Source organism: Botrytis byssoidea (genome assembly GCF_014898295.1).
Source record: "Botrytis byssoidea strain MUCL 94 chromosome Unknown BBYS_023, whole genome shotgun sequence".
Taxonomy (NCBI): Eukaryota; Fungi; Ascomycota; class Leotiomycetes; order Helotiales; family Sclerotiniaceae; genus Botrytis; species Botrytis byssoidea.
The window spans coordinates 226,019-343,874 of record NW_024065864.1 but is presented as its reverse complement, the minus strand read 5'-3'; the positions used below and the strand labels follow the sequence as shown (position 1 = coordinate 343,874).

Genomic DNA, 117,856 nt, shown 5'->3' with positions numbered 1-117,856 from the left:
AAGTTCTTGAATTATAATCTGGTTTTTTATATTTATTATAACATCAATTAAAAAATACTTTTCCATTAGGATTTCCCTTATTTTGATATTCATTATATTAAATCTGAATATCAATCTCTTATTGAAATAATATATCAAAAATCTTTTGTTTAGTAAGTATTCTTTCTTAATATAATTGAGTTTTTTTCGTATGTTGATATTTGTTTAATATCTTATTTGCCTTTCAAAATATATAAATTTCTGTATTCAAAAGTGTATTCTTATAAGCTAATCTTTTTATACCTTTAGTTAAAGCTAATATAATTTCGAATATAGATATAGAAAAACTTGATTAATAATAAATTATTCGAGATTTAATTAATATTGATTAAAAAAGAGTTTTTATAGAATTCCGAGATATTTAAGAGATCTAGAAATCTAAATCAAAAAAAGGGGGAGTAGATATATAAATTCGAATATCCAATTTAAAAAGTATAGTTTCAGGATTAAATGGAATTAATCCTGTTTTTTGAAATCTAGTTCTTATATTTTAATTCGTAATTGATTATTGATATACAATTTTAAAAACTATAAAGAATTTGATCTTTGAGATATAATAGATATATACTTTTATAAACCCCTTAATTTGAATATTATATTCTTGTTTTAAGATATTAAAACATTCAATATTAAAAAATTGAATTAAATAATTTGAATATAATAATAAATATATATATTTAATATTATTCTCCTTATAATAGTTCTAGAATAATATTGATTTGTGATTTTTATACTTATTTAGCATTAGCATTCTATATTTGCTTTTAATTCGATTTCTTATATATTTATCGAAATATTTTAATTATTCTAATTTTATTTTATTATTTGTTTATCCATTAGATATAAATTTAATAGTTTAATCCATAGGAAAATCGGTTTTGATATACCAATTGAAAAGATATATTTGTTCTTGAATTATTAGAAATAAAAGTATAATATCCCTTTTACTATTACTATATATAATTACTATTACTCATTCTCGATTATTCAATTATATTGCTTTTCTTTTGTTATTTCGTTTAGTATTAATTATAACCATTCTAGGATATATTATATCCATTATAAAGCCGGTTTTATTGAAATTATAGAAATTGCAATCGAGAATATTATATTTTACTTGTATATTCGAAATTATACGAAATTAATCTTTAATAAGCTTAGAATCTTTGTAAAAAGCTCTTTGAAAGTTATAAACACAATTAAAATGTGTTTTTAATCTTATATAATACTTTATAAATCAATAAGCTTAAAACTTTCTAATCTTCTTTGCCCCTTACAATTAAAGAATATAATTTGCCATATCTTTTACACTACTTAATTTAAATAAAAATCCTTTATTATCCATATTAATTATATATTGAATAAATATCTCCTCTTCTAAATCAATTATTTTATAACTATTTGCTCGAATTTCTATATAAAAGAATAAACCATTTATTTTATAGAAAAATATTATATACATTATATTATATAGCTTAATAGTCTTTCAAATACTAAGTTTTTTATCTTTTTGAATAGCTTTAATAGCTAAAAGTATTTAAGCTTCTTTTCTGTTTGATTGCATAATAAATGATTAATAAATCGCGTATTGAAATTGAAGAATACAAATTGAGGTAAAAGTGGTGCATTCGGTGATATGATGCACTCGGTGTTAAACCACGTTATAAATCTTATAATCTTTTAGAATTAAAAAAGGATATTATTATTGAATATATATTCAATATAAAAGATATAGCAAATTATATTCTTGAATCAAAAAATATAAAGAATATTAAAAAGTTTTAGATATATTAATTTATAAAGTATTAAATTAAATTAAAGATATATTTTAATTATATTTATAATTTTCAAAGAGTTTTTTATAAAGATTTTAAATTTATTAAAAAATAATTTTGATTAATTATGAATATATAAATAGAATATAATATTTTGAATAATAATTTCTATAATTTTAATAAAATAAATTTTATAATAAAGATTATATATATAGTAATAGTTATTATTAATATTAAAAGATATAATAGAAATAAATTAATACAATTAGATAATCGAGAATAGGCTATAATAATAATATATGGAAATGGGGAGGATGAAATTATTCCTTTATTTTTAATAATTTAAGAATAGATTTGGCTCTTTAATTAGTATATTGAAATTAATCTTTTTATAAATTAAATTATTAAATTTATATTTAATAAATAAACAAATAATAAAATAAATTTAAGATAATTGAAATATTTCAATAAATATATTAAAAATCAAAAAAAGAGTAAATATCAAATATTAGTATTAAATAAATATAAAAATCATAAATCAATAGCTTTTTAAATATATTATAAAAAGAATAATATTATATATTTATATTTATTATTATATTCAAATTATTTAATTTTAATTACTTAATATTAATTATTTTAATAATCTAAATGTTTATATGGTAATTAAATTGATGGGTTTATTAAGATATATATCAATTATATTTCAAAAATTGAATTCTTTATAGTTTTTAAAATTATATATAAAGAATTAATTATTTTTTAGAATATAAAATCAGAATTTCAAGAAATAGATTTAATATTATTTAATTCTGAAACTATATTCTTGAAATTAAATATTTGAATTTATATATTTATCCTTTTCTTTTTCAATTTAAATCAATAAATCTTTCAAATCTCTTATAATCTAATTAAAGCTTTTTCTTAATTAATATTAATTAAATTTCGAATAACTTATTATTAATCAAATTCTCTTATATCTATATCTAAGATTGTATTAATTCTAATTAAAGATATAGAAAGATTAGCTTATAAAAATATCTTTTTGAATATAGAGATTTATATATTTCGAAAAACAAATAAGATATTAAGCAAATATTAATATATATAAAAAATCTAATTATATTAAGGAGGAATATCTATTAAATAAAAGGTTTTTAATATATTATTTCAATAAAAGATTAATATTTAGATTTAATATAATAAATATTAAAAAAAAAAGGAATTCTAATAAGAAAATATCTTTTAATAGATATTATAATAAATATGGAAAGATAGAATATAATATAAGAATTTATTAGAATAATATAATAAATTCTAGATTATTAGATTATTAATAGTTTTAATCAATTGAATTAATTATTATTGAATAATATGGGTTTGAAAATGTAAATTGAGGTGAAAGTGGGTTATATGCTGATATGGGCTATATACTAATAAACCATGTTACATGACTTTGATTATATATATTATCTATACGATCCTTCATTTCATACATCTATCTGTTATCTCTAATATCGCTAGTATTCTGATCTCCTAAATATAATAATAAATATGAAGAGATAGATCCTCTATATTATCTACCTCCAGCTATATAATATAATCACAATGAGTAAGCAGGTGGCTCACCAATTCATCAATCAATCCATTGGCTGGATACAGATACCTATATACTAGGTACATACTCGCACTTACCGCGAACACTTGAACTATCGAACTACAACTCTTGATTCATCATATATCCATCTACCATATCTAGTACTCACATATACCCATTTTGATCATCCATATTGTTCAACTACTTTGATATGTATCTAACATCTTTTCCTTCAAAGTATTTCTCAAGTAGTGGTAAATCACACCATCAACCTTACATCCACCTTATCGTTGAAAGTTGAGGGTCCTAATATATCGCATTGGTGCAATTTGCATTTGCAGGTTACAGTACATCTATCCATCACATTTCCCCCATGTCAAGGAGAGATTTGGGAAAAGCCATTCAAATCTATCTCCATGCATGATTTCATACCTACATACCCATCTCTATGGCTGCCTTGCTGATATCAACAATTGGCTTGGCTTGAGGGGCTTTCACAATTGTTCATTGATAATATCATCAACTTCGGTATCTTCTCCGTTTTGAACCTCGTATGTGTTATCCTAAGTTTTCATTATTTAGCCAGAACAGCACCATTCTGTATCACCTTATTCTCACATCTCACGTCTCACGTTCTTCAACATCATCATCATCATCGTCATCCACTATGTTGTCCTTCAACGTTGCTTCCATAGCTTTTTCCTCCTTACCAGATCAAGGCAACTTATCCAGTATAAGTTCACATTCTTTTGAGGCGATGCATGCTCTTGAAGCTCACTGCATCTAATCGGAGAGACCGTGTTTTTAAGGTATGCCTTTTCACAGGACAGCGTGCAACCAAGAGTTAGGTAAAATCTCGTGCATGCTAAAATTATACCGGGTGACGGTTTGGGTATGTTGATCTGGTGTCACGTACCCAATGGATCCAAAATTCGAACGCATAAGGAGATAGCATATCATGTCCTGCTGAAGAGGGTATCAACGCAGCTGCAAGCCATCTATGGCTTAGGTCCCTTGTATATGCGAAATTTATCAGATCTAAGCTCGATCTTGCATATCGGTCCGGTGCTTTTCGGAAGAAAATTTCCTCTGCAAATGATTCAATATCGGCACAGTGACGGATGAGGAATATGGAAGCCCAGAACTCCCATATCCTTTGAACGAATGTGGTGGTTAATGTGGATGATTTCAGACGGAGCGTCCGAAGTACCATTTTCATGGCTGGCGTGGTCGTGCATTTATCCATATAATTGGCCAAGATATCTCGTCTAATGTCAGCCACACAGGCTCACTTGACGTGCTGCTTTACTGTTTGCAAAATTTTGCCTTGTTCGATTTGCGCCGAGGTCTACCGAGGGAGCGAGGTTCAAGAAAAATCCACAGAGTTTCACGAAAAGCAGCATCGCGGTGCTCCCCTCCCCTGAATGATGTCTAACCTCTTGCAGAACAGCAACAACATTCATCATACAAGATACCATACACATTGACAGGTACCGGTTCTTTCCCTTCACAAAGCAGACCCTCATCTCATACAGTTTGAGAAATTTCTAACTCAATTGTCCAATCATCTTACAAGAAACCGGCAAAACTTGCTTGGAAGCTTTCAAGTTCATTGTTATCCCAAGTCACCCGCGTCAATCTCCAGCTTTTCTCTCTGTTTCCCATGACTGACCAATGTTCAGATTCGTACCCTTTACCTATGCTTCTAGAGCAAAAAGTCTACCTTTGAGACCTCGGGAGCTAGTCCTTCCGAGAATTCCGTGTAGCCAGCAGAATTGGCTGGTGTCAAAGACCAAATCACCGAAAATAATATCTACGTAGAAGCTAGAAACAGTGGATCTCAAGCCCTGCCTGCATTATCTGCTGTCAGAATCTTCTTTCCCACGTTTCAATGTTAACTCCAGATCTATTACCGAGCATGCAAGCATGCGGCATGTGGCTATGTACAGGCGTTGAACTTACTTTGGTAGCTCTTGTGTTCTTATTCTTCATCTATCACGTCAGCTAGAACCTTGGCGCCAACTCACTTTATCAAACATTGCTACGTGACATTGATGTGTGGGTTTTTGTGTAATATTGCTCACCAGCCCCAGCCCTATGAGCCGGCTCTTTGATCAAATTGAGGTTGAGGCTCCCACCAGTCGATTGTGCAGAGTAGGGATGATGCGCAGGGCAAGGTTCTTCTGGTTGAGCATGGACCTACCTCCACTTGATCAATGTGCTTCTCGAATTTTAAGACACATATCAATATCAATCATCCTCGTTTGTGTCTTGTTTTCCAACAACTTTTATCACAAAATAGGTATTCACATCCCATGCTTCCAGATACTATCACTTTCAGATTTCGTGGGAAGGTGAAATTTCGCCGCCACAATGCTAATCTTGACAGCGGGTCCCCAGAATGTTTGGGCAAGCTCAGGTCGCCGAATACATTACCAGATAGCAATTTCCGGTGCCCCTATGCTGCTGTGAAGTTTCACACTGTGGGGTCCCGAGGACGTACTGGGAATTTACAGGTTAACTGATTTGCCACCCTGCACTCGTGGTGACCAATCACACAATGCTGATAGAATTATCATATTCTATGCAAGTTTACATGGTACATGCTGAATAGGAAGGGAGGCATGCAAATATTGGTAAATGTATATTGCCAGGTGCCAGCAAGCACGCATAGTGAGCTGGTGATGACTAGGGTGGTGCATGCTTTACTTCGAGCTTCGATTCTTATCCTATGCTTCCAACGTGGTTTGAATTCCTCGGATGAACTGTTATCTATCAACTTGTGCGCGATACTGAGTTATATCGCAGACAATTTCGCTCGATTGAGAAAGTTCCACAGCATTCTGAACTTTCACGTACAAGCTTACGGGGCTAAATCATTGTAGCATCGACACCTGTTACTGACAGCACGTATCAAGGGCATCGAGCCAAACACTAGCTAGCGTGGCTGAATTCGTCAGCATATAATATGATAACATTGCATACATCAACCAATACGATGCAAGCTGTTCGTGGATCATTCAAGACATCGTTTCTACTCAAACACGAGAGAAACACTCTGGTACTTGAATACAGGGGGCACGAAAAGTACGAGCAAGTATGAGTCCCGTCGTTCTTTCCGGACTGAATGCAGTAGCACCACCGTTGATCATGGTATTTACCCCGAGATCTTGACCAGCGGGAGGCTTCCCCTGACCAATAAACCGCAGTGTAACTCTGGATATCTCCACTCAGTGGCCACGAATTCTTACCTGTTGGGCTGCAATGTGCCTCTTATCAAGTATACTCGTTGATTGGACTCCAATTGAGCGTCATCCATCCCCCTTTCTAACGCAGTACGAGCGTTCTAAGAGAACCTATAACATTAACGTAGTAGCAGCAGCTGATAGGGTCGCTTGAAGTACAACAAGGCTCTAGAACATCGATGTAATAAGTTCCTCAAGTCACATCCGTACGCGTTGCAGGATGTTGTTCTCAACAACACGCTTCAGTGTGATAACTTCCATAATCCCAGGCAAATTCGACACCCGCATAAAGTTGCATACCGGCTTTGGTAGAAAGATAAACTAAAACTCAAGTGTAAGTTATGAAGTATAGGCGCTTCGATCGTTTGCGGCATTGTCCACTCGTTTCATAAAGACTATGCAGCAATAGGACTTGGGTGAATTCCTATTATGACTTGCACTGACTATCTCATTTATGAATGATAATAGCTGAGTAAATTAAACGCATCTAGCTCTCGTTGAAACGTCTGGCGTAGTCTTCTCGGTACAGTTGTTTTCTCAACGCCCAGATACCCGTATGATCCAAAGCCAGATACAGATTCTACAAGCAACATCTAATACTGGAAATAATTGCTTCATCACTACTTAGATACTTTCTATCTACACTAATTCTAACGAGTTCGAGTAATATTGTATCATTTGCAGCGCTTGAACGGTTATTTCGACTGACGAGTTCAGAATTCTCGAATGCTGGACCTCAAAGTCTCAAGCCGTATCAAGAATCTAACAACTAAAACACAACATCAGTAAGCTCTCTTATCACCATATAAAAATCAGGTATAATGTTCACTTGCTAATTCTTATATCTTCCACTGACTCAGCTTTCGCTCATTCAGGACGCATTGGCACTTCACATGAATAAATAAAATATCGATGCAACACAATTCAACGCATTCAAGCGTTGATGAATAAAAGATATAGCGTTGCAGCAGCAAATTCCTTTGATTCAACGCACAAGAAGGGAATTTGGCGCACGATGCGATTGATCTCTCATCCGATACACAATAGGAAGATATACAAGAAACGAACACTATCTATATCTCTTCGAATCCAACGTAACAACGTCGACATAAATTAACAAAAATAATGCATCCTCGCGAGGTTCCTCTTGTGATGTTTGAGGGATTTCCGGCTCAGAACATAAGAATGTGCTCAGAGTGAGGTTAGAGAACAGCCGACAGTAGTTATACTCCATACAAAGGATCGCCAGAATGGTTTTATAAATGTAGACTGGAAAGCCAATAAACAGATGAAATTAAACCGCATCATTCATGCCTCCATACACCTACCTGCTTTCCATCCTGAACAGCACTACGCTCCCGAGAAGCACAAGCAACTGGGCGCGCGTGTGAAGTGTATATCCTGTTTTCTCTCATTGATTTGTTTATATATTGATTTTCTGATCAAGAGGTCTTAATACAAGCATGCATATATACTCCTTCTCCTTCCCACACTCATATCTCTGATTTCGAGAGCCATGTTGGACATTCACTTGGTTTTGCATAGAAGTTAAAACTAGGTATCGTGTCATAGCGTGTTGATCAACACACATATTTCTACCTACCTGTCTAACTTGTCTAGTTCAAATCGTGAAAACTCCATGCCGGATACGTCCTGTCCTGCATTCATCCACTTCGATTATTCAGCAAGTATCTGTGATCAGTTTATGACAAAATGTAATCATCCTCATAAATAAGCTCACTTTGATTTTTATGCTCGTCTATCTACAGTATGCGTGTATGTACTCTTCATCCATTCACCCGTTGGATCATTCGTCCTTTTATCTCTCCAATTTCCGATCATCCCTCGCTAGCTCGCTTTCGATATCCATTCAATTCCATTCATCCGCGTTCAAGCACGCTTCAGAATATGCAAAAACAACTCACTCAGCCCAAATCCGAATCTATCTACTAAAAGATCCCTCACGCATAGTATTCTCTTTCCAAATCCCCATTCACTTACTTACCCATGTCCATTTTCTCTTCTCCTTCTCCGTCCATCTTTCCCTCTCCGACTTCCTCACCCCTCATTCCCCAAGCCATTATTCCCCAGATGACACGCATAGCCTCCACCCTATCTTCCCCCTTGAACAAATCATACCACTTCGTCCTCCAAATCACTGTTCTCTCATATCCCCCTTTTCCATCCCTTTCTCCATCCAGAACCTCTAGAATCTCCTTCCCAACCCTTCCCCTCAGAAAACTGATATGATGATTCAAAGAGCTAACCAAGAACACCTCGTCCCAATCCCCTCCTACACCACCCGGTTTGCCAATTGCCATGTAACGTACCTTTTTGTCCCACGTGCTGGTCGGGGGCACCATTTTGCGGTAATTTTCGTACATCTGAGATTGGCCACCTTGACGCGTTGTGCGGGGTTTCTTCTGCGGGGGGCGTCTTTCCGAAGTGATGGATTGAAGAGAAGGGAGGGAATTTATACCGCCGATTTTAGATTTGATATCGGACATAAGGGATTTATCTTCTGACGAAGAAGAAGTGATTTTGGATTTGATCTCAGACATGATAGATTTGTCTCCTGAAGATGAAGAGGCGGATGAAGAGCTAGAAGAGGTTGCTTCGATTTCTTTGCCAATAGGACCACCTTTCCCACCGCCCCAGCGAGGAACACTAGTCCACCATTTTCCCTCACCAAAGGGCTTTTCAGATTTTCCTTCACGATTCCGTTGTTGGGCCGTGAGCAGAATCGTGATTACTTCACGAGCAAGATCTAGGTTAGAGTCGAGGGGAGTGCTGAATGATGTTGACGACCGACATGAGAGAGCTGCTAAGGGTCCTTCAAGAATTCCTGCGCGAGAGGAGTTTCGGTCGGTAGGAGAACGGTATATCATAGTGATACCCATAGCGGAAAACTGAGATGGAGGGAATATGGATTCTGACTTTGGTGGATGAATGTGGAGACGAGGTTCGACACGTGGAAACGAAACGTTACAGCCGAAGTCGTAGGCGACAAGTTTTACGAAGGAAGTCGTAAGACCTTGACGGAATTCGTGAGGAAGCTGGGAACCAGTGCCAGTCCGAACGTGGGTTTGTTGGTGGAGCGGGATTGCAGCTTCACCTTCTTCGGTTACCCCGTTTTGATTCTCAGCAACATGTTCGGCAGCGTCAGAAGGTGGGGTGGTGATTTTTGGTAGAGAAGTGTCAACCCAGTAGCCCGAAAAGACTTCCAAATTCTTGTAGAATTCATACGCATTGCCTAGGCGAGCTGCTGGTGTGCCTTTTATTTGGGGAATTCTACGGACAGTGCGAAAAGCAGCTGTATTGTCAATCGAAAGCTCCCTTCGGCGGTCCAGATAAGCTTTCACTCCAGGACCTTTATTGCCATTACTTAGAAGATTTTTACTTGCTGTAGTTGCATCTTCTAAATCTTCCTCGGAGATATTTGTCCATTCTTCATCCGGGGGAAGGAAGGAAGGATCGGGTAACAACTCCTGAGGGGATACATTTGGGACGACGTGAATACCCAGCCTTTCGAAATGGGATAATTTTATATCCGTTAGCCGATGAATTGTCTGAAGAAACGTGACTAGGGGTACATCGTCCGAAGAAACATGCTCCAGCGATTGGGGTGTACTTGAAGGGAACGTGAGTGGAGTTGGTGGTGGGATGGTCCGAGGCTTACCATCAGCTGTGGTAGGTTGCGGTGCTGTGAAAGAGTCAGAATATTGAGCTTTTCTGAACATGGATCCTGTCTCGCCCTATTTCATGGGAAACTTGGATGATGGTATGGACGTTGTGAAATGCCTAGACGGCTAAATAGGATGGGTGTAGGATAAAATAAAAAGATGAAACGGAATGAAAACGAATGAAAAGAGCTTGTATAAGTTTGCAACGGTTTCATGAGATGATCAATAATATGAATGCTCATTATCAATGTAGTAGTGATCCATGAAACTCTGAAGACTTTCAGACACGCAGTGATTACCATGACCCCGGCGGAGAGGTATCAAACGGGGTGACGGTAGCTTCTATCGGGGGTATAATGAATATCTCATTAGGACCATGGATAGAGGACCACATGACTAAGGCTGGAGATTATACATTTGGAATTGAGACTCCTATCCAGACCTCATAGAGATTTTGGTACAATCTTGAGCTCAGTATGGAAAGCTTAAGAAGATAGGCAGGCACAAGGAAAAGCTCGATCTTGAATTATAAAAAGTGTATTCGAGGAGTAGAAATATATTTCAGTGCTTACCAAAACTTGCAAAATTACCGAACATAATGATGGTGATGATGATGATTATGATGATGATGACAGCGACGTTCTTCCCTTTCCCCGGATATTATCTTTTGATATTCTGAAGGGTTATTGTCCGGAGCTTTGATTCTCACCCACCCTTTAAGAACGATTAATTAATCAATCAATCAATGCAAACCCCTCGTAGAATCCGAGTGCGGAAGAATTGGTATATCCCAAAGATGTGTTATTAATATATTCGATACCAGAATGTTGATTGATATATTTTGACGTGAATATGAATATGACTGACAATTGAGGGAGATACTTCTGGTGTGAAGTCTCTTCTTCCGCTGCGATGTTGCTTGATTGATTGTTATGGAGAAAGTACCCTCGGTCGATGCTGGGGCAAAGTCGCGTGAATTATGCATATGCCATATGTTGTCGTTTCTCAATTTGCTTCTCTTCCAATCAATTGCTTGATTATAGTGGATGATGTACTCGAGTAACCTTACTTGTAATTATAAACCTGGTGAACCAATGATATGAGTATACCGTTGCTGACCTTGTCCTTTGCGGAATATGTACAAGGACAAACAAAGTTGAAAGAGTGATTTACTCAAATAGAAGGACTAGCACGAGTAACGAGTACCAGTTCCTGCGAATGTGATGTGATGTGATATGATATTGATGGCCGTCAACGATACTGGAAAGGCATAGATCATATACGTACAAACAGGCAAATACCTAGAGTTCGAGACTTGAGTTTGGAAACCTCTTCTTTCATGCCTAGGTAGTGAATTTTATACATCAATTGTAATTTGCAGCTAATCTACTACCTAGGTACCTAGTTATTCATATTTTGGGTTGAAGATCATGCTCTTTGGTGGATTTGAGCCCAGATTATCTCACAGAGGTATCTATTCTTACTCAAGTATGCCAACCTTCTTCATTCAAACTATCATCATATCTGGCAAAGCATCGCCGTTCAAGCCCCGGGTATTCCGCTTGTTCACTTTGCACCAGTCAGTATATTTATACACAACATGCTAATGAAGTAGTACCGCCGGCAATGATACTGGAAATCTGTTCTGCTCAGATACATTCTGCGAACTTCCTTTGTGCTGCATATCATATCATTTGGTCCAGATCAACAGCATCTGTAGGACCTGGCTTCTAACCGACCATGTCTTGTAACATTCCATTGAACAAATAGAACAATGCCGTTCACTACCTAAATACTATACTGTACTACACGATCCTCATACGCGGACCAGAAGATTGCCGTGTAGAGTGAAAAGTGGCCCTTCTAGACGTCACACCATAATAAAGCCTGTTATGGCACAAAACGAGTATGACCTACCATACAACTTTAAAATGCTTAAGTTTCCATTGTGACAGTTTTGTTTACTGCGGTGCTTCAATCAATTTGATACTTCCGACCATGTGTTGGTTTCTCGACTAATACCGTTGTAGGTATGGTGTAGGGTCATAGCAGTCGATTCCACAACGGAGTCGATAAGCATAACTAGAACAGAAACAAGATGGAGAGAATTAGGTTCAGGATGAGGGAATAGTGGATATATCACATATGTGGAAGAATAAGTTGCCAAGAGAGGATTACTGAGGCTCAAACAAGAAAACGTGGTAAGCCAAACGTAAAGGCAGGCAATGCGAACTTCCGGATCTGTTCATCTTGTTCCATTCTTGGGATGAAGTGAAGCGAAAGACTCTTATATCCTCTTGTCACATTCTTGGTGGTGGAAGCTCGTGGAAATCGTTGTATGCAGGTACTATTAAAGGAACGAAGTCTTTAGGCTCGGCATGCTCATATACCGGGTGATAGAGTATGATAAAGCACATATGCATTTTGTATAACATCATAACTCAAAAGTGTATTGAGAAGCTTCTGATAGTGAGTGTGCGGATAAGACTCGGAAAGATGTCTATCCTGTAGAACCCATATTTGAATTTCTAACTCTCATCAACTCTCACTCAACTGCCCAACACCGGATGATTGAATAGTTGGTAATTCAAGTCTTGTCAGTTTTCAAAAGGAAACAAATTAGATTAAATCGAAATGAAGATATATTAATATTCACCGCCAAGTGGGGGCGTTTGTCTCTTTTTGTAGGAATACAACCTCGAAGGAGTCGATTATGAAATCGTTGGGATCATCAGTACTACAATAGCCCTCTCGCTTGCAGGAAGTAACTTTCCATCACTCTTCCTCGCCCTCCCCTCCCCCTCCCCTTGGATCGTGATGACACCATACCACCAACAAAAATGTGACAATTCCCGCCATTTAATCTAATTTTTCCGGAAACACGACTAACTCGGGTAGGTAGTCAGGGCTAGTCGACTGCTAGAGGCTTGAGTCCTACAATTGGCAGCACAATTGGCAGCAGACAACTTAATTTGATATTAGACAACCTCAGTCTTACGCCTTGGCCCTTGAGAAACGAACGGATTTGGTAGCCTAGCCTATCCTATCCTTATCCCTATCAACTAATTTAGCCTTTTCTATAACTCTATTGTCACCCCACACAGGGGGGGGAGGGGGAGGGAAACGAGGGGAGGCATAAACGTGAATAGTATCATTTCATTTAAATCTTTCTTGATTGTCCAATGACGCCTAGAGAATTAGATTGAATCGAAGCCTTTTCAATCACTTTCATTGATTTCCAATTCGACATCTACATCATTTAACTCAACCACTTGTCCCAATTAGCAGCGGCAAGGCCTTTACTTATTGTGCTTACGGGGTGTTCTTACCGCTTTAGTGTGAAATGTTCGATCGATTGGGAAGCGAGTGCTCAAGAAGGCCAGAGCGTAAAACAAACCGTGTATCAGATTTGCAACATCTAACCCCTCCCCTCCCCAGTGTAACAAAAGAAAATAGTAGTCTTTCAACCGTTTTTTCTGGTGAGTAAGAATTGTTACTCATTATGCTATTGTACCTGAAGCTTTCGTAAATTTTCAATTTGTTCTTGTTATTTTCTACTTTGCATTTTCATCGTTAATTGCCGATCTCTGGTCGTCGACAAGATATAGAGTACCATTATGAAATTAACCTGAAGGGCCGAAGAGCCAATATTCAAACAAATCTCCTTAAAGGCTGATTCAATACATTCATTTGTAGCGACTGGGTGTCGCTTTTTTTTATTCGACAAGATGTCGACGAGCGCAAACCTGCCGGCAGGATTTTCAATTACTTCAATAAATGGTGTGAGATGTACTGCTGTCCCGAGGACGGCCAATACAGTATCATCAGCAATCACAGCTGCAGTTCCAGTTCCAGTTTCAACATCTACCTCTTCTTCTTCGTCTTCTTCTTCGTCTTCTTCTTCGTCTACGTCTATCTCCTCAAGTTCGACTTCGACTTCAACATCAACTCCGGAGAGTGCCATTCAAACTCCGCAACCAACCTCAACTCCGGTGAGTGTGGTCCCAGCAGTCGCGAGCTCACCGGTGGCTGTTGCCGTGGGAGGACCAGTGGTACAATCGTCAAGTACGACTACGAGTGCAGTTGAACCAAAACCAACTCCACCAACCCCACCGCCACCTCCACCTCCACCTCCACCTGCACCAACCCCAGTAGCTACCACCTCAAGTGCATCCCAAACTCAAACAACTTCAACAAGTATCAGTACGACAACATCACCTAGCCCAGCGTCTAAAGGTACGACGCCAACTGAGTCATCAAGTACTTCAATAGCAATTGCTCAAAGTCAGATAAGTACTACAGCTACATCCAGTCATGATCCTGCAAGCCATGATCCCGCATCCCACGATCCCAGTGTCGGTCATGCAACTTCAGTCGTAAGCGCAACAGCATCTTCAACGCAATCGGTTGAGTCTACAGCTGCTGGTGGAATTTCTTCGTTGGGTCGTCTCATGACTGCACCTGTAATTGGGGGAATACTAGGCGGAATCGGTTTCCTTGCATTAATAGGATTGATCATATTCTGCTGTAGGAGAAGAAGAAAGTCAAAAAGAAATTCTCTCCTCACACCTCTGACAAACGGAACTCAAGACCAGTTCTATGATATTGATAAGAAGGCACAAGGCCAGTATTACGATATCTATGATGATTCCGTAGGATCAGCGGGTCGAGGTACAAACTTTAAAGCACAGATAGGGGGTGCTGCGACAAACTTTGGCGCAGGTTTAGCTGGCATAGGTTCTACTCTTAAGAATCATGTTCAGCCAGGAAATAAGCCAACTGTGAATCTTGATAGAGGGAACTCACAATTCTTTGAAGGTCCAATTCCATATCATAGCAGGAACAACTCTTCGGCATCCGCACATGCATTGCACTACGCTGCAAAAGATCGAGCAGATGACTTCTCGAATAAAGTTAAAGGTGTATTTCGAAAAACTCAGAAAGAGGAACAGGATCCTTTTGCAATGGCACGCGGAATGTCGGAAAGGCAGGACTTTGGTAATCTGATGGACATGGATGATCGTAATTTATTAATGAAAGCTGAGCGTCGCCGTCTTTCTCTTTCTTCAAATTCGGGCTCTGGACAAATGTTCGGTAGTTTGGGGTTAGACTTCGGTATTCCACAAGATCCGTTCGCGGATCCTGCTTCAAGAAACTTGAATACCAATCCATTTGCGGACCCGAACAAATGGGATTCTATTTCTCGGCCTGGTCCTGCTATTCCGAGGACCAGTACATATATCAGCGACGTCCGCCGTTCTCGTGGCGAGTCATTAGACAGTACTACTCGAGGTCATAAGAATGCACCTAGCAGTGTCTATGGGCCGGCTGCATATCGCACTCCAAGCATCAGTAATGTATCACGGTATCCCTCGAGTATAGCACCCAGTACAGAAAGCTTTCGTGATACATTATACTCTACAGCTTCCAACATCAACAATACACGTAGAATGGCTGGGCGATCTGACCCCTTTGACCTCGAGCGACCAGAGCTATGGTTACCAATGTTGGCAAACAATGTCCCAAAATCAAATAGCCCTGCAGTGTTTGAATGTGGTTCCGATTTGTATCCCGATCCATTAACGATGCCCACATTTAAGCCGGGTCAGGCGCCAGTAGTGCCAATCCAAAACTTTGTGAGCAGCGACACGAGAGTAGCAAGTCAAGGTACTTATGAAAGCAAATACAGCAGTAGAACATCAATGGGTGAATGGGGGGATCCAGGTCCAGATATAGGGAGCGGACCGAGCAGTCTGGCTAGCCAAGGGTTTTATGGTATGAATGGAAACATGAATCAACAATGGGATTCGAGGAGAAATGCAGATAATGTTAGCCCGATGAGTGCCATAAGTAGTAAGGGAGGGGTTGGAAAAGCTAGATGACGATGGCAATGAAGATGAAGATGAATATGACTTTCTTTTATGGGATGGACCTTGGGAGTGTAACCAAAATATACCATTGGGAGTCCACGTACCATTCGTTTAGTATGGACTGGAACTGGAGTTAATTGGCATTTGCAATCTTGAGCGATGTAGCGAATATGCGATTGTGTGTTTATATTCAGGGAATGTAGGATGAGAAGACGGGAGAAGACTTGTACAATAGAAGAAACCCATTTCAATCTGGGAAACGGGGTGTCTATCCCAGGCGAGGGAGAGAAAGAAAGGCAACCACCACAACATACTTATTGATTCATGGAGTAAAGATCACCACATACGATATTAGTTATTTATAGTTGAATAGTTCCGAGGAGATTTCATGTATATTCTTCGTATTTTGTTTTGTGTAGATAGATAGATAGATAGAGTCAACTCTATCTGAATGAGTGTATGAATAAATTTAGTCGTGCGTTTCCGTGACAAATCGTTATTTTGATTCTCCGAAACTATACTTACACTTTGGAAACAAAAGGTGATGGAAGATCTAGACTGAGGAGACGAGACGGGAAACTATTGAGTTCCTCAATTTCATTCCGACAACCTAAGGCACCAACACCCCACTAGCGTCGGCAAAATCTTCACACAGCAGCCCTAACGAGCAACAGCAATATCCTAAAACCTCAAGTTTCTTTCAACTTCCTTCTTCTTTCTTTGGACGACCAAGCCAATTTTTTCTCCCACCTCACCGTCTCTCCACCAACACCCCACCTCCTCTTTTCATTCTTCACACATACCCACGATACGATAAATATGGGTGTCCCTTTTGATTATGCGCCAGACAGGCCTGAACACATCGATGCTATCCTCAACGGACTCGATCGTTATAACCCCGAAACAACAAATATTTTCCAAGAATATGTAACGCTGCAGTGTGAGGAGAAGACCTATGACTGCTATGCTAATTTGGCGCTTCTGAAACTGTGAGTTGGGAATCTTTTTTTTGTTCCGTCTACAATTGCTTCTCTTTTTGGTTGGGTGGAAGAATGAGGGGAAGAGTAGGAGCTTAAAGCTCTTGACACATACGCTCAATGAATCCCATACTCGAGAAAGAGAAGATTTACTATGTCTAAATGATGAATGAACGTTTAACGTTCCCTATTACCTGAAACTTTGGAGAATGAATCCCTCCATTTCATGAAGTTTATTATTAGCTCTATCTGAAAGACACGATATACATTATTCTTTAAACTGTCGCAAAATATCAATTGGAATTCGTAACTAATGTATCATACCAAAACCACAGTTACCAATTCAACCCCCACCTCACCAAAGACGAAACCATAACCAACATTCTCGTCAAGTCCCTTACCGTCTTCCCCTCCCCAGACTTCAGCCTCGCTCTCCACCTCCTTCCACCCCACATCCTTACACCTATCTCAGCCTCATCATCTCTCCCCGCAGCAGGAGACGCTCCTCTTTCCGAAGCCGTACAAAAGCTCGCAGTTCTCAACACCCTCCTCTCCTCCGCAAACTACAGCCAATTCTGGTCAACCCTTGATTCCGATGATTTATACGCCGATCTCATTGCCGATGTAAGTGGTTTCGAAGAGCTGGTCCGCATCCGCATCGCCTCGACGATTTCCCAATCCGTGCGCGAAGTAGCTAGTTCAGAGCTCGAGAACTGGCTCGGAATGAACGGTGAAGCCTTTGAGAAATTCATCAAGGAGGTATGTGGATGGACTATTGAAAATGGCGCTGTCATTGTACCATTAAACAAGGAGAATGAGGCCAAGGGAACCGTGGTCAGGGAAAATGTCAAGATGGAGCAATTCTCGAGGGTAATCAAGAGAGCTTATGAACAACCTGCTTAGGTGTGCAGGGGTTAGTAATTATGAGATATGCTTGTATGCAAAGGGATAATGGGTTGGAGGTTGGCGTTATATCAGGGTGTCCTTGAGGAACGGGAAAAGATGCCTACTCTCTATCTGTTTTGCATCTCCCTCGATGACGAGGATCTCGAGAGGAGTGGCTGGCTTCTAGACGTCGCATAGATAGTAGCTGCAGCGTGAAATTTTGCTTCACTGTAAAACGCACGCGAAATCTGATGCAAGTAGCCAAATGAAATAAAAAAAGTCAAAGCCCCAAACTATGCTTCATTTCTCATATGGTATTCGCAATAATGACTATGTATTTATGACGTCTGAACAACCTCGACTCGTCTCCTATTTCTTCCCGCCTAACTCTTCCCATTGCACTCCCGCCCATTCTTCTACGTATCCCGTCTTTCCACCTTCCACCCAGCTGGGCACACAATCCTTTTCACAAACCCCTAAAATTACCGTCCCCCAATCCATCCCATCCAGGCCCTTTTCCTCCCTTTCCAACTCCATGATCGCATGGGGTGTTACCTGTACTTCAAATACTCTCCCGGCCCCGCAATTCGCACAGCGCGGTATCTTCCAGTTTCCACTGCCATTACTAACTTTAACCTTCTCATTTCCCTTCCCAGCATCCGCAAAGATCTTTCCCACAGAATCTGTTTTAGAGTAAAGAAGAGGAGATCCACGGAATTCATAACGGATTACTTGTTCAGGATTTTGGGAAAGACGATCGGCGAATTTCTGGAAAGTCGTGTCGTGCGTTGATTCAAAAATCTCCTTGTCTTCCTTTCCGCCAGATGATGAGTCGGGCGTGTCGTCTACGATGGTAGCTTGAGGTGGTGGGGGCAAGGGCTCCTTATCGAGGGTCTCATAGTCGGCATCTACGAGGTAGTAAAGGGGATACGGTGCTGGGAGGTTGGTTGTAGGCCATGGTTCGTTGGGTGGAGGGGTTTGAGTCGCTGGTTGAGATTGTGGATTGTTGAGGGAGAGGGCAGATGCAAAGGTTTTTGGAAGAGTGTCCTTTGTGGTTTCTGAAGATGTAGGTTCTGGGGTTTGAGGGGGTTTTGCAGCGAGTTCAGAGGTAGCTAGGCCAGCAGCTGCGAAAGGATTTGAAGGTGTGCTGCCGCCTGATGGTGTAGAAAAGGGATTTGAGCCCGTTGCGAATGGATTTCCGGATGTTGATGGCTTGGCTCCAAATAAACTCTCTCCTATCCTAGCTGCTGGCTTTGTGGGCTCTGACTTTGGTTTTTCTTTCTCCGGTTCTCTTGATCTTGGCTTACTTGCAGGTTCAGCAATTCGTGTACCGCGCAATGCGCGAACACTTCCTTCCTTTCTCCGACATGTTTTTCGGCGACATGTTAGGATGTATAGACGGCGTTCATGATCGGGGAAGTGAGAGGGGAGATCGGCGTTCAGTTGGAGGATGAGAACCATGAGGTCGTTGCAGATTTTGCATTTTGCGAGAGCGGCGGATGGAGGCGTGGAAGGGTCAATCCAAGACTGAAGTAAGTGTTAGTTGTTTTTCAAATGGCAATTGAAGTGGAATAAACTGTAGGTTTCGTGATTTTCGAAGAATTGTCCAGGGGAGAACTTACAGGCTCACCACCTAAATAACTGATTGTATCATCTTGAGGTTCTTTCCCGGCATAACCAAGTAAAACATTGGTTTCTGTGTAGTCTTCTTCCTCACCTCCAGAAGAGTCGCTATCATATGGTGGCATTGTGACACGAGTTATCACTAATATGCAACAAAAGTTTAAGAAAGAATAACTAGAGTATGAACCGCTTGAGTAAAGAGTTATGTAAATTAAAGAATGATATGTAAAATCTTCCACCGATAGATTGATTGCCCCGCCATAACTTTTTTACCCCCACCTGAACTTTTTTTTAAGCGAGTGAGTGTAAGGCTGAAGGTGCGGATTAGAAAATGCTTGGGCCAGATCAGCTCCCGGTGAGCTCTGTAGTTGACTGGTAATCCCCGGTGAACTTTACTTTTCCACATTTGAATTGACCCGAATGGCTCATTGAGTCCAATCAGTTTTAAATGTTGACGTTACATGATTTTATCTTAGTTTGAATTCAAAAAGAAGCTTCGACGCTTCATACCAGAGTTTAAAGCTTCTCTATTGTAAGTCTTTAATTTGTGGTGATTGAAACGTAGAATGGAAATACTACGTAGGTAAGGCAGACTGCTTGTCTTGCGACTGCTAAGAGTCACTCGACCTGGCATTTTTCAAAGAAGGAAATTCTCCATTACTGGCGAAGATTTCTCAAGTTCTCCTTATTTGCAAGTCACATCGTTCGATGGGAAATGGGTTTCAAAATGATCATTCTTCATTTGTATTGTACCTAATGGGCTCAATTATCCAATCAGCATCAATGGCTATTGCTCAAGACCATGTAAACCCTTACAATATGACCATCATTCTATACTTGGGTATCATCTAAGAGATTTTTATCTTCTTACATTACATGTCCTTGGAGTATTCAAAGCGTCTTCCTTTAATGAACTTCTATCCTAGACACCATATCACCCCCCAAACGAGCGATCTCCGCCAACATCGCTGACTGGTTGATTTTGACATTCTTCGCTTCTTCGTCATCCCCATCGTTCTCTTCAGGTTTTACTGCATATGCCAAGTTCACTTTGAAAGCTCTAGATACATTCGTTTGCGGATTCCATAGTCCTCCAATTCGAGAGATATCTGTTGCACTACGGAAAAAGACAATGCTTCCACCGTATAGATTCTCCAATTCTTCGCTGAACATTTGAAGGGGTTGATAGTCGACTTTATCAATGTTCAACTCTGACTGCACCTCAAGATTCTTGAAGCGATGTGAATCCTTTGCTTTCGAGGTACCGGCAGCCTTAGGATTCAAGTGAATGACAAAATTATAGTCATTTGTGGATGTTGCAAAAAGTGATCTGGTATCCAAGTTCAACCCTTGGTCTTTGACGACTTTGCAAGCTGATCGCGCAAGAGCGGTCATTCTTGCGGCTACCATTTTAGAGGGCCCCTTGTCAGTGAAAGCGGTTCCGGTTGTGTCATGATTCGATGCTGCAAACACAACAGTGCGATTCATGCCTGGATCAATTTTTCGCCATGCCTCCAGCCTGGTATTCAAGGTGGAAACATCTTTATCTGTCATCGTACCGGTGAAGTCTACGATTAGTGGAGTGGAGCGCCAATCCCATTTCGAAAGGAAGAGCAAAGTGCGTAAAAATCCAGACATAGCACTCGATGGCGCCTTCCACGGATAAGGTTGTAGAAAAGCTCGAGCTGCCAAAAGCTCGATAAGCTCACCACTGACATGATCAGAAAGCATGTGGCGGTCAAACCATTTCTTAACAAGACGAATGGTCGGTGATAGAAGAGGGAATCGAGTACAATGTGTTGATATCGATTGCGTATGCAATGGGAGCTGGATATTAAACCTTTTATAGATGGAAAGTGCTGAAGCTGCATCTTCTCGCGATCGATTATCACTGGACTTATCTTTGACCTGGCGCTCAAGAAGCGTTTGCTCTCGCTCATTGTGAATTCGAAGGCGAAACGTGGCGCCCGATGGATAAAACACATCCAAGAAAGCACAGTTCTGCAGTGATTGATCTTCATTCTCTATGCCAAGTCTCGTGATTATGGCATCGTTAGACTCGACCAAAAGCTCGCCGATCTTGAGAAGAAAAGCAATCTTAGTTCTTTGGATGGCAACAACATCATCGGGCCACCTACCAGATCCCTCAAACTGAATCAGCACATCTGCTGGGACATTTAAAGGCTGTCTAGGTGCAAATAAGGGAAGGTCAATCGACGAAGATCGCAATTGTGGATCTACTGCGGAAAGTTGTTTCAATTGCAACGGCAGACTCTCCATATCTCTGATATCCTTCTCGAAAGTATTGTATGCCTGTCTGAGGACCTCAAAAGCTTTAGAGCTATTTCCATACGAGGGTAATAGTTTCTCAAAACCCTCGCCAATGAAACTCAATCCCTTGCTTATCTCGGGTCCAAAGTGTCGCTTTATAAGATAGGTGACAATATCTTCAAAGATGGAATAAGTTGAACCAGGCGACCAGACTAAACTTTCAAGAATACTTCCATCTTTGAAACGTCTCAGCTCGGCCTTCTCACCCCAGAACTTCTGAAACTTTAATGCTTTCTTCTTATCTTCCGCGGGCGGACCATGGTCAACGAGACGACTTATATTCGATGGGTCAAAGAGAACCGCAAGATTCAACGTCTGGTCATTATTTGTTGACGGCCCCGAGCTCTTAATTGGCCAAGAGGTTGTTTCGATGGCCTTAATATCTAATAGCTTGACCCTATCAGACAAGCCCTCTTTCAAGGTAGCGAATACACGGTTTGCAAAAGTGGTGGTATGAATCTTATGATCGCAACTGGACACACCATCTTTTTGGACGGGGATAGGAATGTTTACGATGCAGTCATATTTCTGCAGGATCTGATCGGCCTTTGTGATGAATGTTGCCTCGAACTGATCAAAAGTAGAGTCATTGAGCATCGTCAATGAAGTTTTTGCTTCATCACGCAGTAATTCGTATGAAAATGGTGTCATTTTGTACAGAATATTGACGCCTCTTGGGCCATCGTAGAATACTGGGATGTCAGATTTCGCAATCTGGAGATCTGGTGCCTCGTAAAGCACTGGCTTTTTAATCAGATCAGTGGTCGATAAATATTGAACTACTGCCTTGAACATTTGATAGCTGCTATATCCGGGAGATAAAAGGCTATGTCCTCTGGGACCACCTCCTTTCAGCAGCAGGGCTGTCAAAGCGGCCCACTCAAAGTGTCCTAACCCTCCCTGAGGTATAGCACTGCCAAACCCTCTCTGTCGAAGCCAAATTCTGCCAAGCAGACACGCATCTTTGAAACCTTCCGATATCTTGGATGCATTATGGAGCAGTTGAAGATATGATTCGAAGTTACAGTCCGCGCTCAAGGACGAATTGTAAAATGGTGAAGGCTCCGGTGTGGTGGCATCGTTATCCGCTCCTTCTTTAGGGCGAATCGAGTTCTTTGTAGGGCGTAGCTTGGCCTCTGCAAAGCAGCCATGGGCAGCAGCAGGTATGATATGTACCTCAAATCGCGAATTTGGATCCCCTTTTGTGCTAGCTTTCCATCGAGCTACTAGGATAGGATGTAGGCTATTTCCATTTAAAAAATCATATTCCAATGTCAAGTCTGGCATTGAAGTACGAAGTCCAGCCGCGATTGTTGCCAAATAGTACGCCCTCTTGTAGAAGTATCTATAATTAAGATAGTCTTTCTCTTGGAAAAGTGACTTCGGCATGTTCACAATCATATCGACACATAAAGGTTTTTCGGACTTGACCATAGTCCCCAGAGCATAACTCCCAACAACATTGATACCAGATGGTTTCGAATATACAAGTTTGTAGGCCGCATTGTTGTCGGGTTTAGGATCAGGGAAGGGGATCGCAATTTTGTGAGTTTTGGAGAATAATTTAATGGCATCGGGAATCTATAAAACGTATATAAGCAACTAGCAGTGATTAATTACTGGGGATAAAGCTTACAAGAAGGGGTTCATGATCTTCAATGCCTTCAATCGCATTTTTGAGCTGGTGTAATGCGGATTTTATTCCAGCAGCGCGCTTCTCATAATTTGGTCGCACTTCATTCAGCAGCTCATCTACTTGAAGTTTGAACATACTTGACTTATAAAGACCGCCAGAATATAGCGCAGCATCCTGGTCATCGTGTCGTCGTTTCGCAAGCGCATGCTTGGGTTTCGATTGAATTGCATCCGCATCATCAGATGAAGAGGCTTCATCTGCCGAAGCATTCTCCATGTCGACATCTTTTACCTTTGGCCTTTGAGATTGTGGAGCTTCATCATCACTTGTATGTTCTAATTTGCGTCGTTTTGTGGTAAGAGGTGCCATTATGGTGATATTGTTAATGCACAAATGTTGACAATTTTCTCTCTTCTCTCTTCGTACGAGTCTTTAGAATTATATTTTTCAAAAAAAGATGCGAAATGTCTTAGCCCCAACCACTAAATTTAAGCTTAAATTTTAGAGTCCTCTTATCCTGAATCTCCGATAGCGGATACGATCTTTGATTGCACAATTGTTTCGCATCGTTACAAGTGGGATTCTTAAGTTAAATTTACAAAAAAAACGGACTTCTACATTTATTAATTTATTTCAACCATAGCCCTCCGTCCTCACGTCAGAAACTCAAAATGTCTGTTATCGAACTTGGAGAGTCCGTACCTGCCTTGACACCACACGTGAGTATTTCGACTTTTATTTTTAATGTAGCTATGAAGTAGCAATAGCGAAAACCCCCTTTCTCGTGAGGCAATTCACATGATTCATATATCTAATAGTCTTCTAGGCCACAAGTGTTTCATTACCAACTTGGAAGGACAATGTTGGTTACGAAGAGGGTGACCAAAGGGTTTTGGAGAAATTGACCACTGGATATCCTCGGTCAGTTTACTTTAACTTTCGTCAATTTTTCTGACTCAACTGACGCCGGCTGGTCTCGTGACTCAGATTCTTCATTCACAAACTTATCGTTGCATTCGCCGATGATATCGTCAAAGCATATGGCAGTCAAAATGAGCAGGCAATGCTCTTTCCATCGCCTAAGACTGCTAGGAGTTGTGTGGCATTTATGCTTTCAAGAGACAAGTCGATATCTCCAAATCAGCTTAGTGTAATCGACTTAGTCCTTGAGCGTAATCAAACCTCATCAGAAGTCCTCACTAAGATTTCGCCTTCTATTTCTGCTGTTTTATTCGCTAAGGAATTGTTCCCAATTGCGAAGCAATACTGGCAGCATTCTGGAGACGGTGTTTCTAGCAGAAGAGCTGAATTTTGCCACACTCTTTTCCAAGAAGGATTACTAGTGAAGAAGACAAGTCCGCCAAGTCCTAAGGATGGTGGCAAGCTATGTAAAGGTCCTAAAAGATACCAGAAAGGCTCTATAGACAAGACATCTAAAAGCCACAACGGCTCAGGTGTGGGCGACAGCCATCACTCCCCTATATCGCCGATAAACTCCGAGGCTCGGGAAAGCTCGCAGTTTCTAGAGGAACGTTTTGGCCGAAATCTTGACGTTTCTTTCGTGGACAATGCAAGATCGGCAATTCGCCGTCGGATCGCAGGATCCCTGGTTGGTGAAGTTGATTTGTCTGAGACTCCAAGCACAGACATGGCCTCCAATATGCGTGGAGTCGCCGAGCTTTCCGAGGACGATGTTTACCTTTATCCTTGCGGCATGAACTCGATTTATAACGCACACCAGCTGCTGTTGAAAACCAGAGGCTCTTTGAAAAGCATATCCTTCGGTTTCCCATATGTCGATACTCTTAAAATCCTGGAAAAGTTTGGCCCCGGCTGCAACTTTTATGGCAACGGCTCTTCCGAAGATCTAGATGATTTGGAGAAAAGACTGAAAGCAGGAGAGAAATATCTCGCTCTATTTTGTGAATTCCCTGGAAATCCAATGCTAAATTGTCCGGATCTAAAACGAATCCGGGCATTGGCAGATAAATACGATTTTGCTGTGGTGGTTGATGAGACCATTGGAAATTTTATCAATGTTCATGTTTTACCATTTGCAGACATAGTCGTCAGCAGTCTCACGAAGATCTTCTCGGGAGAATGCAACGTCATGGGCGGAAGTGCCATCTTTAACACTGGTGGAAAGTACTATCAATCCTTGAAGTCTGTGGCTAAAACAGAATATGAAGATAACTACTGGGCCGAAGATGTCATGTTCATGGAACGGAACAGTCGTCACTTTGTATCTCGCATTGAAAAAATCAACGACAATGCTGAAGTTATATGTGATATACTTCGAACCCATCCATTGGTAAAGTCGGTTTACTACCCCAAATACAACAGCTCGAGAACTTTCTACGATGATTGTCGTACACCGAACGGAGGATATGGTGGCCTTCTTTCATTTACCTTCAAAGAGATGCCTCAAGCAGTCGCATTCTATGATAAGATTGAAACTGCGAAAGGCCCAAGTCTGGGAACCAACTTCACATTAACATCACCTTATGTGATCCTAGCTCATTACTTGGAACTGGATTGGGCGGCGCAATTTGGTGTACCTGCGGAACTCATTCGGATCAGTGTTGGTCTTGAGGATGCTAGTGATCTGAAAGCGAGGTTTGCGATGGCATTGAAAGCAGCAGAAGATACAACTGCCTGATGACTTGTATGTAACATTATAGTTCAGCCTGCGTGTGATAGAAAGCGTTCGGTACATACGTTTCAACAGTATGGGCCACTTTATTCAAGAGATGTAGATAGAACAGCCTAAAACTATAAGATCTTGACACAACAGTATAAACAACTTTTAGGCATAATTGTAAGCAGTATTAAATCGATTATTCTGGAAGAATTGTAGAATTAAAAATGTGCATTACCGTATAAAAAGTACCTACCAACTAGGTAGGTATCCATGAGTGAGTAAGTGGTATGCTTCGAAGTAATCAATCCAGCGACCGTAACCGATTTCCCCACTATGTGCACGTCCCTACTACGTGCACGACTTTGGAAATATCAACATTATGGCTTCAAACATCGATGATATGCCTTTAGAGGCTCGTATAGAGCTTGCATTAGATCATTTGAAAGGGGTTCAAGCTCCTAAATACACCCAGACAGCTAATTTCTTCAAAATTGATCGATCCACGCTCTCCCGGCGGCATAGAGGTAAAACCACCTCGAGAAAACAGTTCCTCTCCGATACGAAACAAGCGCTTTCTAGTGATCAGGAGGAGGTTTTAATTGATCAAATCAACAAGCTGACACAGAGATCTATCCCTCCTACAAGCCGCATAGTCAGAAACCTTGCAGAAGAGATCCTAGGCAGAGAGGTGGGAAAGAACTGGACTAGCAATTTTGTCAAGAGGCATTCAACACGTCTTAAAAGTCGGTATCTCCGTTGCATTGATAATTTGCGTGTGAAAGCCGATAATGTTGCTATATTTGATTACTTTTATGATCTGGTTTGAGCTATTTTCTATTGTTGTTGATCTTTATTACCTAAAACGCTCTTGCTAATACCCCTCTTTTTTTAATTTAGTTGATAAAAGTGACCATAAAATACGATATACGGCCGAGAGATATATACAATTGGGACGAGAAGGGCTTTATGATCGGTATGGGGAGGACTATGAAGAGGATAATGAGTGCTAGCGCCTATAATAGAGGCAGAGTGACAAAAGCTAGGCAAGATGGATCAAGAGAGTTTATTACTCTACTGGCAGCTATATGTGCTGATGGGACAGCTCTCCCTCCCGCTCTTATTTATAAAGGAGACTCAGGGGATCTACAAAATACATGGGTTCAGGATGTAGGGGAGAAGGATAAAGCCTATTTTGGAGCCTCAAGCAATGGGTGGTCGTCGAATGCTTTTGGCCTATATTGGCTTATAAACGTATTCGACCCTGCTACACGTCGAAAAGCAGGTGGAAGATATCGTCTACTTATTGTCGATGGTCACTCTAGTCATGTCAATATGGAATTCCTTTCAAAATGCGATGAATTAAAGATTATTGTCTTAATTCTCCCCCCTCATTCTACACATCGACTACAGCCTCTCGACGTTGGAACCTTCGGTGCCCTTTCAACGAATTACAGTACATTATTGAATGATTTGATGCACAATAGCGGGGGAATTGTTGGTATGACAAAGCGCATGTTTTGGGGCATATTTAAAAAGGCTTGGGAGCTCACTTGTACGAGGCATAATATCTTACGATCCTTCGAAAAAACGGGCATATATCCTATGAATAGGAGTCTTACGATCGACTGTATTGCTCCGGAAGCTCCTTCTACGCCACCTACATCATTTAAAACTCGCAGGGATGCTCTTGCTACACCGTATACGTCAAAAGCGATGCGTAGAATGAAATTAGAATTTCGTCGCGCTCCCACCCATGAGATCACTTTAAAGCTTTTTAAGGCTGCAACTACATTAGGAGCTGAAGCTTCTATACAGGGGCATAGATCTAAAGGTTTAGAAGAGGCTCTAAAGCTTGAAAAAAGGAAAAGAGCTCGTTCAAAGCGTTTAAATCTCATTGGAGAGGAGGGGAATGGTGCGTTTTTATGGTCACCCTCTGCTATTATTAAAGCTAGAGCGTATCAAGAAGATAAAGCACTTAAAGAGGAGCAAGAGAAGGAAGCTAAGCTTCAAATAAAAGCTGAAAAGAAAGCTGAGAAGGAACGGAAGGAGATTGAGACGAAAGAGAGAGTATTGCAGAGGGAGGTTGATCGTCAGATTGCACGTGATGCGAAAGAGGAGGTTAAAAAGACTCTAAAATCAACGAAATCTCCAATCAAAAGAGATAAAAAGTTCCCCAAAGCTTCTTCTACTATAGATCTAACATCAACAAAGACTATAGAGCTCTCTGATGCTGTAGAGGCTAATAATTCGAAGGAGAAGGAGGAGGAGGTCATATTGCGATCTAGTAGAGGGCGAGCACTACGAGTTCCATCGAAATTCAAAATCTAAAGATTTTATTATGCTTTTAGATAGTATTATATCTTGTCATTTATCAATTAAATTGCTAGCTCTTTATCTTATAAATTGGAATTGTTATTAATTTTTAAAGTGATTCAAAATGGGTGATCAAGATCGTGCATATAGCAGGGACGTGCACGTAGTAGGGAAATCGGTTACTTGACTTGAGGACCAATTAAATTCCAAATATTTCTTATCTCTTGAACCTCGAAATAACTAGATATATCCACATTGAATCAAATCAAGCTTCAAAATATCTGGAAGAATTGATTGAATTTGTACATTGAGTTTGGCCGGATTGTTCATTTAACGGCAATTCAAGCAAGGTATGCTGATTGGGAAAGCTCAATTCACTGGCGCGATTTGAAGCTTATCAGGTGCTCTCGCGTGTTTGTAACTTATCTTCAACGCGTCGGATGGCTGAACTTGATTTATTTATTTTACAACTCGACTCTGACTTTTATCAGAGCAACCAAATCGCCACATGGCTCCTCTAAAGCGTGCAAGACACGATGAGGGGGATGTTATTGCAACTGAGAGCGCAAGATCGGCCTTGCGTCATGATAATGTGCGTAACTTTTGAACACCTCTTTTGCGCCCTTGGATATTAGCAGATGTCCTCCACCTTCTGCCATACCTCCAGAATTACTATCAATGCACACAGATGCTGACATTTTATCTTAGCAACGCAAACGCGCCAAAATCTCTAATGGTGGATCTTCCTCGAGATCATTGCAAGTCCGCGACGACCGCCCCTCCAGTTCTTCAGACGAGGCCAGCGATGATAACGAGAGTAATGATGTCGATGATGGCGATGAAGAAATGACAGCTCCCCCCGGAACTCAGTACGAAATCATTCGCGATGCTGGTTTCAAACATTTGGAACACGCGGAACACGATGATTATATCGCTACTCAACAACTTCTTGCCAAAAAACAAACCCCTCTCACCAATCGCGCCGCCGAGAATTCTATTATCGAGGAAATTCAATGTGTGAACTTCATGAACCACAAAAACCTTAAAGTTCCCTTAGGTCCGCTTATCAATTTCGTCGTCGGGGAAAATGGAGCTGGAAAGAGTGCAGTTTTGACGGGCATCACACTCTGTCTAGGAGGAAAGCCTAGTGCGACGAATCGTGGAAGCAGTATGAAAAGCTTAATCAAGACAGGAACCGATCGGGGAATGCTTCTTGTCAGATTGAAAAATGAAGGTTCCGACGCCTATCGGCCAGAATTATACGGAAAGTCGATTATTATTGAACGTCATTTCTCGGCCAGTGGTAGCACTTATAGAGTGAAGAACGCAGCCGGTGGCGTTGTGACTAGTAAGAAGGGTGACATGGATGATATAGTGGAGTATTTTCAGCTTCAAGTTGACAACCCAATGAATGTTCTTACTCAAGATGAGGCGAAAACCTTCATTACATCTTCTACCCCGGCCCAGAAGTTCGACTTTTTCAGGAAGGGCGTACAACTCGAACAACTTGACAATGATTACAAGCTTGTTTCAGAGAGTTGTGATCAGATCGAAGTTCTTCTTAATGAAAGCATGGGTGATCTCGAGGCACTGGAAAAACAGGCCGAGGATGCAGAGGCAAAGAAGAAAATTTATGATCAGCATCAAGACATGAGAGTCGAGAAGAGAGTTCTCAGAAACCAGTTGACATGGTTTCAAGTTGACGAGCAAGAAAGCGAACTGGAGGAGCGCAAAAGGACAGTGGTGGAAACACAACGGAAGATTGAGGAAAAGGAGAAGATCGTAGATGAGAAAGACCGAGCCTATCAGACACTCGATGCTTCAGTTGAGCGAGCTTCTGAAAAGGCAAGAATTCTTGGAGAAGAGCTTGTCCCTATCAAAGACGAAGAGCAAGAAGCCAAGTCGAAGGCTGAGGAGGCAGACTCGGAGGTTAAAAAGCTCCACCAGGAACACAAGGAGAGTAAGCTGGAACTCGAAACAGCAAAGCAAAAAGCTCGAACCATACAAGGGGAAATCGATGCCGAGCAGAAGCGTATTGAGGATGCCAATGGTGGATCTCTCAATCGAAAATTCACAGAGATCGAATCTGCCAAGACGGAAGCTTCGCAGGCTAGAGCCGAATTTGAGAGGAGTCATGGAGAAATGCAAGAATTGGTAGAAAGGAGTCAATCTGCTAAAACTGCACTTGAAAGAGAGCAAGGGCCCTTGGCTGCGAAGAGAAAGGAAGTGGAGAGCTGTAGGAACAGACTAAGAGAAATACAGAACGAACGCCCAGATCGAATACGCATTTTTGACCAGAAAATGCCTGAGCTACTTCGGAGAATAGAGCAAGATCAAGGATTCCTCCAAAAACCTGTTGGTCCTATTGGTCTCCACGTGAAACTCCGCGATCCTAAGTGGTCCGATATTCTCGAGGTGACTTTTGGTAACGCCTTGAATAGTTTTGCCGTTACCAACAAAGCAGACCAGAACAGGCTTCAGAAAATGATCTCCTCAATGGGTATACTTCGAACTCAGATTTACATCACGAATCCCAAACCCATTGACACCGCAAACAACGAGCCGGATCAGCACTTCATGACCATTTTAAGAATGTTGGATATTGATAGTGAAATTGTGAGGAATACATTGATCATAAACCAAGCAATAGATCAGGTATTACTGATAGATGACTTAGAAGAAGCAATGCGCATCATGGAGCCTAGGTCTATGCCTGCGCATGTCAGACATTGCTTCACTCTCAATCCACAAAGAAGAGGCTGGGGAATTCGCCTGTATTGCAATGGCCCTAACCATCAAAATAGTGCTCAGGACTATGTGCCACCCTACCGGTTCAAAGCTCGCATGAATACAGATGGTGAGCGCCGGATTTTCTTGCAACAGGAAACATTGAAACAGTGTCAAGCTGAAGAGTCGAGACTTGCAAACAGTTGCCGTACAGCTCAACAGCGTGTTCAAGAGGCAGATAGGGCAATCCAACAGCACAAGGTCGCCCAAGGCAGATTGAAGATTCGCTTACAAAAGGCCGAAGAACGTGTTGAATCATTAGAAAATGAATACAGCAACCTTAACATTGAGGATGGCTATCTGGATTCCCTAAAAGCACAATTGGAGGAGGCAAATGACAATGTTACGCATTACGAAAATGCTTATGGCGCTACTACTCTTGCAAGGACTGAGTACAATACAACGTCTCTTGGCTGTAAAAACGCCTATAGAGCCGCCAAGAAACGTGTTGAAAGTCATGAGAAATTGATTGCCGACGCAAATCAAAAGGTCAAAGCTAAAGAACAGGCACGCGCTATAGCACTCGGGGAAAAGAATGCTGCTATTGCGCAAGTTGGGGTCTATAAGGATTACAAACGAGAAGCCGAAACCAAGCTCGCAGATACGGAAACTCGAGTAAAAGAATACATTGAAGCAGCAACGCAGATATGTGCCAGAATTCCAGTACCGCCACAGGAGACCAGAGCTAGTCTTGAAGCGAAGTACAAGAGTATTACGGATCAATTAAGTCAGTATAGCAGAAAGCTTGGGGTCACAGAGCAAGAAATTATTGATGGCTATGCAAAGGCTCATGAGCTCTTGAAGAGCTTCAAATCACGCCGTAAACACATGGAAGAATTGCTTCGTCTGCTTAAGTATTCTTTCTCTCTGCGCATGAAGCAGTACCGCAGTTTCCAGAGACACATTTCTGCCAGATCTCGTATCAACTTCAATTATCTGCTGAGTGAGAGAGCCTTCAGGGGAAAACTTGAGATTGATCACAAGAACAGATTACTGGATGTCCATGTCGAGCCTGACGAGACAAGTAATAACAAGAAGGGTCGACAAACCAAGACACTTTCGGGAGGAGAAAAATCGTTTTCGTCTATCTGTCTACTTCTCTCTCTCTGGGAAGCTATGGGTGCCCCTCTTCGCTGTTTGGATGAGTTCGACGTTTTCATGGATGATGTTAATCGGGATGTGAGCACTAAAATGATCGTAAGTTACAATAAGCTCTACTCACGAATTTCTGATATGCTAATGGGTCGATAGATCAGCGCTGCTCGACGCGCCGTTGGCAGACAATTTATCTTGATCACACCCAAAGCCTTGGGAGCTGGTATTGACAAAAATCCTGATGTGAAAATCTACAAGTAAGTCCCTCAATCGCTAGTCTAATTCCCACATCTTCCTGCTAACATATAACAGACTTGCAGCTCCGAGAGACAGGTTACAGAAATCTATTCCCGAAGCGATAAATCCCGCTTAGCCGAATTTTATTGTAATTTACTTGACTTTTGAGGGGCGTTGGGGACTTGTATAATCACAGTGGGGGAATATTTGGTGATATGTCTTACGAAGATATGGAGTTATGGTGTTCACTGGTCCTCGAGTCCAGGTATGGTATTGCCCATGTGGCTGCTATGGGTGGCAATTTTGATGTTAAATAACATGAATATGAATACATGACCTTTTGTTGATCTTTCTGTTCCCTCCTTCCATTCCCTTCATGCTACATGAATATCAAAGTCCATTCGTCTATCTCATACAAATCATCCACTAAATTCTCACCCCCTTACTCCTCAAAACATTAACTCCCGCCATCGCTGTGAAACCCACCCATTGACTAATCCCCCCAGCAACTCCTCCAAGCACTTGTGAATCCCTAAATCTTCTCTCCAAGAACTCGCGAGTATCTTTAAAGCCCTCGGATTTATCTGTCGTCATGTATAATTCGGTGGCAGCGTAAATAGTGGAAAGACTGGCTCGCTTGGTATACCAGGAACTGTCAACTGAGATGTCGCCGGACAGAAACCAGATCTCATCGGAGAGGGAATGTAGTTCGCGGAGAGAAGTGGGGAGATTGGTTGGTAGAGTGAGGAGACTTTGAGCCTGGGAAGGGTGTTAGTTGGGGTGTCGATATATGTGGAGTTTTGAATCTGATTTAGAAGAGGGTAATTGTGAAGGTATTTTGGATGTAGTTTTTCGTTTCTTATGGAATGTAACAATAAACGTTCAAGCTAGAATTTACGAACCTCCTGCCATTTATGAATTACATCTTTGTTTCCCATCAATCTCTCCCATGTCAATGCCTTGACTCTCCTTCCCACTCCCTTCGGTGGTTCCCTTCCTTCATTTTCTATAGGTGGAGCAATGAGTTCTGTGTGATTCTTCAAAGCTGTTCTTTGGGTGTACAAATGGTAATGTGCTAGACTAAACGCCCCTTTGGGAAAAAGATTTGTGGCGGCAGGTATATAACCGACATCTTGGGCGCCGAGTGAAAGGGTATTAAGAGTGAAGCCGTGAGTAGGGATGTGCGGAAGGGAGGCGCGGAGAATGCTTGTTTCGGTGGGTGGAAAAGGAGAATCTGAAGGAGAGGGGCGGTCGTATGAATGATAGGATTTTGCGGAGAGAGAATTTGGAATTGCGCGATTGTATTGTTTGATGAGAGGCCGTAGATGGCGGGGTAGTAGTCTAATCGCGGGAGACGACATGTTTGGGAGGTGGTTTGTGAGGATAAATTTTGGTGGTGTTAGTAGTAGAAGATTTTCTAATTCAAGGTTCAGCTTGGGCCAATAGTTGCCCATCCCGCGGGATATCCCGTTAGGCTCGTTTTTTTTTTTGCGAGCTCTACGTAGAGTAAGATCGAGGTAAGCTTCCCTTTTGCTATTTCAACCGCAGAGCCTCGTTAATGAAGAACTTTGGCCGTCACCCATAAGCGGATGAAGCAATTGTTGGTCAAGTTCGCCGTTCTTTTCGTATTGGTCTCCTTTTTTGGTTCAATGCCCTTGTAAGGTTACCTTTGATCCACTTTTCTATATGCAGTAAGAAATGTTACTTACCTCTCACAGCATGTATGTCATGTTTTTGCTGGTGTCTTTCTCGTCACACTTTTCGTTACCCCTGGTATGAAATGTTCATTATCTGCGCGATGTCCCATTCGATGTGGATAGACTTGGTCGAAAACACATTGCGGCATGCAATGTGGGCCTTCCCCTAGGGATGCAACGGCAACATCGTATTGCATGAAACTTTTGGTCTTATTCTGCAAGATACGAACGGGCACATGTGTACATATAATTGTACATATCAGGGGAAATGGACTTATCTCTATATTCAAATCGTGTTCTTTCAGGCCAGAAAAGCTGAAATTGGGCTTGGAAATAACACTTCGTGGTTGAGGCATCGTCTCGTGGACATATCAACTTGATTCTGTCGTGCTACGGGGAAGAGCTTCCGTCCGGCAAGCCAGTCAAGCCCAGGTATTGTTGCAAATTTCAGCTGCAGGTCATCAATTTTTGGGAATTACCATATCATTGGCGTTTAGGCCCTCCGATTCAACGTTTCTTCCATAGTGGTGATAAGCATGCATTGGATTGCTCAAACCCCCCAACAAGTGGGTAGGACATGTTTTCGTTCACCTTGCTCATATGTTAATTGATATATTGAAGCGTGTTTCATGAAGAAGTTCGCCGAGAGTCACAGCTCCTGGCAATATTGCATTTGCGTTTCCATTTCTTTGGCTTTGTTCAATTGGATAAGAAGGACTGAGATCGCACATAATGTGAGAGAGATCCCAGGTGTAGATCTAATGAAAAGGAACTATTGGTAGATACCTACTCCCAGTTCAAAAGACTTCATTGGTTTGCTCGATCTGAAAGGAGGTTTGAGCTTCCTTATTCGATGAATTTGAACCAGACTTGATCGAGCCAATCTCCTCCGGAGTTCGTAGACTAAACTATTTTTGTGAATTGTGCGGGGGTCTGTATGTACGGTGCCTATTAGAGAAATGGGAGTTTTTGTAGAAGATTGTTGAACTTCAAGATCTGTAATGTCCATTAGGTAAAATGAATCCAGGCGAGGTGATCCTAGAGATTCTTTAACCTGAACCAAGTTGAGTAGCATGCGATGGTTATCAGTCTGAATAATAGAAACAACTAATGTGCCCAATTGAGACAGTGAGTTGAGAGGAGTAAGTTATGGGTCCATTGTATCATATATACATGACTACTCGCGCCGTACAATGAGAGTGACCAAAAAGCACATATAATTCATGTTGACTCCAGGAGCATAATGATGGAGCCCATGGTTCCGCGTTGTAGTCCGGAAATTTCGCTAGACGCTGGAGGAGTGGAGGGGCCCATAATGATACGATCCGTAACCAAAGATACCTAGATAGATATTGAAGGCGTGGAGAACAAGTGGTTCGCATGATTATACTCCATGCGTCGACCTCTCTTTTTGAATTTGCCAAACAGCGAATCCAATGGTATCGTACCTGAAAGTCCGCTGTACTATAAAAATACGCCCAAGTGCAATCAATGAATGAGCGTGTGCCAATATGTCTTCGTATGCTGCAATATCTAGAAAGAATTGGCCAACAGAGGATGAAGATGAGTGTAAGATACAGTCAACAACAACATTATGTATGTATGGGAGGATAGGTAAGGGAATGTACGGTGCAATGTAAGAAAATGTTTCGGTGAACGATTTAGTTCACTTTAGATAGTAGGCTCGAGGTAGGTTTAGAAATAGAAATAGATACATATAATCATTTGTGATAATTATCGCTATCTAATTACTAGAGTCGCACCTCTCAATTACCGCATTGGGCTATTATTTCCCATTTAAGAGTGATGATTAATGGATTTTGTCTCAGCTGAAGCCAGAAATTGATAGAGAGGCGATTGCCGGTTATCAACCGAAAAGGTAACAGTTCCTGCGCGCTACCTAGCTATTTTTCTCCAACTCCTCATTACATCGCGTCTTCAATAGGCACTCACACCTTACACCTTACACCCATCATCACAACATCCACCACCCACCACCCAACACACCCCCATCCATACAGATTTGAACCACACCATCTCTCATCTGTATTACCTCAAGGAGTAGTACACCCTTGTGAGCCATCTAGTCGGGTAAGGAAAATATAGAAATTTAAATCAAATTTTCTGTATCTCATCCTTTCTAACCCAACCATTGGTCAAAGCAACAACCAGGTAAGCTCTCACTTATGGCTCAGATGTCATTCATTCCCAACCCACCCCCCAAGACATCCTCAAGTCTTGTCCTCCCAATCCATTCATCAGCTATTCTTCGATTCGAGCTTTGTCACCGCAGACAGGACGCGTTCCAAATAGGCAGATCCAACCCTTGACATTCATCCACCATCTTTTTTTGGTAACGCCCTTGTTGACGAACATTGCCGCAGGAAAAAAAACAGACGCTGTGCCATACTGCCCTTGTTGAAGTTCTTCTTCCTTACGGGTCCCTATAAGCCGCATCGAATATTCTTCACGGAGCTTCACTGGTTCAACTTATTTGCCGATTTCGATCAATTAAACGCAACGTTTAATTCGCCCTTACTTAATCCATAGAATCCTTGTGCGCAGTCACTTAGGAGTCCATTTCGTCTCCAACCTGCAGGTTAGAGCATTAAGCAGCAGCAGCCTCCTGATTCTACTTATCACCTTAATACTTCACTCACAATAGATACAATGGGTATGTTTCCCAATACCCTCCCCTCCATTCCCAATTCGTCCATTCACCTTCTTTCTTATTCACTCTATTTGGTCTTGTTTTATTCACGTCATTGAACCCTTCTGACCTTCGATTCTTCCTTAACCTTTACACAAACCACCCCACCTCAATCTTGCTTCCTTTAGAACATTTTATTAACAATCTATTATCTGATCTAGCGGACGACTCTTATCGACCACAAGTATGTTCAATTTCTTCTACTTCCTCAATAATCACTCCAGTATAACATTGCGCAAACCTGGGCGTCAGCAACATAAGGCACTCCCGAAAGCTTTATGAGTCTTCGGCTTATGGCATCTCATTTCCAGGCGCAAACTAGTCGTAAGATCCCGTTGATCGCAACGCGCCAGTGCGCTTCTGTGGGAACCTTTCCTAATTAATGGCGTAAGAACCTTGATGGTCTAACCCACACACACAAAAGTTCTCGCACAACACAGATTCCTTCATTGTCTTTTGTCTATCTAATGGTCAAAGAAGCTTACGTTTCACAGAGAGAGAGATCTCGTTCACCTCGTCGACAACGCTCTCGCAGTCCAGGACGCACCCAACGTCGTCGTTCATATTCTCCTCGCAGTCGCTCACGCAGCCGTGACGAACATCGCAGAAACGATCGCAGATCTCGATCCCCAATGTCGGGTGCTGCAGGTGTAGGTGGTTCTGGAGGGTCAGCTTACGGTGGACAACCACATAGGACATACGAAGAGAGAGCTGCGGCCAGAGAGCAAATGATGAGCACTCTACGTGAATCATCGCAACAAGACCGTCGTGTCTACGTCGGCAACTTATCATACGATGTTAAGTGGCATCATCTTAAAGACTTTATGAGATCTGGTCAGTGTTCGATAATGGAGGTTGGAGTTGGGGATATGGGCTAACCAGGGGTTCGATTTCTTTAGCTGGAGAGGTCCTCTTTGCTGATGTGTTATTGCTTCCTAATGGAATGTCGAAGGTGGGCGCCTATACGTGATTGGCTTTGAATCTTTTCTTTTTCTCTTGGATTTTGATGGAATGTTGGATTGACGGATTGGGACGTTGTTCCGCGGGTATTGTAGGGATGCGGGTAAGTAACAACCTTAACTTGGATGATCTGAAATGCTAACTCGAAATAGCATTGTAGAATATGCTACGAGGGAGCAAGCTCAACAGGCAGTCAACACTCTGTCCAACCAGAACCTTATGGGAAGACTCGTTTACGTTAGAGAGGTAAGCATGCATTCTATGCCGTTTCAATTGTGCATTTAACATTTATTAATTTTTGTAATAGGATCGTGAGGCGGAACCCCGATTCACTGGTACTCCATCTGGAGGCCGTGGTGGTTACGAAGGCGGCGGTCCACCAGGAGGTCGTGGTGGTTTCCAAGGTGGTTTCGGAGGTGGCATGGCCCCTGGAGGTGGAGCTGGAGGTGGAGGACGTCAAATTTACGTCTCCAACGTTTGTCCCCATCTATCTTTCCCCTTTTCATACCTATAGTGCTTAGAATATTAACTTTGCGATTTAGCTTCCCTATACCGTTGGATGGCAAGATCTGAAGGATCTATTCCGCGGCGCTGGTATGTTTCCCCCTGCACCAACACAAATATGGTCAATATGTTGATCAATACTGCATAGCCCGAAATGGTGCCGTTGTCCGCGCCGACGTTCATGTTGGTCCTGATGGACGTCCAAAGGGCTCCGGTATTGTTGCCTTCGAATCTCCTGATGACGCTCGCAATGCCATTCAGCAGTTCAATGGTTATGACTGGCAAGGTCGCCCTCTTGAGGTCCGCGAAGATCGCTTCGCAGGTGCTCAAGGATTTGGTGGTGCTCGTGGAGGATTTGGCGGTCGTGGAGGTTTCGGTGGCGGATTTGGAGGCCGTGGAGGCTTCGGAGGTGGCCGTGGCGGATTTGGCGGAGGATTTGGTGGAGGTCGTGGTGGATTTGGCGGAGGTTACGCCGGAGGTGCCGGTGGATTCGATGGTGGTGCTGGAGCTCCCGCAGCTGCACCTAACCCTTTCACCGACCACGCTACCGCTGGAACTGAGAGAAGTGAGATTATCTATGTTCGCAACGTAAGTATTATTTGGCTCCTCTCATCGTTTTACAAACTAATGTAAAATCTAGCTTCCATGGTCCACTAGCAACGAAGATCTTGTCGAGCTGTTTACCACCATTGGCAAGGTCGAACAGGCTGAGATCCAATACGAGCCTAATGGCCGATCCCGTGGTACTGGCGTTGTTAGATTTGACTCGGCCGAGAATGCCGATACCGCCATCGAAAAATTCTCTGGCTACCAATATGGAGGCCGTCCTCTCGGCTTGAGCTTCGTCAAGTACCAAATCCCTGGTGGTGCCGGTGATGCTATGGAGACAGAAGTCACTCACCTCACACAAGATCAAATCATGTGAGCTCGGATCTAAGCACACGAACTGGTCCCACACCTTACGACACCTTTCGCCCATGTTACAACACACTTTTCTTTTATCAAGCTCGATTTTCTTATGTGTACTCAAAGATCTAACACCCAAAAAGTCATCGGAGGCTGAGAATTCTCTCTGCATGAATGAATCAAAGGATTCATCCAGCATGGAATTGCTCTACTATTTCGTTGCGAGTCTGGAGGTGAATATTCATGCGCATTGCTTTCTATGTTTTCTTTCATTCAAAAGTCTTCTCACAGAATGGATCTAATAGCAAGTACAATGTCATTAGACGCCTGATACTCATAGCAATACAAGTCTATTTTTGAGATAAACCTCTTTCCATGTATGAGTGAGTGTGAATGCCATAAAATAACGTCATAAAGTGTATGCCAACCAAGCAATGCTAAATAGACAAGATTGTCAACTTGTTGTTCTTGATGAACAATCACAAATACTCGAGAATAACACAATCACATGAGTCCTTCAAATTCATATTTGAAGATGGTCGTGAATCATTAATCATCTCCTGTATCATGTCTGATTATTCACTCTATCAAAAATGACTTTGATCTTGGTCATATTATATAGTTCTTGAAGTCTCCCCCCTTGATCTCTTTTAATCGTGAATGTACAACTAATACCAAATCCCGAAATTAACTTTTTGTTCTCCTTCAAGAACAATAACACATTATTAATAGAGACATAACGAGACTCGCAACCACAATCACACTCATACAACTTCAGATATTATACTTCATCCCTACAGCTCACACATAGTTATGTGTCTCATACGCCCTTTTCGATACGCCTGCTGCGACCGAACCTACGTCGAAGTCTCCAAACTTGATAGTAGCTGTCCCGATGGATGGCCGCTAGAGAAGTGTCCCGAAGATCTATGTCTTGTACATGGTTCCAGAGTTAGAGATCAACGGTGGTTGCTTCAGGGTACATGCTGGAGATGTCAAGCCATGAGTGACGGGCTTGAAGGAGACGATTACGAAGCTAGAAGACCACCTATCGATAACGCATTTGTGGTTGAGGGTCTAGAGAATTGTAGTCCAGAAGGACGACGAAGAAGAGCTGAACACGCTGGAAACTGTTGGTTTTGTGGTGCGAGCAGTGATGGAGTTAGGGATTGTGAATCATGTGACGGAACGGGATGCGCACGCAAGGGCAAGAATAAAGCTGTCGAAGATGTACCTGAATGCCCTGTTAAGAAGAAGCGTCGCATAACTGCTACTGCTGTTGCTGGAGGAGGCATTTCCAAGCCTAGAAGAGGTAGACCGCCTGGAGGCGGCAAGAAGAAGAAATTGGCAGCAATCAAAGAAGAGGGCCAAACGAATCTAATCTCGTCTTTCATGGAAGCCAATAACGCATATCAGCAAGGAGAGTTTCGTCCCGACATTCCAGGATCCTCATACAACAACTATTCTTGGCAATCCGCTGAACAGAATGGAGACCCTAGCTTACCTAGCTACGGCATGGATGTTGACGACGACCCCTATGCAGGACAATGCCATGGCATGCCTCTATTCACAGATCGGGCACCCCTTCACCAATACGGTACCATGGCAGATTACGAAGTGAACCCGCAACAAGTAGAGAGCTCCACAATGGGATATCAAGATCATCTCCAGTCCTCCATTGAATTTGATCACGAGAGATCACATGGTGAATTCAATACTGGCGACGGCGGTGAAGGAGTAAGGTCCGATAATTTAGACACATCTGAGGTACGTTAACATGACCCGTATATGAAGAGGAATAAACTAACAACCTCTGAATAGAATCAGTTTGTCTTTTCAGTTGGCTTGCATCACAGTCATGATGCAACCTTTTTGACTCACAATGACTTGCCCCAATATGCGGATAGTTTGACAATTTCTCCTTTAAAGGAGACAAACGATGAGTTTGCATCAGCTCATGATACGGATATGCAATCCGTAGGCCCGGTCGCACAGGTTGCTCAAATGACGGTCGATCTGTTTACTCCCCAACCACATTATTTGCCCAGTCCCACTCTCTCAGAAGCTCATATTGCTCAGCATGCCCCTCCTAACAATTTCATGGCAACCTCAACCTCAACTCCGGCTTCTGCTGTAACAGGCAATACATCTGCTAATGCTTCTCTTCCTATTTCGCGTATCGCTACTCCTCCTTAGAGGATTACTATTATTAACCGGCAATATGTACTTACGACATACTTACAAATAGACCTATATCTATACGTTCCAGAGTTCAGGTCAACTTCTGTGTCTTTGCTACATTTATAACCTGATATAGATACCCTTCTTTTCTTCTGCCTGTTACTATCTTCTTCTTTCGTTTCTTTTTTTTTCTCCTTTGTTTTTCCTAGGCATGGAGATTTTCGAGTGTTTCTTTCTCTTTCGACCATAGAATTTGGTAGCAAGTGAGTGGTCTCACATAGACATGGACTTTGTGACGTTGACATAGATTGGGATGGATTTGTACTATAAGAAGATTTCTTATACAAATGGATTAGTAGATGGTCTGTTAGCTCATGAGTAGAAAGTGGTGGGCGTGGCAAGGGGCGGCCGAGAAGTCAATGAGCTTGTTCATATGTGGAATGGGATGTGTGCTGGTGGTCTGATTTGTAAATATTCACAGGCCGAGGGAGGGATATCATTACCTGTATATCCATTAATGAACATATAACACGTAAAAGACAATTCCAGAATATAAGATGTGATAGGTAGTCGTGATTCCAGCAGAAAGATGTATGTAAGAGGATGGCCAAATATTAAATAAATGGGTCCTTGACAATAGAAGCTTGACAGCTTGGAAAACGCTTCACATGCCCTTTTGACATTAGATTAATATGTACTCTTCTGTACCAATCCACGAAAGCCAAAGGAGCAATCCCATATGTGCGACGCCATGCTGTGATATCAACAACGAAATATCCACCCCCTTAATCATGCCTTTCAGCTACTTCTCCGGGGATATCGACGTCCAATTCGGGACATTTTACTCGTCCATCATAGAATGGCTTCAATTCTCTCACTTCTTCTCGTCTCCTGGAGCAACAGCAGAAGTGGTGCCTATCTTTCTTTTCTTTGCCTTAAGCTTCTCCTTTGCTTTGCTCCTATCTCTTTTCTTCAGCGCACTCATGCCACCTTTACATATTTCTGCATATCTAGCGAAGAAGGAATCTAATTGATCTGGCTGGACGACCGTAGACAGTTTTGTCTTTTCTGAACGTTTAGGTCTACCTTTACCATCTGTAGCGCGAATGAGAAGTGGCATAGGGGCGTCGCGTGAAAGGTCTGGGAATTGAGCAGTGAGGACGTCGTTGAGAGCATTCATATTGACATCGTCGCCGGGAGGTAACGCCGCGGTTGTGGAAGCATCGGAGGCCGAGTCATAGCTATCTATTATGGCAGTTAAAAATCTGTCCATAGAAGTTCGGAAAGCCTCCTCCGTTGCAGGAGCATATGGGTATTGAAATACTTACAACATTTCTGTGTTAAGAAAACAGAACCATGATCTTTTTCCCTTCGAGTATCGAAAAGAGGAGCGAGTTTCGAGAAGAACTATTTGCGCAAAAGAATTACTAATTGTCCAAGGCTATATGAGTAGTGATAGAAACATACCTCGTCGTTACTTAAATGCGACTCCATAGTGTAAAGTGCTGTTATGATGCTGTTTTTAAGCTGCGGTTAATGATTGTGGGGGTGATGAAATGTGTGGGGTTCTGGACCAGGCTAAAGCGAGGCTGAAGGTTTTCGTCAAGGCTACGGCAGGAAAAAAAAGTTTGGATAAACCTCAAAATTTCTTATCGGTATCTGAAGATTATCGGACATTTTTTGCCTTTTAAAGCAAAACTTATTGTATTTATAATTAAGCTGCAGTTATCTACTTGGGGGTTGTAGCATTAATTAGTGATTCAAATAGAGTTCGTTGTTTGTTACAGTATTTCACAAACATGGCACCGCCAAAATCTACAGCTCCAAAGCTACCCAGTAGTCTTCTTCAGCAACTGGGAATCGAAGGTGAATACTAGCCGTTGACAACTCGTTATCATATGCTTACAATCTTCTGTAGATGGTGGTGGAAATGGAGGTCGAGGGCGCAAACGTCTTGGGCGTAAAGAGATGCGCAAAGCAGAAAGACAAGAGAAGAAGCAGAGTAGATCCCAGTCCTCAAGGCCTCCTCCGCAAAAGCGATTGAAGTCACAACATCCTAAGCGTAATCACGGGGACAGTGATGACGAGGAAGATGAAGATATTGAACCGTTGAACGCGAAGATTGTTCCAGAAATAAAACAGGACGATAGCCCAAAACCGAAATCCATATTGAAAACGACGAAGAAAGCAGACCCTAAACCAGCGAAGGCATCCCTTAAGGACGATGCGAACACCGAATCAAGGATAGGAAAGAACATTTCGAGGGCTGTCAAGGATAAATTGGCTGAAGACGACGATGAGATTGCCGCTCTGGAGAAGAAATTGGGATTGAAAGGGAAGAAGAAAGGTCTACCAAAATCATTCCAAGAGGATGGGTTAGATGATCTTCTGGGTGATCTGGATGCCCTAGATGAGAGCGAAGATGAGGAAGTACAGGAAAAGAAAAAAGGAAAAGCGGAGGCAAATGATTGGCTTCAGCGCAAGAGAGCAGAAGCCCGAAAGCGAGCAAGGGGTAACGAGAGTTCCAAGGACGAAGAGGAGGATGAAGACGACGAGATGATGGACGATGATGACGATGAAGCGTCTGATATGTCAATGGATGAAGGCGATTTCTCGGGCGGCGATTCAGGTGACGACGATAGTGTTCTTGGAGATGAGGATACGGCTGAGGACGACTTCGAAGGTTTTGGTTCGGGGAGTGATGAAGATTCTCTCCCGAAGCCAAAAGTCCGTGAAAACCCTTACGTGGCACCTGTTTCTGCAACTACAGCATCCTCTGGAAAATATATCCCACCTTCATTGCGAAAAGCATCTTCAGATTCTGAAGATTTAGTGCGTCTGCGGCGACAAACTCAAGGTCTAGTCAATAGGTTGACAGAAGCCAATCTAATATCCCTCCTTGGAGACATAGAAAAATTGTATCGGGCCAATCCCCGTCAACACATGACTTCCACCCTCATCGATCTGCTCCTGACATCTGTTTGCGAACCAACGACTCTGCCCGACACGCTTATAATCCTTCCCGCCGGATTTATTGCCTCAGTATACAAGATTATTGGTACCGATTTCGGTGCTCAGGTAGTTCAAAGAATAGTTGAACTGTTTGACGAACACTATGCGCGTATAGTATCACTAAATCAAGAATCCTCGACATCCCTTCCCGATAGCAAAGAAACTACCAACCTGATAGCTTTACTTTCAGAATTGTACAACTTTCAAGTAGTGGGTAGCAGCCTCATTTTCGATTACATCAAGCTGTTCTTAGATACACTATCGGAACAGAATGCCGAGCTTCTGTTAAAGATTGTGCGCATCTCCGGTCCTCAACTACGACAAGACGACCCTTCAGCACTAAAAGATATTGTTACTATGCTTCGACCTGCCGTCCAAAAAGCTGGTGGCGAAGACAAATTATCCGTGAGGACAAAGTTCATGATTGAAACCATCAATGATCTCAAAAACAACAAAATGAAGACTGGTGCTGTTGCTTCCGCTGTCACCTCAGAGCATACGATTCGAATGAAAAAAACACTAGGAACGCTAAATACTCGAAGTATAAAAGCTAGCGAACCTCTGCGCATTGGTTTAAAAGACATTAGAGATTCGGATAAAAAGGGGAAATGGTGGTTGGTTGGTGCGAGTTGGGCAGGTAATGCTGAAGACGAGGAAGAGTCCACATCAAAAGTCAAAAGCACTAGAGAAGTTAAAGACGTAGATTCAGGGACCTCTGATCTCGTTCAACTTGCCAGAGAGCAGCGTATGAACACGGATATTCGCCGAGCTATATTCATTACCATTATGTCCGCCTCAGATTACCAAGACGCATACCTACGATTGATGAAATTGAAATTAAAAAAGGTACAGGAACTTGAGATACCGAAAGTCTTGATACAATGTTCCGGCGCAGAAAAAATGTACAACCCATACTACACATTGATAGCAAAGAGATTATGTGGTGATAGAAAGCTCAAGATGGCCTTCCAATTCAGTTTGTGGGATCTTTTCAAGAAAATGGGCGAAACAAATGACGACGATGATGAAGATTTTGAAGAGGATACTGAGCTGGATACGAGACACATTGTCAATCTGGCCAAGATGTTTGGTACGTTGATTGCAGAAGGTGGACTTGGACTTAATGTTCTCAAGAATCTAAATCTCAGCTATCTACAAGCTAAGACGAAAACTTTCTGTGAGGTTCTCTTCATCACTATTATTCTTCAAACCCAGAAAGCATCGAAAGAGAGTCGAGATACGAAAGCAATTGCAAATCTGTTCTCGAGGGTGAAGGAAACGCCTCAGATGATAACTGGGCTGCAATATTTCCTAAAGAAGGTAGTAGGCAAGACGGATATAGCAGGAGGAAAGGCTGAAAAGGATATCGTCAAATGGGGTTGTAAGATTGCTGGAGATGCACTTCAAGCATTGCTTAATGCAGATACCCCCAGATAGATAGGTAGTGGATAGCGATGTGGGATTAGTAGCTAGAAGATGGTATTCGTTATGAAGTACTTTGCCCGTGCTTTCATATAACTACTACTAGCAGTGAGTGAAGAAGGCACGGGCTGGAACCTATTAATATGATTGTTCCCTGAATTATTTTGCCTTTGCTTGATGTATATATCAGTACCTAGGTAGTGATTAATTAGCACTTTTCTAAGCCGAAGCAACCCTGACAAGTGCCTCGATTATCTTTTTGGGGCTTCCTGGAGACTTCTAGCTTACACAATCAAGCGGCGCCGGGAACTCGCGGTTCTAAAAAGGGTTCTAAAAGATCTCCACGTGATTATCGGATCAATCCGCTTCCTCCGTCCGGTAACTAAACAAACGGCGGCGACCCTAAAACTTGTTGAATAACACAACAATACCCTTCATACAAAATGCTTCGCAGTTTATTAGTGCCCAGAGCGACCGTCAGGTCTGCTTTCAGACAACAATCCTCGTAAGTACAATGACCAGACTTCAATTCCTGCTGAAAGTTTTCTGTACTAACTTTTTTCTCTCTTAGCAGTCTTCCCAAGATAATTGCCCCTTCAGGAATTGAAAACTTATCGCGACGAGGATATGCCACTGAAGCTGGTCAGTAAACCCAATCGATGTCACGGGGTGAAAACAACTGACATGTAGAAGAGGAGCAAGATTTGGTTATCATCGGAGGTGGTGTTGCAGGATATGTTGCCGCTATCAAAGCTGGTCAAGAGGGTATGAAAGTATGGTTTGCCCAACAGGAGGAATTTTTTTTTGCAGACTTTTAACATTGTCCGCAGGTGACATGTATAGAAAAGCGTGGAACTCTTGGAGGAACATGTTTGAATGTCGGCTGCATTCCCTCGAAAGCTCTCCTCAACAACTCGCATCTTTACCACCAAATTTTACATGACACCAAAGCTCGCGGTATCGAAGTCGGAGATGTCAAGCTCAACTTGCAACAAATGATGAAGTCGAAAGACACTGCGGTCGCTGGACTCACAAAGGGTGTTGAATTTTTGTTCAAGAAGAACAATGTTAAATATGTCAAGGGTACTGCTACATTTACTGGCGAGCACGAGGTCAAGGTCAACCTTTCTGAGGGTGGAGAAGAGACTATTATTGGAAAGAACATCCTCATCGCTACTGGTAGCGAAGCCACACCTTTCCCGGGACTCGAGGTTGACGAGAAGAGAATCATCACCAGCACAGGAGCTATCGCGCTAGAGAAGGTCCCAGAGAGCATGGTTGTTATTGGTGGAGGTATTATCGGTCTTGAGATGAGCTCTGTCTGGTCAAGACTTGGTACGAAGGTTACAGTTGTTGAGTTCTTACCTCAAATTGGTGGACCAGGAATGGATGCCGAAATCGCAAAATCATCGCAAAAGATTCTCAAGAAGCAAGGCATGGACTTCAAGCTCAACACTAAGGTCATGGGTGGCGATGTTACTGGTGAGAAGGTCAAGCTTAGCCTTGAGGCTGCAAAGGGTGGCAAGGAAGAAACCGTACGCTAAACCTACTAAATATTGCATATACACGCTAACAAACTCTATAGATTGAAGCAGACGTCGTACTCGTTGCTATTGGACGAAGACCATACACTGCAGGTCTTGGCTTAGAGAACATCGGTCTCGAGACTGACGACAAGGGAAGATTGGTCATCGACTCGGAATACCGAACCAAGCTGCCCCACATCCGAGTTGTAGGTGACTGCACCTTCGGACCTATGCTTGCCCACAAGGCCGAGGAAGAGGCCGTTGCGGTCGTTGAGTACATCAAGAAGGGATACGGACACGTTAACTACGCAGCCATCCCATCTGTTATGTACACTCATCCAGAAGTCGCATGGGTTGGCCAAAACGAACAGGAACTCAAGGCTGCTGGCACCAAGTACAAGACCGGCACATTCCCATTTTCAGCAAACTCAAGAGCGAAGACCAACTTGGACACTGAAGGTATGGTAAAGATGCTTGCCGATGCTGAGACTGATAGAATCCTCGGTGTTCACATTATCGGACCAAATGCCGGAGAGATGATTGCAGAAGCTACATTAGCTATTGAATATGGCGCATCAAGTGAGGATATTGGACGCACATGTCACGCACATCCAACTTTGGCAGAGGCATTTAAAGAGGCTGCTATGGCTACCTATGGCAAGGCTGTCCATTATTAGAAGAAGATTAGAGGTGGCGGGGCGTGATTTGATAATGAATGGCGCGATTATAAGCATGAGCATGAGACTGAAATTTGTGATTCGTGTAAGATATGGCTACTTAAATCGTGTGCAGTACTCATCGATAACCTATAACACCCTAGAATCTCTGAACAATGCTCGACTGACTCCCTTCTGTCTGTGACCTCCTCTGCTTCCTCTCATGGCCTCTATTACAGACCTGGAAAAAAAATGAAACTCAATGGTATAACCCGCAAACGACAACAAATTAGGAGGTAAAGCTCAAATCCGATATGCAAGCCGATTATTTTGTAACCCACATCTTCCGCCGTGATGCCTTGCATCTCTCATATCCCTCATTCCCCCAAAACCACTAAGAGCACCCAGACTTCCGAGGCCACCTACATTACTCAAGCCACTCAATCCACCTGCGGCGCCTAAACATGTACCTGAACCAAGTAATCCGACGTCTCTATAAGCACTTCGCCTGGGAGACAGATGGGCGTATCTTCCTGTATTATGTCTGTGGGCCGTCCGTTAGCACGATTGTCGTTGTGGCCTTTTGATGAATCATCAAACTTACAATTGCTGGGCGACTGGCTCCATATTTATGCTTGAACATCTTCCATCACCCCTCGCACACCCTCTCGCGCTATTCGTATAGGAGTTCAAACCACTATCACAATGCGGACATTCGCACGTAGTATAGTACACATCCTGAATCTGAGATTGTGAATAAGATTGAGATTGGAGTGAATAATATTGAGCTTCGATACAAGTACGGCAGTAATGAGCGCCAGTTCGTGGATCGTCTTCACAGGACTGGCAGTCGTTGTAGATATGAGTAGGATTGTGGGAAGGATGGGTGCGTGGGATAATCAGGGAACGTGCGAGCGCATTTTGGGGTCGGTGTGGTGTTTGGAGGTAGATTGGGTCGACGTGGGGGTCTAATTGACGGAAAACATTGGGATTGTGTTTGCGGAGGCAAGTAAGATTCATTGTGACAATTGTTGAAGGCAAAGGGATGTTTTGAAAGATCAGGGTGTAAAATTTGAAAGGGTTGTGAGGTTTGTAGGGCTTTAATAACGTTTGTTGAAAGGTTGCTGTATTCGACAGAATGAGATGGATATTCAGCGAGTGTTTTATACTGGGGGGGGGGGAAGAAATACCCCCTCGCTGTGAAACGATGGCTCTGCCCAACACAATGAGGCTTACACTCATGTACACCCGGGAATATTAGGAGATAACAGCGAAGAAAATTCCATATTGTAGTTTATGTGGCGTTTGGATCTGCTCTTCTTGGGCAATAGGAGATTTCTGATAGGTATACTTGAAGTTACACAGTGATTGGGGATATCAAGCAAACATAGTTTGTCCTATCGTCGTATGCAATGTCACTTCCGAATGAAACAGCGATTGGTCTTCGGCGAAGCAGTGATTGCTGGATTTGCCTAGAAGAGTCCCTAGAAAGGGGGGTAGTGGCGGTCTCAAGCTCAATGTGAGATAGAAATGGCTCCTGGTCGCCTTAGGATGCAAAACTTCACCTCGGTGTACGAATGCGGGAAGAGTTGAACCCCAACCCACCAGTACAATCTCGAGGGGCAGTGTTTGGGCCTGAGTATTACTGAGACGATCATGGCGACTGCTGCATGTTTCCAACGAATAGCGATTGCTCAAGCAGTAGATAACATGTACATCCAAAAAAGACATTACACCCGTAAAAGTGACAATATCGACATGTAGCTTGTACTAGCTGATACACTAGAGTACAGCCGAACGTGTACTGTTTCTAGAAACTTCTAAAATCATTCGATGTAGCATGAAGGAATTCAGCTCATCGCAGAAGGTCACGATGAAGTCGCTCTCAGTGTCACTAAGGGTAGGTTGCACATGCAAGCAGGAGACTCAACCCTCAGCAAGAGAAAAACTGCACAAGGGGCCAACCCATTATCGCAGACGAGGCATCTGCGTTAGACTTGAGGCAAACGTAGAATCACATTCAAGATCGTCGCGGTTGCCTTCACTATTGTCAACATCCCGCCGAGACTTTCTGTGAACCAGCTCTCTCATGCTATGAGCTGGAGATGATCAGAATTGTTTGCATCAATTCTCATGCCATAAGTTTATTCGTAATTGACCCACGGGTGAGATCTTCTCCAACCCACTTGATTGCAGATTTATGGGTAAATGGGGTGACCAGGTATCTGCTCATCGAACTGCCTTTCCATAGAGTACTTTTGGACCCTTGACAATATCATTCATGTACAATCATATTCTTAAATGACTAGCAAAACAGTATCAAGATGATCTTGAAGTAGGGAGAATGCCACAAAGTGTCAGTTCGATCGAACGTGTATGTGTAAATAGAACTGTCAGATTGTTGATTTATTAGTTGATATTGATATTGAACCTTCATCAATTGGTAAGAAGTACGAAACGGGCTTGAGCAACGATATTTAGCCTTTCCCACAAAATTAGGGGTCAAAAATCCAAGCTCCGCCACTGGTTCGAGGGATTGGCACCACTAGTGACTAGACACCGCAAGTTCTTATTAACGATTACTACTAATATACGAGGGCGTGTCTTTGATGATTGTTAAGCAAAATAACCGAACTCACTAATATTTACTTAATGATTTTTATAATGAATATAACTTTATAAATATTAATAAGTTTACTTTATCAAATTTATATATAAATCTTAATATAAAAAATTATTCGAATCTGAAAAGATTTTTCAAATATTATTTTTATTTCAATTGCTATTGAATTCCAAAGTAGGTGAGTTTGTGCTTATTTTGGTGAGGAAATGTCACTGCGCACAGACCCGGCAATCATCAAAGACACGCCCTTGTAATAAAGATACATACTAGACTCTTACGAGTAGACTTCTTACAATTAACTTTCTTCACAAAGTATCATCAATCAAAGTCATCGAATGTTCATCCGACACGAAATTCTTTGAGCGTCAATTGATTGATTGCGTTTCATACACTCGTTGAAGTTTTTCTGCTATTTTACTATCGGCTTCAGCTTATCTGTCCCACGAAACGATCATTTTACAATGTCTTCCTTGAAGGCCGTGGCCGCCGCTTCTAAGGAGAAGATAATATCTCGCAGACAAGTCGAAGGTCTCATCGCAGATGGCAGGTCCATCATCATCGTTGACCAGGCCGTACTCAAAGTAGATGCTTGGTTGCAATACCATCCCGGAGGAGATAAGGCCATTCAGCATATGGTAGGAAGGGATGCAACAGATGAAGTGAACGCGTGCGTAAAGTAACAATCACTCTTCCGAAATCATCCAAACTGATAGAACCTCTATAGTCTACACTCAGCAGAAACTAGAGCCCTTATGGGAAGATATCAAATCGGTAAAATAGAAGGTCGTTGGAAGAATTTTGTCCCTCCAATACAATACGGAAAGTTTCGAAGCTATGTCGAAGGCACGTCCGACGATTCCGAAGAAGACGATAATACTTGCGATGAAAAATCGAGTTCTGAAACATCAAGACTCCCCTCACCTACATTCGATGAAGATTTTTCAGAAGTACGCAGAAGAGGGTTGGCTCAAGAAGATCGCCCGGTATCCTCTGCCTCTTCCATCTCATCTGCGCCTGACCTGGGCGACGGTATGTCTCATTTTGATGCATTAACTCGAGAACAAATTGACCTAGACCATGCAAAATATCCTTCTTTGGATCCGGATACTCAAGAAGAAATTGTTCAAAAGTACCGTCTGTTGGATCAACGGATGCGTGCAGAAGGCCTGTATGACTGCAATTACACTGCATATGCAATTGAATGCTGCCGATATACTTTCTTTGTCACTATGGCATTCATGTGCTTGAAGTGGGGCTGGTATGGGACAAGTGGGCTGTTTCTTGGTTGTCTTTGGCATCAATTAGTGTTCACGGTACATGATGCAGGCCATATGGGTATCACCCACAACTTCACGATTGACTCGCTCATCGGCATTGGGCTTGCAGATTTCATTGGTGGTCTATCAATGGGATGGTGGAAACGTAACCACAATGTTCATCACATTGTGACAAACTCTCCCGAGCATGATCCAGACATTCAGCATATACCCTTCTTCGCCGTTACCCATAGATTTTTGAGCTCTCTGACCTCAACTTACTATGAAAAATGCTTGGAATATGACGCATTTGCGAAATTTCTCCTTCCGTACCAATCATACTATTATTATGTAGTACTCTGCTTTGGCCGATTCAATCTCTACCGCTTGTCCTGGGAGTATCTTTTCCGGGGTCTTGGGCCAAAGAAAGGTCCTGCATGGTGGCAACGATGGCTAGAAATTGCCGGCCAGGTTTTCTTTTGGACTTGGTTTGGTTATGGAGTAGTCTACAGAAGTATTCCTACGAATGGTGCTCGAATTGCATTTGTCTTGATCAGTCATATGGTCACTATGCCAGTCCATGCTCAAATAACTCTTTCACATTTCTCCATGAGCACGTCTGAGCTTGGGCCTCATGAGTCCTTTCCACAGAAGATGCTACGCACGACTATGGATATCGACTGCCCACAATGGCTCGACTTCTTTCACGGAGGTCTTCAGTTTCAGGCTATTCATCACCTTTTTCCTAGGATGCCCAGACACAATCTTCGCCGCGCCCAGAAGCTTGTGTTAGAATTCTGCAATGAAGTAGGCATTCCCTATGCGCTCTACGGGTTTGTAGACGGCAACAAGGATGTCATTGGTAGGCTGGAAGAAGTGGGTAGGCAAGCTGCAATCCTAGCTAAATGTCAGAAGAGCATAGTAGAGAAGGGCGATATTCTTCATGGACACTAGATAAGTCGCAGAATGGCTACAATACATTATTTTTCACTGCAATATATGACTCGTCTGATCACATGGAGCTTTGGGTTGACACCGCTTTTCTATGCATTGATATATCGTCTGGAACTGTAGAATCCCGTCTCTGATTTCACAACCAGTCATTGTCTAACGTTTCGCGAAGGACCCTGCATACTGCAAGCGATTGAAGACGCAGCGTCCAATACCATTCCATTATAATCTTCCGGGATATCACTTTCCTCCAGAACGTTTACATTAGGCCATTTTATGATTGATTATCGTCATATCCATATTTCAGACGCTCGGCCCGAATTTTTAATACAGGATTATGCAGTGACGATTGACTCGGGTCATTGAGAATTCTCCTAGTATACGGAAAGGTGCTTGAGGGTGCAGGCGGGTATGAGCCCGACATGATGGACTGGAACCTAATCTCATGGTTGGTGATCTCTCGCCCATATTCGCGACGATTAGGGACGGTGAAGCTGCTTCCTGCGCACACACCCGCTGAAGTGTTGTATGCCAAGTTCAAGTCATTAGAGGAAGCTAACGAATGGGATTGTCGCTGATATGTTACAGCATCAGCTCACGCAAGAGTTACCAGTTGTGGCATGTTCCTATGATTAAAGGCTGCGACAAAGAGTAAACGGACAAGCGGATGAGAAGTATTGAGACGCGCTGCATTGCAATTCAAAATTCATACAAAGCTCCCAGTTCAATCTTTAAGACTCTATCTACAATGCTGAGCGAATTTTACATATAACTTCGATGTCCCATCATTTCGTTAGGACCAAACCTCTCAATTTTCGAACCTAAATTACACTGTGGAACACCTCTTGAAATCAGCCCATTGCCAACTGTATATCGCGGAAACTCATCACCTCACTTCAACACAAGAATGGGAAACCGCCATATGACCCCCGAGGCTGCTGCACGTATTGCAAAGTCACACCCTGGAGTAAGTTTACTTTCATAAACCACGCTAGAACCACAATACTAAACGTTCGTCCAGTCAGGATTTGCGAGAAGATCTGCTCGGGCAGGTCATAGTAACAGCGAACGCGACGCTAAATCTCAATCTGCACGGGACGGCGAGATACAAGGTCGGAATGGGGGAAGTGAAGCATCGAGCGGTAATCAAAATACGAAGACAGATCAAATCTCTGTACAATACGAACAAGAGCAAGGTACTTGGGGAGAACGATGCCCATATTGCACCTCAGAAGCCCTTTGCGCCCGTCATACAAGCAAGTGGGGCTGGTGTTAGAAGGCGAATGTCAATATTGCCCGGTCCAATTCAGGGTTATGTTAAATGCTTTGAATCGGATTGTTTGCCTACGGTACTGGCTGTGGTTGTTTTCTCTTCGTACGACGGATCGTCCTCATCTCAAAACACGTTTCGTCGCTGGGATCCTAGATTCGCTGCTGAATGGGTAATTGACAAGATATATGAGAATTAGCATCTCAATATCCATGCTAAAGTAGTTTAGTTGTTGTGATTCGCAATCTTGAGCACAATGGGGAATGCAGAGGCAAACAACATAGCCTGGCCCCTTGAAGTTCACATCAACTCTTGATGATTATGATGATCATACATGCCCAGACTGCCTAATGAAGTCAACAATTTTCCTATATCCAAGAGTATCCTTGCCGATGTACCACAGCACCTTCTAAGCTTGACCAAACTGGAGAGTCTAACGGCTGTGATGAAGTTGACTTCTCCGCACGAGGGCAACGGATTGAGATGGATAATTCAATGTCTGCTTTCAATCGAGACTTTGGGTCAACCAAACAGAGGAACGCAATCAGATACTACCTACAGCTATTCGTTCTTGCATATAATCTGAATCCTTCTACATTGTGGCGGTTGACTTGAACTCTCGTCAACTTACTACGTACTGACTACTAGGTACTCACGTGTAAGCTTTGACCATTTACATATGCGCTTCGGGCCGTCTTGACTGGGCCCTGATTTCGTATAATATACCTAATACCTAGTACCTATTTTAGCACTTACATAATCCGATAACAACCATACCATGAATTATGAAGCAATTCAAATATTGAGTTGATGGTTCTCCCAGTCTCCATGAATGTCTATGTAGGTACGCAACTTGAGTGAAAAACTTTATCTGTAAAATAATACCGTGATTGAATCTAATTGCTATTATTAATTCCCTAAATGATCGATTGTCGTATAATAATAATACTGTTTATCCTTTATTTAAAGGCACACATTCTGATTGGGTAGAGCCTTCTATTCTGTTGAAGATCACAGACTCCTCCGTCATCAAGCTTTCCTGCCTCGTCGATAACTTGAGATCCACATCCACAGCCTCTCAAGCAAACAACGAATCTCTTCACACCACAAATCCTTCACTTGCAATACACTTCAAACATACACCCATACAGCCATCAACCATCACTACTGATAATAATAGATTAGGATACCTCACCGCCTTGAAGTAAATTCAGTCTTCTGCTCAGCATTCATCTCCTTCGTGAATACAACTCACGGTGCACCCACCATTCACTCATGTGATATCCCCGTTACAGCTAGCTATCCACAGATCTACCCACTTTCTTCGCCATTCTGCTTTGCTTTTGCCTTGCGATATGAGAAAGAGATATTGAGAGAGGGTGTCATCGGAGCAAATTCTTCTCAGGTAATATGAACGCTTGACCTAACCAGTAACTCAAGATGGATCAAAGTATACAACGTGCTCTGAATGATAAGCTTTACGACAAACGGAAAGTCGGCGCCTTAGAGTAAGTGTGATGAGAGCCCTACATGTAACAATGTATTAACGGATATCTACAGTCTTGAACGGGTCATTCGTGATCTTACAGCAGCCAAGGAGTTTGATAAAATCAAAAAGATCATCCAGCAACTGTGTAACGATTATGCTTACGCTGTCCACCAGCCGCATGCCAGGAATGGCGGTCTCATTGGCCTCGCTGCTGCTGCTATTGCATTAGGCCCGGTATGATACAGAGGTGTGTTGGAATTACATGTATCAAGCTGATATTTTTGACAGGACCTCGCAAGATACCTTGACGAAATTGTTCCACCGGTCCTCGCCTGCTTCACAGATCAAGATGCTCGAGTAAGGTATTATGCGTGCGAAAGTATGTACAATATTGCCAAAGTGGCAAAGGGTGAGGTTTTACCTTATTTTAATGACATATTCGACGCTTTATGTAAGGCAAGTCAAACCCGGAATCCGTCAAAAGTGTTTTCGGACTAATGGCCGAACAGCTAGGAGCGGACTCAGAACTTTCCGTCAAAAATGGTGCGGAGCTTCTGGATCGTCTGATAAAGGACATAGTGTCTGAATCTGCAGCTACCTACGTATCGATTCTTCATACTTCTGATGATTCCATGTCCGATTCTAATAAAGAAGCCCTTGAGGATTCCGATGATCTTCCGACAGCCTTCTCCCTGGCTCGCTTCATACCTTTATTAAAAGAACGAATTTACGTGATAAACCCATTCACACGCACCTTTCTCGTGGGATGGATAACTTTGTTAGATTCTATTCCTGATTTAGAACTTGTTTCTTTCCTCCCTGAATTTCTTGGTGGGCTGTTCAAGTTCTTGAGTGATCCAAATCGTGATGTTCACGTGGCTACTCAAGGTGCAATTGAGAGATTTCTTAGTGAGATAAAGCGAATTTCACGCATTAAGAAAGGTATAGAAGAAAGCCGAAAGTCGCGCAGCGACACAAAACGAAAACGATCGGGTTCTATGGACAGCGAAGGGTCGACGGCACCAGATCTAGGTGGAGATGACGACTCAGGTATGGATGTAGATGACAAAGATATCAGTAGTGATGACGACTGGGTTCCTGGTCAAGATGTTCATGTAAATCATAAAGAAATTCTTGTCATCCTTACTGCAAATCTGGACACTCCATTGGGTAAGGATAACGCATTGAAATTTTTGATTCAACCAGCTGACATCAGATAGAAGAGGATAGCTTACTTGAATCGCTAAGATGGATTGTTGAATTCCTAGACATCTGCCCTGAAGAAGTCCTTCCATTTGCCCCAAAGATATTGGCACATCTACTTCCAGCTATGGCTAGTGGAGTCGATACCATTCGACAAGCTGCTGCCCGTGTCAACACATCCTTGATGGCTTATGTTGTGTCACTATCGGACGAAGGTGGTGCTACTTCAGAGGCACCTTCCTCAGCCCCTTCGAGATTTCTCGCCATGAAAGACTCGAATCCCACTGAACGAAGAGACTCTTCCGCTACAAATCGAGGCTCCTTGTCCGGATCTCGTGAGCTTGATAAGAGAGATATAGAAGTACAGACACCCCCACCTCCCTCTAGCAAAGCGCAAACACCTACACCGCCATACCAGGCGCATGTAGATCTCAATTACGCTGCAGCGGTCAGCTCATTAACATTACTATTTCTTAATGATCACGAAGTAACTAGAGTAGAAGCTCTAAATTGGTTACTCATGCTACACAGGAAAGCACCTAAGAAGCTGCTCGCATTTAATGATGGAATATTTCCTGCTCTTCTTAAAACGCTTTCTGATCCATCGGAGGCCGTAGTGACTAAGGATCTCCAACTGTTATCTCAAATTTCTAGAAACAGCGATGATGACTATTTCACTTCTTTCATGGTAAACTTACTTCAACTATTTTCTACTGACAGGAAGCTCCTCGAGACTCGAGGAAACTTGATCATTCGACAATTATGTATTAATCTTAGCGCAGAGCGAATCTATAGAACACTTGCGGATTGCATAGAAAAAGAAGAAGATGTTGAATTTGCAAGCATTATGGTACAGAACCTTAATAATAATCTCATCACTGCACCAGAATTGGCAGATCTTAGAAAAAGGCTTCGAAATATTGAGAACAAGGTCCGCAATATCCATAAACGAACGAAAGATCATCTGCTAATGGCTGCATAGGACGGACAAGCTTTCTTCGTCGCTCTCTTCAGGTCGTGGTGTTACAATGCTGTAGCTACCTTCTCACTTTGTCTTTTAGGCCAAGCTTATGAGCAAGCATATAATCTTCTTCAGATATTGTATGCATGAGCAGTTCGTAATCGAAACAATACTGACATTAACAGTGCCGAACTCGAGATGACAGTTAATATGCTTATCCAAATCGATAAACTTGTGCAATTGCTAGAATCACCTGTCTTCACATGTAAGGTGACTATCTCAAACCACAAATATTGCTAATCACCCTTGTAGATCTTCGTCTCCAACTACTTGAGCCCGAAAAATATCCTCATCTTTACAAGTGTCTTTACGGCCTTCTTATGCTGCTTCCACAATCCTCGGCTTTTGCAGCATTGAAGAATAGGTTAAATAGTGTAAGCGCAATAGGCTACCTACACATAGCACCTCGAGCGTACGTACCTTCTTCATCTCGTAATAACAGTGTAGTGGACGCGTTTTCTACTTTTGCTCTCCATCAACGTCAAAAGAGTGGCACAGAAACTCATAGTTCTTCTCCTTCATTTAGCGTTCAGACAACTGCAGGACCGTCAAATTATGACAGGAGTAGCAGACTGAAAGGCAGGGAGGAAAGTGGTATTAGGTGGGGAGAATTACTTGACAAATTTAGAATTGTACAAGAGAGGGCGAGACGGGCAAGAAGGCCTGGAGGGGATATGGATGATGGATTGAGCAGCTTTGAGTCGAGGATGGAGAGTGGAGAGAGTCGGGGTTTCAAAGATTCGACGAGGTTATCTGGACCGTCTCCAGTATCTAAAGATGCGCCAAGTGGAATTCCATCCGGACCACAACATACGAAATCGAGGAGTAGCCTGGGCAAGTTTGGCAGGCTGGGAGGAGCGGTTGCAGGGGGTAGACCAAGGAAGTGACTATAGGATAGATGATCAGGCGAAGAACATACACATACTTATACCGGAAAGTTTGGTATTTTGATACAATGAGTATAATATGATGCATGGCTTTCTGTATTCATGGTTTCTCTCTACATTGTAATCACCATCTATTCTCAAACACACTTCCCTCGTCGTTGAAGGCTTCGATCACCCCTAGTATAAAGCCATGAGCTGTGACCATCTTATCAACATGCAACAAATACATTAGTCTTGTTACGTCTACTGTCTCTTTCAGCCACTTATCTCTGAGGGTTTCGTCAGTGCCTGGATTGGTCCTAAGATGAGCGATATCTGAGCGATGTTGACAAGGACGTATATATTTGGTTGCTAGTACCATGCATGAAAATATCAGTATATAACAGCTTTAGAGTTTTAACCTACTTACCCAAACGTCAAAACTCCTGGCCAATATGGTTTTGGAGTTTGCGTAACACTATCTTGCCTGGTATACGAGCAATTTCTTCGTGTAGTTTTATACTGTCTGTCAGGGTCACATTTTCCAGCAAGACACGAGCAGATGCGATTTGGCTCACTCCTATTACAGATGTTTACACGACCCTGGATTATGAGTTGTGGTTATTTGTATCCATGAAAAAGATGTTCAAGGAGGTTCTTAGGGGGAACACTGGGGGAAGGGAAAGTCCGCTCAGCTGACCATTTATCGTGGATATCTCTCCTAAATCTTTAGTTCCAAACTCAACGAGGTTCTCAGAAAGCCGACTTGTAGTGATACATGTCTCATTTTCTTCGGAGTTGATACCATATAGGCAACTTCCGGATGGTTTTGTCAGTGCATATTGTGTAACCCTGTTAATATATCTTCCATTGATTTGAATGATATACCTAGGTAGGTATCTAGTGGGTTGCCAAAAATGCGATTAAAGTACGCTTAGTCACTTCTCTCTTGCAGCGTGTCTTGCATGGTAATCAGCTGTAGACATTCATGACAGCATGTTAAAGCTGATCCAATATCCTCATGAATTTCCAATACAATCCCGACCTGTCTTGATCTCATTGCTAACCAGTAGATTTCGAACAGGCTTTTGTACCCGAAACTACCAATATCGAATGCGCCCGCGTGCATTCCTCTTCACCAACAGTTGGCTGCTCCGTTGAATATATCATCGGTTCTGTGAGAACTATAAAAGTCTAGATAATTGAATTGCCTTTTCGAATTAGAATGCACAAGTCTGCGTTGGGGAATCACCTCAAAGTTTAAACATAAGCTTAGAAGTAGAAACGATAAGCGAAATTTCCAAGCGCAACTTACAAACAAAGACATTCTTTCCTAGGTCATTTATCACAAAGTCAATTCTTCAAAAGTTATAAAAAGTTGCCAGATACTATTTACGCATCTTATCAAACCTGGCTACATTTTCCTTGTATATCGTTTACAGAAGCAGGCAGACTGGTTCCCCCAAGTGAAAGCGAAGACAGCCTATTCTAAAAGAAATTGCCGAGACACTCATCCACTCATTGCTGTGATCACCGAAGAAGGAACCCCGAAGAGATTCGAGCTCGCTAGAACCAAACTACCTGTCGGTCTCCCACACCTCCCTCGCACGGCGCTACTCCCTTGAACCATTTAATAATCTGCCACATACTCTCCAGAAAGCCCGCAGCTCCATTCTTTGTATTTCCAGACACTGCGCCTATCTGCTCTGTTTTGGTGACTATCACTCCATCATAAACTCGTCGCCAGATAGGAGGGCCATACACAAAGCTCTTGAGTCAAGAGCCCAAGTGCGCTCCTTAGTGGTGTATCCTCAATAAGTCCCCAATAGGAATGATTTGATTTCCCAGTTTCTTCATCATATGCTTCGCGATCTTTCGAGACAGATTGAGAATTGAAAAAAATCATAGATACATACACTACATGACAGCCTGCAATATTTGCGTAATATTATCGTTTGAGAAATCGTTACGCAAGGGATGTCTTGTCGAATTTATGAGACATATTAGAGGTGTAGTTCAATCATCAACTGAGGACTGGAAGAGACCTACATATTAGGTTTCCGGATTTATTAGGTATGGTTATAAGCCTCGCCAGAATCATGACCTACGATATAAATGTAGCCCCTCGTAGCAAATCGCATACCGAAGGTACTTCTGAATTAGTACTTTGGAGTCACGACAATATGGTCACTGAAACACCAATCGTCGCCGAGAACATAGGCTCCATTTCATTCTTCAACTATGACACAGGGCAGCCAGCAAATTTCATGGAAGCAGGGGGAGTGTATAAGGATTTGTATGATGTGTTATGGGCGCTTATGGAAATGTAAAAGAAGATAGCCGAGTGGTGGGAAAGAAGATCACGCAAACAAGGTGGATGCGAAAACTTGAAAAAAATCACTAGCTGCTGCACGATTCACAGCATCAACTACCCAAAACCTTTATCGATATGTATTCAGGGTATCTATACATACATGTCTTCAATCTAGTTTTTGCCCACCCTTTATTTCGTCTCATCATGTGTTCTCTTGGTACCTTTGCCTGTGAAGTATGAAATTTTTAGCTTTCTATTCTCTTGTAACAATGTTTGATGTACCAAAAACAACGCAAACGCAAACGCAAACTTCATTCAATCATAAAAACGCAAAGGTAAAACTCAGACTACTTCGCAAATTTGTTTCAACGCAGGGTGGGTAATCTAACTCTTAACCAAAAGACTGGATCCAGTCATCTCCTCGGGTTGCTTTAAGCCCATAACTTCCAAAATCGTGGGTGCAACATCACCTAGAACGCCCTCGTCTGTTTGCTTGAGAGACCAGCCTTGAGGAGCGTTGGCCATAATGAATGGTACTTTGTTGGTTGTGTGGGAAGTCTTTGGTTTACCGTCGGCAAACTTCATTTCTTCGGCGTTACTAAGACACGATTTTGTCAGTGCGATTCGTAAGAACAGAGCATTGTAACACGAAACAGAAAACCTACCCGTGATCAGAGGTGATGAAAAGAACATAACCCTCCTTTTTGCAAGTCTCGTAAATCTCGCCAATGGCCTTGTCAGTAGCAGCAACACCAATAACTGCAGCTTCATAAACACCAGTGTGGCCAACCATATCGGGAGGAGCAAAGTTGTTCATAACAAACTCGAATTTTCCTTCGGAAATACGCTTGCTCATTTGCTTGGCGACACCTGCAGCACTCATTTCTGGGGCTTTATCGTAAGTAGCAACGCTCTTGTTTGATGGTACGAGGTCTTGTGATTCATCTCTGACCTCAAGAGGGAATACCTTCTCGACACCTCCGTTGAAGAAGAATGTTACGTGAGCGTATTTCTCTGTCTCGGCAACATGAACCTGGTTAACACCTTGAGCACCGAGAGTCTCGGCCAAAACATTACCCATGTGTTGGGGCTTGAATGCGATTTCGAATGGGTAATCGAGCTTGTACTGGGTCATGGTAGTAAGAGTGATGTTCTTTGGATAGGCGAAGTCTGGTTTTGGCGAACGGTCAACGTCACCAAGAAGTTGGGTAATTTCTCGGACACGATCGGATCGGTAGTTGAAGAAGAAAACTTGGTCGTTATCTGGGGTCATTAGTTTGGTTGATGGGGGTTTTAGGAATCTTGATCCATTTACCTTGGATACGAGCCTCCTTCCCTCCGAGAATAATAGGCTTCAAGAACTCATCGTTCTCGCCTTTCTCATACCTTTCCTTGATTGTCTTGACTGGGTCACTGCTCTCCTCTCCTTCACCGTTGCAAAGACCACTCAATGCGACTTCGACTCTGTCCCATCTCTTGTCACGGTCCATAGCGTAGAATCTGCCCACCACTGTCGCAACCTCACCGATTCCAATCTCCTTGATCTTCTCGAGAAGGGCCTCCATATAACCAGCGCCGGATTTTGGGTCGGTGTCACGTCCATCACCAAAGAAGTGGATGTAAACATGTGGAATTTCGAGCTCCTTTGCAACTTTGAGGAGGGCGTATAAGTGATCTTGCTTGGCGTGCTATTGTTACTCGAGTAAGTATTGAATTTGCCTGTCGATTGGACTAGGGGAGTACCTACAACGCCACCATCCGAGATCAAACCACAGAGGTGAAGGCGGCCATTGCCATCCTTGGCTGCCTTGAATGCCTTCATGACAACCTCATTCTTGTTCAGCTCTCCCTTCTTGATTGTTTGATCAATTCTGACAACATCCTGCCATACAACTCTTCCGGCACCAATATTTAAATGTCCGACTTCCGAATTACCCATGAGGCCTTCTGGGAGTCCAACTGCCAGGGAGGATGCCTCAAGCTTGGTATATCCGTCTGCGTTATTGGCGAAAGCATCCATTACTGGAGTCTCGGCGTTTGTGATCGCATCTCCATCTTTGGGTGAATTTTCACCTGGAACTCCCCATCCATCAATGACAACTGCGCCAAATCATTACAATTAGCCATGAGACTTCAAGATATACAAGTATATAAAATAGTGCAAGTATGTAATCTGGTCTCTTCTTTGTACGAGGTAAAGGGGGTAACAGTTTCTCAGTATTGAGCTGAACTGTTGGAATAGAGGTTCGAGGCATTGAGGGCAAGTCGCAGCATGTACATGCCAAATGGATAGGACGAATCAACAAAATCCTTTGGGGCAATCGATAGATATATCAATAGATTGAGGATACGTGGAATCTTTTGACGTACTCAGGACAGCTTTATTCTCGACTTGGACCATTTTGGCGAAATGAAATGTTTCGAATCTAATAAATACAGGCTATATCAGCTCCAGCTTCGGTACCACCAAACAAAGAGCTTTAATGACCAAATCTCTTTCTAAGAGAATGAAATGGGTATTGGGGACTTGATATCAACTTACAAGAGAAAAGACAAATTTAAATCTATCGATAAATTGGGTATGTACAATGAAGACTTGAAGGATTTTTGAATGACTTCAAAATAAGCAAGTGAATTGTTGAGAAATAACTCCAAGAAGCTTTTTGCGCTTGTGGTGGGGTGATGGATTTTAGGGCCCCTCCAGTGCAAAGCCGTATTTGTGAAACCGCCGCGATAAGAGCGAACCTGCCTTGCTCTTCTTAGCTAGCACAAGGACTAATCGGACCTCTTCACATCCAATCAATAACACATACACATACATCGGGATACATTTGAAGCTTTGAAGCTTTGAAGATACTTAGGAATCTTCGACTCGGGTCCAGACATTGACTTTTGTCCACGATACGAAAGCTTGTCAGCTCTACGATCGTTCATTTAGTGAAGATGTCGACTACTCCATCGCAAGCCACACCATCCCAAATCCCCCCAACGATGATTCTCCCGGAGGGTCTCACCGCAGATTATATTGATACAATCCCCGTTCTTTGCGAAACAATTTCTCGTCTTCAAAACTTCTCTCCAAGCAATCCGTCCGCAGCTTCCCCGCCTGCCGCGACTCCTTCGTTCAATGCAAACAGCACAGGGCCATTGAATATCAAAGATATTTATGCTGCGACCGATGGCATCAAACATAAATTACAAAAGGCGAGAGTGGGTGTAAAGAGCATGCCAGATATGCATAGGACTATTGAAGACCAGGAAGCGGAGATAAGAGAGTGCGAGGAGAAGATTGCACAGCAGAAAGAGGTGTTGAATTTGTTGATGAAAGTAGGATTGAATATGAAGAAAGAGCGAGAAGAGAGAGGATCAGGAGATAAAATGGAAACCTGAAGGAACGGATAGTATGAAAGAGAAAAAGAGGAAGAGAGACAAAACATAGGCGAGCATTACACTTACGTCGAGGAACATGTATCATGAGGAATGAAGCTCAACGGACCCAGTCGGGTGCTTAGCTCATAGATCATAGAACACCTTGTGAGGTACACTAGATTTAACCCCTTCAAGATTGAAGAGGTTATTTTGGAACATTATCGTGGGCGGAGGATTTTGAATGGCGCGTCATTTGTCCAGTAGCCTTGCAATGAGTTGATGCTCGTGTGGAGCAAAATACACACCTCATTATTGAGGTGCAATGCTATCATGGATTACATACAATATCAAGAAAAGAATATGAAATTACAAAAGAAACTTGTTATTGCTCAGCTATCCCATTACCTACCTGAATGTTCATTGCATCTCCATCACTGACCGATCTGCGACAAAAGACTACGTACTTCAAGGGAATTAATGGTAATTATCGTCCAGCGAGCCCAATCTTCTTCAGGATATCATCAAGTCCAACTCCGGGTCCTCCGGGTATGACATCTGTCCAAATTTCCTCTTTTAATCTTTCCTCTTCTGGTAAGATGCTCCAGTTCGGACTATGCTCTGCTTTAAGCCATTTGAAGTCGTCAACCTGATCCCACTGATTCTTGACCGATTCTTCTGTAACGTTCTAAACATGGTGTCAGTGTGCTGTAATGACCAAACCCTATGATAAACTTACCTGCGAATTCGGGATTGGCGAGAACCTCACATTGCTACAGTCCTCAATGATGGGCCGGCTAGCACAATGCAGGTATATATCTACATTTTTACAATCATGCATTCTGACTTGTCTTGATGTGACGACGATTATACTATCCTCGATTCCAGTGATATGTGCTGCCCCCGCAACATGCCCAGCTATGACTAAAGAATGCTTAATATTCTTCAAAGAAAGCCCAGCAAAAGGAGCACCATTGGCCGTTGGGACTGACATATCAACAATGCACCCATTAAGCTTCGTTATGGCACCAGATGAAGTTGCACGGGATGCTGAGGAAGGTAGGATGATGTGAAGACCTGTGTGACCTGTAATATTGATGGTGCTTGCTTGTGAGAAACTCGGCTTTCGAATTGGACCAGAGGCAGTGGCCATTTCGGCATTGTAATTTTTTGAGAATGAAGGCAAATCTCCAACAGTATCTCTAGCACTTTCCTCGCCGGGTGGTGTCATTAAATTAGCTGGCGTCGTGGCCAGTGATGATTCAGTAGACGACAATAAAGAAGCCTTCAAAGTAGCGCTAAGACTTTCCTGAGCTAGCTGAGCGGCATCATTGATAGAAACAGCGGAACTATTCTTGCTTGAAGTAAACCGGAATCTAGTTCTTGGTGCAGCCTTGGCTTTCGCTTCTTGAAGGTTCTCCGAGAGACCTTTGATTGCCTAGTCATCATTAGTACAAGATATGCATCATCACTCTTCCTGGAAATGCTTGCCTGTGAATAAGTTCTCTGGTCATATGCTGGAAGGTAATCCGTAGCATCGGCAACTTCGTTAGATAGCCTTGTAATACTGGCAAGGCAGTGGTCTGTAGCATCTTGCCTTTCTCCTCCAACTAAAGAGAGATTCCCAAGCTGGCTAATACGCTGTTGAAGGTCTGTCAAAATGTTAGTATTTTCAATTCAATTAGTCGAATGGTAATCGACTTCCCTGTCACTTCTTCTTGGAAGTGTCGATAGAATCGTTCTTTCACATCCTGGGACGATTCTGTTGGTTGATTGAACGAAACACGAACAGCGGGCATTGTCTTCTCCATTATGTCAAAAGCTTTATTGTATAGAGAAAACTACTGTAATACTATATGACAGGTCTTCTCGCCGCAAGCAAACAAGATTTGTTGTTTTCAATGTTCTGATTTGCCACCGAAATTGGGTCAACTGATTTCACGAGTTGTTTGAAGGGGTGGAAGCAGATGACTCGATGTTTCTAGCACACCACTTCGCGGCTGGTACCAAAGCCGTACAACCTTGCAGTGTTCTGAAAATTTGTAGTGAAGGTATACGAGAGGTTGCGAATCGTGCTTATTATTTTTTTGGTAAAGATAGAAGGTCTGCAAATTTGTAGGAAATACGGAGTCTATGAATATGTTCTGCGTCTCAAAAGGTCGATCAATGAGGGGATGGTTGAGGGCCACAGCATATTATTGCGGGGTTAAATAAACAGTCAATATTTGCCGGCAGTAGTTCAACAATTATCACACACGTGATTACAGATCAGAAGGTAACCTGGAAGAGCTTATGAAGGCTGCCCTTGGTCAAGTTTCAAAATTGTGGCTAATTTAAGAATTATAATGAATTTTTGTGCACTCAGGTGTTGATAAAGCTTCTCGTTGTCGATGGAAGTTTTATCTTTGCCGATTGTGCTCCTCCTGCAGAAAGTAGACCCTGGAAACTGGTCGCTCATGCGTTGGGCGTTGTGGATCCCCTCTCAGTAGTTATAATGTTGAGCTGGACAGTATCATGAAGTCGCCATCAGCCCGTGAGCCTGGAAGGCAGGTCTTCATGTTTCAAAGAGTTGTAACTCTACGTGATTTGCAAGCCCTAAACCTATGTACATCGTTGTTCGAGGCCTCCGGATTATGAATACAAGGCCCATTAGGATCTAGCTGGTACTTCAATACCATATCTCTCCTTGATTCTCTCCCTTCTTCTCTCATCATAACCTGGTCCGTATATGCCTTCAAGTGATTAGTTAGATGCCCTTCCATATAAGTAGAAAAACATACCTCGTCCCTCTCCCAATTCCGCTACAGTCTGTTCAACAGGTATCCTTCGATTCTTCCTCAAAAATTCCTTGCGCTCGAATTCATCGACATTTGGATCTCTCTTATATCCCGTTATAGCACCGCCGGTATAATCGAATGCACTAAGCACAACCGCCGCCAGTGTACCAAATCCAAGAACCGCAGGAGTTGTTCCGACTATTGATGAATTAGCATCAATTTACCGCTAAAATTTGCATCAGAGCCCACATCTTAATCCCAGAACTGATCCAGCCAAAAATCCTCCAATTGCGGTGTTGTAAGTATCATTCTTCTCTCGCAAATTCGCAGATGCGTATTTTGTGAATTCATACGTTCCTCCCATCGCAGCTGAAAAAAGTCAACATGATGACGACCAGGGGATTCGATTTAATGGGCTTACTGAATACGAAGGCTGTGCCTCCTGTCCTGGTGAAGACACCCATCATGCCGATATTCTTCTTGTGCAAACTATTTTGAATCGCGGAAGCAAAAGCACCAGCCGTTCCTGTAATCAGTGCGCCGTTGATGCCTGCTTTAAGGGCATCTTGGGGGTGGTATGCTTCACTATTCGGTGCCATGTTGAGACAATACGGAACGTCAATGATGGAATATAAAACCCTAAGAAGTTGCACCGGCGTCGGTATGAGGTTGATAGATTCGGGGAATTTGGACGGAACATGCCGCTATAAACGCTGCTTGTGCTTACTAGCCGCCATCCAATTATTTCCGTCATCGCCATCATCTAAGCTCTCAAGCAACAAAAATGCAAAGGCGGCAGATAATCCATCAACCTTCACCCGTGCCTGTTTAGATAAGAAACACATACAAATAAATACATATTGAACCAACACAGTTGATGAGAAATTGTACAAATATTTCTGTTTTCCTTTAAAATCATAAAACTTGTCGATGCTCGTGTTCCTATTCTTTTGTTGCTTGTGTTCCTCCTAGCCAAATTTGGAGAATCAATCACTCACCCAATACACAATCAAACAACCAAACAACCAAACTCACATTTAGTACCTGGGTTGGCACAAAGTCCTTACTCATCTTCAATCGTTTTTCTAAAGAAGTCTGCTTCGAATGCAAGCCAACATATTGATCCTTCAAGCCTCAAGATCAATCACCTTTACAACCTTTCGAGAGGCGGGGTAGCTAAGCAAGTCCGAATATTTCAGCTGGCCATAAATCACAAAGTATCGGCAGGCAGAGTGAGCGATAGATAATTACTGAAAGGTGCTATGTTTGACTACGAGAAGAAACCAGGACCAGGCAAGTTCTGCGACTTGTGTTTTCTTTCGAACTTGAGATAATTCAAAGCTCTCGAATATACTAGAACTGAGCTAATGATTCTGCCAATGTAGGGAAATCCGCCCCTAGGTTAGTGGAAGATCTGCTTGACTACGATTTAAGAAAAAGCGCAAAGTCCGGCAAGCACACTCTCATAGAACCAGCGCCAATATACAACGAATCCAATATTGACCCAAGGCTCCATGCCACCAATTGTCGCCATCAGCTTTTTAGGAAGGATTCCCAAACGGACACTCTACGCCCACATGAGGAAGCAGATCCCACAACGATCCGCAAGATAGCTGCGTACTGTTCCCTTTGCCGATACCATTTTCGGATAACTGTAGATTTCCGAGGCTGGAAAGATGGACAGACTCATTGTAATCCTAAGGACCTCGAAAATCCACTCCATCACTTTCGGGTAGTTGAGACCAGATCGTCGCAAAACTTAAAAAAAATCTTTGAATTCGCGGCGCATGAATTTGCCTGCACTGCGGCTACTTGTCCAGTCAAAGTTACTATCAAAATAACACCACCTAGGCTCTCCGCTACCATGATAGCTCCCTTAATAAATGTCCAAGATACTCTGAGTCGTGGGCAGAGAATAATTGAAAAGGAACCCTTGAGATTCACAGGACACAGGCCCATATACCCATTTCAGGTCCTTAGTAACCTTTGTCAGTATTTAAGAGATGCAGGTGGTGCGGATAGAAAGGCTATTGCAGCCAGAAACAAAAGGTTCAGATTAGCATTCGGAGACGATTGTGACGCTCTACTAGGTTATCTAGGATTCAAATCCGAGCTGAGGGCATCGTCCAATTCCCAGGTATGTATCTTACCGACATAATAAAACTTATGGTTCAGGATTCAGCTTACGAAATCCCCTCTACAATTCATTCGCATCACTAACTTTCATTTCAGGAGGAATTTGAAGGGTTTTGGACTTTGCCTGTCGTCAATGATGGGAATCGCGAATTCATAGACGATGTCAGGTTTGAGCTCAACCAGCTCATGCTTGATCGACCAGATATGGAACTTAAGGAGCTTAAGTCTTCAAATGAAAAAGCCTTTTCTCCCGCCTATGCTCTGGATGATATTAGGCGATTACTTTCTTGCCATGACTATCCCAAGCGAGATACTGTTCAAGTTGTAGATTCGTTGGAGCACCCTTATTATGCCAGTTTAGGCGCAGTCGAGCTATTTACAGATGATTTGCTAGCCTGGAGCTATGATCGACAGTGTCAATGCGATCCGGCGAACAAGCCATACTATTTGGACTGCTTGCGGGAGCTCGGTAATGGACGGCGCAGTTCTGATTTACAAACGAAGGCTACGATGATCATGTCCACCGGAGAAGTCAGCCTAAAAGATATCGAAAAAGCTTACTCGTTCTTCGCGCTACAGAGGAATATTACCAGATCTGAGGGCGATGACTTTTTCATCGGTGTTTACAAGTCTCGTATCGAAGCTGGACCGCGCCAAAAAGATGAGGCACGCGAATGTCTGCGCGTAATAGCAAAGGATAGGCAGAGCATTGCCATCGAAGCCGTAGCGAATGATAGCACAATGACATTTGAAGAAGCTCTTGAGTTCCTAAGCGTGACTTCAGATACTGCATCTGATAGCATTGAAGCTGCTGCGGTTGCTATGGTATGTGTATAGTCTTGAATCAACGATCATTCAAAGACTGCCAGCTAACTCTAAGGTAGTCTTTTGAGGGCGATAAGGATAAAGTCGCAAAAGCTTTAAGAGCGATTGCCAACAATCGCGGAGACGACTACACCTTGCAGCGTGCGGCTACGTCCATGGAGTCTGGAATTGAAGATTCAAACCTTGACGTTGGTGAAGCTTATAATCGACTTCAAATCACTGATAGAAGGGCCCCAGATGATACTGTGCTGGCTTATTACGAAAGTCTCAGATCTGGTGCTCCTACTGGTTCATCTGATAGTTACAAGGAAGCATTTCGGGTGATAGCTCATGATCGTCAGAGCAGTTACTTATTGAGGAAACTTGATGATCCAAACGTCGACATTCAAGCAGAAAAGTCGACCATTAATCAACCAATTGGTCTAGATAATATTGGCAATACCTGCTATCTAAACAGTCTTCTGCAGTACTACTATACAGTAAAAGCCGTCCGAGAGGTAGCAATGAACTTTGACCAGATTCGCATGCCTCTGAATGAAGAGGATATCAAGAAGAAGCGCGTTGGAGGACGTGCTGTCAGTAAGGCGGAAATTATCAAGGCCCAAAAATGTGAGTGTCAGATTCTTTGGACAAATAGCTTGGCTAATTATAATTAGTTGTGACGGAATTACACGACCTGTTTGAAAACTTGAAGACTGCTTCAACAAGATCCATCAAGCCTACTAGAGAGTTGGCCGAATTGACCATATTCAGCTCAGCAGCTGAAGCAAATTTCCGTCGAGCCTCTGTCAGTAGCCCAAGTGGTCCATCAAACATGGCTTCTATGATGAGCCCCATTTTGGGGCCGGAAGGTCCTCCGACAACTACTTTTCGTCCTCCAACTTCAACCGACGAGGATATTGAGATGGTTGACCGACCTGAAGATAAAGACTCAAACCAGCGTGATGATAGTAGTGAAGGTACATTGGTAGAGGCTCCAGACATGGATGGTTTACCTCCGTATTCCGATGTTGTAGCTAGACCGAGTCCCGCAGCAGACAAGGCTTGGGACAAATCAGAGGATGCCGATAGTACCTTCGATGATGCTGTCATGGTCAATGGCGATTCGATAGTTCAAACTCCAGATGTCATACCAGCCGCGCCAGACAAGCCACCTCCGATTCCTCCAAGAAACAAAGCTGGCCTTTCGATAGAGACAAATGACCAGAAAGAAGTCATTACTGACGACGATCTATGGAAATTTGGATCTCAGCAAGATGTTACAGAAGTTATCGGAAACGTGATGTTTCGTTTACAGTGTGCTATAAAGCCGACAAGTATCGATCCTGTGTCTGGTGAGCAAATCGATAAAATTAGAGACACATTTTATGGTGCAAATGCCTCTTATCTTCGAAAGTCGGAAAAGTTAGAGAAGAAAGTTGAACCATGGGCTAATCTCATTATTTTTCCGGATGAAAACAAATCTCGAGACATTTATGAAGCATTGGATGTGGTCTTCGACGAACAACTGGTACATATCGATGGTACTATTCAACCGCAATATGCATCTATTACCAAACTCCCCCCAATATTACAAGTACAAATTCAGCGTACACGTTACGACAATATCAAGCATACTGCTTACAAAAATCGAAACGCGGTAATATTTCCAGAAACGATATATCTTGATAGATACATGGATTCCGAAGATCCTGACTCTACTTTGATGCGTCGTCGTCAAGAAGCATGGAAATGGAAGACACGTATCAATACTTTGGAAGAGCGACAAAGAGTCCTCGGCCAGGATAAAGTAACAGAAGAAATATCTGTTTGTGATGCACTATCTGCAGCACAGAACTTCACTAGAAGCTTGCAGGAGATGGATGACATCGAAGTTGACTCAAACTTGGTCACATTGCTCGAAGAACGCCAAGCTGAATTAAACCAAGAAATTGAAAGAAACGAGAAAGAAATTCAGCTTCTCAAGCAAAGAAGAAATGAACAATTCACGAATATGACCAAGTATGAATACAAGCTTCAAACTGTATTTATTCATCGTGGTGAAGCTGGTGGTGGCCATTATTGGATCTACATCTACGATTTCGAGAATGATATTTGGAGAGAATACAATGACGAATATGTGACGGAGGTGCGTGATCGTCGAAGAATCTTCGAACATGAGGCTGCTGGTGCAAGTGGCACTCCTTATTATCTCGGCTACGTACGAAGTTCGGATGTTATAGATTTGGTGGGGGCAGTGCACAGAGAACTGAAAGAAGTCGAAGTACCTACTTCTGCACCTGCAAAGTCGTGGGCAAACGGATTAGAGGATGGCATTGAGGTGCATCATGACGAGGACATGGAAATGGGGGAATTAAATAACGGAGGGTTCATGAATCCGAAACATATGCATAAGATTATGCCGAAACAAGATGTAGAGGACAAGACGGGTGCCGCTTCGCAGCTATCCTATGATAGTCATGGAAATGCTTGGTAAATCTTTCAGAGACGTGGAAAAGGGATCGAATGGGTAGATGGATAGTTGGATCGGGACTGGGAGATATTGTCAGATAGCCTGGGAAGGGGAGCATGCATGGAAAATAGGAGAGGCGAGTTTTGATATTGGAAAATCTACCTTTGGGTAGGTATGATATGGTATGATTGATGAATGGATTGGGATGGGATGGAATAGCATGATATCCAATGCTTGCGTATGTATGCAGCTTGCTCATTTATCCTTGATTTTTATGCATTGCATGCATATAGATGCATCACGATTCTATCTGCGTATGCTCTTTTTTATACATGTTTTGTTTTGTATGAGCACGGCGCAACGAGCATTGCTTGGTTTTATAGAAACAATAAAAACATGAATCCAAAGAAGATCAAATTGCAAGGTAGTTTTGAAACGATTCTGGGGGCGAAATTGAAGAACTAGTGTACGTGTAAGCGAAATGAACGAATGGATATCAGATGAGCAGGATGGAGTGAGTAGCTCTAGTCTGTAATCAAGGCTTAGAATGTCTCAAGTATTTCCTTTGATTTTTCTCTCTACACCATACTCCTATTAACCTTTTCCACTTTTCTTCTCCTCGTCGATCATCATTTTGGTTCTATTGTTTTGTTCGACGACTCGTTGAATTGACTTTCTCCTTTTTTTCCCCTCTCGTGAGTAAATGAGTATTTTTTGTTTTTGCCTTTTAAGGGCTCTCTTCAAGTTTTAAGAACTCTGCTCTCCTACTTAGGAGGAATGGATGTTAAAATGATCGAAAATGGGTGGGAAGATGTGTATACGTAGGTGCTCTTTGGAATGAAGGGATTACTTATCTCTGATCTCCCTTACCTCTGCCTCTCCCTTCTCTATTTTCTTCCCCATGGATATTATTCCAATTCTATTTCCATATCCATATCCATATCTACTTTCCATTTTCAAGTTTCACATCCGCGTTCATTCAAATTCAAAGATACTGTATAACTGGAGAAAATCTTACATTTTCTCCAGATATGCAGAATATGATACAACGTTATATGATACGATCTATACACAACATACAAGATACAAATTCGTATACAAGGATCTCCAAATCATTCTCTTTTCGTACCAGGGTCGTCTCGATTCTTGTTTTTGTTTCTGTCTTTTTCTTCTTCTTTGATATAATATGATATGTAAAAACGTTCTTTCCTGTTTGTGATTATTTTCTTAACATTAGTGCGAGTTGTTTCGTACATGTGATATACTGTCTTGTAGTATAGTACGTATATCTTTTACCTTTAATTCTCCTTCTATTCTTCTATTCTTATTTTCTGATTTCATCTCTCCTCTCACTTTTGTCTCTCACTCTCTCACTCTCTCACCTCTACCTCTCCCCTTCATCATCTATAATCCACCCTCTAACTTCACTCCCAAAGAAACTCTTCTCTCTTCTCCCATCCCCTTAATACATATATCACACCCCCAGCAATCAAATATCTTCTTTCCTATCTCCCTCTCTCTCCTCCTTTCTCTCCTATGTATAGGAATATAACCGTATTACCTACTCCCCACACCCACCCTCTCACACTCATAATCCTACCACTTCATCATCCCACCATGTCATCCCGTTCCATAAAATCCCAAGACTCAAATCTCAATCCCCAAACCCCAAATCTCAACCACCCAATCAACCAATCCTCCCAACTCTCCCACACAATTGAAAACACCCAACCAATTCCATCAACACACTCACATCCATATCCATATCCATATCTCTACCTACCTATCCACACAAAACAATCTAATCCAATCCCCCTTTTCCTAAAAACCTATTAGATACTCTATACAACTTCTCTACAAAACCTCTCCACACAACTCGCACCGAATATATTGACTACTCGAGTAGGTAGCTAGCTACTATTACTAATCCAGACAACGACCACTCCAGACAAAATCCACTTACTCCCGATATCTCTTCAACTTAAAGATCACTACTACCTAGGTATTATTAGGTACCTACTTAAGTATAGATACTCCTGATAACAAATATCTATGAAGATAATTAGGTACTCTGACTACGATTTATGTGTGTGTTCTTTGAGGATCTGGATAGATAGGTAGGTAGGTAGGTAGGTAGGTAGGTAGATGGGTAGGGAGTGAACCATTTGATTACATTTTTGATTTCTAGTATATGGATAGATAGATAGATATTCAATAATGTAAAGTAATTACTCAATTCATCCAACCACTCCAGACAACCACTCCAGACAGCCACTCCAAACAACCACCCCAAACGAGACTACAGATACACCATCAAGACCATCAAGACCATCCATGGATCCATGTAGTCCCTCCCTACCTACATATCTACTGTTACAAGATACAAAATATTTCACACAAGATATACCACCCAAACATCATCAAAATTCACAAAATCTTTGTTTCGAAATACCTGGGTATCAATATGAATTTGATTTAATACATTTGAGGATCATCTACTTAAAAATACAGCATGTAATAAATACACCCAATGAATAAAGTACATAGCATACACCTCAAACTCAAACCAAAATCAAACTCAAACCAATATCAAAATCAACATCAAAATCAATCCCAATATCAACATCGAGATCAACATCGAAATATAGACCTCAACCGAAAAGCCAGTTACCAGTCAAAAACATCAATCATCCTAACATAAAATTTAACAAAAGATTTAATAATACAATATTAATAATAAAAAAGTGTATACACGTGTACTAAAAATAATAATGATAATAAAAATAAGAATAAAAAAATATAAACTCGAAGAAACTCAGGAATCAATGTCATAGTCATAGCCATCGTCATATCCACATTCATGAAATCCGACCAACCGACCAATTCGATTACCCCACGCATCTCCTCCCCTCCCATCCTCCGTCCCAGTCTATACCGACCGATCAACAAGTAATAAGTAAATTATCCCCAACTCCATGTATCATGGGTATATGTGTGTATGATAATTTTGAACACCTCGCTCCTGAGGTGAACAACCCCTTTAGTCCGTGAATCCCATTTTTTCGCCATAATCGTGTACATTTCCCATGATAATAATGACAATAATAAAAACACCCAAGCCAAGCAACCAATCAAGCATTCCCGTCATGCCATGCCGTGCCGTATCGTGCTATGCCTCGCCTCCCAAATTCAAATATCGACAAAAACACCTTCCATTCATTAAAAAATTACATCATCGCACATCCACCCCCAATCCTCAGGTCGATATACAAATTCAACGTCCACCGCCGTTGAAATCGATCAAGTCAGCGAAAAACTTATCATCTGTGCTCGGTTGCGCAAACTGATTATAGTGGTGATTTTCCATGGCGTTTGTTTGCGCGGCTTGACTTGGAAGAAAATGAGATGCGTAAGACATATCGAGCGGTGATCTTTCCTGATTCCACTGCGTGGAAAATTGATTCGCCTGCTGCGGAGGCATTTGATTTGCTTGCTGAGGGAGCGATTGATTCTTCGCATACCAATCCAGGGGACTCTGGTGTACTTGATTCATGTGAGTTTGGGGCTCTGGGCTTCGAAGCACAGAATTTTGATGCATTGCATCCATCTGAGTTTGTGGTCCTCCGTTCTGAATCATCGAGTCGTGTTCGAAAGGTGTACCAGGTGTTATGTTTCCGGGAGTGCTAGAACTTCGGCCCATGAATTGAGGTCCGGGATTACGATTGTAGCCGGGCATGTCGTACAACGTTGTATCTTGTCCGAAGCTTGTGTGTCGCCTTCTGGGCTGTCGTTCCATTTGTGGAGCGGCCATATTTGAGTCATTACTTAACATTGGTGACGATGCCATCATTGGGCCCTCTAATGGCGATGTCATACTTTGGTCCTGTGGTGGCGTTGGCATGGTTGGGCCATAACTAGTTTTTCGACTTAATGTTCCTGGGGGTGTTGGGATATCTCGAGGCATTCTCCCGGGTTGGTTAGCATTTTGTGATGCTAATTGATGGTTGACTTGTACGAATAATGACAATTCCATTGCCATTTGTGGCTCAACCGGCTCGACCTGCTCCGTGGGACGCAGGCCTTGAGAACCTTCAATCAAAGCTAAAATGTTTTTTGCGATTGCCGGATTGTCGCGTAAATGTTGCATGAGCTCAGTTTGGGTAATGGGAACTGGGACTGGATTATACATAGGATTCCAATGACGTCTCTGAAAGACTCGCATTGGACTTTCTTCCTCCTCACCCAAATTTCCAGACATGACAATGTCCTCTGAAAGTTTGAGTCCTCGACCGGTTCTCTCTCGGTGGAGATTTGAAGCCTCTCTAGCGGACTTCATTCGACCCTTGACATCTGGACGATCATTTCTATTGGCGGCAGCAATAAATGCACGCTCTTTGTGAGACATCTTTTCTAGAGTGGTCTTGGGAGTCTTGGGAGCATGTTAGTTATGTTACAGTCTCGCCAAAGGAAACATGACGAGGATGAGTGTGCATACTTTGTTAGAATAGGACTTCTCGACCTTTCCGGGCTTCATCTTCTTATCCTTAGTCATCTTGGCTAATTGTTGTAGGGCGTCTATGTTGTTCTATGAAATACAGAAATCTTAAATCAAGAATATTTGGTGCTTCCTCGAGTCGAACTGGGTGGGAGTAATCGAGGTGGTGGATGATATATTGGTATTGAAGAAGTGATATGTATAGAGGAGGATGTGATTGACTCGGTTCGTCTTTCCTATTAGAAAATATTCGATTTTAAGGTTGATTTGACTGAGAATCCCAGATCGGTTATGAAGTCGATTATCAGGTCGATTTCGAGGACGATTGCGGATACCGGGATGAGGGGGTCGTAGATCGGTAAGCGAAGCTTTGGTGAAATCGTGGGATAAATAAGCTCGATAAAGATATTTGATGGAGTGTGATGTGATATCCCAGATGATAATCGATCAAAAGAAACGAATTGATGAATCTTCTTATTTCGAAATAAAAATAAAAAGAAGAGATGAGAGGTGGGTGAATTGTGTAATTTTTCCAAGCGAATATGGGTGTTGCGCCAATCTTTTGTAGTTCGTGAAAAAGAAGTACCGGTAGAGTAGGTGGGTGGATAGAATAAAGTAGAGTAGCGTTGAGAGAGGTTAGACGATCGATCTAGAGTTGAAGTGGGTGTAGTGGGGTGAAGACGTGAATGAAGTGGATTAAAGCCGTGTAGATAGCCAGAATTATCATATACAGTAAGAGTAACGAATGCTACTCTATTTTTAAATTATTAAATAAAAAGATGAAAAGTAAAAAAAAAAAAAAAAGTAAAAAGTAAAAAGGGTTAAATCGTGTGGAATTGTGTAAAGGGATATACAAAGGTCGTAGACTCGTAGGTAAAGCAGGGAGGTATGGGTATGGGTATGGGTATGTATGTGTATGGGTATGTATTTGGATATGGATATGGATATGGATATGGATATGGATATGGATATGGATATGGATGTGGATGTGAATAAGAATATGGGGAAAGGTTTGGAATAAGTAAGTTGAGAAAAGATCATAAATGATTCTAAGCTTTAAAGTATAGCTGAGGGGGTAAAGGGTGATTAAATATTAGGGGATGTAGGATGGTAAGGTTGAGAGATAGTAGAAGGATGTAGAAGTAGGGTAGATGTAGGGTAAGAGGAGGTGAGAGGAGAGGAGAGGAGGGGAGGGAAGAGGAGGTGAGGGTAGTGTAGAATGAGTAAGAATAGAGAGAGAGGAGGGAAAAGTAGGTCAGAGTCGAAAGAGTAGGTCAGAGTAGGTCAGAGTAGGTCAGAGTAGGTCAGAGTCGAAAGAGTCAAAGTCAAAGTCGATTAAAAAAGTAGGTAAGAGTAGAGAAAAACAAGAAAACAAATCAAGGGCAGAGCAGAGCAAAGAGTCTTCCCGGAATTCATTAAGATGGGACTTTAAACTTTTCGATAATCCCGTCTACCGTATTCTTTCAGAACTCGATGCAGTCGATCTAAACCCAAAGAGACCTTAACCTTCTGCATCATAGGCCATTGATCAATGGTATCGGGTTTCTTTGCGTCTTAGCCAGATGTACTGGTGAATCATCACTGTACGATTTAATCCTTTGATGGTGAAGATCATCTGGAGCTAGGAGGACCAGCAGGACCAGCAGGACCAGCAGGACTAACAGGACCAGCAGGACTAGTAGGACTAGGTCAGCATCGGGGTATCTAGCATCTTGAGGAAAGAGACACCAAGGCTATCAGGTTTCATTTGCTCTGTGCTCTGTGCTCTTTGCTCTATTGCTATTGGCGTGATGGGATTTTAGTCTGTATTGACCAGAGTTTTCATTGATCAAAATACTTGTCCTTATTTAGATATTGAATATTTAGATATTTAGATATTTAGATCTTTATTAGACATCGACCTCCGTGTCTCTTTCCTACCTAGTGCCGTGTGTTGGTGTTGTGCCTGCCTGCCCACCCACCCAAGTAAGCTGCGTAGAACAAATGGAAGAAAAAAGTGTGGGAGGAAGATTTCGATGATCGGGAACAATTGCCAACTAGGTATGTAAGATTACTTACTGACGGACTGATCTCAATCGGATTACCTGCGGAGGCTTTACGATGACGGTATTATGGTATTATGGTATTACGGTACCCCTCATTAATTACCGGATAACATCATACTTATGTAATCACAGAATCACAGAATCACATCAACTCGAATACGAATAAGAGAAATGTGAGAAGAAAAGGCAACTCCAAGAGCGAATCTCCCAACGCTTCCAAATACTGTACCTGGGTATTATTCATCATCTATGCGAAAAGCATGTACACAATCAACATACGGACTAGGTAGTATCATCCAGGTCCACGAGTGGAGAGGATAGAGCATATCGTAGAGCAGTAGAGCAAGGTGAGTAATACACGCAGATCTCTGTTCCTCTCACTCATACCTGAGAGATCGAATAGAGGGGTTCATCCTCTCCTCTCATTGGTCCATCGCCGCATTCCCTCCTTCTATCCAGATTGCCGAGTTCCCCATACGGCTGGCCCTCCTCGCGCCCTCGAAATATCACGGGAGGAAATTCTCCATCCCGACCCCATTCCTCGCGTCTCATTGGCCCAACCCCAAAAGCCAAAAACATCAGATCGGTTCCAGGTTCCAGACCTCGACTCTCACATCGGTACTCGGTCTCGTCGCCATCACAATATGACGACAGGGCAACTACCTATCTGTCCCACCTCCTGCTACTTCTGCTCAGAGCTCTCTCGGGGAGGCGGATAACCGTTTTTTGCCAAACATGCCAATAAGGTTAACCATCCCATCCAAATGCAATGAATGTCACTTTGTGACTGTGATTGTGAATCCTTCGCCCCCATGTAACTTTTTATCCTCCGTGCAAACCAGGGCTGAGCTTGCTCCATTTACTTTACCTTCCATTACTTTACTTTATTACCCGTGAACTGTACCACTCTTCCAAGTTTCCACACTTCCACACCCAACCAAATGTTTAATCACATGATTCGTATTCGTGTTGAATCTTTCTCCACGTGTCTTTCATTTGGAGTTCTTTTTCCTCTTTTCACACCCCTCTCCCATGTTATTGTCTCAACAAGAGGCACCCCAATCTTCCTGCCCTCTCCCGCATCGTGGCTGTACCGAACTCAACCTTGGAACTACTTCATTCCGCCTAGATCCTCCCTCGATCCGTCTTGGTGCTCTGATCTTGATGATTAATGATCAATCAAACACACACATCCGGACATCTTCAAACCCCGCGACGGGGTTCTCAAAACAAAGTAGGTGCTAGGTAGGTATCAACTTTATTATTGTTCCGAAGAACGTACGATGGAAGCGTTGAGATATCACATATGCCAGCATCGAAAAACTCTTTTTTCTCTCTCTCTCTCTCTCTCAACTCACGATCTTCATGCCCCTGGGTTGCACATAACTTGATCTGAGAAGTGCAGTGCAAACTAGTTGTGTTCCCCACGTTCGATGTCGCAAACACTTGCACATGATTATTCGATCGGGCTTACTCATCCTTCCATTACATACACACACACACACGCACACGCACACGCACACGCACATACATACCATAGCATCTTGATTACTTATTAGTAGTTTGTACGGAATAAACCATGAAATTAAGCTTAATCAATCGCATCGTTCTCATTAATCTACTGTCTTAGCTCGGGTCGTCTCTGTAAAAGACGTCAACGTTGACGTAGCAACTCAAGCCTCATTGTCAATAGTACTAGGTAGCTCTGTTAGATCGCACCTCTTTCCCCTTTTTACTACCCATACCGTCTGTGAACCTTACCGGATTACTGGGTCAATCATTGAAACCATTAACTACCTAGTTAGGTTATTGATGCACTTTCTCTTCCAAATACTAACATTATCCACCTTAGCATTCATCGTGTGTCTCTTCGTCTTGTCTCTCCCTCTCCCTTCTCTCTCTCTCTCTCTCTCTCTCTCTTCAAAATGAACGTGAAGATGATCGTATCCAATTGAGTCCCCTCTGCAACGAATAACTACTATCTGCGTATTTGATCAAAATAAATCCGAGTTTTGGTATCCAGATCAATAATATATCACTCCAAAGCTAAGTTAAAAAACTTCAGAACACATCCTGACGCCTACTACCTATCCATGCATGATCACCTCAATTTCTCCCAATAACTTCCATACGCCTTTGAAATAGCTCTACCTATGATTCGGAAGAGGCATGATCCGTATCAAAGCTTCTAACACCATTAGAAACATCTCGCTTTCCCGCCTCCTTGCCCGCTCCCACGCCAAACCAATTGTTTACTACCTAGGTACTCAAATGTCCTGCACCGTTACAGATAGTTGATTTCATCATCCTGTCATGATTCGAAAGCCGTCTTCGGTGCGTCAGTTAACGGGATGTATCTCACCCCATATAACTTCTCCTTCGATACTTTCCCCTCTGCATCTTTATCCACGACCCAGATATGTTGACCGCCGAATCCTCTCCGAGAATCTTCAACTGGTATGAACATTCTACAGTGCGATTAGCTTCATTATACAAAGATCTATAAAGGAAAATCAAAATCGGTATGTCAAACTTACCGACCAGGACTTCTCAATTGCTTAATCAATGCCTCATGGATTTCTGTCGCCGCGGCTCCAACATGTATGGCGTCCCACCCCTCCTCCCCATTCGGATCTTTCCATCCCTCTCTCCCATCCCCAACCACAAATTCTACATTCTTCTCGAGTAACCACTTTTTTCCTCTGCCACTTTTCATCATATTGGTCTCGCCCATATCCCGCAATGCTCTTATATGTTCCAATCCCACCACTTTCCACCTTCCCCCTTCAGCTTCAGCTTCGGCTCCTGTTGGATTTCGACGTGAGGAATGTGAATGTGATGAGAGAAGTACAAGTTCGGCCATAACGGCTGTGAGGTATCCACTTCCACTCCCTACGTCCAGAACTCTCTTTCCTTCTCCTAGATATGGGAGTAGATATTCGAGAGCAGAAGCGTGCATATGGGGAGCTGATATGGTGGCTTGATGGCCAATAGATTGTGGAGAGTCTTCGTATGCCAGGTACTCAGAGGGTGTATAGTGAGCGCGATCTACCTTGAGAGATTGGATTAGCTTTCATCTCCTAGGCCCTTTAATAAAGTCAAACGGAGTTCAGATCTACTGAATACAATGTAAGTCGGGGGATTAAAACAAACGTACAGAAATCATCGCCTCTCTAATCTTTTCACTATGGATCAAGCCCGCACTCCACATGTTATTTATCAACTCGGCATTTGTACGACCCGAACATGTCCACGCCATCTTGTTATTGGTTGTTATTCTTCGTCTCACTTGCGTACCATGTATGTGCAAAAAGCGCTGAAGATATGGGCGGAGGTGTAAAGGTGACAGTGTGAAGTTTGCTGGAAGTTCTAGAGAAAGCGCTGTGTTTGGCGGGGTTTCCTTCACGAATATAACGAGCAGGAAGAGGATTACGAGTTGTTGGAAGTTGAGCCAGGATATCTGCATGCGCTGGTACTATTTCTTCTTTTGAAATTTACTAGTTGCTAGGAAGTTTCGATCCTATATCTGAAGAAGACAACCAGCTCGTTTCAAAATGAGATGATGAGGAGGGGTAGCTCGTTTGTTTCTTATTCTTTTTCCGAGCGGCTTCGCTTTGTTTACTAATGAGTAAACACCAATGATACTAATATTCAGATGCTTGTCAATTCACAGATCCCGAGCGAAGCGTCTTGGAGAGCAGTATATGGGGTTTGAGTTGATGCTCTTCCAATATCGAGTTGAAAGGAACAATCAAGTGAAGTGAAGCTTGAGCTTTGATAAAAAGTGAAGTGCGGGGTTGGAGATGGTAGGGTGACGTAGCATCGTTAGGGTGGCGAATAGGGAAAGGTTGATAATAGGATGGAAATGGAATGAAAGAACTTTGGAAGTTCCCAAATTATATGAGAATGAGAGTATAGAGATGAGCTAAGAGCCTGGAATTAAAATAAGGCTTACTTTCTCCAAGAGAAGTCAATTGTGTGTATTGGGACGATAGATCAAGAATAGACTTTCCCTATATGTCAGACGAAAGCGCGGCGATGATAGAAATGATTTATATGACAACATTACAAAGCTGATCGAACGGAATGAACGGAAGCTATCGTTTTCCAATACCATCTTTACACTTCCTTCCCAGTCGAAACCTGATTCTCAATAAGAATCAAAGTAAAGTCTAGTCAAGGGAAGATCTCGGGCATGAATAATCACCACAGGAGAGAAGTTCTTTGTCTTCATCAGGATAATTTGATTATAAGCTTAAAACTGTACTGAACCTTCTATCCCCTCTTTGTTTATATCTCCCTTCTACATCTATACCTCTATTTATCGCTACACACCATCCTCAACCAGCATGCCTCAAACCCCATCCAGCCTCTCCCAATTCCTGGTTTTCTGGGACCTCCCCATAGAAATCCGCCTCAAAATCTGGACTCATCTCATCCCACCCCCTCGAATCATCCAACTAGCCACCCACCCAAACCGAGACAACGCCCCCCTCATCTCCCTCACCAAACCACCCATCCTCTTCTCCATCAGCCACGAAACGCGCACTCTCGCCCTCTCAACCTACAATTTCCTTCCCGTTCCACACATGCGCATCCCTGTATCCCGAAACGAAGATACAGTCTACATAACCTTGTCGCAGGTGCGCTCTCATCGTGAATCTCAGGACGACAACCACATTGCTACTGTCTTATCTCTAGTTTCCTATTTCCCCATCACCTCTTTAGGATTCGCGGCGGTATGCTGGGGTCGGATGTGCGAATTGCTCAATCTTATTTCGATTCTAGCAGGGATGCCTCATTTGCGAGAGGTATTGAAGGTTATTGAGTATGGAAGGGATTTTACGGGCGAGTTGGGGCTTCTGGATATACCAGAATGGAGACAGGACTGGAGGAGAATGGCGAACCAGGTAGAGGCGCACATCAGAGATCAGAGGGAGAAGTTGAGTATTGTGGGAAACGGGATGGGAGACGTGAAGATGAGGTATGTGTATTTGACAAAAGGGAATGAAATGACTTGAAAGTGGACTTTTGAAATCTCTTGATCTTCAAATCATTCAGTGTTAGATTTACTTCTTGAGAAGTATACATCAGATCGATCCACGAAAAATTCAACAGTACCGAGACACGACGTTCACTTGAAATTTCTACCGTGCTTGGAAAGACAAGAGATGAAATGAAATGAAATGGGTCTTGTAAATTAGTTTGCACTCATATCAGGCGCGAAATACAATTCATGCACAGTGCGTTTAGGAGGGTAAATTTGAACGGGATACTAAGGCATGCTTTTAATTTCCCGTTATTTTTCTCCTTCAATTAGATGCTAGCGAGTCCTAGCAGCATACTCGTGAACAATGCAATGCTCCACTATTTCCTACAATGCATTTTCCAAGACCGTATGTTATATACTCTTCCTCTGAAACCACACGGTAATAAACCCACAACGCCATCCCAATGCATAACCGCCCAAATCTATTTCAGTAGATTAAAAGTTGAACAAGCACCATTCCCTCTTGGGTGGCATCAAAGGCATAACACCACCTGGAAAAGCTCCTGTTCGCCTAGCCTGTAGATATGCAGCTGTTGTCTGCTCGTCAAAAGCCACGTTCTCAATCTCGGTAGTTTTGTTTGGCCCTGCATACCCCTTTGCACACCATATCTTGTGCCACTTGCCATTTACGGATGTCCCTGGCTCTCCGTCCTTATACACGACTGGGAGTCCATTGAAAGACTCTAACCTGTCACCCCGAGTCCTTATGTAACTTTCAGCTGGAGGATGCGGTACTATATTATCATTTGGTGGTGGTCGAAAATTTGGACTGAAAGTGTTCATATTGGAGCCAGGTCTCGCCGGCGGAGCGCCGGCGATCATATTTAGATTACTAGCACCTTGCTGATTACTAAACTGCTGTGTTTGTGTAGCAGGGGATGTAAATTGGTTCTGCATCGCATTCATAGGTTGAGAACTTGGAGCTCCAAAGGGGTTATTCGGCGCTGGAGAAGAAGCACCCAATGCTTGGGTACTTCCGGAATTTGAGCCAAATGGATTTGGTGCTGTAGGCTGACTAAAAGAGTTAACGGGCGCTAATGGGTTGTTGTTTTGCGTTATCGGATTGGCCTGCGATTGCTGAATCCCAGGAGGAAGTGGATTGGAACCAAAAGCACCTCCAATGGGGTTTACCAGGGGATTTGGATTTGGTTGGGCAAAAGCATTACTTGTACCGCCAAAATTAGAGAAGCTTGCCTGTCCAGAATTCATGGCACCATTCGAGGGTGCACCGAACGGACTTGGTTTCTGTCCCAGAACTGAAGGGTTTCCAAAAGCCCCAGCCCCAGCCCCAGCCCTTTGCTCTGATTGTGAAGGCTGTCCAAAAGCACTACTAAAGGCACTTGGCTTTTGGCCCAAAGCGGACGGTTGGCCAAAACCACCAGATGCCCCGATTTGCGATGCAACTCCAAAGCCTTGAGAGGGCCCACCAAACGCACCCGGGTTCTGACTTGAAGGCTGACCAAAGGCTGTACCATTTTGATTAGTTGGTTGTCCAAATGCAGAGCCATTTTGATTAGTTGGCTGCCCAAATGCAGAGCCGTTCTGAGTAGACGGTTGCCCAAATGCTGATATAGTCGTTTGACTAGCTGCACCAAAAGCACTGTTTACAGGAGGATGGTCGCTCCTCTGAACCCATGGTGTCTGGTCTGTGGAGGTGCCCTGTTGACAAATATCATTCCGATTTGGATGCTTACTGTCGGAGGCGACAATGTAATTTATGGCGCCATCTATATCATTCAGCGCAGTCTGAATTTGCTGATCTGCTTCTTGCCATAGCCTCTCTGCATCTTGTATCTAGAAAATATCAGCCTCCGATAGTTCATAGCCCCAGGATGATTTCACGTACAGCTGGTTGAGCATTGCCAGAAGCTGCCGCAATGTAATGGAGAAGGCGCATTTCCTCAAAACTTTGTTCCCGTGCTGGTCCACCGAACAATTGCTCTGGCGCATGGCGCCCAGGTCCGTATGCCGAAAGAATCCATTGAGGTCTGTCGGTCATGAGGTCTTGCTTTATAGTCGCTTTATCGAGACTGAAAGGTATATGCGCCTCATTTCCTTTACAACGCCGTAAGCCACCGTATATACTTATGTATGCTCAAAATACTCACCTCCTCGTTGTGTATTGAAATTTTTGGAGTTGGATTGGTTGGAAGGTTGATTTTGAAGAGGCGCATATCGATTGTTGAAGCCATTCCTATTGGAATTGGCATTTTGATCGGAGTGCTCGAATCTGCAATCAGCTTTCAATAGTGAGCACACTTTCGTTCTTCAATTCGAGAAACAGCCATACCTCCGTTTCTGCAATTCCCCTGCTGCCAAAATCTACACACGGCCATGGTTTAATCTGCCTGGGGAATCAAGATAGTGGTTAAGGAATTCTTGGATGGATGGCCAGAGCCTAAACGGCTATACTTATAAGGTATTCATTCGAGATTCGCAGGGGTTGAGAAAATTCATATTCATAAAAGTGTGTAGACGGCTTTGTTTGATTGATGTGAATGAATTTTTGAAGATGTTGGTCATAACGCGGTCTGGTAGTCAAACGCGTCGGTACGGTTAATTTGAAAATTGATTGTCACAAGTGGAATGAGTAAAAATCTCCAGCTACGTCAAAACAAAATAATTACATATTCAGCAAATCAGAGCCTATCGCAAATCCCCAATTAACTCCATAACGCTATGTTGGTATCTTTGAAATGTAGATGTACATGCTTCGCCCTTCTCGTTCATACGTCAATTCTTGGCCCCAGTCCTTCCTTCACAGCTGCAGACAGGCGTTCCCAATCTAATCCACCAATTGATCTGCTACCAATGCCTTTGAGTGATAAAGTCTCCGAAAATTTCCCAGTGCCAATTCGTCGCATCATTATCGTATCCCGAGCCTTTCTTATTGCTCTTCCCTCTCCACGAAGTAAGTAGTCTTCGAACCAAGCTTCTTCTTCTGGTGACAATGGTAGATTTACCAATTCGACACTGCGATCTGCGATGGTTTCTGGAGGAGAGTTTTTTAAGACGGCCGCGATCAGTTGTTCGAACATGTGTCGTTGCATGTATTGCGACTGTCCTCGCGAGAAATAGAAGGCTTCTGTGACACTTGTTCTTGCGATGGCAGAAAACAAACTTTCTGTCGCTCGAGACGATGTCAAGGCTGGCTGTACAGTATGATAGTATGCTAATGGAATTGCGAGATCGTCTGAGGAATATAACACGAGGGCTTCCAGGATTTCATCCGCAAAGCTTGGTATCAAAGATGGATGGGTCAGATATTGAAGAGCCAACTAGCAATGATCAGTTCATGTTTTAAGTGTCTACGGATCTCAGAGACAGAGAGTCACGAACCTCAAAATCAAGGTTATCCAAATGCCAAAGACCCTTCATATAGATTTGGTAGCTATGAGGTAAAAACGACTTTTGCTCAAATGTAGTGGAGTAGTCTCTTCGTCCGGTTGGGGCGTCAAAGTCGAGCAGTATATAATAAAGAGCTGATAGTTTATGATGATCTTGGCCCGCCGAGTCAATGATGACTTTGTGTAGATTTCGAAGGTCACTATTTGATTTCGGTGGATAATATTTAACAGCTTGCGCACAAGTTAGTAAGAGATATGTTACCGCAACGATTTGTAGGAGCTCACGTCGACGAATTTCAAAATTCTTCAGTAAAGTATCCATGAATAAACCTTCAAGCTTCTTACGATTGCTCTCGATTTTTCGCACAGCGAATTCATCATATGAGCAGCCTGGATCAAAGTCAAAGACTTCGTCAAAATTTTGGAAGGTAAACATTTTGTATCGCCGTATTATTTCTGCAACCGTTGTTTATGTTTATGTTTAAGGAGTTATTTTGCAATTGTTTGCGACGATAGAGTGTTGATAGTAGATAAGAACCTTATCTTAGCGTTATTGGACTGTTTTGAAGTAAACAATGACCCTCCGCAATATGCAAACAAGAAAAACAACAAACTTCAACAACACAAAACATTTAACACACTATTTATTGATTGAATATAGGACGTGTTGCTAACAGGTACCTTGATCTCTGTGACCTTTTGGTACTCATTATGCATTGCTGATTTAATATAGCTCCTTAATCCACAGCAATAATCAATTTTTCCCCGCCAGTGAAAAAAACGACACATTTGCTGGACCTCGTCATGTCAGAATCCCCAGTGCGGTCCTCAAGAAGGGTCGCTTCTCGCCGGAAAGTGGTAGTGGAATCATCAGATGAGGATGAAGGTATGGAAGTAAAGGTTGAGGAGGAAGATGACGAGGAAGAGTTCACCCCGGCACCGAAGCGTAGTACCCGGACAGCCCCCCAGTCAAGGAGGAAAACGGCGAATTCAATGGCAGCTACACCTCGCACAGGCGGCCGAGCGAAGAAGAGTTTAGGAGCAGAGAATGCTGAACCTTCGGAAATCTTCGATCCTGACCAGACAGCAACCCCAGCGCCAGAGTCACCTACAAAAAAGGCCGCCCCACGGAAAAGAAAGAGTGTACTGCCTACCAGAAGTGCACGCAGCTCAGTGGCACCTGAGTCAAATCCTACTCTACCAAAACCAAATACCTCGCAGTCTCCTGAGCCATCCGAAATGCACAATAGCACAATTCTTGCAGATATCACAGAGAGGCCTGGGACATCGGACAGTCAAGCGTCGGCTGTCAAACCTATTCGAGCAATGGATACAATCATGGAAAAGCCCATGGATATTATGCTGAAATCAAGAACTGCGGCAGCAGCTCCAGTGGTTGAGGATACTGGTCCAAAATCTCGAATAGTTATCACTTACCTGATTCTTACAAACTTCAAGAGTTATGCTGGTCGCCAGGAGGTTGGCCCATTTCACTCTTCGTTTTCCTCTGTCGTTGGCCCTAACGGCTCCGGAAAATCTAACGTCATCGATTCTCTTCTTTTTGTGTTCGGCTTCAGAGCTAGCAAAATGAGACAGGGCAAGATTTCCGCATTGATTCACAATTCAGCAGCTTTCCCGGACTTGGATCATTGTGAGGTTGCTGTACATTTCCAAGAAGTGATGGATCAGCCAGATGGCACCCATCAAATTGTTCCCAATTCTGATTTGGTCATATCTCGAAGGGCGTTCAAAAATAACGCAAGTAAATATTATATCAACGGAAAAGAGTCAAATTTCACCATTGTCACGACACTCCTTCGTGATAGAGGCGTAGATTTAGATCATAAGAGATTTTTGATCCTTCAAGGTGAAGTCGAGTCAATTGCACAAATGAAGCCAAAAGCTGCAAATGAGCATGATGACGGTCTTCTGGAGTATCTGGAGGATATCATTGGCACATCCAAATACAAGACCCCCATTGAAGAATCTGCTACCGAAGTAGAGACTCTAAACGAAGTGTGTGTTGAGAAGAGCGGGCGGGTTCAGCATGTTGAAAAAGAAAAAAATGCACTTGAGGATAAGAAAGACAAGGCTCTTGCTTATATCAGGGACGAAAATGAGTTGTCCATGAAGCAATCAGCGTTGTACCAAGTTTATATCAATGAGTGCGGTGATAATCTAGCCGTTACGGAAGAGGCTATTGGCCAAATGCAAACACAGCTAGACGCGGAAATGGAAAAGCATCAGGGCAACGAAGCAGGTATCAAGCAGCTTGAAAAGGAGTACAAAAAAGGCCAAAAGGAGTATGAGTCGGTTGAAAAGTACACGCAAGCAATTCTCAAGGAAATGGCAAACCTCGATCAAGAGCGAGTAAAGCTTGAAGAGAAGAAGAAATTCTTGACAACAAAACAGAAGAAACTGGAAAAGACAATTAACACATCCGACTCTGCCATTTCTGAAGCTCAGGCCACAATTGAGAAGTGCACAGAAGAAATACAAGAAGCTGCTGCCGAGATAGCTGCAACCGAACAGAGAATGGCAGAAGAGGAGTCGGAGCTCGCTAATATTAGGGATAGTCTCAAAGGAAAAACCCAAGCATTCTCTGATCAAATCGCGGCCAAACAGAAGTCATTGGAACCCTGGAATGAAAAGATCAATCAAAAACAGTCTGCTATTGCTGTAGCGGAGAGTGAGCTCGCAATCTTAGATGAGAAGGCGAATTCCGGTGACGTAGCACTTCGGGAAATCCAATCAAAGGTCCAGGCCATAGAGGAAAGCAGGGAGGCTAAACTAGAAGAACTCGAGCAATGCAGAGGGCAAAGGGCGAAGTTGGAAAAGGACGGTGCTCGGTTACAAGCCGAACTCACGCAGTTGTCTCAGAAGGAGCCGGAATTCCGCGCCAAACTATCTGGGGCTCGCCAAAAAGCCGACGAAGCTCGTGCTAGTCTTTCAAACACTCAAACTCAAGGAAATGTCCTGACTGGTCTGATGAGACTTAAAGAATCTGGGCGAATTGATGGTTTCCATGGCCGACTGGGAAATTTAGGCACAATTAACCAACAATTCGACATTGCAATTTCTACTGCCTGTGGAGCCCTTGATAATTTTGTAACGGATACAGTCGAGGCTGGTCAGCAGTGTATCGAATATCTTCGAAAGACTAACCTCGGACGAGGTAACTTTATGTGTTTGGATAAATTAGGAAATCGTGATCTCTCACCCATCCAAACACCAGAAAACGTTCCTCGTCTCTTTGATCTCATCAAGCCAAAAGATGACAAGTTTAGACCGGCATTCTTCCACTCATTACAGAATACACTTGTAGCTAAAGATTTAGCACAAGCTAATCGCATCGCTTACGGAGCTAAAAGATGGCGTGTCGTGACCTTGGATGGCCAGCTGATTGACAAATCGGGTACTATGTCTGGTGGTGGAAACACGGTCAAGAAGGGGTTGATGTCTTCAAAGCTGGTTGCCGAAGTCTCAAAAGAGCAAGTTTCAAAGTTGGAAGTAAACAGAGATGAGCTTGAGAAAACTTTCCAGAAGTTTCAAGATCGCCAAAGAGACTTAGAGACGAGACTTAAAGATATAAATCATCAAATACCGCAACTCGATACGAAAATGCAAAAGCTCGGTCTAGAGGTAGACAGTTCTGAGCGAAACCTAGTAGACGCACAGAGACGAATCAAAGAGTTGAGCAAGGAGCATCAGCCATCTCAGACAGATGATAGTCGAGTATCTGCATTGAAGAAGGACATCGCAAAGCTTCAAAAAGAAATTGAGAAACTTCATGCGGAGACAGCAAGCGTTGAAGGTGAAATCAAAGCTCTCCAGGACAGAATTATGCAAGTTGGTGGTGAGAAGCTTCGTGCTCAGCGTGCTATGGTGGATTCTTTAAAAGAAGAGATTGATACCCTCAGCCAGGCCATGTCAACAGCAGAAGTGACCAAAACCAAGGCTGAAAAACAAATCCTTAAACACGAGAAAGATCATGCTAAGGCTACTAAGGAGATACAGGCTTCTATTGCGGATCTAGAAGCACTAGAGCAGGAGATTCAGAATCAAGGATCAAGCTCTGAAGGATCACAAGCTCGAGTTGATGAAGCCCAAGAGACTCTGAGAGAGAAGAAAAAAGAGCTTAGTGCTCTCAAAGCTGACCTTGATGAGAAAACTACCGAACTCAATGAGACCCGCGCAGTTGAGATTGAAATGCGCAACAAGCTTGAAGAAAACCATAAAGTATTGACTGAGAATCAAAAGCGACTAAGATATTGGCAAGAAAAGTTGGGTAAGCTTACTCTGCAGAGTGTTAGTGACTTGGGCGAAGAAGTTGAGCAAGAGGAACTTCCTACTTTTACCAGAGACGAACTCGCCGATATGAGCAAGGAGGCATTGAAGGGAGAGATCGCAATTTTGGAAGAGAAAACTCAAAATGTCAATGTCGAGCTTGGTGTTCTTGCAGAATATCGTCGAAGAGTTGAAGAACATGCTGCGAGGAACCAAGACTTACAAAGTGCTGTAACTCAAAGAGACACAGCCAAGAAACGCTGCGATGATTTGCGACGCCTTCGTCTCGAAGGCTTCATGGAAGGTTTTAGTACAATCTCCCTTAGACTTAAAGAGATGTACCAAATGATCACCATGGGAGGGAATGCCGAGCTGGAACTAGTGGATTCGCTGGATCCATTCTCGGAGGGGATTTTATTCAGTGTGATGCCACCAAAGAAATCTTGGAAAAACATCTCCAATTTGAGTGGTGGTGAAAAGACATTGAGTAGTTTGGCACTGGTGTTTGCTTTGCATCACTATAAACCCACACCTTTATATGTAATGGACGAGATTGACGCTGCTCTTGATTTTAGAAATGTAAGTACATTCATACTACCTTATCGAGTATACATTGCTAACATATCTAGGTTTCCATCGTAGCGTCTTACATCAAGGAACGAACAAAAAACGCACAATTCATCGTTATCTCGCTGCGAAACAACATGTTTGAACTCGCGAGTAGGTTGGTCGGAGTATACAAGGTCAATCATATGACGAAGAGCGTGACGATAGAAAATAAGGATTACATCACGGGTCGAGCATGATGAGATGCAATATCGTCGTTTGTTATTGTTTTAGTGCGGGCGTTGGATAACCATATGGGATGTATCGGATGCATTATGACTATTAATGAGATCATGAAAATTATCTTCTTCTAAATGAAAAGCATATAATGCAATGTGCTGGCTATTATCTGCCTATCTATCTACCTATGCTGTGGCTACCAAATCCCGAAATGTTTTGCGCCAATAATTTCGGATGAGATGGGCTGTCCCTGTGTAGGGGCAAGCCCAAAGGTCTGACCACACCGAGTTAATGTCAAGCTCAGTACCCCGTGCCTTTTCCCCGTACAAGTATACTTTTTGCTAAGATCAATCTCCGCATGATCAATATATCATGTTGACAATAGTCATATATTAAGCTGGATATCAAAAAAGGGGTCCGGGGAGATAAGCCTTTAAGTTCAGGGTCCTTGAGATATTATAAATAGTGCTATGTGATGTCGGTTGGAAGTGTCTCATTATTCTCCAAGTTTCATTCATTCACATTCAGAAGTACTGATCTTATCTCTACTTCGTCTTCGTGTCAATATGGGAGATACATCAAAGAAGCCAGAGTTCGTTTTCGTGCCTGGAGCATGGCATAGCCCAGAATCTGTAAGATCTTCTATTTTCAGACCGATTCAATGATCTGGATGTTGGTATGCAAAATTGCAACTGTTTCAGCTGCTCTGTTGATAATTTGAAGGAGCTCTTCCGTCCAACGCAAACTTACTTCGCGTCTCCTTCTGACATTTTCTGCTTCAAAAGTTTAAACCCACCACAGATATCCTTGAAGCGAAGGGTTACAAAGTCCACGGCATTTCCCTAAAATCTGTGGGTGCATCTCCTCATCTCGAAGATTCCCAGCCAGATGTAGAAATAATCAGGTAATTCCTCTTCGTATACTCCCATCTCTTGTTACTTTCTCTCAATTTCCAACATACCATAATTACACACCTCAGGAACAAAATCGACTCTCTCCTCTCCACGTATACTCCCCTGATTCTCGTCTACCACTCCTATGGCGGAGTAGTCAGCTCGTCGGCTTTAGACACCTATATCGCCACCCTCTCTCCTTCAACCACCCCCTTCTCTCCTACTGACCTGATCCGCCGTTTGGTTTACATCGCTGCCTTCTGTCTCCCCAAATCCGCATCTTTGATGAGTGCCCTGAATCATAATCCTCTTCCCTGGTGGACTATCTCCCCAGATTCCAGAGCTATCACTTGTTCAGATGCTTATGGAATCTTCTATTGCGATGTTTCCAGAAATGAAGCACAAAAATATGTGGAGATGCTGAAGGAACATAGTTACAAGACTCTTGATTTGCCAGTGACTACAAAGCTGTGGAGACACATTCCGAGTACGTTTGTTGTTTGTGAAGAAGACAAGGCGATTCCTGTTGAAGCGCAGTTGGGGATGATTAGGGGAGCACAGGAGATTGCCGAGGGGAGTAAGTTTTGCTCATTTCTTTTTTATTGCTTCCTCTTGGACCACTTTGTTGCTCTGTGGTGATAAATCTTCATATCATGAGAAGAAGGGGTAGAGCTCCAGAAGGTAAAGTCAAAATCGTTTCCCAGGGTCACACTCCTCCAACTATGTATCATTCCTATTTCTACCTGCGCAACCTCCTCCATACTCAAACATCATTCTATTTTTCGATCATCCAGTTTCTCCCAGAACTCTCAAGAAACTAACCACAAATTTGTGTTAGGTTTCGGCACGATCGAAAGTACAAACGCCGGCCATAGCCCATTTATAAGCCAACCGGAATGGCTGGCTGAGAAATTAATAAAAGCCGCTGGAAATCCTATTTGATATAGCGTGCGTGGGATTTTAGACAAGTAATTTGGTGGCATTTTGGAAATATAGTCACAAGAGGTGAAGAAGGCTAGTGGCGAAAATAGCTCGGCGGTTCCATATAGACTCAAATTTCAGAAAGGTATTTTGGAATTCGGGGTTTGCAAAATGGACTTGAGATTTGGTGTTTTCATTAGACGATATGTTATGAACATGAGAGATGTTGATTGCAAGTCTTCCTACAGTGCACTGTATGTATACCAGTATAACAATTCAATAATATAAGATAAGTAGACAGTGATCGTCCTCTATGCAAGCGAGATCAATGGCCGAAACGAGTACCTATGAATAGTCTTTACAGCTCAATATCATTTAAGGCTTAGATGTGAACGAGATCTATTCAATTATGGGCTTTGGAGTAGATAGAGGCTAAACTATTGCTGTATTTTTCCAGAATTACCCGACTTGTTTTGTGGTTGACTCATGGCTTCGATTAATCAATGAGATTTAAATATCCACCCCTAGCCGCAGAGACGAAGGGTGTTAAAGGATGTTATAAATATGGGGGAATCCAAGATCACACGATGCCATACTGTTGACTGTACCAGCAGTATTCTTCATTTGTTGAGGGATATAACAACAAAAAAGTATCAAGTCTGACCATTCATAGGTAAGATCTTACATTAGATGCTGATTTCCCGTCCATGATTTGGCAGATGTTAACCGAGGGGGCACTCATTTTTTCCCCTAAAGATTGACGGCTCGCTCTAAAGGAAGTCATACCTACTCACTTAATTGTTAGACTTAGATCATGATGTCTATAATTGTATTAGGTTCAAATCAACTTGTGTATTTTAGTATGGTTATCATACAATCATCCATTACGTAGGTACTTATTTGTCTTGCTTGTCGTGGCAGAGTTTCGGTGAAGCGTCTGTTGCTGGGGCAACGCGATGTTTGCGTTTTTGCAGGTAGAGCTTCAACATCAACCAAAACTTTGACATGGTTTTAAGGTTTCGAAAAACATCAACCCAACTAACACTCACTTGAATTGGTATAGAACACTCCTTGAGGGAGCGGGAAAAGGTCTTGATTCTGTTAATACAGTTCTTTGCTTGTCTGATACTATCTTGCATAATCGTTAATTCCATTCTTTCTTCTTTTCTGTTTGTTGATATCTATTCTTTACTTGTATATCCTTCGACTGTGATCATGTCTGTACGAGGTTAGTATTTTCTGCAGAAATCAATCGAGTCTCATCCCAAGCTGACTCTCTGAATAAGTCGTTGCCAGGATACGTCCTCTCCTACCAAAGGAATTGGATAAGGATACCATCGTGCGCGCCGAAAGTAGTCAAGACAGCAAAACACCCAATGTCGTCCGGATACCGAATCCAAAAAATGAGTCGGAGGAATTTAGTTTCACATTCAATGGGGTCTACGATATGGGAACAACCCAAGAAGAACTTTTCACAAACGAGGTTGCGCCCACACTGAAATCATTGTTCCAAGGACTCGATGTTACACTCTTTGCATATGGAGTTACTGGAACGGGCAAAACACATACAATGCGTGGTGGAACAAAGTTGGCAGACCGTGGGATTATACCTCGATTATTGAGCGGAATCTATCGACGTGGACGTAAGGTTGCGAAGGATTCTGGAGAGAATACCTCTGTTACTGTTACATTGTCCTACTACGAAATATACAACGACAAAGTCTTCGATCTATTCGAGTCTCCTGACAAGCGATCTCTTGCTGGCTTGCCACTTCGTGAGAAGGATGGGAAGACAATAGTCGTTGGGCTCTCGGAGAGGTCTTGCAATGATCTCAAGGATTTCGAAAAGTTATATATAGAAGCCAACAACAACCGGAGCACAGCAGGGACCAAACTCAATGCGCAAAGTAGTCGAAGCCATGCCATCTTGATGGTCAAGGTAACGCAGATTACTGGCGATGCGACCTTGATCAGTACTGCATCAGCAATCGACCTAGCAGGATCAGAGGACAATCGGAGAACAGATAATGGCAAAGAGAGAATGATTGAATCTGCAAGCATCAACAAAAGTTTGTTCGTTCTCAGTCAATGTATTGATGCTATCGGTAGAGGTGACAAGAGAATTCCATACCGAGAATCTAAAATGACACGGATTCTCAGTCTGGGTCAAAATAATGGTATCACTATAATGGTTTTGAACCTTGCACCACTGCGGTCTTACCATTTGGATACTTTGTCTTCCTTGAACGTAAGTTCAAGAGCAAAGAGAATAGAGGTCAGGGAAATTGAGAATGAGGTTGTATTTACGCAGCCACCCAGGAAACCAGCCGGAGCTAGTATGCAACGACAGCCGTTAAGACCCATCACGAATTCGCATAACACTGTAGCCAACCCAGCACAAAAGGCTGACAAACCTGCAAAAGCTTTCTCTGTATATACAGATAAAAGTAAATCAACTACAGCTCGACCGTTGGGCAGCGCTCCATCACTCCGAGGATCGAATTCAAATAAAAAGCGGCCATCCGATGGAGTCATCGGCTCACGGGTTACCAAACTCGCCAGACCTGTGCCATCAGGGTTCAAATCGTCCACAGTTGATATCTCAGCCGCGAAGATTGAGGAAATGGTTGAGCGCAAAGTCTCTGAAATCCTCGCAAACCGCGCCTTAGAACAGACATCGAAAACCACACCCACCGAAATTAGTGAAGCAGTTCAGAAGAGACTCGAGGCCCTGGAAAAGAAAATTGATGAGAACTCGGCGGAAGATGCGAGATCTGAAGGTCTGAGGTTTCTGCTTATGGCGAGACAACACAAAGAGCGCGGTGAAGAGACTAGCGCTCTCAAGATGTATGAGTAGGTTTTCCCAGCTAATCTATTTCTACCAAGTAACATTGACTAATTCTTATCAGGATGGCACTTCCTTTCTTCCCAGGTCAAGAGAAACTGCTCAAGAAGATTGAGCATCTCAAAAGCAAAATTCAAGCAAAGAACACTGGTGCAATCAAGCATTCAGTGCCGGTAGATTCAGAAATGCGAAAGCCTACAGCTCCTTTTATACAGCTGAGAACACCCACCAGTTCATTTCAGCAAGAGGATGAAGAAGTACGGCCCGTATCAAGAAAAAGTTCAGAACCTGACGCCGAGTATGATGCATCTTTTGTAAATCAGGAGGAGAATTATGAGGATGATGATAGCTTTTCACACAGAGCCGCCAAGTCAAAAAAGACAAAGTCCAAAACGACAACCAAATTGCGTGTCTTCAACGACGAAGCTTCTCTTAGCCTGCTGGATCCTCCCACACCTCGAACAAGACATCTATTGGATATTGTCAACTCCAGAGATGTAGGAATGATCAGGGGTCTCTGCGGAGTAGGTCCCAAGAAGGCTAGAGATGTGGTTGAGTTTCTAGAGCTACAGAATGAGGATGATGGCGGTCAGATCAAAACTCTACAGCAGCTCAGAGCTGTCCCTGGACTAGGAAGCAAAACCGTAGAACGGGCGTATGAGGGGATTGCGTTGCTGGTTTGAACTATTTGAGGCAATTTGCACTTTAAGATTAGGATTGTCCTTGCATAAACGGCCCTTTTGGAGCGGTGTTGGTGGGAGTGGGAGTTTTAATGGATAGGTCATGAGAATTAGCGGGCATTTCTGGAATGGAGTACTGTTTATTGGATATTTTATGATAAGGATTATTAAACATGACTTTATTTTCTGCAGTCTGTCCTCGCCAATCGATCATATCAATCATATAAATGTCAAGTGCCATGTTAACTGCCGAACATTTCGTGGATACTCTCCGCGGAGATTTGATATAAGACTATTCATCAAAGTAACGCCGAAGTTGACTCCTCTCAATCCAGTGATCATGATCATGATTAGGATAAAACAGAAATAGTGATAAGTATTTCCCATTCCCGTGATATTCAGGAAAGAATAAGGAACAGAGAACCTCTTCCACATCAATTACTCACGTGATTACCTACACAGACCTACTGCTGTCTATAACGCCACTGAGTGCCGACAAAGGCGCATACATAGAAAGGATGGATCTGCTTGCACAAGTAGTGTATCTCACAACCGAGAATTTGAGCCACACTTCCATAAGGAGAAGTGCAGATCTATAAAAAAAAAAATTGTATCATGGCGCCGGCATATATAGCCGAAGAAGACAAGCGTCTTTGAAGTTTGCATATCCATACTCCGTGGAGAGGAAAGAGTTCGGTAGTGATCAACATGGTTGGTGCAGACTGATCTCGGATAAGTACAATAGGGGTCATGATCTGCATACTGGATTTTCGATCTCGAAATTTATTGCGCAACAAATCGGCGTCAAATCTATTTTTTTAATATTATTTTCTAATATTCTTTCATCAAATATATCTCAAATATCTAAAGGAAACTCTAAATTTGAGCCACAGTTCGCTTTTACAAGACCCGAGCAAACGAACATCCCCGCCTTATGCATGTTCTATCACATCGCACGGCGATCTCACGTGTCAGATGCAAAGTCTGGGACTATGTAAAAATGGCAATGGTGAGGGGTACCAAGATTGTGGCACCAGCTCAGCAGAGGCTTATCGGCTCAATATCCGAAGGAGGCGAGAAATAACGGTATTGCACATTCTTCACTGATCGTCGGAGCCGATGAAACCGTGCCACATCTAGACCGATGATTATCGTCATCCGGATTTTATCCATGAAAACAAGGCGTGTGCCACCTTCACAGCCACAATTTACACGTGGACACAGTGCTGTTTGTGAGGAAGGATGGGTGGCGAATCTGGAGAATTTTTCCCATGGCGGCCTAATCAGGCTGCGATAGGTTCTCTGGGCTACATGCAGGCTAACGATACATGGGGATCAAACCGATCGGCAGGATATATATACATTTACATATACGTACTAGGCAGCGTACATGCTGCTATATTCCAAGGTTGTGGTTGAACTGCATATGAGGCTGTCTTGTTATCCAATCACATATCTGAGGCTTGTGTCTGCGGCTTGGATCTGCGGCTTGCGTGGGATGGCTTCTCTTTTCCTGAACCTTAAATTATATACACACAAATCGAACAATGTCTACTGAGTAGGTAGGTGATTATCGACTTGTCCAAAGTAGGCTTACACGAGTTGATCGAACGCATACGAGCTATCCGGATTCCTTAGCTCACAGTATCAACAACACAAATAACAAATTGAAATTCCGTGAAGCCGATGTAGCTTCTGGTGATCAATCATCGCCGGCGCTCATTAAAGTTCACATGGTCTTGGCAGTTGGAATTCGATATACGTGTCCTTCCTTCTGTAGCCGCAATGCACAACGAGCATACACTCAATCGATAGTCCATGATTGGCATTGCGCGATTGTAGCTTGGTGTGTTGGGTTGATTCGCTTTGATCATGCAAGCCATAGGTTAGTATGGCAGCATTAGCACCTGCTAAATTTACCGCTTGATCACTTGATTAGTATTATTGGTACTAATTCATATCATGTTGACAAGATTCACATTCAAACTCCCTCAACCGCGCTTGTAAATTTGAGATATTTTAGCCGGATGAGATCAAGTGAGAGGAAAACTAGCCTGTCCCATACCATGTATATACTTACATCTAGGTTTAGATCTAGATATCCCTCAAGTCATCTTTTTGTGCTTTGACACGGGATTAGATGTTGAGAGCAAATGCTTGTTTCGGACCTACAAGTTCAGAAGCTCGAAAGCTTAAAAGCTTAAAAGCACAATATCTACCTAAAGAGAAGAGTAGTGAGCTATCAAAAGTGGCTAAGTTGTTCCTAGAGATAATTATAAGCTGTATAAAACGTGATGCATGTATCATCGATCCTATTTCCAAGAGAGAGGAATCTAACTTCTCATGATCATCTCCAAATACCTATAGATAGTATACCTCAAGCAAGGACGATTCTCATAAGTTCCTATCGTGCTTCATCCATTATCACCTTACGATGATAAGGCTCACATTTCTCAGCGGGAATGAGCTCGCTTGAGAGTTATAGATACAGCGTACCAGCCGACAACTAGCCAGTATGCGTAGCAGTTATCAAGCTAACATTAACTCTATAGACTATAAATCTCAATTACATATGTATTCAAGTCCCATCTGAGTATCAAGCAATACCGTCTACAAACCATGACACGTATATCTACCCAAAGTACCTAGGTAGAGAAAGGACACCTTACCTATCAACCATAGTTAGCATTCGATCCAAGCTTCTCAAAAAGATGGTTATCAACTCTCATATACTTAGCTGATAGCTATACCTCCAACTATCCCTCACATCATCATCACCCACCCCATCTACCACTCCATCCCACCCATTCCAAGCCAACAGCTCTCATAACCTCCGCCCATCTTCACCCCCAACCTAGCCCTTAACCCCCTCTCCCTCTCCCTCCTTCAACATCCCCAGAATCCAGAATCCAGAATCCAGAATTTCACACTCGCTTCTACATAGAATATAGATAGAATAAAAACATAATCACACCCCTACATCATTCTACCCTATATCTGCTCGCCTCACCTCCATCCTCATCCGCATCCCCATCATTTCATCTCATCTCATCATCTCATCATCTCATCCATCCATTCTTCCTCAAACCATTCATCCAAACCCTTTCCCATTTCCCATTTCCCATTTCCCATTTCCCATTTCCCATTTCCCATTTCCCATTTCCCATTTCCCATTTCCCATTTCCCATTTCCCATTTCCCACTTCTCGTCCTCCAGCCAAACATCAACATGCTCAACATACCATCTCACCCAACACCTACCCACTCGCAAAGCAAAGTGCTACCAAGTACTACCTACCTACACCTTAGTATTATCTGTGGCTAAGTACAGTGGGGCTAGTAACCAAAACCAAACTTGCCACTACCGGAAGATAGGCATATACATTTACTAAAACTAGTGTGTTACTTTAATCATCTATGCATGCCTACCCTACCTTATTTTCCACCTTAGCTAAAGCATTCGTAATTCATTAGTGCCAACGTTTCTTGGCGCCGTCATAACTCGGATTATTATCGGGAAAAAAATTCTATATTCATTGTCACCACGTAGTAGATCACTACCTATTGGGAACACAAGAAAGTAAAGGAATATTTGAATTTTCATTTTTATGCTGTGAAACCATGGCGACTGTATACTCAAAGTTTGCTGGTAGTCCTAAACAAACGTGCGCCCATGCCACCGTTGCCATCGAGGCCCATCTGTGTACCAAGTCTGAATATTACCCCAAACCCTATGAAAAAGAAATGGTTCGTTCGCATCGTGAAATTCCATGTACAAATATAACTGCGTCAAATATTGTGTTCGTATGGCTTTTGAGGCCGTGAAAAGAATTATGAAACGCTTCAAAGATTCTCCCGATAGAGACAAATGTGACAGAATACGAAAGCTCTCCCCCGCTCTACCCCTTCCCAATCCGTTTGAGATCAGATCTCGAATCTGTCTCTCAACATCTTCCATTGATGTATATGCTTCTTTCCTAAACACGGTCGTCTTGGAGGTGATTTGGAGCAAAACAGTTCATGTAGGAATGTGGTATCTCAGAAAACGACAATGACGCCCTTCAAGCCCAGTCCCGACCCAATCCTAGATCCTTAGATCCATAACAATTACACGACCATTTCCTCCTGGTCTATGGGTATAATAAAACAAGTGATAAAGGAAAGGTTAATTAAGTAGGTTGATTAGAAAAATAGCTTCAATTCGTATCCTTCGCTGTGGACAACGCTTTGTGTCGCGCCAGCACTGTCGCTGTCCACAGTGAGTTCCATCTCCCATTCGCGTTTGACTGGTGCTTGACTATTGTGAACCTCTAGGATAAGGTCTTGGCCTTCAGACAGCTCGCGTACAACATCGTCATCCATTTCGACCTGTAAACCGTTTTCAAGCACATGAATAGTGCGCATGATTTTCGTAGGTTCCAAGTTCCATTTCGTGGCAATGGCGCTAGTGAAATCTTTGAGTGAACGTTGCATCAAGTAGATAGCTCGGTGATACTCGTGTTTAGCTGGTTGGGCTGGGTCTCTACGGAGTACATAGAAGCAAGCGACAGGCTTGATAGGTTGTTCAACAGGTGGATTATAAGAGGGATCAACTCCCAAAGCCTCAATCCAACTACTTAAGCTACCAGTATCGTCTGACTTGGGGACCTTGGTTAGCTGATCTGGCGGGCTCGCTAAATGCTGTGGATTTTGATTTTGGAAGTCTCCTGGTGGAACGTTGTGGAAGTCATTCCAAGTGGAGATATTAGACGCGGGTGGCGCAGCTTGGGAGTGCAATGAGATTGAACTTGGCGAAGGGGAGATGATAGAAGAGGTACCAGTAATCGAGCTACGCGCGCTGCTCCTCGCCGCCCAGGTTGCGTTGTCTCGAGAATTTACTTTGGTCAAATCGAGTGGCTCACCCGCCAAAGCCACCGGGAAAAGATCAGGGTCGTCCTGTTCCGAGCCACGCAAGAATAGTACGCTATTTGGTCGTGTACTTTGAAACATATCTGAGTACTGCGAAAGTCTTTCCTGGAGGTCCTCTTCGACCGGAGCTCGTCCACCTGCAGAAGAAGCAGAAGACATGGACCAAGTACGTTTGTGCTTTTGAACCTTGCCAGGTCGCTCACTCATTTGTGCCTTTGCAGTTGAGCCTCTCTTTCGCTTCCCGAAATCTTTCATGCCAGTCTCTGCCTGGCTTATTTGTTGCTTCAGCTTATCAATAGTCTTTCTGATATGCGCAATATCGTTGGATAATTTCCGCTCGGCCCCATGATCTCTGAAGAGCTTTACTTTGCAGAAAGCTACCTCAGAAGCCTCCTTGACATGTGGGGAACCGGAAGACAAGGTTTCGGTTTTGGCGCAAAATCGAACGGGAATACCCTTGACTCCCTTTGAGTGGCTGAAGTCCGTGGAAAGAAAGTTGAAGCGGACAGCGATGTTGCATTCTGGGACACAGTTGGCCGCTGGAGTCCAGATTACAGAGAATCCATCAAAAGAAGCCGTATCCAGCTCCATGCGCGTTCGCTTATCGTCACTTTCACCAAGCTGCGTGGATTCAACATATTCGACCGCTTGGAGCTTTCCACCACGTTGATGAGCCTCGTTAGTACCTCTTCCTTCTTTCCATAACTGCCAGCATGAAGCAGGTCGTTGTCTCTGCTGTTCATCTTCGAATGAGATACGTACGAATGTTCGGTAACGAGTTCCTGGCTGAAGTGCATGGCCCGCTTCAGTATCCAAAATAGAGACCGAATATGCTTGTCCTTTGTTGAGATATGTCACTGGAATCTCTTGCGGATTTTTAACCATCGCCGTTGGCGCGTTCAACACAGCCTGAAAACGAAATTTCTCGGCAAATGGAGAAGCTGATCCAGGCATAGCCATGTCGTACGAGTGTGGCTGGAATGTCAAGGGAGATTGGTGCATCACCCGTTCCATTGAACCAAGTGGTCCTTCGTCATCATCCATAGGAGATCCGTCATGGTCCATTGTTTCGTAACCAGTGTCCTGATGGATGAAGGAAGATGGCGCGTATGAGGTTGGCTGCTGTTGCGGTTGATGATGATGAGAATGTGCGAAAGGGTTGAAATCATGAAAATCGTGGGTAGGAAAATTAGGCATGCCCATCATTGTTTCTGTATGGAGACCATCTGTAGTGGTAGGGATCGAAAGAGGAGGTCCCATTCCCATGCCCATTCCCATGTTCATACCCATGCCCATGCCCATATGAAGATCTCCAGCTTGAGGATGGTATACAGTATTCGTTCCTCCCGGTGTCAAAGTGTACGGGCCTGGTGTGGCATTGACAAAGGATGATGACGGGAATCCGAATGAGTTGGAGTCAAAGTTGGAGGACGATGATCCCAATAAGCCGGGCGTCCATCGCCATGCGGCAACATCATCTCGGGCTCTGGGTGTTGGGTCTGGATCATGTATCTCTTTACCTGTATCTTCAGCCCCTACGCTGTGGTGTCTACATTGAAAGATGCATTCATTAGCTTACATACATGATGAACAGAAGCGCGAATAATGAGGGAAATGACAGATTATTAAACTTTTAGCTTTAATGCCAAAAAAACAACTCAAGATGTAATGCAAATTTTGTAGAATTGTGATGAAAAATTGGGGTACTTGCCTGCCTGATCCATCCGCAGGCCCAAATGTAGGCGCAGTTACCTTATCGATCTGCTTCCCAGAAGGGTTGTTTGAAGAGACGAGCTCTGGAAAGTGTTTTCGAAAGTCGGTGATGAACTCATCGCCGGGCTTTTGAGATTTCCTGATTGAATGTGGTGAGCCTGATCCACGAAATATTCACACCAAGTTGGCTGTGGCAGTAATGTACATGTACGAAGCGCAAAACGATGCGCCGAGCCGAAGAGCAACATGCAAACGAGAAAAGAATCAGCTTACCTATTGCGAAACATTTGGAATGGTGATGGTTGAGCTATTCAAAGCTCTTTTTATTGAGTATTTGAGAGAGTAAAGGAGTTCCCTCCCTTGGTGAAGAGAGCCGAATGCAAAGAATTAATAAATACGTGGACTGTTGTGTCGAGAATTGAGCTGAGGAAGAAGTGGAGGGGTAAGCATATGGGATTTGCTCAAGTTCGGATAGCGAGCGTAATGGGAATTCACTCGTTTACCTAGTGGAAATCACCTATCACCTATTAGGTATTGATTGACTTTTGTGACTCTCGAAGTGAAACTATGTATAATATGAATGATATGATATGATATGATTGATATGATGTGACGTGACGTGACTTGATCTGAGTCTGATATTATGTGGAAGGAGCGACGACGATAATAATTTTTTTTTCGAGGATAAGGGTGCGAAGTCCTGTGTGTGGGAGGGATAGTACAGTATTTAATATCTCATGCTCCGTAATTGATTACTTAATTTTATCAAATGATGATGTTGACTTTATCTAAAATGAGCAGAGTCATATATGTAGGCTGGTAGGTAGCTGGAGGTAAGCAGGTATGGTATGGTATGGTATGGTATGGTATGTAGGAAGGTGGGAAGGTGGGAAGGGGGGAAGGGGAAGGGGAAGGGGAGGGAAGGGGGAGAGGGGAATTATAGGTTCTGGGTCATGGATTATGGGTAATGGGTGATGGGTGATGGGTGATGGGTTATAGGTTTTAATATTTTTTATGAAATTCGCATAACGGAAACTTCCTTGAGGCTACTGTAGGTACTTGTGAACCTTTGCTTTTCTTTTTGATGGAAAACCTAGAATAGACATGGGATTGCATGGATTAATTTTGGTAAGTCTGTAGTCTGTTGGTATGGGTCCGTCTTCCACGCGAAAAGGAAAGATATAATAAGTAGGTAGGAGGTAGGAGGTAGGAGGTAGGAGGTAGGTAATAGGTAATTAACAATAATAATAATAGTAATATAATTATAAATAAAAAATATAGATAATATCAACAATGTCAGTAAAATGATTACCAGGTATACACTACCTACGAGTACCGTCCAAAGTATCTTCATAAGCGTATCGTTAACTCACTGTTAGTCTGTATATCGGTAGGCCGGCATACTTTGTACTATCTGTACCACTGGCCGTGAGAAGCGTTCAACATCGTATAACTGCTGAAATTCCTTTCCATCGATATCTAAGCGCCTCTCTGATAAAACTCATTATTACTCCTTCCAATATAGTAGTAGGAGGAGTGCCTAGACCTAGACCTAGACCTAGACCTAGCATTAGAACAGAGACTATTTGAATGAATGAGGATCTCAAGCCAAAGCACCTCAGCTGATTACTACTCAATTAGTTCTAGATCCACCACCACTACTACTACTACCTTAGGTCCTTCCTTCCCACCGAACCATATCAAAACTACCTCTACCCAAGGACGACTTTTGACCCAAACAGTCCACATCTCTCTAGCACTCAAATCGGCTTCAAATCAAGCGCATTCTCGCACTTACCGGTATCACACTCCCACTCCCATTCACATTCAGGTGTTAATAAAGCAAATAACAAAGAGCCCGTGTAGTGAGTCTGTCTATCCATCGACCTTAGCCGTCCTCCGTCTCAAGCCTACCGTGCCTACCTACCTAAGTATATTCACGAACCACCATAACCGAAACCCATGTCAACGGTACCACGAATGAAATGTAGAAGCTTAATGTGATCACATCATCGGTGGGCCTTGAGAGCAACTACAATATGAGAACGAATCAATGAATCCATCAATCAGTGAATGAATGAGTGAATGAAATGTATGAATGTATTACTCCATACAGCAAAGTTATTTCCCTTATTATTCCTTGTCATTTCTCATTGTCATCCTCTCCCCAATCACCTCACTCATCCTCTTTTTTTTCTTCTCTCTTTCTCTGCTGGGATCTTTCATGCAAATTATATTCCACTTGGACTCCTTGGGTCGGGTCAGTTGTTTGTTGCTGGGGGTGGCTAAAGAAAGTTCTATCCACAGAGTACCCAGGTACATAGAGCGGAGCTTTTGCCTTAATGAGGTCCTCGGACGTGGAGAGACGACGTATTTTCATGGTGTCAAAGCGGCATCCATCAATATTCTCATTATCATCACCGATCTATCTCATCAGCCACAGTCACCTATCCAATCAAGAAATGATCAGCACTGGATCGATTGAATCTCAAATGTGGCGAAAAGTATTATCGACCCATTTCAATTTCTCCGTTCTTTCAAATGGTCGCTATCTTTTTTTCCATTTGTGAAGTATCAAGCCACATTGGCTTGTGCTTGCTAAGAATTGACACTCTCGCACTCAAGACCATTACGGTCAATGAAATATCTTACCCAGGTACCGGATGCTGGGTATCATTACTTCTTCTCGGTCCCAATCGAGAATCAAGGCTAAACCCAATTCTGCTTCATATCCGTGTAAATTGTGTCGCAACGGAACGTGATATTATTTTCCGATCCTGATCCCACCTGCAAAGAGCGTCTACATATCGAAAGTCTGGAGAGATTTCTGCTTTCGGAGATCGGCCCCCTTTTACCTTTTGATTCTTTGCCCCAAATGAGCTCGCTCGTACCATTAGTACATGACCATCAGATTGGTTCAAACCTAGCCAATGTCTTTTACATTGCTAACTCGCATCCTCGCGTCTTATTGTATTTTATACTCTATCGCCATATCATAATAAGGCCATCAGTTCATCTTGGTTCTCCCGGTTCTCTCATTAGATCATATGTATACGTGCTTTCGGAGCATCTAACTATTGCCATCCTATCACCGTAGATGAATCTGACAATTTTAACCCTTCCAACAGTCCTTAATCTCAAGAATCTACGTTGTTTCCACTTCTGGGACTTGCAGGCGCTTTAGCCAAACAAATCATTCTGTCAATCTCTTTGTCTTCTTGCGTCCATCCCATTGGTTTTAATCATTTTTCAGTCTGGACTGTTCCAGATAATCTTTTCATAGAGTTTTTGCATAGCCACAGCCACGATCTCTCCTGCATAGAAGAGGAAACCAAAGGAACTCAAACTCTCTAGCGAGCCGTACGAGCCACAAGTCGATCAACGGGAAGTTTATCGAGCCGAAACTCTAGTACCAAAAGATTTCTCCTTAGTGGCGTTGTGGCAGATCCATCCACCTATTGCACCGGAGATGAGGTGCAAGCTTCATGCCTTATGATCTTAGACACTTTAGATATTATGATCTCCAGGGAAAGATGGCACAACGGCACTACAACACATTAATCATAATTCGCGTAGTACATCATAGGCTGACGCTGATATAGGTCAGGTATCGTTCCGGTGCTGGGAAGATAATCAGGGTGTGCTGTCTTGATTGCCCAGTGTGAAGAAAATTTTACCTAGCTGTTAACAGATGCTTGCATACTCTGTCGTGTCACCTGCCGCGGCTCAGAATTCATTTTCTCCATACGTTCATATGCTCCAGAGCCCAGACTTGACTGCATACAGCATTAACCTAGCTACAATCTGCTAGTGAGATAATGAGATGATGGGATGATGGGATAATGGGGGTTGTTTCGATCATCCTCAGATACGAGCTCTCATAGGCTATTCAAGCGTCTACGAGTTCGACTGACAAACGCCTAGTCTACTGCAGTTGAATGAGTTTCACTGCTTCTCATTGGATTATAAGGATCGAGGGGGAAATGTGACCTTCGTTCTCGAGTGCACAGCCACAGCTATCACATTAGCTCCATGATGCTCTCGGACGAAGGCATACGAATCAGAGGTCAGTAACGGATTATGGCACTACCTATTATCAAGCCTACTGTGGCGTAAAACCGTGGCGTAACTGATCAGTAATCTTTCTCCGGGATATCGTGACAATGTCTTCCTAGCAGCTTTCACCCGCATCCACACATGAATACCCTTCATTGAGATTACGTTCGATTCTTGAGTTTCTTTGGTCGTTCGTCCTTCCATCCTTGATGCTCTTAACACATTTCAATTTTATTTTATTTTACCTCGGAACCTCCGAACCCCTCCTTGTTGTGCCCTCATCCAAACCATAATTACCGTTTCTCTCTTCAATCTCCATACGATACCACTAAATTTTAGCTCGATTCCCGTGCACCGCTGGCTTGGTGTCAAGCATGGAGCCGAGCGCAAAAAGTGAACGGCCAAATAAGTGCTGCACTTGCATGAAACGGAATCCGCATCTAACCTACCTCAAACGCCAACGTGATACATTCCACAGCTACGGCTTGATTAGACTACGTAAGCGTCTGTCTAATCGGTACATCCCGCCCTTATCCTTTTATGCCTCTTCACTTTGCCAATTCTCCATGCGCGACATCTTGCCATTCTATAATCGTGGTCTGCTGACTTTACGATAACGTGGTTTAACAGTGGGTCGGCCATATCAGTGGATTGGCTATTTTTATCCTAAATTATTATTTTATATTCAATATACATTTTCCTTATAATTAATTATAAAAATTTATTTCAAAAAAGTATATATAATCTTAGCTATTTAAATTATCAAATCAAATAAAAAATTAATAATTCGAAAAGTAATTTAGTTCTATTATATATCTCAATTTATATTAAATAATAAAATTCGAAATAAATCTAATATAATTGAGAATTGAAAACAAAGGTATTTATTTAATATATACTTAATATAAATAATAAAGGATTTTCATTTAAATTTAAAATAATAATAAATATAATAAATTATATTTTTGAATTAAAAGATTTAAAATGTATTAAGAATTTTTAGATATATTGATTTATAAAGTATTAAATCAGATTAAAAATATATTTTTAATTATATTTATAATTTTCAAAAGGTTTTTTATAAAAATCCTAAATTTATTAAAAAATAATTTTAATTGATTATAAATATATAAGCGAAATATAATATTTTGAATAATAATTTTTATAATTTCAATAAAACAAGCTTTATAATAGATATAATATACCCCGGAATAATAATAACTAATATTAAACGAAATAGCAGAAGTAAAATAATATAATTAAATAATAGAGAATAGATTATAATAATTATATTATCATGAGGTGATACTAGCCCTTCTCGTCCTGTTCTATTTTGCTATATATATGAGAGTAAGATAGAACTTTCAGTTCTATCTCCTAGTCTTTTGAGCTTTTAGTTTAATAATAAAGCTTCTAAATACTTCCAAAAGTGATCCTATAATATTAGATAGAATTACTCTTGGTTATAAATATAAAATTATATAAAGAATTCATTTATAGCTTACAGGCCTTTATTAGTCTGAGGACTAGTATATATAGATTCTATTTACTTGAATATCTAAGACATTAATCCTGAAATCTTCTAGTTAGATAATAGTATGGAGATTATACCTTAAGAAGAGAAATAGTATTACAAGATGATACTAGCCCTTCCCATTCTATTCTATTCTATTCTATTATATATATAAAAATAAGATAGAACTTTCAGTTCTATCTCCTAGTCTTTTGAGCTTTTAGCTCAGCGATAAAGCTTCTGAATACTCCTAGAAGTAATCCCGTGACATATATATAATAATAGAAAGAATGAAATTATATCCTTATTTCTAGTAATTTAAGAATAGATTTATCTTTCCAATTGATATATCAAAATCGTTTTTTTTGTAAATTAAACTATTAAACCTATATTTAATAAAAAGATAAATAATAAAACAAATTTAAAATAATTAAAATATTTTGATAAATATATTAAAAACTAAAGAAAGAATAAATATTGAATATTAATATTAAATAGATATAAAAACTATAAATCAAAAGCTTTTCAAATATATTATAAAAAGAATAATATTATATATTTAAATTTATTATTATATTCAAATTAATAGATTTATTAGAATATATATTAATTATATTTCAAAAATTAATTTTTTTATAGTTTTTAAAACTATATATAAAGAATCAATTACTTTTCAGAATATAAAATTAAAATTTCAAAGAATAAATTTAATCCTATTTAATTCTAAAATTATATTCTCGAAATTAGATATTTGAATTTGTATACTTATTTCCCTCCTTTTTGATTTAAATTAATAGATCTCTTAAACCCTTTATAATCCAATTAAAGCTTTTTCTCAATTAATATTAATTAAATCTTAAATAGCTTATTATTATTCAAACTCCTTTATATCTATATTTGAGATTATATTAATTTTAGCTAAAGATATAAAAAGATTAGTTTATAAAAATATACTTTTGAATATAGAGATTTATATACTTCAAAAAGCAAATAAGATATTAAATAAATATTAATATACAAAAAAAACTTAAATATATTAAAAAGAAATATTCATCAAACAAAAAAGCTTTTGATATATTATTTTAATAAAAGATCGATATTCAAATTCAATATAATAAATATCAAAAAAAAGAAAAATTCTAATGAAAACCCATTTTCATTTGATATTATGATAAATATAGAAAAACAAAGTATAATATAAGAATTTATTAAAATAATATAATAGATTTTAAATTATTAGAATCTTTATAATTTCAATTGATTAATTTAGTTATTATTAAATAATATAGCTTTAGAATAATATTCGAGGTAAAAATAATCGATCTACTAATATAACCGACTCACTATTAAAGTACGTTATATCGGTAGGTATATATGCTATATACACTTGTAAGCAAGTTCACACGGATATGCACGGGCAGCATAGTAATCCGGGGTTACCCGACCAGATGTATTTTATTGTATAAGAGAAAGTCAAATATAGTACGCAACATCTACTACAGTCTAGATCTAGATGCAGCTTTCGCTTAGAAGTCAAGCTGTGGAAGCTTCGCGAAGAATATCCGTCCCCATCTTATCTCCTTCCTGCGATATGAGTTGTCCACTCCCAAAGTAGTGTTAAATTGTCGATACTGCATCTAGTCGATCAAAGGTACCAATATCAAGTGGTTGAAGGCGATGCATCTGCCGGTTTGAATTTTCAAACCATCAATCTGTTCCACGGGCGCGCTATACCACTACACCGCTGGCGGCGGTGGATAGAAAGATTTCAGCCACAGGCCGCCCTTAATTAGGACCAGGGTAAGTTTTCAAGACATTTGCCCTATAGCAGTGGGTACTTGAACAATTCTCGACATCTAGAATACTCAAGCCTCGCGGATGTTCTCCAGAGAAGGATCGTTCCGCTGTCATTTTCGTAACATATTCTTTTCAGCAGTCAAATAAATTGCCACGTCGAGATCCGAGAAACAGCATTATCGCCAATAATTACATTGTCACCGATATACGAGGCAAAATTGCTCGCGCATCAACAGTATCTACGTAACCGTTATTTATCAGCCATTAGATCATCGCTCACAACAATATATAACAATATAGACCAAAGCACAGCACGAAGTACAAATGGCACATAGATTCATCAAAATGGATTCCTATTACTACAAATTCCACCTGGACCGAAGTTTTTTTCATCCTTTCATCTCATTTTTGGAGATTTGTTTATTTATATGTATTACGGATCTTCGATGTCATCGATATCTAATTCCTGAATAAGAGAGGATTTTCACCTCGTCTTATCCGCTGTTCCGCCTATCTTATTTTCTGAAGTATAGACCCATATAAATGACGTCAGTAATGCTTGTCTAATGGAGCACCTCGGAAGTGCACAACCTTCAAAAGTGTTTGGGAAGATTATATGCACAAGAACTTTTCATAACATTTACCCGACAATACATCGATTTGATTGGCCGTTCTCTCACATCAATATCCTAATTAAAGCGTGGAGGTTAAAATCAAGCCGTTACTCAATGATACAACAATTATATAAACTATTGGTTAAGGAATTATTTTATCCGTAGAAAAATTGTTTCCAAGTTACGATACGATGCTTCCACGAGCCTTCCTTCTACTGCAATGCTAAAGGCTCTCAATGTGTTCTCTTGTAAGACCGTGGAGGACCCCACGATCTTACTCTTGCCAGCGCCGCCGTTATCAATCTTTTCTATCGTCCGTAACACTTGAATTTGATCAACACGAGTTTCGGCTTCACCGAGAAGGAGACTCTGCATACATCATTGACATTCTATGTGTGGCCTTAGTAGTTAATGAGCCCAGGTCAAAATACATGATGAATATCGCAGTTGTCATTTGGTGACACTGCAGACAGTCACGGTATATGGACGGAAAATCGGCACATGTCGGTTGGGTTGCATGTTTTTAGACCCCGAATTTTGATTCTTGGCAATAGTTTGCATAGGAAGTGTTGTCGAATCATTTGGAATAGAGGTAATAGCCCAGGCTTCAGGATCATACGAGTCCATGTTGTTTGGAATCGGGACTCGGAACACGAGATCTCTGGCGTGGGTGGGATTCGGTGGCGGGAGGGTGGAGGAACTTCCTCTGTGTCCGCATTGCATTTTATCCGAGTCAATGTACTCGGAAGAAAGCAATATGCATTAATACTTTACAAGACTCGGAATTGTCTTTTCTTTGATTGGAGTCACCGTCCAAGCTTTAATATCGTACAAGGTCTGTTATCTTTTTCGAGGATAGGACTCGGAACACAAGAACTCTTCCCCTTCCCCAGCCCTTGTCACATTACAATCAGAAACTGGGCCTCGAACATGTGCTCGGGCCATCCTCGAATGGCATTGCCTGAGAGAGCTGTCTGGGTTTCATTTATGAGAAATCTGAGAAGAGGATGAAACGAAAACATTGGTCTCTTGACACGATTTGAGCACGCATCATTATAATACTCCATTGTCATTATTAGTTTCACTGAGTAGCTACAGAGAGGGACGGCCCGCGAGCGAGTTTAGAGCGTCCGCAATCACCTGCTTTTATGAATTTGCTTGGCATTTGACGAGCTGGCGTTTCAGAATCACTGTGTTTCAGACTGACTTAGTTTATGTCAAGGTGTTCAATAGTCCGGAGTGCAGTCCAAATAAGAGCTGCTAGTACTGAAATACTGTTGACAATTGTGAATGAATTTCCGGCTCTCAAGAATCAAAACGTCCAGACGGACCAAATTATACATAGGAATTCAATATACGTTTTCTTTTCACGGCATCAAGAACCATTTACTCCCTAAATGCAGGCTGGGAAGCCCTCATCTCCTTGTCATCACTAGATATAGAGGTGTCATCTCCTTTCTTCCTTCTTCTATTGAAATATCTACATCGTTCTGATTGACTGCCGGGTGATGAATTAATGTGCAACTTTCTCACTTGCAATTCCTCAAACGTTGCCTAAAGTTGGATCTTATCAAGCAGAAAATAGCTTGATCCTTTCATTCGAGCCCTCTTTCAATATACGTGGAAGTATTGGAATATATCTCTCCGTTCAGCCGAGTATTTGCCTTGCCTAACCGATGGGCCTGGTCAATGACAGTCACGCGCAAGGAGCCAGGTGGCCACATCTAGGAGCTGCTTTGCGGCTGGATATAATATAGTGGCCCTCGATTCAACTGGGCTGCATACTTAATCCAAAGTCGAGAATACCCGGGGCTCAGGGGTCCACTTGCGAATAGAACCTTGGAGTTGGCGGCTTGATACAGTCTAGTCAACGTGAACTAACATGCATAAGAATCTACTATAGGAAGAGGACGATGGGGTAGGCCAACCTTATCGCGGGGGCTCTTTACAAATCCGCTCGCGGCTGAATTTAAGAACTTCCCGAACCGGGGAAATACGTAAGAAAGATGACCAGCAAATACTAAATAAGAGACTCTATAAGTTTCGAGAACAGCGACAGTAAATGGCAATCTCAAAAATGCGGTACGAATCTTCTATGGCTGCTGATACTAGGGATCTCAAATCCTCGATACAAACCTCGAAAGCAGTCTAAAACATGTAGGTCTCGTTATGAAGTCACTTGGACTCCAGGCGGCACAGTTTCGGGGAGGTCACCAGGGCTCATTACGAGGGTTTGGGAATTGGGAGCAATGAAGACTTCATCGAGATAGAAGAGCAACAGTGCTGCTTAGCTCTTTTTTCTACGTAAAAATCCATATGATGCTGTGAATCATCAAAAATTGAACATGATTAATGTATTGAAATCAGATTTGATATCAGGATGTTGTTCTTGTATTAATGACTAGAAGGTCATAACCGAGCGGGAGTCATGGCGTACAGGAAGAAAAATCTTTGGTTTGATATATTCGATAATTTGGTTTCAATTTCGCACGGTTAATCGTATAGATAATAAACAACAAAGTGTCATATCATTCTGTCTTCTTGTTGTTTCTTGATCCACGTTACTTACCTTTATACAGAAGTTTATATCCTCGAATTTGCGAGATTTAAACGCACCAATCTTTCCCTTTAGATGTTGCACCTGTTGTGATCATTTCACCCTATCGGCTCCTTATCGTAAGGCCCCTAAAATAAACGTCACTCCCGTACCAAGGATTTCTCCATCTTAAACATCCATCCACCTGCTGTACAACCAACCAACCTTCAAACACCAAATTTGAAAATCATTTCCTTCCTTCAAGCTTCTGCTCGACATACCAGAATAATATAAGATTCTTTAATTGTTATCTAATCCGCATCTTCAAATATGGCATCTACATCCTCGGGTTCCTCTGCATTTAATCCTTCACCTGCTGCATCGACGGCCCCCTCAACTGCCTCCGAGTCGTTACCTACATCCTCCGCGGTAGCGGAGAAACCACCAGATGATGGCTCAAAACTTAAGATGTTCTTGGGCATTCTGCGAAAGTAAGTTGATGTAATTCTGCGCATCTTTGCTAAAAGATGTTCATAAAGATCACACCGCTATCAATGCAACAAAGTGTGGCTTCAGCCTCTCAAGCAACCTGTGGACACTTCGCAGATATCTATACGTTTCGGATAGTCATGACTGACATTTCTTTCTCTTTTCTCATAGGTTTATTGGAGTGGCAGATATTGCTTCTGTTCGATTTAGTTTGCCGGCCCAGTTATTAGAACCAACGCCCAATCTCGAGTATTGGAATTACCTCGATCAACCGAATACATTTGTGGCAATAGGAGACTCGGATGATCCATTAGATAGAATGCTGGAAGTCTTGCGATTTTGGTTCACGAAGGATCTGAAATATGTGAAAGGAAAACCTTGCAAGCCATACAATTCTACTCTTGGGGAATTTTTTAGGGTAAGCAGCTGCAGCTAAATGGAAAGGTCGAAGTGGGGAATACTGATCTCTCGAACAGTGTAATTGGGAAGTCGAAGATTCACAACCAGCTATAGAGACGGGTAAATTAAGCACAACTAGTGCTTCGTCTTCGAAGAAGGCTACCCCTATGTCATCGACTAATGCGTCGAATGTCACAATTCCCAAGCCGAAATCGGGCAAAAAAGTTCGAGTATCGTATCTGACGGAACAAACTTCCCATCATCCACCCGTCTCCGCATTTTATGTCGATTGTCCGGAAAAGGGTATTTCGGCCCGGGGTTTCGATCAAATATCGGCAAAGTTCACTGGAACGAGTATTAAGGTTACGCCAGGGGAGCACAATTTGGGTATCTTCATCAATATTGAGAGGAGAGATAACGAACAATACCAGCTCACACATCCGGCCGCCCATCTTGGGGGGCTTTTGCGTGGAACTTTAAGTGTTACCGTAGGAGACCAGTGCTACATCAGTTGCGCTCAAACGAAGATCAAGACAATCTTACATTATGTTGAAGAGGGATGGTTAGGAAAGACACAGAACAAAGTGGAGGGAGTAGTATTCCGCTACGATCCAGACAATGATAATAAGACTAGGATAAAAGATGTTCCTGATAAGGATGTATTAGCAAGAGTATCTGGAAACTGGAAGGACAAGCTATACTTCAGTTTGGGGCCGAAGGGCGTAAGTATCCCATTTCATAAAATCAGACGATAGGCACTGACTGAACCTTATTAGGACAACCAAACTCTCCTAATAGATCTCGCGCCTCTTCAAGTAGCACCAAAGATTATTCCCCCAACAGAAAAACAGCTACCAAACGAATCTCTCAAGTTCTGGTCAGGCGTCACAGAAGCCATTCACGGTCGACAATTTGCCCGGGCAACAGCCCTCAAACAAGAATTAGAAGAAAGGCAAAGAGAGAAAGCTAAACAACGACAAGAACAAGGCGTTGATTGGCAACCGAGATTCTTCACAGGTTCGGTTACACCTTTAGGTAAACCGGATTTGACAGCCGATGGAAAAGAGGTTCTACAAATGTTACAGCAGGGAGAATGGGATTTGAAGGAGAATGAAGTCACAGGTGCTTAGAATGCATGCTCCGGATGAGATGTCTTTTTTCTTTCTTTCTGGTAGCTGGATTGGTCTTGGATGATACGAAAGGAAACGAGATAGCTCTTTGTTGATACTCTTGATACTTGATACGTATACACATACATTATCACATCACATACATGAATGGGAGAAGAAGGGAAAGGAGATGGCGATGTGGCATTCGTTGCTTTAGTTCGTTACTTTGTCGGATACGGGGTTCGGGGAACTTATATTTTGAGCACATAACATAGACGTTTCCTTCTGGTTGGTTGTGGAAATTGTGTAATTGGGGATAGAGAGCAGAGGGAAGAAGCGGGGAGGGCGGGGTGGGACTAGGAGTGGGAGTGGGGTTGGCATTGAGAGCGGAGGGTAGAGGTAGGCACGGAGTAGAGAGTGGAGAGCGGAGAGTAAAGGAAGAGTTTGAATATACAGTTGGGGTATACAATACACACATACACATACTATACCAGAATCATATTTTGTTATTAGGAAA

The 117,856-nt window shown here is 42.3% G+C and overlaps 32 protein-coding genes across 32 annotated transcripts; 18 read left to right on the top strand and 14 right to left on the bottom strand.

Annotated features, from left to right (window-relative positions):
• Window positions 1-8,653: 8,653 nt before the first annotated feature.
• Window positions 8,654-10,936, bottom strand: EAE97_009714 (uncharacterized protein; the record flags this gene model as incomplete). Its single annotated transcript, XM_038880229.1, has 2 exons — window positions 8,654-10,359; window positions 10,912-10,936. 2 exons carry the CDS (start codon window positions 10,934-10,936, stop codon window positions 8,654-8,656), a joined length of 1,731 nt encoding a protein of 576 aa, XP_038728935.1.
• Window positions 10,937-14,067: 3,131 nt separating this feature from the next.
• EAE97_009713 (uncharacterized protein) lies at window positions 14,068-16,221 on the top strand (the record flags this gene model as incomplete). The annotated part of the gene is made up of 1 exon (XM_038880228.1): window positions 14,068-16,221. The coding sequence occupies one exon, from the start codon at window positions 14,068-14,070 to the stop codon at window positions 16,219-16,221; it is 2,154 nt and encodes a 717-aa protein (XP_038728934.1).
• An 807-nt stretch (window positions 16,222-17,028) lies between these two features.
• On the top strand, window positions 17,029-18,364 carry EAE97_009712 (uncharacterized protein; the record flags this gene model as incomplete). The annotated part of the gene is made up of 2 exons (XM_038880227.1): window positions 17,029-17,198; window positions 17,522-18,364. The coding sequence occupies 2 exons, from the start codon at window positions 17,029-17,031 to the stop codon at window positions 18,087-18,089; spliced, it is 738 nt and encodes a 245-aa protein (XP_038728933.1). The 3' UTR covers window positions 18,090-18,364.
• A 76-nt stretch (window positions 18,365-18,440) lies between these two features.
• Window positions 18,441-19,819, bottom strand: EAE97_009711 (uncharacterized protein; the record flags this gene model as incomplete). The annotated part of the gene is made up of 2 exons (XM_038880226.1): window positions 18,441-19,598; window positions 19,694-19,819. 2 exons carry the CDS (start codon window positions 19,817-19,819, stop codon window positions 18,441-18,443), a joined length of 1,284 nt encoding a protein of 427 aa, XP_038728932.1.
• A 781-nt stretch (window positions 19,820-20,600) lies between these two features.
• On the bottom strand, window positions 20,601-24,030 carry EAE97_009710 (uncharacterized protein; the record flags this gene model as incomplete). The annotated part of the gene is made up of 2 exons (XM_038880225.1): window positions 20,601-23,606; window positions 23,662-24,030. 2 exons carry the CDS (start codon window positions 24,028-24,030, stop codon window positions 20,601-20,603), a joined length of 3,375 nt encoding a protein of 1,124 aa, XP_038728931.1.
• A 302-nt stretch (window positions 24,031-24,332) lies between these two features.
• On the top strand, window positions 24,333-26,320 carry EAE97_009709 (uncharacterized protein; the record flags this gene model as incomplete). The annotated part of the gene is made up of 3 exons (XM_038880224.1): window positions 24,333-24,380; window positions 24,488-24,582; window positions 24,649-26,320. 3 exons carry the CDS (start codon window positions 24,333-24,335, stop codon window positions 26,318-26,320), a joined length of 1,815 nt encoding a protein of 604 aa, XP_038728930.1.
• A 2,803-nt stretch (window positions 26,321-29,123) lies between these two features.
• Window positions 29,124-32,870, top strand: EAE97_009708 (uncharacterized protein; the record flags this gene model as incomplete). The annotated part of the gene is made up of 4 exons (XM_038880223.1): window positions 29,124-29,207; window positions 29,324-32,599; window positions 32,654-32,754; window positions 32,810-32,870. 4 exons carry the CDS (start codon window positions 29,124-29,126, stop codon window positions 32,868-32,870), a joined length of 3,522 nt encoding a protein of 1,173 aa, XP_038728929.1.
• Window positions 32,871-33,160: 290 nt separating this feature from the next.
• On the bottom strand, window positions 33,161-34,095 carry EAE97_009707 (uncharacterized protein; the record flags this gene model as incomplete). The annotated part of the gene is made up of 2 exons (XM_038880222.1): window positions 33,161-33,493; window positions 33,637-34,095. 2 exons carry the CDS (start codon window positions 34,093-34,095, stop codon window positions 33,161-33,163), a joined length of 792 nt encoding a protein of 263 aa, XP_038728928.1.
• A 3,006-nt stretch (window positions 34,096-37,101) lies between these two features.
• EAE97_009706 (uncharacterized protein) lies at window positions 37,102-39,530 on the top strand (the record flags this gene model as incomplete). The annotated part of the gene is made up of 10 exons (XM_038880221.1): window positions 37,102-37,105; window positions 37,303-37,325; window positions 37,636-37,975; window positions 38,041-38,093; window positions 38,197-38,204; window positions 38,254-38,347; window positions 38,409-38,576; window positions 38,644-38,695; window positions 38,754-39,193; window positions 39,246-39,530. 10 exons carry the CDS (start codon window positions 37,102-37,104, stop codon window positions 39,528-39,530), a joined length of 1,467 nt encoding a protein of 488 aa, XP_038728927.1.
• A 794-nt stretch (window positions 39,531-40,324) lies between these two features.
• Window positions 40,325-41,707, top strand: EAE97_009705 (uncharacterized protein; the record flags this gene model as incomplete). The annotated part of the gene is made up of 2 exons (XM_038880220.1): window positions 40,325-41,278; window positions 41,333-41,707. 2 exons carry the CDS (start codon window positions 40,325-40,327, stop codon window positions 41,705-41,707), a joined length of 1,329 nt encoding a protein of 442 aa, XP_038728926.1.
• Window positions 41,708-42,566: 859 nt separating this feature from the next.
• Window positions 42,567-43,186, bottom strand: EAE97_009704 (uncharacterized protein; the record flags this gene model as incomplete). Its single annotated transcript, XM_038880219.1, has 3 exons — window positions 42,567-42,937; window positions 43,021-43,099; window positions 43,160-43,186. The coding sequence occupies 3 exons, from the start codon at window positions 43,184-43,186 to the stop codon at window positions 42,567-42,569; spliced, it is 477 nt and encodes a 158-aa protein (XP_038728925.1).
• Window positions 43,187-43,491: 305 nt separating this feature from the next.
• EAE97_009703 (uncharacterized protein) lies at window positions 43,492-46,141 on the top strand (the record flags this gene model as incomplete). Its single annotated transcript, XM_038880218.1, has 2 exons — window positions 43,492-43,558; window positions 43,611-46,141. The coding sequence occupies 2 exons, from the start codon at window positions 43,492-43,494 to the stop codon at window positions 46,139-46,141; spliced, it is 2,598 nt and encodes an 865-aa protein (XP_038728924.1).
• A 428-nt stretch (window positions 46,142-46,569) lies between these two features.
• On the top strand, window positions 46,570-48,329 carry EAE97_009702 (uncharacterized protein; the record flags this gene model as incomplete). Its single annotated transcript, XM_038880217.1, has 5 exons — window positions 46,570-46,631; window positions 46,701-46,768; window positions 46,820-46,899; window positions 46,957-47,661; window positions 47,712-48,329. 5 exons carry the CDS (start codon window positions 46,570-46,572, stop codon window positions 48,327-48,329), a joined length of 1,533 nt encoding a protein of 510 aa, XP_038728923.1.
• Window positions 48,330-48,611: 282 nt separating this feature from the next.
• On the bottom strand, window positions 48,612-49,328 carry EAE97_009701 (uncharacterized protein; the record flags this gene model as incomplete). Its single annotated transcript, XM_038880216.1, has 2 exons — window positions 48,612-48,852; window positions 48,913-49,328. 2 exons carry the CDS (start codon window positions 49,326-49,328, stop codon window positions 48,612-48,614), a joined length of 657 nt encoding a protein of 218 aa, XP_038728922.1.
• Window positions 49,329-51,392: 2,064 nt separating this feature from the next.
• Window positions 51,393-53,141, top strand: EAE97_009700 (uncharacterized protein; the record flags this gene model as incomplete). Its single annotated transcript, XM_038880215.1, has 2 exons — window positions 51,393-51,598; window positions 51,656-53,141. 2 exons carry the CDS (start codon window positions 51,393-51,395, stop codon window positions 53,139-53,141), a joined length of 1,692 nt encoding a protein of 563 aa, XP_038728921.1.
• Window positions 53,142-54,045: 904 nt separating this feature from the next.
• EAE97_009699 (uncharacterized protein) lies at window positions 54,046-54,414 on the top strand (the record flags this gene model as incomplete). Its single annotated transcript, XM_038880214.1, has 2 exons — window positions 54,046-54,105; window positions 54,160-54,414. The coding sequence occupies 2 exons, from the start codon at window positions 54,046-54,048 to the stop codon at window positions 54,412-54,414; spliced, it is 315 nt and encodes a 104-aa protein (XP_038728920.1).
• A 1,434-nt stretch (window positions 54,415-55,848) lies between these two features.
• EAE97_009698 (uncharacterized protein) lies at window positions 55,849-59,008 on the top strand (the record flags this gene model as incomplete). The annotated part of the gene is made up of 8 exons (XM_038880213.1): window positions 55,849-55,916; window positions 55,969-56,131; window positions 56,186-56,353; window positions 56,407-57,067; window positions 57,118-58,031; window positions 58,083-58,201; window positions 58,247-58,326; window positions 58,374-59,008. 8 exons carry the CDS (start codon window positions 55,849-55,851, stop codon window positions 59,006-59,008), a joined length of 2,808 nt encoding a protein of 935 aa, XP_038728919.1.
• A 2,482-nt stretch (window positions 59,009-61,490) lies between these two features.
• Window positions 61,491-63,702, bottom strand: EAE97_009697 (uncharacterized protein; the record flags this gene model as incomplete). Its single annotated transcript, XM_038880212.1, has 6 exons — window positions 61,491-61,528; window positions 61,691-61,899; window positions 61,967-62,564; window positions 62,617-62,989; window positions 63,049-63,401; window positions 63,672-63,702. The coding sequence occupies 6 exons, from the start codon at window positions 63,700-63,702 to the stop codon at window positions 61,491-61,493; spliced, it is 1,602 nt and encodes a 533-aa protein (XP_038728918.1).
• A 542-nt stretch (window positions 63,703-64,244) lies between these two features.
• On the top strand, window positions 64,245-64,691 carry EAE97_009696 (uncharacterized protein; the record flags this gene model as incomplete). The annotated part of the gene is made up of 1 exon (XM_038880211.1): window positions 64,245-64,691. The coding sequence occupies one exon, from the start codon at window positions 64,245-64,247 to the stop codon at window positions 64,689-64,691; it is 447 nt and encodes a 148-aa protein (XP_038728917.1).
• A 463-nt stretch (window positions 64,692-65,154) lies between these two features.
• On the bottom strand, window positions 65,155-66,478 carry EAE97_009695 (uncharacterized protein; the record flags this gene model as incomplete). The annotated part of the gene is made up of 4 exons (XM_038880210.1): window positions 65,155-65,355; window positions 65,407-66,105; window positions 66,159-66,319; window positions 66,454-66,478. 4 exons carry the CDS (start codon window positions 66,476-66,478, stop codon window positions 65,155-65,157), a joined length of 1,086 nt encoding a protein of 361 aa, XP_038728916.1.
• Window positions 66,479-67,316: 838 nt separating this feature from the next.
• On the bottom strand, window positions 67,317-68,043 carry EAE97_009694 (uncharacterized protein; the record flags this gene model as incomplete). Its single annotated transcript, XM_038880209.1, has 4 exons — window positions 67,317-67,399; window positions 67,448-67,642; window positions 67,694-67,813; window positions 67,866-68,043. The coding sequence occupies 4 exons, from the start codon at window positions 68,041-68,043 to the stop codon at window positions 67,317-67,319; spliced, it is 576 nt and encodes a 191-aa protein (XP_038728915.1).
• Window positions 68,044-68,706: 663 nt separating this feature from the next.
• On the top strand, window positions 68,707-72,881 carry EAE97_009693 (uncharacterized protein; the record flags this gene model as incomplete). Its single annotated transcript, XM_038880208.1, has 5 exons — window positions 68,707-68,737; window positions 68,830-69,581; window positions 69,677-70,405; window positions 70,465-71,014; window positions 71,062-72,881. The coding sequence occupies 5 exons, from the start codon at window positions 68,707-68,709 to the stop codon at window positions 72,879-72,881; spliced, it is 3,882 nt and encodes a 1,293-aa protein (XP_038728914.1).
• Window positions 72,882-76,131: 3,250 nt separating this feature from the next.
• EAE97_009692 (uncharacterized protein) lies at window positions 76,132-77,409 on the bottom strand (the record flags this gene model as incomplete). The annotated part of the gene is made up of 2 exons (XM_038880207.1): window positions 76,132-77,286; window positions 77,353-77,409. The coding sequence occupies 2 exons, from the start codon at window positions 77,407-77,409 to the stop codon at window positions 76,132-76,134; spliced, it is 1,212 nt and encodes a 403-aa protein (XP_038728913.1).
• Window positions 77,410-81,708: 4,299 nt separating this feature from the next.
• On the bottom strand, window positions 81,709-82,656 carry EAE97_009691 (uncharacterized protein; the record flags this gene model as incomplete). Its single annotated transcript, XM_038880206.1, has 3 exons — window positions 81,709-81,865; window positions 81,935-82,449; window positions 82,555-82,656. The coding sequence occupies 3 exons, from the start codon at window positions 82,654-82,656 to the stop codon at window positions 81,709-81,711; spliced, it is 774 nt and encodes a 257-aa protein (XP_038728912.1).
• Window positions 82,657-83,746: 1,090 nt separating this feature from the next.
• EAE97_009690 (uncharacterized protein) lies at window positions 83,747-84,582 on the top strand (the record flags this gene model as incomplete). The annotated part of the gene is made up of 2 exons (XM_038880205.1): window positions 83,747-84,381; window positions 84,492-84,582. 2 exons carry the CDS (start codon window positions 83,747-83,749, stop codon window positions 84,580-84,582), a joined length of 726 nt encoding a protein of 241 aa, XP_038728911.1.
• A 300-nt stretch (window positions 84,583-84,882) lies between these two features.
• On the bottom strand, window positions 84,883-86,783 carry EAE97_009689 (uncharacterized protein; the record flags this gene model as incomplete). The annotated part of the gene is made up of 4 exons (XM_038880204.1): window positions 84,883-86,241; window positions 86,294-86,502; window positions 86,556-86,687; window positions 86,738-86,783. The coding sequence occupies 4 exons, from the start codon at window positions 86,781-86,783 to the stop codon at window positions 84,883-84,885; spliced, it is 1,746 nt and encodes a 581-aa protein (XP_038728910.1).
• Window positions 86,784-87,173: 390 nt separating this feature from the next.
• On the bottom strand, window positions 87,174-88,230 carry EAE97_009688 (uncharacterized protein; the record flags this gene model as incomplete). The annotated part of the gene is made up of 3 exons (XM_038880203.1): window positions 87,174-87,725; window positions 87,787-88,025; window positions 88,080-88,230. The coding sequence occupies 3 exons, from the start codon at window positions 88,228-88,230 to the stop codon at window positions 87,174-87,176; spliced, it is 942 nt and encodes a 313-aa protein (XP_038728909.1).
• A 368-nt stretch (window positions 88,231-88,598) lies between these two features.
• Window positions 88,599-92,887, top strand: EAE97_009687 (uncharacterized protein; the record flags this gene model as incomplete). The annotated part of the gene is made up of 2 exons (XM_038880202.1): window positions 88,599-92,660; window positions 92,711-92,887. The coding sequence occupies 2 exons, from the start codon at window positions 88,599-88,601 to the stop codon at window positions 92,885-92,887; spliced, it is 4,239 nt and encodes a 1,412-aa protein (XP_038728908.1).
• A 546-nt stretch (window positions 92,888-93,433) lies between these two features.
• Window positions 93,434-94,702, top strand: EAE97_009686 (uncharacterized protein; the record flags this gene model as incomplete). The annotated part of the gene is made up of 4 exons (XM_038880201.1): window positions 93,434-93,499; window positions 93,653-93,771; window positions 93,847-94,337; window positions 94,599-94,702. 4 exons carry the CDS (start codon window positions 93,434-93,436, stop codon window positions 94,700-94,702), a joined length of 780 nt encoding a protein of 259 aa, XP_038728907.1.
• Window positions 94,703-95,716: 1,014 nt separating this feature from the next.
• EAE97_009685 (uncharacterized protein) lies at window positions 95,717-98,397 on the top strand. Its single transcript, XM_038880200.1, has 3 exons — window positions 95,717-95,909; window positions 95,968-97,534; window positions 97,591-98,397. The coding sequence occupies exons 1-3, from the start codon at window positions 95,897-95,899 to the stop codon at window positions 98,207-98,209; spliced, it is 2,199 nt and encodes a 732-aa protein (XP_038728906.1). The 5' UTR covers window positions 95,717-95,896; the 3' UTR covers window positions 98,210-98,397.
• A 3,990-nt stretch (window positions 98,398-102,387) lies between these two features.
• Window positions 102,388-105,113, bottom strand: EAE97_009684 (uncharacterized protein; the record flags this gene model as incomplete). Its single annotated transcript, XM_038880199.1, has 3 exons — window positions 102,388-104,662; window positions 104,825-104,965; window positions 105,100-105,113. The coding sequence occupies 3 exons, from the start codon at window positions 105,111-105,113 to the stop codon at window positions 102,388-102,390; spliced, it is 2,430 nt and encodes an 809-aa protein (XP_038728905.1).
• Window positions 105,114-115,672: 10,559 nt separating this feature from the next.
• On the top strand, window positions 115,673-117,360 carry EAE97_009683 (uncharacterized protein; the record flags this gene model as incomplete). Its single annotated transcript, XM_038880198.1, has 4 exons — window positions 115,673-115,833; window positions 116,003-116,249; window positions 116,308-116,952; window positions 117,007-117,360. 4 exons carry the CDS (start codon window positions 115,673-115,675, stop codon window positions 117,358-117,360), a joined length of 1,407 nt encoding a protein of 468 aa, XP_038728904.1.
• Between the last annotated feature and the right edge of the window lie 496 nt (window positions 117,361-117,856).

What these genes read in the sequence shown, in the direction of transcription:
- EAE97_009685 (XM_038880200.1), top strand. An exon ending in AGCGCTCTCAAGATGTATGA is followed by an intron (nt 97,535 to 97,590) that starts GTAGGTTTTCCC and finishes AATTCTTATCAG; the next exon opens with GATGGCACTTCCTTTCTTCC.